The 115124-nt window shown below is 40.8% G+C and overlaps 5 protein-coding genes and 1 pseudogene across 9 annotated transcripts; 2 read left to right on the top strand and 4 right to left on the bottom strand.

The window, feature by feature from the left end:
- Window positions 1-3435: 3435 nt before the first annotated feature.
- On the bottom strand, window positions 3436-32044 carry Ccdc47 (coiled-coil domain containing 47). The gene is made up of 13 exons (XM_004868627.4): window positions 31754-32044; window positions 28308-28576; window positions 27403-27510; window positions 26656-26830; window positions 23444-23565; window positions 23156-23221; window positions 19628-19729; window positions 19331-19441; window positions 17530-17615; window positions 15076-15134; window positions 14292-14401; window positions 13920-14087; window positions 3436-3961 (listed from the first exon to the last, which is right to left on the bottom strand). The coding sequence occupies exons 2-13, from the start codon at window positions 28569-28571 to the stop codon at window positions 3881-3883; spliced, it is 1452 nt and encodes a 483-aa protein (XP_004868684.1). The 5' UTR covers window positions 28572-28576; window positions 31754-32044; the 3' UTR covers window positions 3436-3880.
- A 122-nt stretch (window positions 32045-32166) lies between these two features.
- On the top strand, window positions 32167-85382 carry Ddx42 (DEAD-box helicase 42). 3 transcript variants are annotated; one of them, XM_087210189.1, is made up of 18 exons: window positions 32167-32518; window positions 42042-42278; window positions 54195-54345; window positions 61028-61089; window positions 62421-62457; window positions 63266-63415; window positions 67862-67966; window positions 69101-69220; window positions 70464-70640; window positions 72114-72242; window positions 72846-72945; window positions 73619-73666; window positions 74217-74314; window positions 76329-76605; window positions 77622-77848; window positions 79728-79838; window positions 81812-81913; window positions 83776-85382. In XM_087210189.1, the coding sequence occupies exons 2-18, from the start codon at window positions 42058-42060 to the stop codon at window positions 84463-84465; spliced, it is 2805 nt and encodes a 934-aa protein (XP_087066315.1). In that variant the 5' UTR covers window positions 32167-32518; window positions 42042-42057; the 3' UTR covers window positions 84466-85382. The 3 variants fall into 3 exon arrangements, with proteins under 3 accessions (XP_087066315.1, XP_087066314.1, XP_087066316.1); XM_087210188.1 differs by having other exon boundaries at window positions 32512-32688; XM_087210190.1 differs by lacking the exons at window positions 32167-32518; window positions 42042-42278; window positions 54195-54345; window positions 62421-62457 and having other exon boundaries at window positions 61071-61089.
- On the bottom strand, window positions 39264-39385 carry LOC147828368 (small nucleolar RNA SNORA70; annotated as a pseudogene).
- A 45-nt stretch (window positions 85383-85427) lies between the features above and the next one.
- Window positions 85428-92641, bottom strand: Ftsj3 (FtsJ RNA 2'-O-methyltransferase 3). The gene is made up of 20 exons (XM_004868625.4): window positions 92422-92641; window positions 92142-92247; window positions 91658-91704; window positions 91476-91555; window positions 90761-90860; window positions 90474-90668; window positions 90282-90397; window positions 90096-90200; window positions 89907-90007; window positions 89447-89527; window positions 89218-89358; window positions 88941-89076; window positions 87642-87823; window positions 87374-87491; window positions 87031-87299; window positions 86696-86778; window positions 86515-86614; window positions 86217-86400; window positions 86043-86137; window positions 85428-85963 (listed from the first exon to the last, which is right to left on the bottom strand). The coding sequence occupies exons 1-20, from the start codon at window positions 92486-92488 to the stop codon at window positions 85771-85773; spliced, it is 2499 nt and encodes an 832-aa protein (XP_004868682.1). The 5' UTR covers window positions 92489-92641; the 3' UTR covers window positions 85428-85770.
- Window positions 92642-92682: 41 nt separating this feature from the next.
- Window positions 92683-98009, top strand: Psmc5 (proteasome 26S subunit, ATPase 5). Of its 3 annotated transcripts, none has more exons than XM_004868628.4 (12): window positions 92683-93044; window positions 93621-93692; window positions 95394-95463; window positions 95769-95866; window positions 96157-96213; window positions 96290-96520; window positions 96816-96942; window positions 97030-97220; window positions 97317-97415; window positions 97497-97607; window positions 97712-97798; window positions 97908-98009. In XM_004868628.4, the coding sequence occupies exons 1-12, from the start codon at window positions 93021-93023 to the stop codon at window positions 97959-97961; spliced, it is 1221 nt and encodes a 406-aa protein (XP_004868685.1). In that variant the 5' UTR covers window positions 92683-93020; the 3' UTR covers window positions 97962-98009. The 3 variants fall into 3 exon arrangements, with proteins under 3 accessions (XP_004868685.1, XP_004868686.1, XP_087066317.1); XM_004868629.3 differs by lacking the exon at window positions 92683-93044 and adding an exon at window positions 93215-93404; XM_087210191.1 differs by lacking the exon at window positions 92683-93044 and adding an exon at window positions 93443-93533.
- Window positions 98010-98051: 42 nt separating this feature from the next.
- Smarcd2 (SWI/SNF related BAF chromatin remodeling complex subunit D2) lies at window positions 98052-110492 on the bottom strand. The gene is made up of 13 exons (XM_004868631.4): window positions 109982-110492; window positions 105393-105577; window positions 105166-105208; window positions 104910-105032; window positions 101192-101347; window positions 100632-100727; window positions 100394-100495; window positions 100091-100252; window positions 99857-99954; window positions 99558-99693; window positions 99268-99390; window positions 99032-99133; window positions 98052-98962 (listed from the first exon to the last, which is right to left on the bottom strand). Exons 1-13 carry the CDS (start codon window positions 110195-110197, stop codon window positions 98909-98911), a joined length of 1596 nt encoding a protein of 531 aa, XP_004868688.1. The 5' UTR covers window positions 110198-110492; the 3' UTR covers window positions 98052-98908.
- Window positions 110493-115124: the final 4632 nt, after the last annotated feature.

Below are 115124 nucleotides of genomic sequence, written 5' to 3' on the forward strand. Positions count from 1 at the left end.
CCAAATACATCTTAAAAGTTAGTTTTGTTTTTTTGGTACCGGGGATTGAACTCGAAAAGTTAAGTTTTTCTTAGCTCAGTGGTTCTGCCGCCTGCCTCACAAGCGCAAGGTCCCGAGTTCAATCCCCGGTACCAAAAAAAAAAAAAGTTAGTTTTTGAATAAACCCATTAGGTGAATTTAGAGAGTTATTTTTAAAAGATGAAGGTAGCAATAAAATATCCAATAAATATTAAAATATCCATTTAAAAATGGTATAGTTGTAGCTGGTTCATGATGGTGAATGCCTATAGTCCCAGTTACTGGGCAGGCTGAGGTGAGAGGATCCATTGGGCCCACAAATTTGAGATCAGTCTAGATAACATAGGGAGACCCTCTTCTCAGGAAATAAAATAATAAATAAAGGGGTACAGTAGCATAGAAGCAAGTGTCTCCTACTGGAAAAATATTAGCTTTCTTCTGAAAGCAATACTACCTCTCACTTCAGGTAGATGAGGAGATAGCATTCAGCTTGTACAAACACTACAGAGTTTAATGAAATCTTTTGCTGATCACTAAACATCAGAAATTGCGAAAATATTTTTTACTCTTCTGCAAAATTTTTCTCCCTTGTATGTAATTTGTATCATTCAAAATGGAGGCAGGAACAGTGAGGAAAAAGAATCTGTGAGAATGAAATGCAGTATTCCACCCCTCCTCACCAGATCAAATTAATCCTGTACAAACCTCTGAATAATGTTCACACTGCCAATTTCTATTGGATGGAAGGTATGAGAATATCCATGTTTTTCTTTGGTCTAAATTTCGTCAAAAGAAAGGAGTTCCACAGCTGGTGCTTGAGGGTGTCAGATTTCCTATTGCTAAAGAAACAATCATAAATGATTTCCCTCTTCCTCAAAAAATACTCTGACAATTTTTGCAGATAAAGTTAAGGAATTCTGAGCAAGGCATGTGGCACATGCCTGTATTCTGGGCACTATGGGAAGCTGAGGCAGGAGGATCACAAGCTACAGCCCAGCCTTAGCAACTTTGTGAGATCCTGTCTCAAAATTTAAAAGGATGGAGATGAAGCTCAGTGCCAAGGCTCTGGGTTTATGCCCCAGTACAGGGGGAGGGAGGTGTAGAGAAAGCGACAGACACACCTATAATCCCAGCACTCAGGAGACTCGAGGGATTGCCACAAGTTTGAGGTCAGCCTGAACTACACAGCAAGACCTTATCTCAAAAAACAGGGCTGGGGACACACACACACATACACACAAACTCTGAAAGGATCTGCTTGGTTTCCATTGGGAGAAAGAAAAGAATAAAACAATATACCGCTTGAAGAATAGTCTTAAATGATACCATACCTTTGTAGAGTGCTTTAGAATTTGCAAACAATTTTACACATATTACCTGTTAGTTTTGAACTACCTGTGAAGTATGTAAGGAAAACAATAACTACTTTCACTTTGTAGAATGAATGCAATGACTCAAAAAAGTTAATGACTTGCCCAAAGTAAAAACACTGGTTTTATCAAAACTGAAAGGCAGGTCTGTCTTATGGTCCAGGGCTTACTTTGGCACTGCTGAGTGCTCAGGCAATGAAGATGAGATTGCAGGATTTAGTAGTGATTTTTCTAGTATGTGACAGTGAACAGCCTCCTCTTTTTGTCCTTTTCACTCACTGGAAAGACAATGGTATCTAAAACTAAGAGGAGGGCCAGTTTGGATTGTAAATGTCCCCAAAAGACCATGAAGGTGTTGAAGGTTTGGTTACCAGCCTGTGGTGCTTTTGGGAGGGGTTTAGGCGTAGTGGAGTCAGATCACTGGGGGAATGCCCTTTAAGGGGATATTGGCAGCCCTTCCTCACTTTCTTTTTGCTTCTTGGCCATCACGAGGTGAGCAGCTTTGCTCCATCACATGCTCCCCACTGTGATGTCTGCCTTGCCACAGGTCCAAAACAATGGGGCAAAGAAACCATGAAGAAAACTATTGAAATTTTGAGCTAAAACAAATCTTTCCTCCTTTAAGTTAATTATCTCAGGTATTTTGTCACAGTAACAGAAAGCTGACTAGCATAGGATCAGTACGCAGGAGCCCATTAATAATATGTAACAGAATATAACATATACTAAGAATATAAAACACTCTAAAGTAGTGATGGTAACAACAGAGAGAATATTCAAAATAAACTCTTTTAAGGAAGAGTTTCAGTGCTGACTTTTAATGATCAAAACCTTCCTATGGAAGTATACTCTTGTTAGGGCAACTCTAGAAAAGTCAAGGCGGCACTCAGATTTTGTCAATCAGTTTAATATATGTCCATAGGTAGTTCATATGAATGCTTAAATACAAAATTAGCTGCCATGGTTCAAATGTGTGGGACTTTAAGAAAGCTTATATTACTCAAAAGATAGCTAAGCATATCAACTTTGATTTCTAAAATGTATTTTAAAGGTTTGTAAAACAATTCTAATCTAGAATTCTATTGTTTTAAAGTAATCAAATTTTGTGTTATTTTTGTCACTATAATAACTTAAATTTATGAACTGTTAAAAATTATTACATTTACATCTCCCAGTTTACATACTTGTTTTAACCTGGAAAAAGCCCATGTGGAAAGTTCCCAAGCAGCTACAGAGACAGCAGCACATGCTGTTTTCACAGCAACTCATTGTTATTGCTTCAGACTTGCACATAAAGCATCAACAAAGAAAACCCCACTACCCACAATACCCACAAAAAAGCCCAATGCTTTCCAATCCCCAGCAAAAATTACCTGGTATAAGGAGTAATTTCAAAAATGCTTTCCTAGTAAGAAGCATTTATAAAATGCAGAGATCTGAACAAGACAAATGCTTGTGCAGATAGATGGGCCTCTCCCCTGAGAGTTTCTTCCTCAAGAGGCAGAAAGAGCTCTTAATACTTTAGGAAAGCTCATTTAAAAAAGTATATTTATGCATACTTATGGCTATTTCATTGAAAGACCATAACCAGCCTCAACAGTGGAAGAGAGCAATGTACAGGGAGAAGCAAAGGTACAGCCATAATACAGAGAATATAGCTTCTCCATGAACATCCAACAGGTTGCAGTGCCCGAGAAGAAAAAATGTGACCGCACACAGACCGATGCTCTGATTGCTGATCTGGGTGAAGCAGTTAATTTTCCATGCATTTGTGGCTCAAGAAAAATACACATATAACCACTTAACATATAGCATTCACATTGTCATTAATTCATACTATCAGGCAGGAAGAAAACTTACTCCTCTACTAGCCATCCCTAGTTTTCCATGACATATACATCAGTGTCCTATCACCTATAGACTTCCTATAATACTGTCACCAGTCCCTCCCACCTACAAAACATATACAGTATTAAGTTCTTGAAATTTCATCACCACATAGTGTTCTAAATTTTACTTCTGCACAAGTTTAATGTAGACACAGAGGAAAACACCAAGCAATGTTTATTGTGCAATTCCAATAATTATTTGTGGAATCTTGGTTGAAGAGTCAATGTCCATAGCTGTTCCAATTGCCCAGTTTAAACAAAAACCAACTAATTATTTATCCATAAATTTCATATTTTTCAAACACTGAAGTACTAAAAGCACTGCTGATTCATGTTATATTTTAAAACTACATGTTTTATACATCACTTTTATAAAATAACCAAAATAATTTGCTTATCTAGAAGAAAAATACAGAAATAGAGCCCTTTCAATGTGTCTAGAACCTCTATAAAACTTCAAACCAACAGCAGAATAGATGATGAAATATGATTTCCCAATTGCCAAGAATGTTTGAAATTTAAGATGAGATGGACTCCGGTTTTTTGTTTTCCATAAACTCAGAGCATACAGGTGGCATTAGGACTCAGATCTCTGGGATTTCTTTACATGGCTTTCACTTTGATTTGTTTCATTTTCATTTGCTTCTTCTCCAGCTTCTTTTGCTCACGCCTCAAAGCAGCTTCCTGGGGGTCAGGGAAAGAGAAAGAGAGAATGTCTAAACTAAGTCAGAAGCACACATTAAAAAAATAAAATCTAGGGCCGGGGATTTAGCTCAGTGGTTCTGGCACCTGCCTCGCAAGCGCAAGGTCCCAAGTGGGGGGGGGGGGCAGGGATTTAGCTCAGTGGCTCCACCACCTGTCTCAAGCGCAAGGACCCGAGTTCGATCCCCGATACCAAAAAAAAAAAAAGAACAATCAAGCTTGATCCCCGGTACAAAAAAAAAAAATCAAAAGAATATTTCTTATATTATTATTTGAAAAGTTAGGCTTGCAGCATAAATAGATTTTAAAAAATTTTAATCTTTATTCTCTTCCTGATTATAAAAATAATACATGCTAATTATAGCCAGGTGTGGTGATGCATGCTTGTAGTCTCAGCACTCGAGAGGCTGACGCAGGAAGATCACCATGAGTTTGAGGCCAGCCTGGGCTACATGGTGAGTTCAAGGCCAGCCTGAAATACGTAGCGAGATGCTATCTCAAAAAACCAGAAAAAAAATCTCCCAAAACAAAACAAAAACAAATATGCTAACTTTATAGTAAGTAATGTAAGACTTTTATAAGTCTTACATTATGAAAAACAAAAAACCAAAAATTCCCCCAGAATCCCAGCCCCAGAAATAACCATGACTATCTTAAGTATTCTTTCAGATTTTTTTAAACATATAGTACCATAAAAAGCATAAAGTGGAATCCTACTATATATATGCTATTCTGTTCTCAGACAAGTTTACAAAGAATTATAATAAATAATTTAACCAGTTTTTCCAAAAAGCTTACAGCACTAGTTTTCAAAGATCCAACTTCACAGTAGGTGGAAAAAACTAAGTTCTTACCACTTACTATTCAATATTATTCCAAGTATTAAAGGTGAAATAAAGTTATAAAAGTAGAAATAATGATTTTGACATAGAAAACAGTTCAGAAAAATCCCAGTTTCTTATCAAAATGAAAATTCCTAAATTCCAATTCCAGCAAGTATCATAAACTAGTTTTAAAATTCCAATGTGGGGCACAATCCAGAAAGCTCAGCTGCAAAAGTTCTTCTACACATCTTCTCCTGTAAGAATAAGAGAGGTGGACCTGGAACTGAGTTTAGCTCTTGTAGTCGGTAAAGGACAATTTCGATTCAATCTCCCACAGCTTGGTCTGTAATTGCCTTCAAGACATCTTCCATCTGTTTTAGAGACTTTTCCATTTCAACTCTGCTTTCAGGATTAAAAAGTTCTTTGTTGGGGCTGGGGATTTAGCTCAGTGGTTCTGCAAGCGCAAGGTCCTGAGTTCGATCCCTGGTAGCCCCCCCCCCCAGATTGCTATAAAATAATTGCTAGTACCCATGCTGGTGAATGAAAATTACATTAGCTTGAAATAAAGCAAAGGCAACAAAGAGCTCAATTTAGACATAAACTAACCACTATATTTAGCCATGTTTTATAATTCTAGTTTGACTTTTCATATTCTTAGGAAACACTGAGCCAATAAGTATGACGGGGCCTTGTATTTCAAGTTCAGAAAATCTTAAGAATCCTCTTTGACCATACCATTCACTATAAATCTCTTTATATTAGTAGAAACAAGCATATCTGAGCACAGTATTTTAGTACAGAAAGTTCAACTGGGAATTTCTGTTGTATTTTTATTTAAGAATTAGGTTACACAGAAGAGGAAGACACTTCAGGTTATTATGATTAGCCATGACAAATTATGACTTTATTTTTGGTCATTAATGGTCACATTTAATTGAAACTTCTTTCAGAAACAATTTCAAACTTCATTTTTTTCTAAAGGAAATTTGGGTAGAAATAGCCTGACAAATATACTTCTCAACTGGTATAGGATCAAGACAAGAAGAAGAAAAAAGAGAAGCATGTAATATATACAGCTTTTGTTAATATAAATTTTGTTTAAAAGGGTAATTTGTAAATTCCTGATTTGGGAACTACTGTTAGGTTCCCACACTAAGTGACAAGGATTATCTACCTATACTGCTGTGTAAGCCTTAATGTTTATCCATTCACAACTGTCTTATCGTGTAAGTAGCATGAAGAACTGAACGATCAATGTTAATGCCACTTGTATGGGAAAATATATTGTGAGTTTGAATTCCAAAGGCAGGAAATAACCTTCCTCCTTTGGCAGTGCTATTGCCTCTTGAGAAGGCCTATTAGCAAATGAATAGCAAAATCTATACTATTCTAGGGAAGTTATATAAGATGGCCAAGGTACTCTCTCATCATCCCTACTTCTATCTCAACCATATTCATCCCTCCCCCAGCCTACTCATCCCTACTTCCCACATTATATTGTATACTATACCCATATATAAAACTAATGATACACAGAATAAATACAGTACCATGGTTAAGAAATATATTTATGTTAAATGGTTGGGGTGATGCATGCCTGTAATCCCAGCAATTGGGAGGCTGAGGCAGGAGGGTTGTGAGTTTAAGGCCTGCCCCAGAAGGTCAAGGCCAGCCTGAACTATTTCATAAGACACTGTTTCAAAAAAAAAAAAAAAACATGGCCAGGTGTGGTGGCACACGCCTATAATCCCAATACCTGGGAGACTGAGGCAAGAGGACTGCTGTAAATTTGAGGCCAATTTGGACTACAAAGTGAATTCAAGGCCAGCCTTAACTGCATAGCAAAACTCTGTCTCAAAAAAAAAAAAAAAATTACACACACAAATGGAAATATATATTTATGCTAACATATTTGAGAGGTATTTTGCTTAGGTCAATACATATGAAAAATGTTCACCTTCAATAATAACTGACAAAATGCAAAATACATGAGAAGCCATTTCCTCACTATCAAAAATCACAACCTTAAAAATGCTGATAGAGTTTTCCAAAGATATAAGTGAATGGGCCAGGGATTTCGCTCAGTGGCACTACAACTGCCTTGCAAGCGGAAAGTCCTGAGTCCTGGTGGGGAGGGAAGTATACATGAATAAGAGCTCTCATATACAGCTAAAAGTATAAACCAGTACCTATTGGTAATATCTATTAAAAATGTTTTTGCTGAGCCTGGTGGCACACCTCTGTAATCCCAGCACTCAGGAGGCAAGAGGATCACTGTGAGTTTGAGGCCAGGTTGAACTACACAGTGAGACTCTATTTTTTTTTTTTGGTACTGGGGATCGAACTCGGGACCTTGTGCTTGCAAGGCAGGTGCTGGAACCACTGAGCTAAATCCCTGGCCCAAGACTCTATTTTGTAAAAACAAGTTTTTAGAAATAGGTATATAAATATATATGCCTACATATCTACTTAAGTATTTTTTATTTTATGAGGGAGACAATTCTAGAAGAAATATTATTCACATATATATTGATTGATACACACATATATTCACAGCGACTTGTTTACTAGGACTGTTTCTCAGGAAATAAAAAAAAAAGCACAAGTATGAGAAGGCATCATTTTCTTGAAAGACTACTACATTTTTAACATAAAAAGGTTTAGGAAAGTCTTTTTTAACATGATTTACATTAGGAAAAGATATATACACTAGGCATATAGACAGAGAAACAGAAGAGTTGTTTGAAGAACTGTTACATTATTTTTACAAGTGAGGGTAATTTTAACTTCTGTGTATATCTTTCTCTATATTTTTCAAATTAAATATATAACAAAACAAAACAAACAAAAAGCAGTAATAGCAAGGGCTAAGAGTCCATCTCATTTGTATGAATGAAGCATTCAAGTCAGAAACTGACTATAGCTTTTTGGGGGAGGGACTTTTTTTCATTTAGTTCACTGGACTTCTCAGAAGTACCCAGGTCAGATACTGTACCAAGAGGTAGTTGTTCTAAGAAAATAAATGGTTTACATCCACAAGGAGCTTACAATCTAACACAAGTTAAGTTCCAGGTCCTACTTTTCTTTTAACTCACTGTAGTTTCAAATCCTAGAAAAAACAAGAGAAACTTCCAGTACTACTTATTAATGAGATAGATCAATTGATTGACTGATTGATCCAGGGCTTTCATACAATGCTGCATCCTCAACTATTTTTAAATTTTTTTTTTTTGGAGACAAGAGTCCAAATCACTAAATTATCCAGGCTGGGCTCAAACTTGCAATATTCCTGCCTCAGCAAGATTACAAGTGTGTACCACAGTGCCCAGCTCCTGTGTAGATTCTTTACATTTATATGTTAAAAAGCCATTTTCATCTATAAAGAAGACTACATAAACAAAGCTAAATTTTTAGGAGAAAACCGCCCATCAATTAACCCAAACCAAATCAAACATATCACAAGAGAGAAGGGGCAGCACTTTGGTATGGCAGGCACTTCACCTAACAGCATTAATGATTCTACTGGCAACTGCAGTGCCACACAGCACTATTTTCTTGGCAGCAGGTTCTCTTCACTCTAAGGAATTTTTTCTCTCCTTGAGATTATTCTCATTTAAATTAACAACTTTGAGAACTTTGTGTTTTTTGGCCAGCATTTATAAGTTTTACAGTTGGACTATGGCATTTTCTTTCATGCAAATATGTATCAGAACCTGATTATGTTTGAAACCTAAAGCCTGAGAAGCTCAAGTTTGAGATACTAGTTATGTAAAAAAATAGAAAACAAAACTATCAGCCGGGTGTGGTGGCAATGCCTGCAATCCCAGTGAGAGGAAACCACCCTTCTGTATAGAATTGGGCAACCATGGGTTAACTAAGTAACTATGCTCTTTGTAGAATGTAACTGAGTAACCAAGTACTGCCAAAACTCTTTGACTATCCCCCCCCACTACTCTGTTTTGTGTAAATGCTGCTTTCTATATTCCTAGGGAAACGCCAATGAAATTAAGACTCATAGATGTAAAAACAGGTATATAAAGAAGAACAAATGTCTATTTGGGGCTCTTGAGAGGACAGAAGTCCCTTCTTGAGCCACTGGCTAATAAAAGCCACTTTCGCTCCTAATTCCATGCTTGAGTGGTCTGTCTGGGAATCCCATTCAGTTTCCTGCTGCATTAGCACTTTAGGAAACTGAGGCAGGGGGATTGAAAGTTCAGGCCCCACTCCTCAATGGAAGTAACTATAGAATGCACGGTCCTCCTCTCCTGACCCGAGAAAGCAGACCTATCCCAGATTCACAGTGCCTTTCCCTCAGTGTGAGCAAGCAGGCCTGTACTGAACATGTGGCACACTTCCAAAATGTAACCAACCACCAACTCCAAGCCTGATCTACATTTAGTTTCTCCTTGGCACGTGGCAGTAGAAGTGAAGACTAACCAATGAACTTTATCCCGGATGAGAACACCCAGGGAGAGAAGAGAGCAACCAGACCTGTTGACTGTCCAACAAAAACAGTCCATTTGAACCCCTGACCCGAGATCTACATTCAGCAGAGACCAGAGCTCTGATCAAGTTTCCCATCTAGGAAGAGGAGCAAGGACGCTCCTTGAGTTGGATGGGGTGAACATGTAGAGGGGACTCTGGTGCAGGTAGAGTACTTCAAACAAAAACCCATAGGCTCTACTGCTACATGGAAAAAAAATCGTATCTGGCTAGATCTTAGAAAAAACCACTCATTCAAAACCACAGTAATTTTTCCTTTGACTCAATCTCTCTCTCTTTTTTTTTTTTTTGGTACTGGGGATCAAACTCAGGACCTTGTGCTTGCGAGGCAGGTGCTGGAACCACTGAGCTAAATCCCCAGCCCTTTGACTCAATCTCTTTTTTTTTTTTTCCTTTTAGTACCAGGGATTGAACTCAGGACCTCACACTTGCCTGACAAGCTCTGTGCTGCTGAGCTACATCCTCAAAACTGAATTCTTTGTTTTGTTTTTTGTTTTTGGTACCAGGGATCGAACTCGAGACCTTGCCCTTGCGAGGCAGGCGGCAGAACCACAGAGCTAAATCCCCAACCCTCTTGAGTTTTAATAGGGTTTGGGGTTTTTTCTTCTTTTTTTTTTGAATCAGGGTTTCACTCTAGTACAAACTGGCCTTGAACTCATGGAGGTCCTCCTGTCTCAGCCTCCTGAGTGCTGGGATTACAGGCATGTGCAACATGCCCCTCTAAATCTGTTTACTATGATAAGGGAAGTACATTATTGGTCCTTAGGGCTCGTCAGTACTCAGTTTGCATTTGACACTGTAATTGATGCTGATCTTATTACTATAGCTAGGTGACAAAGCTATTGTCTCTTGGGATGTCAGTATCTGACTGTCTTAGAGCCATTAATAATACTGTGGGCCATTCCCGGAAAACTGGGTACTGAACCAAATATGCTGCTACCTGCCACTGGAAGTAAATGGAGGTGGTTGGATTCTAGGACATAGATAAAGGCCAAAAGTTAGCCATGAACAGAGGACACCACTGAAAATTAGACATTAACTAAAGAGGTCTCCATATGAGAAACAAAGCTTTCCACTACAATTAACACACAAGCCTCCACACTAAAACAAATAAATAAACAAAAAAATAGAAACATGAGAAGACAAGTCAACAAAATGCCTCCAGAGGGCCAGGGATTTAACTCAGTGGTGCAGTGCCTGCCTGGCAAGAGCAAGGTCCTGAGTTCAACCCCTGGTACTAAACAAACAAACAAACATGCTTCCAGAAACTCTGAACTTCCCCAAAACTGATACATGGGACATTGAAGGGGATGAAACCAAAAGCCACACACCCAAATTATATAAAGTGATTATCAGGAAAGATAACAAAATAGATCAATAGGCATTTGGCAAGCTCACAGAAGACACAAGTTAAACAGGTACTGAGCCAAATAAAGCCATCAGCAAGTATACAGAAGGCACGAATAAAAAGCTAGCAGAGCTAAACAAAACTATGCAAAACATGAATGACCAGCATAGAAAAGAATCAAGAGTCCATAAAAAGGCTTCAAATAGAAATTCAGGAGATTAAAAATTCTATTGAACGAATGGACAGCAGAAGTGACCATTGTGAGGATGGACTGTCAGAATTAAAAGTCAGGACTGCTGTCAGTAACCAATTAATAAGATACCTTAGAAACAACCAGAGAACATGGAAAATGGATCTAACACTTCCTAGATGACACAAGGATGAATCTAAAATTAACTGGAATTAATGAAAAATCCGAGGACAGCACACATGGACAGCAGAAGTGACCATTGTGAGGATGGACTGTCAGAATTAAAAGTCAGGACTGCTGTCAGTAACCAATTAATAAGATACCTTAAAAACAACCAGAGAACATGGAAAATGGATCTAACACTTCCTAGATGACACAAGGATGAATCTAAAATTAACTGGAATTAATGAAAAATCCGAGGACAGCACACATGGCATAAAAAATCTGTTTAATGAAATAATAGCAGAAAACTTTCCAAATAAGGGAAAAGGCTTTAAAGCACATAGATAAGTAAGGCATACAGAATTCCAAATAGCCATGATCAGAAAAGAACTTCTCCACAACACATCATAGTCAAAATCCTGAAAGTCCAATACAAGAACAGAATCTAGGGCCAGGGATTTAGCTCAGTGGTTTCACCGCCTGCTGCACAAGTGCAAGGACCTGAGTTCCATCCCCAGTACCAAAAAAAAAAAAAAAGAAGAACAGAATCTAAAAAGCAGTTATAGAGAAAGCAAGGAATCACTTGTAAGGGGAAACCCATTACCATTTCAGGAGACTTCTCAACGTAAATCTTCAAGGCCAGGTGAGCTTTGAGTAAAATGTTTCAAGCCCTAAAAGAAAACAATTTCCAACCTAGGCTGATATATCCTGCAAAACTATTTTTGAAAACTGATGAAGAAATACAACATTTTCAAGATAAAAAGGCACCTAAAGAAATTCATGACCACCAAACCAGCACTTCAAAAAATTCTCAAGGATATCCTACAAAGAGACAATGAAACTAAAAATGACAAAAGATCCACTAGAATGAATAAACTAGGTAGGGCAAGTGATTAAACATAAGGGAAAGATAGGGAATCAGCAACAGGAAAATAATGCAATGACAAGGATAAGTCAGTACCTATCAGTAATAACTCTTAATGTGAAAGGTCTCAATTTCTCAATCAAAAGACAGACTGGCAGAATGGCTCAAGAAATAAAATCAGGCCAGGGATTTAGCTCAGTGGTTCCACCACTTGCCCCGAAAGTGCAAGGACCCGAGTTTGATCCCCAGTACAAAAAAAAAAAAAAGAAAGAAAGAAAGAAAGAAAGAAAGAAAGAAAATCCAATGGTATGCCAATACAAGAAACACATTTAACCCAAAAAGAAACTACAGAAGAAAAAAAGATGGAAAATATGATTCCATGGAAAAGAAATCTGAAAAAGGCAGATGTAGTTATCCTATATTCAGATAAAATGAACTTCAAAGACGGGGCTGGAGATTTAGCTCAGTGGCACAGTGTCTGCCTGGCAAGCACAAGGTCCTGAATTCAATTCTGGGTACCGAAAAAAAAAAAAAAAAAAAAAAACGAGCAAAGATGGTCACTACACATTAGTTAAGAGAATAATCCAACAGGAAGAGGTGACAATTATTAACATATATGCACGAAACAACCGCACATCCAACTTCATAAGACAAGTATTACTCGAAAAAAAGATGAGGTAAACATAACTATAATTACAGTGGGGGATCTCAATACACCACTATCAACAATAAATCAACCAGACAAAAAAATTAAACAAAAATCAGTATGGAGATTCCTCAAAAAACTAAAACTAGAAATTCCATTTGACCCAGCTATTCTCTTTCTAGGTGCCTTCCTGAAAGAGTTAGACATCACATGAAAAAAAAAAAAAAGACATCACATGACAGGGATACATGCATGCCCATGTTTACAGCGGAACAATTTATAATAGCTAAATGTTGGAAGCAGCCTGTATGTCCATTAACAGATAAATGGATAAAGAAAATGTGGTATTTACAATGGAGTACTATTCTTCCATAAAGATAAACTTGAGTTATTTGTAGAAAAATGGATGCACCTTAAGTGAAATAAATCAGACACACAAGCTTAAATATCACATGCTTTTTATTAGATGAGAAACCCAAAATATAAAGATCAAAATAAAAGATGGATAACAGAAAGTAGGGAGACAAATCTTTCTCAAATGGAAAGGGATGAAGAGATGGAGGGAGAGTTCGATCCCTGGTACCAAAAAAAAAAAAAAAAAGAGATGGAGGGAGAAGGTCTGGGGATTTAGCTCAGTGGCGCTGTGCCTGCCTGGCAAGCGCAAGGTCCCGAGTTCGACTCCCAGTACAAGGGGGAGGAGACAAAGGGGAGGAAAGGGGGATGAATAAAAGGAATTAAAATGTGTTATGTACATATACCAACTCCACACAAGGAATGTAAACATTATGTACTGAAAACATGTACTAATAAAAATGAGGGGGGTGAGCTTCAAAAATGAAAAAAAAAAAGAAGGTTCAATTGAGCAAGACAGTGTCTTGCAAATAAAAACAAAAACAAGGACTAGGGATGTAGATTAATGTAAAGTCTCTGGGTTCAATCCCCAGTACCACAAAAACAACCAAAACAGGGCTGGGGATTTAGCTCAGTGGTTTCACCACCTGCTGCACAAGCACAAGGACCTGAGTTCAATCCCTGGTACCAAAAAAAAAAAACAAACCAAAACCAAAACAAAAAACTGAACAAAAATATTAAATTCTCAACTTCTATAACCACATCTTATCTACCACTATGTTTGGCTTAAAATGAGATTGTGCTAGGAGAAAAGTATAATTCAGATTATCTTCAGTTCACAAACTTCACCTAGCATGGTTTGAACAGGAAAAATCACTTGTTCCTTATAGTATTTCAACTGACAAAAAGTCCTAAATGTTGAGAAAATAGTAAATTTTTAGCTTGTGTGAATTTATACAGAGAATTACCATTATTAGCCAACATGAGACAAATAGCCATCTGATAATAACAATCTTAGTTTTACTTCAATGATAAGAACAATTTGTCTTACCTCCAGCCTTCGTTGTTTCTCAGGATCTTCTTCATTCATGATTCGCTCCTTCTCTGCTCTTTTCTTCTCCTCACGACGAGATTGGGCAGCTTCCTGTCTCTGTACATGTGTCAGTTTCAAGAAGTTCTCTTCTACTCGTGCACGGTTCTTATCTGCTTTTTGTTTGCCCTTTTACCAAGAAATAAAGTCTTTCTTAAGAAATCCATTTCTATCCAACAAAAGTAAAATTTCATTTAGCATTCTTTCATAAAACTATTCCCATCTGACCTTTCAAGTCAACTAGCAAAGACTCAATCACTGAATCATTGCTCCCCCTCTTGGAAAAAGATCAATAAAAAGGTGCCAATTTGCAATGAAGACTTTGGAGCTTACTTCTCTGTTGAGTCGGAACTTTTTGGCTTTGTCAATAGAATAAATCACCATGTTCATCAGGGGTAGCAAAGCTTCCATATCCTTTGGATAAGTGTTACCTGAGCCAGGCACTGGAAAACAAAGCCATTTTCCTATTGAGTTAATGGGATCATTAACATCTCTGGGTAAACAAACTCCCCCCCCCCCCTTTTGTGTTATTAGATGACTTTCTCCAAGGTTTTTGGGCAGTTAAGATGTAGCAAAAAATAGAAATTAAAATATATAAAAGAATACAAGAAAGGTTTTATTATTTATTTTTTGCATGGCGTTGGGGACTGAACCCAGGGACTCATACATGCTAGGTAAGTGCTCTGAGTTCTATCCGCAGCCCAACAGTGACTTTTTTTTTGGTTTTGGTTTTTGAGACAGGGTCTTGCTATGTAGTTCAGGCTGGCTTTGAACTCACTATGTAGCCCATGCTGGCCTCAAACTCGTGGCAATCCTCCTGCCTCAGCCTCCTGAGTGCTGGGATTACAGGCATGCACCACCACACCAAGCCAACAGTCACCTTCTTGAAGAAATCCAGAAATCAATAAGCAAGCGTAAGAAGTTTTTGTTTTGTTTTGCAGTATTAGGAATTGATCTCAGTGCCTTGAACATGCTAGGCACGTACTCTGCCACTGAGCTGCATCCCCAACCCATAGTTTTAATGTAGTTTTACAGCTATCACTTGGGAAGGAACAATACCCTCCTTCAGATCATCTCACAGAAAGCTAAAAACCCAAACAGGACCCAGAACACTTACCATTAAATGTAAACAATAATGTCCGCTTAGTGTCAGGTAGCTTTAAAGGCTGACCTTCCCTATCATGAAAGAAAAGTCTATTAAGGGAGAACATAAGAATGATATTTTCCATGCATGCAAGTCACCCAATTCACTTAGATGGACAGATACTTGCAAATAATCAGTATAGCATGTTCCTTGTTATCAACAAGTCAAGTACAATCTCAGAGCCTGAAGGACCATTAACATCATCTATCTGATGGATGTCTTCCCAAGTGACCTTTATCTTATACTTGAACATCTTTAATAATTCCCCTAGAGACAGGATATAGTCCTTCTTACCTAGAGAGCCAGAAATGGGCCTAGATAGATATAATGTTTTTTTTGGTATTGAGGATTTAATCCAAAACCTTCACATTGAACTATATCCCAGCCCTCTTTTTTTTTTTTTTTTGGTACCGGGAATCCAATTCCGGACCTTGGGCTTGGGAGGCAGGGGCGGAACCACTGAGCTAAATCCCTGGCCCTCCCCAGCCCTTTTTAATTTTTATTTTGAGATAGGAGCTTCTTAAGACACTAAATTGCCCAGAATGGACTCAAATTTGTGACCCTCCCACCTCAGCCTCCCAGAGCACTGGGATCACAGGCATGTACCACCATGGTTGGCAAAAGCATTGTTATTTTTTTTTTTAGCATCATAATGTTGTTAGGATCAGAATAAATTTAGAGATAACCTTGAACGTAACATATAGTCAGTTCTCTGTATCTATGGGTTCCGCATCTGCCAAGTCAGCCAAAAAATAGGAAATCTTTTGTTTTTAAATTGTGGTTGTTAAAAAAAATGTTTTATGTAGACATCTTTTCTTCTCATTATTTCTTAAACAGCATAACAACGATCTATATAATATTTACATTAATTAGGTATTATAAATAAAGTATAGGGATGGATATGTACAGGTTATATACAAATTATGACATTTTATATAAGGGACTTGAGCATTCTCAGATTATGTTATCTGAGGGAGATCCTGGAACAAAACTCCCATGAGTTCAGAAAGATGACGGTATGCAATTCAGTTCCCAGTGAGGATTTCTTTGTAATCTTTGACTGTCAACCACCCTCTCTCATATAGCTTGATGAATGCTATAATACTATGATGCTTTGTCTTCAGTGTTGTTAAGCAAGCAAAGACAATAAAACACCTTCTAGAAGGACAAGGACATGAATAATCTTTTTTTTTTTGGTACCAGGAATTGAACTCAGAACCTTGAGCTTGCAAGGCAGGCAGTGGAACCACTGAGCTAAATCCCTGGCCTGACATGAATAATCTTGACATACAACTGAAATTCAGAATGGACTTGCTGTTGTTTTGGCGCCAGGGAAATGAACCAATGACCCAGAATGGCTTTTTTTTTTTTTTTTGAGCACCAAAGATAGAACCCAGAGATGCTCTACCAACTGAGGTACATTTCTACCCCTTATTTTGAGGTAGGGTCTCACTAAGTTGCCCAGGCTGGCCTTGAACTTGTGATCCTTCTGTTTCCTGAGCACCTTTGATTACAGGTGTGTGAAACCATCCCTGGCCCCAGAATGCTTTCTTTTTCCTTGTTTTAAATTTATTTATTTATTTTTGGTACCGGGGATCAAACTCAGGACCTTGAGCTTGGAAGGCAGGCAGCGGAACCACTTAGCTAAAGCCCCAGGCCCTCCTTTTTTTTTTTTTTAATGTCTGAACCCAGGGCTTTTACACTGAGCTACATTCCCAGCCCTTTCAAAAATTTTTACTTTTGAAACAGGGGCTATGTTGCTAAGTTGTCCCCTGGCTGGGCTCAAACTTTCGATCTTCCTGTCTTAGTCTCCCAGAATGCTGGGATTACAGGTCTATACCATGAAGCCAGGCCCTAGAATGGCTTTTAATTATAGTTAACTCCACAGTCTATAAGAGTAGCTTGTAACTACAAATTTATGTCAGAATCAGTACATACTGTACATTTGAACAATGTTATTATAAACCCAGAAATTTTATAGGCATCGAAGATCCCTAATATGTTGGAGAAAGGATACAATCATGCAATTATTCAAAGAAGGAAGACAGAAAAGGCTATACACAGCTTTGTAATCAAGCACAAATCAAACATCATAAACTAATGTCATAAATTTACCAAAAATAAGGAAAAAGGGATTAGTAATTCCTTTTTTTTTTTAGCATCAGCTATTCTGTAAGACTCATCTACTTTACTAAATGGATGATGCAAACATGCAGGGGCTTATGCAAAGCAGGGTAGGGTAGGCTCATTTGTCTTCCATGTTTTCAGTGGACTCTCATGATGCATGTAGTTAAAGCAAACAAAAACAAGGGGAGGTTGTCACCAAGTTCCCCCACTCATTTGGTAAGGGAAACTGCAAAACACCTTGTAGTGATTCAACATAGAACTAGTGAAAAATGAACTGCAATAATTCTATCTCATACGTACTCTTGCATAATTTTTGGACCAGAGAACTGGTCTGAAAAATGAACAGATTCAATCTTGTCAGCATAGTGTGTAAGAAAGTGAACCATCTGAAAAAAAGAAAATAAAATTATTTTTTTAAAGTCCGGATTGATACATTTTGCTTTTCTCACAAAGCTATTCACCCTTCAATCCTCCCTACATTTTTTTTTGGTTACTGGAGATCGAACTCAGGACCTTGTGCTTTTGAGGCAGGCAGTGGAACCACTGAACTAAATCCCCAGCCCAATCCTCCCTACTTTTACATAATGTCATTCAAACCAAAATGTTTTACAAATGAAATAAGATAAGAAATCTCTCTAAAATGAAACTAGTACAGTTAAGTCCCTGAAAGAACATTGGTTAAGTCAGATTAGTTCCTAAGTCCAACAAAGTGAGTCTTACACACCTTTCACACAAATATACAATGTAAAGCATAAAAAAAAAAAACACACACACACAAACTATTTCTACCTTTTTTTTTTTTTTGGTAGCAGGGATCAAACTCAGGACCTTGCACTTGTGAGGCAGGCATGGTGCCACTGAGCTACATCCCTGGCCCTATTTCTACTTTTATAGCTACCTTAAAATGGTAACTTTCGCATCTACAAATGTTTGTAATGTAAGGTCCATTTGTATCTGGGAAAGTTCACAACTCCAGTGTTTGTACTACTGTATCCTCCATTTTGCTTTCTCCTCTGGTTTTTTGAGATAGGTTCTTGCTATGTAGACCATGCTGACCTTGAATTCACTATATAGCCCAGGCTCATCTCAAACTCACAGTAATACACCTGCCTTAGCTTCCCAGGTGCTGAGATCCAACCACCTTGCCCAGCTAGTATCCTTCTTATTAAACAGCTGAAAGCATGTCTCAAAATGAAAGCATGAAGATAAAATCTAAAATACTTTTGGGGGATTGTTTATAAACACGTCACTTTGAACTTACTATCCCCGAGTTGGCCTACATTTTTTTTTTTTTAGTTGGCCTACACTTTTATTATTTTATTATGATTATTATTTTTTGGTACTGGGGATTGAACTCGGGTCCTTGCGCTTGCGTAGCAGGTGTTGAAACCACTGAGCTAAATCCCCAGCCCTGGCCTACATTTTTAACTAAGGTATGTTGTTATCATTGCACAACTAATAGGAATGGTTCTTGGGCTGGGATTCTTCAGTGGTATAATGCTTGGGTGGTACATGTAAGGCCCTGGGTTCAACTCCTATCACACACACACAAAAAAAGACAATGTATGCCCCCTTTCTCCCACACTTAAGGCTCAGAGATACAGACCAATTGAATGGTAAAAAGATTAAAGCTGTATTTCTTTTTTTTTTGGTACCGGGGATCGAACTTGGGTCCTTGCACTTGTGCAGCAGGCAGCGAAACCACTGAGCTAAATCCCCGGCCCCTGTGTTTTTTTTTTTTTATTAAAAACCTTGAAAATCATTAGCAATTCCCGAACAACTTGCTCTTGATTTAGAGAGAATTTGACTAATCAAATTGTCCTTTTGTTTTTGGGGTTTTTTTTTTGATACCGGGGATCGAACTTGGGTCCTTCCGCTTGTGAGGCAGGCGGTGGAACCACTGAGTTAAATCCCCAGCCCTCAAATTGTCCTTTTGACAAGTTAATCTTCTGCTTAAAGAAGGTATTTTAATATTTGTATAAAAAAGGAATATATAATTAGTGTAGTTACACAGTGAAGAACTGGTACAGTTTGATTTTTTTTAGGGAGAGTATATCCTCAGTGTCAAGTCTGTCAGATGCATGTCTTCTACTGCATTTACCTTTGTATCCATCATTCCCTCTGTGACTTCTCCCATCTCTGACAGGATGGCCAAAGAGTCTGGCAGCCCATATTTTGCTCCAGACTTAGGTTTATCACTACAAAATTCACTCTAGAAGAAAAAGAAATTGAAAATAACATACTACATAATATTTTATTAGGGACAAATAATTTTGACTCATTTCAAAATAGTGTTTAACAACTGACTGATATGATTAATTGCCCTAGGCTATGAAGCTGAACATCTATGTAATTAAGAGAGTTTCTAACAAATCTGAGTTGCAACAAGTTGACATACCAGATCTTGCATCTCCTTCTGCAGTCGCACCAAAGCCTTTCGTGTGCCCACAGCAAATACATATGTATCCATGTCTTCATCATTCATGGTTACTTTTATTTGCTTAAAAAAACACACAAGAAACAAAGCTTACTTGTCAGCTTCTGTTGTAGGTCGATTTCAAACAGCCCTTAAGATTTCTCCTTCTGGTATATACACTCTGCCTTTAAGTGGGATTTATAAATATGATAGAACAGCAATCCCACACTTACATTGTGATAAGGCAGAAGGTCCCTTGTGGGAAGCACCTGAGGGTGGACTCTAGGAGCTGAGTGTAGTTCCCAGTTGACAGGTAGCAATAGCAAGTTAATGAGGATCTACAACCACAATGAACTGAACTCTCCTGACAATCTGAACGATCTTGAGAAAAGGACATCAAGAAGGAAACCAGTCTGGCTGACACCTTAATTTCAGCCTATCCTGAACAGCTGGGCATGGTGGTGCATCCCTGTAATCTCACATTTTGGGAGGCTGAAACAGGAGGAGAGAGTTTGAGCCTTAGCGAGACTCTTTCAAAAAAGGGCTACGGATGTATCTCTGTGTAAAGGACTTGGATTCAATCCACAGCATGCAAAAAATTTAAAAATAAAAAAAAATCCCCGAGTACAGGATCTAGCTAGCTAACCCATCATTATGGATTACTTATACAGAAACTGTGAGATAATAATAAATGAGAGTTAAGCTACTAAATTTATGATAATTTGTTATACAGCAATAGTATACTATCCATATAGGAGTTGTGTCAAAAAAAAAAATCAGGAATAAACAAGATCTAAGTTGGACAGTGTGGCATAAGAAATACATTTGATTTTTGTCTCAGGTTTCTGGCACAGAACTCCTAAGACCCTTAGAATTTCCTGAATGACAGGAGTGTCTTTTGTTAGTGATAACCAACTTCTTTCAATCACAACTGAGTTTACACTAATGGAGTGACTTAAGATGATTCCTAGATGGTCTCAGGAATGGGGCTGGTAGGAGAAAAATCAATGCTTAGAGGGACAAACTTTAAGTTCTACTCAGGACCTCTGGGGATAAGACAGAGATGAAGACTGCACTCTAGAAAAAGTCTTAACATGATTCAGGGAGCTTCCAAGTTGGTGAACTCAACTTGCTGAAAGGATGGCGTGCTCAGAGAGGCATGTGGGAAGCTCTATGCCTCTCATATTTCACCCAGTCTCTTTTATTTGGCTATCCCTGAGTTGCATCTTTTTTTTTTTTTTTTTTTTTCAGTACCGGGAATTGAACTTGGGACCTTGTGCCCGCAAGGCAGGCGCTAGAACCACTGAGCTAAATAGCCAGCCCAGTTGCATCTTTTTTTAGAGGAAAGATTTATTTCAGCTCACTGAGGTGCATCTTTAATAATACGCCACTAAATGTAAAGTCCCCTCCATTCTGAGTTCTGTGAGTCGTAACAAATTAGTGAACCTAAAGGAGACAGTGGGGACCCTTGATATATATTCAATCAGTTAAAAGTGTACGTATGTGGCCATACAAGTGGCCTAGGATTTGTGACTGCCTCTGAGGTAGGGGCATTTTGTGGACTGAGATCTTCAACTTGTGGGATGTGAAGCTAACTCCAGGCAGCCAGTACCAGAACTGAACTCAAATGAATTATTGGACACCCAGTTGATATCCAGAGAATCCAAGAATTGATTGTTGGTGTTAAAAAATATTCTCAAGCAGGTAAACAATTACACTCTGCATTGGGCCAGAGAGATAAAGTTATATCTAAAGAGTCTTGTTTAATAAAGAATGGCCCTATTTCCATATTAATTATATTTTTTTACATGTTTGGGTCAAATAATTATCAGTACGTGGAGGAAGTGAGATGTTAATGTAGGGAAAGACCTGGCAAGATGGCAGCTATAAATTTTCTGTTCTTTTGTCACTACACAAAGCAATATCTTAAATAGAATCCAGCAAAAAATAAGAAAAGCAAAAAAATATGAAAGACCATGTGTATACATTGAAGCTCTTTTTCTTCTGAGGCCCAGGGGAAAAGATTAAATCTACTCCAGGAGAGAATAGAAAATGATTAAAATACTAAAGAAACCTTTCTTTTTTTGGAAATAAGAGTCTTGCTACATAGGCCAGGCTGGCCTTGAATTTGTAATTCTCTTTCCTCAGCCTCCCAAGCGCTGTGATTATAGGAATGTGCCACCATGCCTAGCTACCAGCTACTAAAAAGTAATTCCTAAAAAATAGATGGATAAGGAGGATAAAGCAACTGCCTCCTCCCATTTGAAATAACGAGGATTGAGCCCAGAGCCTCTGCACTCAAATGGATGCCCAACCCATTTTTTATTTTGAGCCAGCGTCTTAACAAAGTCGCAGGGCTCAAACTTGCAACCCTCTTGCCTCAGTCTTCCAGATTGCAGGAGTGCCACTGCACCTAGTCTGCCCTTCCCTTTTACCTAATAGGATGTTTGGTGGGAGAAATATAGGGGCCAGTCTTCCATATTAACTGATGGGGTTCTAAAATTTAAAAGACTAAGTCATCAGGGGCCATATTAAAAAAAATTAAAGATTTACAACTGGCCAAGCATGGTGGTACACTCCTGTAATCCCAGCACTCAGGAGATTGAGGGAAGAGGATTGCCTGAATTCAAGGCCAACCTGAAATACACAGCAAAACCCTACCTCCCCCCACAAAAGAGAGAGATTTACAACTAAAACTGAAGTCTTTAAAATGAGCTTCAAGCCCAAAATACTTCAAAGCATCTACTTTACATTATGAATGCAGCAGTTAGTAAGCAAATACTACTCTGCATGTTGACATACACTCACATATCTCAAATTCTACTAGTTTCAATAAAAGAAGAAACTTTCCTATATACTTTTGTTTCTTATACCAGAAGGAATCAACACAGTTATTTACTGAAAGAATGAAGAAGCTGGGCATGCCAGCATGGGAAACTTAGTGATGTGGCCAAAATCTTAAAAAATAAAAAAATAACAAAGGATAGGGATGTAGCTCAGTGTGAAGACCTCAATACTAGAAGGGAAAAGAACAAAAAGGACAAAGGAGGAGAAATGATTAAGGCATTTCTGATGAAGGATGCAATTTACAGATTAACATGGTGATTTAAAATAGGAAAGAAAGTGCACCCAACAATAAATGTGAGCTCTTTCAAGAAAATAAAATTATTTATTTGAAGCAAAAAATATTGGGGAAAAAAACCCCACCTTTTTGCCAAAGACAAAAATATACACAGGAGCAGAGCTGGATACATGGGCAAACTATCTGTGACAACTGTTCCTTTATCTAGGCTAATTCGGTTGATTTATGTGGTGACAGAGTATTATTTTTTTTCCCTCCAAAAAGCACACAAAGTCCTCCTGATAGTTGCACAATGAGTGGAAAATTATCTTTCTAAATAGAAAAGGATCAATTTTTTGATGCAGGACACAAGTTGCCAAAAACTCCAAACAAAATCCAGGCAGAAATGTATTCAGTGTATACATAAAGATTTAACAGAGATCACATACCACTTGATCACTCACTGGTCTCATCATCCGAGCCAGGACATTCAGTAAGTCTTGTCTCTTGAGGAACTAAAAGAATGAGAAATTAACACAGTTGCAACTTCCACTTACTATAAAGAATGGACAGGGAGTCACATTCTTTATCAAACATCTTCTACAACACATTTGGCAGTTAGAAGACAGCATTTAGAACTCATTTAAAATCAAACGTGAAAGGATGAGTCACTAAATTTAGAGGATTAGAACTCACATTTAGAAAAAAATTCATTCAATCAGATGTCTCCTACTTACTCTCAGCTGGATAAGCATGCCCTCACAGCACACTCGACCAGAACACCACAGGTTATAGATGTGCTCATTCTCTTGGTTCAATTTTCCTGTGCTTGTGGCTTCTTTGTTAGTTCCATCATCCCCTAGAGGTAAAATGTGATTCACTCAAAATTCTGGGGCATAACCACCATATTGTCCCCTATCCTCATCGCAGCAATACTTTGCTATATACAGAATTTCCTTTGGATAGGGATTAATGGTTTGGCACTGTTTCTTTTATTTCTTTACTATTATTATTTCATTTTATTATTATTATTTTATTTAGGGGTCCTATTCTCATTCCTCAATAAATCTGGTATATTTCTCATATGCTTCTTCACTCATCAGTTCACCTAATTCTGAAGGGCCACTCAATGTCATCTTGACCAGCCAATCATACTCATAACAGGATTTGTTGACAAGTCCTAAATTTTCTGTAAGGGCTTCATTTATTTCAATAGGACAACAGACTTCACTAACAGCTTTCTCACTTTCCAAAACATCAAATACATCTTATTTTTTCAATTTCCTACTAACTCCAGGAAAATTAAATATCTAAAGTTTCTGTGCAAAATTTTCAGTGTGTTGATACCCTTTTCTCTACTGTTACCTATTCATATTTCTGTGAATTTTTTTTTTTTTTTTTGGTACCAGGGATCAAACTCAGGACCTTGTGCTTGCCAGGCAGGCGCTGTGCCGCTGAGCTAAATCCCCGGCCCACTCTGAATTTATACAGCGAGACCAGAGCAGCTGGCCTCTATCCTCAATTATCAGCATGCAGCAGGTGCCAAGGCATGGCTCCTCATTCACTGGGCCATGTGTGCTAGGGTACCAAAGGTTGTCAGTAGGCTGGAGGAAGTGGGGCTTCCTTTTTACTTTTTTTTTTTTAAGTTTGCAGTCCTGGCGAGGGATCCTAGGGTTTCCCACAGGCTAGGCAAGTGCTCTACCACGGAGTTACAACCCCAGCCCTTTAAAGAATTTATTTATTTTTTCCGGTACTGGGGATTGAACTCAAGACCTTGCACTTGCCAGGCAGATGTGGCACCACTGAACTACATCCCCGGCCCTTAAAATTTAAGTCAAGGTCTTGCTAAATCCTCTTTGCCTCAGCATTTCCAGGAGAGGGGATTATAGGCATGTGCCATCCTGCCTAACTCAGAGTGTGTGTGTGTGTGTGTGTGTGTGTGTGTATATTTTTTTTTTTTATTTGTAAAGAAAAGAGATTTATTTAGCTCAGTTTTGGAAGCAGAAAGCCCCTGATTAGACAGCCCCATTTTTTTGGCCTCTGGTAGGGGCTTCATGGCCAATGGCATCACAATGGCAGGAGTGTGGAAGACAGCAACACTGGAGCCAGAGGGTGGGGAGGGGCTGGTCTTCTTCAACACATTTATATTAGTGCATATTGATTATACAGATTAATGGGTTTTATTTTGGCAGATGTGTGCCTGCATATAATATCTTTTCCTACACCACTCTTCTCACTCCCCATACTATCATGTTTTTTTTTTTTTTTTGGTTCTGGGGAATTGAACTTGGGTCCTTGTACTTGCGCAGTAGGCAGCGAAACCACTGAGCTAAATCCCCGGCCCTACTATCACATGTTTTGAGGGGAGTTTCAATGCATATAAGGTATTTTTATCATATTCATGACTTACAAGTCCATACTTTTTTTTATGGAGACAATAGCTTTAAAAGGCCAGGGGAAAAAAAGTAAGCCAGGTACAGTGGTGAACACTTATAATCCCAGCTACTTGGGAGGATGGGGCAGGAAGATTTCAAGTTCAAGGCCAGCTTGGGCAATTTAGCAAAACCGTCTCAAAATAAAAAATGTAAGGGCTGAGGGGGAGCTCAGCAATTCCCTGGGTTCAATCCCAGGTTATCACAAAAAATAAAACTAAAATAAATAAATAAATAAAATAAAAAAAAATAAATTATGGGTGGGGGATAGTAGCATATACCTATAATCCTATAATCCTAGCACTCAGGAGGCTGAGGCAGGAGTATGGGCACAAGTTTGAGGCCAGCTAGGGCTACATAGGAAGTTCATGGCCAGCCTGAACGACATAGCAAGACCCTGTTTAAAAAAAAAAAATCAAAAAAAAAAAAAAAAAAAAAAAAAGAGCAGGGAGAAAGCAAAGAGCCAAAGGCTGGTTATTTTTCTTTTCTAATTTCCTGGAAAAAAGAACTGTGAATTATATTGTACAGAAGAGAGTATTCAAGAAAGCACAGACTTTGGAAACAGGTAGAGGTTGTAAAATCATGGTTGTAAATTTTTTTCTTTTGGTATCGGGGTTAAAACTTGGGTCCTTGCGCTTGCAAGGCAGGCGGCAAAACCGCTGAGCTAAATCCCCAGCCCTCATGGTTGTAATTTAACAGTTTAGACAAGTCTTAACATCTGTATTCTTCAGTTCCCACATTAATAAAATAGAAAAGTAAATCCAACAACTGACATTATTGTTACAAAGAATAAATATAAACAATATACACTAAATACCTAGCACAATATATAGTCTGCTAAAAAGCAGAGCACAAGTTACAGAGAAATAAAGTGCTAACTGCCAAATAGAGGTAAATGTGAAGAAAACACTATGTAGCCACAGATATTCCTCTAAATACTTCAGTGTATACCTCATCAGTGGATCCAAACTAAAAAGTTCAGAACTTGAGGGAATCACAAAGAACTTCCCCTGCCTTGCAAGCGCAAGGACCCAAGTTCAGTCCCCAGTACCAAAAAAAAAAAGGATGAAAGAACTTCCAATTTCTATTAGGTAAATTGAAAGAAAACATTCACCAAGCTAACCTAAAATAAATCAATTTGTTTTGCTAACACTGATTTTTATTTTTATATATTAAGACAGGGTCTCATTATGTAGTTCAGGCTGGGCTCAAATTCACAGTGATCTTACTGCCTCGGTCTTCCAAGTACTGGGTTTACAGGTGTGCACCACCATGCCTGGCAACATTGATTTTATCAAAAGCTTTGTAGCAAATATACTCATGATAAATGAAAGATGAAGAAATATTACATAAATTTACTCTGTATATAAAACCTAATAAAAATGGGATCCTTGGAGAAAAAAAGCATGCTTTTCTGCAGTCCATGAAAGTAGCTAGAGCCTATGCAGAGGGAAATAAGCTGATCTTACCAGATTATTTTCAAGCTGGCAGCTTGTCTCATATTGGCTTTAACTTACCTACTAAGGTAAAGTTGTTCTCCAAAAGCTCTCTATGAGTGTTAAACCAAGCCTGAGCAAGGCGACTATTTTTATTCTTCCCAATGATATAGTTCATGATATAGGCAAGCAGACCAGTCACCATCAAAATTTCTAGATAATAACTCTCCCAACTGTTCTGGAGGTGTGCAGGAACCTAAAAAGGTGAAATTATTCCATTTAATGTTGGCTAAGGCTGAACAATTAAGATGAAAAAATGAGAAAACCATAGATAGAAGTATAACTGTCAATGGATTATGATTTTGCTTTGAAAAATATGCTCATTTTAGTTTTCTAGGTGAGCACTATAAAAGATTCTTTAAGGAAATATAAAGACAGTCAAATGGGATGAAATGGTTTGGCAGCCTCTTTGTATTCAACTTGGTTCTGAGTCCCACCCTAAACTACATCTAATCTTTTTTCTTTTTTTTTGGTACCGGGGATGGAACTCAGGACCTTGTGCTTGCCAGGCAGGTGTGGTGTCACAGAGCTAAATCCCTGGCCCCACTTATTTCTTGGTAAGTAAAACTAGACCAACTAGAATAAAATATGAGAGTTGCTTCTCTAAGTATGAATATGTATTAGTAGAATCCTTCACCAGTTCCCACTATGGTATTACATCAAAACCACCCTCAGATGTCACTAATTGTATTCTAATTATATTTCTGAGAATAATGACAAGAAGATACTTCATTGGTTAATTTGGAATTCAGAATCCTAAATACCTACATCAACAATTGTTATTGGGTCCTTATTTTTGCTAGATGAAGTATCTGGTTTGTCTTCATAACCTTCAAATTCTTCATCATCATATGGCTCATTCTCAGTATCTCCCTCCTACAAAACATGAGGCACAATCTGTTTCCCTCTATAAATTACCAGCAATTGTCTCATTTTGTGGGCAACATTTGTAGAGGAAAACAGAATTTACAAGCAGCAAGCACAGAAAACACAGAGGTATTACATAAATTTAACAAAATATCAAAGAATCCATATTTTCAGTTTAAGATAAATTCTAGAGACCTAATTGTGCTGTGTATTTAATACTTGCTAGTAAATTAGATCTTAAGTATTCCCATTACACACATACAAATAGGAAACTGTGATGTGTTAAATGTTAATATAACATATTCACAATACACACACATATCAAGACACCGTATTTCCAATAATGAATGTCAGTATACTGTATACCTAAAATGTACCAATAAAATTAATGAGTGGAAAAAGACACCACATTTTACAACTTAAAAACATACAATGTTCATTTGTTACTTGTACCTCAAAAACTGAAAAGCACAAAAGTGATGATTCCTCATACTGCTGAATCCAAAGTTCTAAATGACAATTCTCACTCCCACACAGTAACTATTCTTCAGTCCCTCCCCCAGCAAGGGCTTCAATCCAAAAGAAAAATATAATTTATTTTATCAAAGTAAATTAAAGTATCATAGTATAAAGTATCATAAAAGGTGGGGAAATACCATAAAACATTTAGAAGAGCTCTACCTACTGAGGAAAAAAATGAAGATTCCAGAGAATAGTTTCCCTAGGCATGGGTCTGGGGAAAATGCTAGCTACAAATTTTGCCATCCTTTGAATTTCCCAGGAAATCAATAAAAAAGAGCCCCCACCTGGGTATCTGCATCTTCAAAATCTCCTTCTTGGTTTTCATCCTGCCCTTCCAACTCCACAGTGGTCTCATCTTCATCATCTTCAGTGGTTATCAACCGCTGAGGAGATTCAGTAACAGATTCTTCCATGACATCTTCAAATTCAGCAAAGTCATTATCATCATATTCTACTATGTCATCCTCATCTTCAAAGTCATCAAACTTGGCTTCAGAGACACTTCCAAACACCAAAAGGACAATACAGAAAGCATAGAAGGCTTTCATTTCACCTTAAAAATAAGCTTAAAAATTAGAGTCTTAAAGTGAACTGCCATCCTACATATATGATGACTAGATTTTGTAAACAGTTAAAAATAAAAATCTATAAACCCACCAAATGTAGTGTGCATGCCTGTAATCCCAGCACTTGGAAGACTTAGGCAGAAGGATCACTGAAAGTTCAAGGTCAGCATGGACTACATAGTACACATAGTGAATTCAAGGCCAGCCGGAACTACATAGGGAGACTCTGTCTCAAACAGCCCCCCAAATCTACCACCATCTTTTTAAAATATAACTTTTGTTACTTAGGGGTTCAATAATCACCAAAGGCTAACCAATTCCTATAAAGTAATACAAGAACTCTCTGACTTTTACTTTTTTTTTGGTACCGGGAATCAAACTCAGGACCTTGTGCTTGCAAGGCAGGCGGTGGAACCACTGAGCTAAATCCTCAGGCCTCTGACTTTTACTTTTTATAAAATGATCTTATTATATCAACTCTGCCTTCACTAAGCATATCACTATGGTAGATACTATTGCAAAAGGAGTAAAACATGATTCCTGACATAAATTTGCATTAGATTTTAGCTTAAAGATTATATGCTACAATATCACTTATATTAGTGAAATATTTGAAATTATTTGGTAATTTTATGTTTTTTATTTTGAGACAGGGTCTCACTAAATCCTTAAGTTATCAGTCTGGGCTTGAACTTGCGATTCCTCTGCCTCAGCCTCAGCCTTCCAGACTGCTTGGATTACAGGTCGGTGCCACAATGCCCAGGTTCATGTTTTTAGAAGGAAATGTACATTAAGAAAAATGTTTAGAAGTGCATACATCTATATATAAATACACAAACTTGATTCTTTCCCTGATTCTGGTCACAAACCAAGTTGGAGAAGAACAGAATCAAATTCAATGGTTAGATCTGATATTGACATTATGGGGAAATTTGATTTGGTTCTCAGTTTGCAACCAAAATCTTGGCGAGAACTCAGTTCATAAACCGAGGCAGCACTGTAGTATGTAATGTAGTGTGTTCAGTAGGACTATGGGTATTTTGTCTTCATTTTTCTTTATATTTTTCTAATTTTCCTATAATGTACTTTTGTAATTTAAAAGCACAGTTCCTGCGCTGGAGAAGAGGCACTGCTGACTGAAGAACAGTACAGCAAAGAAGCCTGAAATAGCATATTTCAATTTGCTAAAACACTGGGCTTGTAAACCCAAGTTGGGGAAAAGAAGCTAAAGGCCAGCAATGTCCAGACCATGGTAATTTTTATTTAAACACCCCTACAAAGTTCAAATAACTAGATACAACTAAAGTATTTTAAGCAGGAAAATGACACTATTAGATTTGCAATTTAATCTTAACAATTTATACATAGAATAAATCCAAAAGTACTTGAGGCAGGAAAAACAGTAAGAGCCTAAGATAACTGATAAAATAACTGGCAGTGGTGGAAATGAAGAGGAAAACTGATTAGACAGATATTTAAGAATTGTATCTGTCAACACAAAGTAAACACATAGGGAATACATGGGGATAGATCTGCAGTGATTCCAAGTTTTCTTTGTTTATTTTTGGAGACAGGGTCTGGCGATGCATTTTGGGCTGGCCTTGTACTCACTTTGTAGCCCAGGTGGGTGATCTTGGCTCAGCTTCCCAAGTACTGGGATTACAGGTGTGTGCCAGCATGCCTAGCTCCACATTTTGTTAAAATGAGTAACTGGAAAAGCCATTTTTAATCAAGACAACAATAAAGGAGGAAAAACTTAGGACAAAGGTAATAAATTAAGTTTGGTACTCATTAAAAATTTTGAGGCGTTTCAAGCAGTATACTAAAGGATTAAGATATCTCAATTTTCATAATGGGCCTAAAAGGTGTTATAACATTTTATATAGAGAAGAGGAAGTAGCTGGAAATACAAAATGTTTAGGAATCAGGCTTGAGGGGAAAGAGAGATGGTGTAGGCATAGACAAAATCATCCAGAAAATATTAAGAACTAGGTCAGAGAGAGAAAAATGAGAACCAAGCCCCAACAAATCTTGAAACAAATCTTAATGACCAAGACGTGGGCACATATCTCCTGTCTCCTGCAATAGCCACAAGAAAGGTACTCAATAAATATTAATTCCCTTTCTTCTGCTGTACCTTATGAACATCTTTAAGAGTTAAAAGCTTCTATTTCAGTGCTTCCCGTTCACAACCCAGGCTTACACTTTTTCAAGCAGAAGCAATCAAATGTTTACCCTAGATAGCCAATCTAGTTAACAGAGTGCCAAAAGGTTTGGAATTTCCCTTTGGAATGTTCATACCACAGAAGCATTTCTATTATAATTTAGCACTGTAACAAAGTTTTTTCAAGGTTATTTAGGTTAAAATTATCCAAGCACTTTGTGCACTGGCTTTCTCTTCCTTAAGTCTCTACTGCATCTATTAACCCATTTCTCATATGCACAACTCCTTGCCAGGTCACTCAACCTTTATGGTTCCTGAAGTCGGCAAAACGGAACCGAGGCAGGGCACAAGCACTAACAAGTCTGGTTTGACTTTTTTTTTTTTGCAAACTCACTCTGCAGTCTCTCAACAACTGACTCTGGACTTGAAAGAGAAGTGGAACAAACTTTCTTTGCTGTCAGTTCAGATTAGGCCTTTATGATATTAACCAAAACATGAGATTTCTAGAAATCAGGTAGATATTCCTGTTTCCCTAAAAATGTGGTGTCTTATGATAGAAACCTTCAGAGAAGGCTGACCACAGAAATAGGTGTTTCTGTCAAGCAACCCTTGTCTAGTCTCTCTCCACTATGGAGAATGCATTAATCCTAATGTCTACGTTCCATTTTTCCTGCTGCACCCTGGAAGTTTCCTCTAACTTTGTCTTTCCGGTTGGCATTTTCTCACAGCTCTGTAGAGATCCGCAAAAGCACTAAAATTACCCCATACCCCGTAAGACCAACAGTAAATGGGCTAGAAAAGGGTGGACAGAGGTTTCAAAAATGTTTCTAAAGTCAGGAGAGATGGTAAGTCGCGGGGATCGATGAACGTCATTAACGACTAGACTTAAGCGTTGGTCGGGTGAAAAACGAGACCCGGCTACAGGCCACAAAACTCCATCACCACTAGGCCTGGAGTTGCCCCACCGACTAACGTATCATGGCCCACTGCCAACCTGTACCTGAGGTCAAAATCCGGTCCGGCGCTCCTATAATGGATACTTCCAGCCTGCCTGCCTTTTACCCTGGCTACTGCTTTCACCTTCGCGGCGGTCTTACTGGCCGGGATGCCTGCACAACTCAGACAGCGCAAGTAGCTCAGGCCCGCTGCCCTACTCTTCACGTAGCCTTCACCATCCGTTACGTAGAATGCGTACGGCTCGTCCGCGCCTGCGCGCGACGAGGGGCGCGAGACGCAGCCTCCGGGACAGCGCGAGACTTCTTCCTCCCTCGCTCACCGGAGGCGAGGTGGGGATGCTGGGAAAATTACATAATCCCCGCCCCTGGACTAGAAGCGTCCTCCTGACAGACTTCTCCACTAGGGTTCCGCCAGGGTGACGTCACACTGAACTTGATCCGGAAGCTAAAGGTGGCCATGTTCTGTGGGACCATGTGGTCAGAGGCAAACGGAGAAATGTTGCCCAAGGGACCAGAGATAAGGGGATTGACACTTTTATGTAAATGTAATTTCGGGCCAACCTTTATTCTCTTGGGAGTTTTGGGCGGCTCCTGGTTACTGCCACTTTTTCCATTCCCAGATCCGCTTTCCATTGGGCCTTTTACACTTCACCCAGCAGCAGCTTCCGGTCGGTGCCTGAGGAGCCTGTGAAGGATTCCGGAGTTTTAAGGACAAGAGCTTGCGGCACCTTCCGGGAGCCGTAGCCCCCCCCCGGCCCCGCCCTTCGGCCCCGCCCTTCGGCCCGCACTCTCCTCAGTGCGCATGTCAGGTGTGCGTTCCCCTCCCTCCGTCAGCAACGGGCTGAGCGGCGGCGGCGGCGAAGGGGGCGGAGAGGGAGGAGCGCGGCGGGACGGGGTTTGGACCGCGCGCTTGTTTCTGGAGGTGGAATTCTTTCCGTGTCGGCGGTGGTAGCGGCTGCCGCTGCAACCATAGCAGCAGGTTTGTGTGAGAGGGGTCTGGAGGCGGCACCGCTAGCCTTTGGGGTCACTAGAGGTAACTGGGGCCTAGCGAGGGCCGAGGAACCGCAGCCCCTCTTTAACAAAGAGTCGGTGGAGCCTCCGAGCCCCGGGGCCCGGGAGGGATAGGAGTGCAGTCGGAGGCCGTGAGAGAGCCTTCTGAGCCGCGTCTCCCTCCCACGGCTCCCGCCTCTCCCAGTTCTCAGTGAGGCCCAGTTGGCGGCTTTTCGGAGGCGGCGCCTGCAGGGCTAGGGAAGGGATTTGCAGAGTGCGGGGCTCCAAGGCAGGAATAGCTGTGGGGAGGCTTCTGACCCAAGTGGGCAGCAGTTGGGAGATGAAAGCTCTCCAATAGGAGTTCCTGGTAGCAAAAGTTGACGGGTCAGAAAATTAGAAAAGTCAGTCAGTGGTCTTTGAAATTAGCATTACCAGAGACAAACTTTTGCGGCCTTTTAAGAGCTTATCTCATGTGAGTAAATAATTTATGTGGATTGCAAGCACACACCAAAAACATAAGGAAAAATTATCACACTAGTCAGTTTGGGAGATTCTATAGCTTGATCACTTTAGTGAGCATTTGCCTTTTGGCCTCTGCTCCTTTAGGCAGTTTCCTGTGGCTTCCTTCTATGGTATTTTTGTAAGTAATGTTTCTATATCTGTTTTTCCCTGTATTCATTCTCAGGAGCTCTGAGAGGGTAGGGCCTTTCTTAATTGAAAGTTTTTAGAGCTCAGCCCAGGTCTGGCAGTTAAGATGTGAACAGTAAATGTTTAGTACAAAAAATGTTTAGATTTTCAGCAGTGAAAAAAAGTGTTTTCCTGTACCCAGAAGGGGTAGCTCAATGATTAATTAATTTATTCAAGGATTATTTTTATTGGTGCCTCCTGTGCCTATTTCCTAGTCCCCTCCCCAAAGATATCAGTTATAGGTCTGTGAAACTATAGTAGGGGGAAGAGAGACAAAGTTGTATTATAGGGTATGTTAGAAGACAGTACCTTAGGACAAGTGCTTTAGGAAAGGAGGAATGCGGGTAGGTGTTGGAATTTTTAGTACAGTGGTCAGAGAAATTTATGACAAGCTGATATTTAAGCAGACTAGAAGGAGGTGAGGGAGTTGTAGAAGTATCTGGAGCAAGGAACAGCAGGCATAAAGGCCTTGAAGAGGACAAGGCTAGCCTGTTAGAGGACAGTGAGAAGACTAACGTGCTTGGAGCACTGAGCAAAGAAGGGAGTAGTAGGAGATAAGGTCAAGGAAAAAGGTGGAAAGGATGGGCAAAACAAACAGGGCCTTTTAGACCATTATAAAGATTTCATCTTTATTCTGCATAAGTTGGGAACCATCTGAGCAGAGGGGTGATAAGATTTAACTTACATTGTAATAATGTAGCATAATTCATGGAGGAGTGAAGTTCTTCAAATTGTGCTCCATCACAAGGATAGTTATAATTAGTCCTTAGTTTCATTAAAAGAGGGAAGGGGATGCTTCTAAAGTAACTATAACCCAACAGTTAGTTATTTTTGGTTTTAGCAAAATGTGATGAATCTTATTTTTTTATACAGATTCTCATTAAAGAACTATTCAGTAAGATATTCTTAGAACAGATTAGTTGGCAGAGGTGATGCTAATCATCTGTCTACTATAACTCAAAAATTCTCAGAAATTCAAGTGATCAAGTAATGTAGTTTACCTAACTAGTTTTTTAGTTCACTATTTATAAAATCATATCTTAGTTCCCATCTTATTTTTCACTGTTACTCAAAACACAAATCCAGGTACTTTGTTTTGTTTTTTGAAACAAACAGGGTCTTGCTATGTAGTTCAGGGTGGCCTTGAACTCACTATATAGCCTAGTCTGGCCTTGAACTCAGTGATCTTTCTGTTCTAGTAACCTTCCAAGTGCTGGGATTACAGGTGTGTGCCACCATGCCTGGCAGGCACATTCTTATGTTCCACTTTTATTCTCATCTCCTAGGCTTTGCTAGTTCTGTCTTTCCTCCCTAGAATAACTTCTTCCTTTACACATCTCTACCCAGCCTGAAGAACCTAGCATTGGCTTTAGCTCTTGAATGAAGCTTGGCTCCCATTTGGCAACTCATAGTGATCTCTGACATCTTGAATATCATGCAGCACTTAGGTATAATTCTCAGAGTTGAAAGAGATCTGATATTACCAATTTACCAGTGGAAAGTTCATTTCTGGAGAAATGATGATGTGAAACATAACATGTCAGCTACTGTGTATTGAGCACTTACTGCATGCCAGGTTTTGTATTTTTATATATGAACTCAGTAGGTAGTATTCTCAATATTGTACAGATGAAGAAGATGAGGCCCAGAGAATCTAAATAAATTCCTTGAGACACACATCAATTTTAAATCTTTTTTTTTTTTTTTTTTGGTTGAGACAGGGCCTTGTTATATAACTCAGGCTGGCCCCAGCTTCAAAATGATCCTCCTGCCTGAGCCTCCTGAGTGCTGGGATTACAAGTGTACACTACCATGCCTGGCTCAATTTTAAATCGCTTATATTTTCTAGAGTAGATTCTCATTTATAGTTCTGAATTATAAAATAATGGAATAATGGTAAAACAAAAAATAAAAAAAGAGCATAGATTCCTACTTCCTTTGACAGAGTGCCAGTAGGTTAGTACTGTGAAAGTAAAGAAAGTCACATCAAAGATGTAGCATTGATATGCTCTGCGAGAACCTCTTTCTCTAGGTTTTTTTATTTCATAACATATACCTTCCAAATAATACGTTTCTGATTTTGTCATTTCCTTCCGTTCAATATAGTAGCTTAGGCTGGAATGAGACCTTCCATTGTGGCAGTATTGCTTTACCATTTCTGTTGCCCAGAGTTTACCCACATGTACTTCAGTTTCCCAAGAAAACCAAGCACTCTGGTAAATGTTCTTCCCTCTGCTTCAATTCCCTCCCCACTGTCTCATATCTCTCCATGAAGGTCCTGTTTTCCAAAGCTCATCTGAAATACCGACTCTTAAAATGATGACTTTTCTAGAGAAATCAGAACTCTGATTTTCCAGACACCTGATACTGTAACTTCTCTTGGTACCGGTAATAGTACTGGGGATAGAACCCAGAGCTTTTGCACTAAAATACATCCCTAGCTCTTTTTATTTTGAAACAGAATCTCTTAAATTGCCCAGAATTTATGATCCTCCTGCCTTAGCCTCCCAAGTGCTGGGATTACAGGCACGCACCCCCCCCACCTTAATTATAACTATTTGAACTTACCTTGTAACTTCGATACATAGAGACAGTTCTTATTATGGAGTATTTGCTAGTTGTAGGTTCCAGTAAAACAGACATTTTTAAAGGATTTTGTTGAGGGGAGAGCATTGTACTGGGGGTTAAACTCAGCCTTTACACTGAGCTACATCCCCAGCCCTTTTTTACTTTGAGATGAGGTCTCACCAGGTTGCGCAGGCCAGGCTCAAACTTGGGATCCTCCTGCCTCAGCCTCCCAAAGTGCTGAGGTTATAGGCATGTACCATGATGCCTGGCTAAAGGAACATATCCCCCACCCCCACCCCGGTACCGGGGATCGAACTCGGGTCTTTACGCTTGTGCAGCAGGTGGTGAAACCACTGAGCTAAATCCCTGGCCCAGAAGGAACATTTTTAAAAGTAAAAAAAAAAAAATGTAGTTAAATTTTCACAAATATGTTTGCATTTCAGAGTAGACACTGCACCTCCATTAATTGGATAAAATAACAAAAACGCATGTGCAAATAGAGTTTCTAATTATTTAATTTTCATAATGGCTTTTTTTTTTTTTTTTATGGTGCTACTGGCATTTGAACCCAGGGTTTTCTCACTGAGCTACATCCTCAGCCCTGTTTTTTCCCTTTATTTTGAGACAAGGCCTCACTGAGTTACCCAGGCTGGGCTCCAGCTTTCGATCCTCCTGCTCACCCTCCCAGAGTACCGGGTTTGCAGACATGCGCCACCACACCCAGTTTATTTATTTTTAACTTTAAAATACACATTAAAAATGTTAACCATTTTAGAGCCGGGCATGGTGATGCACACCTATAATCCCAGCACTTGGAAGGGTGAGGCAAGAGGATTGCCAGGAGTTTGAGGCCAGCCTGGACTATATAGTGAGATGCTATTTTAAGAAAAAAGAGGGGCCCAGGATTTAGCTCAGTGGCACCACGCCTGCCTGGAAAGCACAAGGTCGAGTGAGTTTGATCCGAGGTACCAAAAAAAAGAAAATAACCATTTTGAGGTGTACAATTCAGTGGCATTAAATATATTCACATTGTTTTGCTACCATCACTACTATCCAGCCACAGAGCTATTTTCAGATTGGAAAACTGAAACTTCTTACCTATTAAACAATAACACTCCATTTACACCTAACTCTCACCACCCTTGCAATCACCATCCTTTCTGTTTTTGAATCTGACTATTGTGGGTACTTCATATAAGTGGAACCATATAATGTATGTTCTTTTTGTGACTGGCTTATTTAACATAATGTCCTCAAGGTTCATCTGTGTTACATCATGTATCAGAATTTTATTTTTTCTTCTTTTTTCCTGTGGTGCTAGGGATTGAACCTAGGGCCTCACACATGCTAGGCAAGTGCTGTACCACTGAACTGTGCCCCACAACCTCTAGAATTTTTTTCTTAAGGCCACATTCTGGTTTTTCATCTGTCAGTGGAGTTGCTTCTACTTTTTGGCTATTGTGAATAATGCTGCTGTGAACATGGGTAGACAAACCACTTAGGTCTCTGCTTTTGATTCTTTTTTTTTTTTTTGGTACTGGGGATCGAACTCAGGTCCTTGCGCTTGCGAGGCAGGCGGCAGAACCACTGAGCTAAATCCCCGGCCCTGCTTTTGATTATTGTCGGTATATATCCAGAAGTGGAGTTGGTGGGTCATATGTTCTATACTTAATCTTTTGAAGAACTCCTATATTGTTTTACATTTTACATTTCTATCAACAATGTAAGAGGTTCTTCACATCTTTTCCAATACTTAATATTTCTTGTGGTGAAAAATATGTTTAGAATTGCCCAGATGAGTCCCAGTTTTGTTGGCAACATCTAAAACATCATAATCAAGAGGCACCAGAAAAGCATGCATTCTCCCCATCAAGCCTTACCAGAGTTTTGACCTTGGCCATATCACTGTAGTAGAGTTTTGACATCCACAGTGAACACAAGTGTGTTAGCTTCTATTTTCATGACATATTGAGTGGTCAGGGAACTTGATGGCAGTGGTCAAGCATATTTCTTCTGGGAATTCTCTTTCAAGGATATTTGGGGTACCTCCAGAGCCTCTGTCTTGGGCAGGCAGAATGTGGGATGAGATACAGATCTTTCTTTGTATGTAGCTTCAAAGCTTAGGCTTTTGCTTTTTAATAGATGTGAGGTACTATCTCATTGTGGTTTTGCTTTGCATTTTCCTAATAATGATATTGAATGTGTTTTCATATGCTGATTGGCCATTTTCTTTTTCTTTTCCTTTTTTTTTGGTACTGGGGATTGAACTTGGGACCCTGCGCTTGTGAGGCAGGCACCAGAACCATTGAGCTAAATTCCCAGCCCTGATTGCCCATTTTCTTTGGAGAAGTGTCTATTCAAATCCTTTACCTATTTTTTAGTTGGATTTGGGGGGATTGTTTTTAAATGAAATCTGATGTTTACCTGGATGTAGGAAGCCATTTGGTAAATATATGCCAGGAAGCGCCTGGATACTTGCCTATTTATGGTGCAATAAGAAAAACTTGTCAAGAGAGTAAGTAACGATGCATTGAGGATGATCTGGCCTTTTTTTTTTTTTTTTTTTTTTTGGTACTGGGGATCAAACTCAGGACTTTATGCTTTCGAGACAGGCGGCAGAACCACTGAGCTAAATCCCTGGCCCCAACCATTATTTTTAATACACTGATTCTGTGTGTGTATGTGAGCAGAATAAGATTTGGTTGGTTGGTTTGTTGCAGAGTCTCCCTATGTGGTTCAGGCTATCCTTGTACTCAGTGTGGAGCCCAGGCTGGCCTCAAACTCACAATGATCTTCCTGCCTCAACCTCCAGAGTGCTGGGATTACAGGTGTGTGCCACCACATCTGGCAGAGATAAGATTTATTGATGAACTTGTTATGAAGGGAGGAACAGCACAGTGGAAGCCTTCAGGAGTGTAAGGCCTGCCACTTGTCCAAGGGACCACAATTCAGGATTTATTTCACCTCAAAGCCATCAGGGATGAAGTACTTCTCTATATGTGCTGCCGAAGCGAGCACAAGGGATGAAGTCCTTTTTAGCCACTATGTCTTCATATTCCTCTGCGATGAACTTGGTGAAGCCCCACTTTTTTGAGATATGAATCTTCTGGTGGCCAGGGAACTTAAATTTGGCCCTTTGAAGGGCCTTGATCACATGTAATTTGTTTTGCAACTTGATGTGGTTGGACATGATGACTTCTCCAATGTGAACCCTTGCCACTGTACTCTGGGGCTTCCTAAAGGCACCCCACATGCGTGGAGTCTAGATTGGAGACAACATGAGGTCAGATACATAAACACCCACCAGGACCTTGTCTCCAAGGTCCCTTAGGGCAGCCCATAAAAACAACAGGCTGTGTACACTACCGAGAAGGTTGCTGTTTGCAGCCATTGCACACTGGGCACCCACCATCTAATATACTGATTTGAAACATATCTTTTTTGCTTAGAATTAGTACTTTCACCTCTGATCAATCCTATTTTGGGTACCTCTCTCCTGGACCAGTGTAATGAACTTTGTGTGGTACTTGTGTTAGAAGACATCATGTTGGTTTTTTTTTTTGCTGTGTTGAAGATTAAACCCAGGGCCTCATGTATGGTAAGCGTGTTCTCAACTATTGAGCTACAGTCCTCTGCCTATCATCTTGGGTTGTTTTTTTGAAGTGATAGAAATTGAACCCAGGGCCTTATGCATGCTAGGCAAGCACCCTACCACTCAGTACCCACAGCAGTATGTTTTTTAGCTGGCTAAAACTACAGCTTCAACTTCCTGAGAATAGGGACTGTATCTCTGGTATACAAATGTCCAGTGCCTAAATACACTTGGTTCCTCAGCAAACTTTCACTATGCCATTGAAAGATTTTTTGCTGTGAGATTGTTTATATGGTTCTTAAAATCTACCTGAACTTAGTTTTTCTTTCTGCAGTGCTAGGGATTGAACCCAAGGCCTTTGTAGTGAGGTCTGTCCGTAGCACCATTGGTATGTGTATACACAGGCATAGAGAAAATAAGATAAAACTACAAATCAAGAGAGGGCATTTCAAATAATTAAAAAATTTTTTTTGTACTGAGGCATTGAACTCTGGACCTTGCGCTTGCGAGGCAGCCAGAGGCACCACTGAGCTAAATCCCCGGCAAATAGTTTTAAATTTTGTTCCTTTTTGCTTTGTGAGTTTTCTGCTCTCCTATAAAACTTAGGTGAACTATGTCATTAAAAAAGGTTCTTTGAAGCTGGGCAGGGTGTTGTGTTAAATCCCAGCACTTTGGGAGGCTGAGGCAAGAAAATGACAAGTTAAAGCCCAGCCTGGGCAACTCAGCAATTTACTGAGACTCTATCTCAAAATAAAAAGCCAGGCATGGTGGTGCATGTCTGTAGTCCCCAGCACTCAGAAGGCTGGCCATGAGTTCAAGCCAGCCTAGGTACATAGTGAGCACAAGACTGATGTGGAATACATAGCAAGACCCTGTCTCAAAAAAAAGGCTGGGTTTGGGGGAGGTTGCTGTGGATATAAGTCAGAATGAAGACCTTGGGTTCAATCCCCAGTACTTCCCCAAAACGTTTTGATGGGAGGAAAAAAAACTAACAGAAAATGAAGGAAAAGGTTTTTGGTTGGTTGGGGCTGTAGGGGACAAGGTCTTGGTGTATAGTTCAGGCTGTTCTTGGAGTCATATGTAGCCCAGGCTGGCCTCAAACTTGCAGTGATTTTCCTGCCTCATCCTCCCAAGTGCTGGTATTACAGGCATGTGCCACCACGCTTGGGTGAAAAAAGTTTTTTGAAGCAAGACTAGTAAGATAAAGTTTGTGAACTGATTTTAGGACACTTAAATTTCTTTGTAATCTTTACATATAGGCTAAACACTTTTGGCAACAAGGTAGTTAGACTACAATTTTATAGTTTGTTTTGGGATAATGTTCTAAGTGAGTAGTTGTTCAGTGAATGCATGGTTCATAAATACCCTTTTGAGAACATACATAGATACTGTCTACAAATATCTAATCTTGTCTTTTTTTGAGTCTTGCCTGTGTTCCTCAGGCTGATCTGGACCACCTAGACTCAAGTGATCCTACTGCTCAGCCTCCTGAGCAGACTATAGACACTTGCCTATGATCTTACCTATTGAGTTTTCATTCTTCACATGTTATTATAAGAGGATAACTTTTAGTTTGGGGACAGCCTTGCTGATAATATCTCTCTTTGGGTGGGGGGCAGGGTCTTGCTTATGTAATTCAGGCTAGCCTTGAACTCACTATGTAGCCCAGATGGCTTTGAACTCTAGTAATCCGAGTGCTGAGATTACAGATGTGTGACACCACCACATCCAGCAACATTTCAGTCTTTATCATAGCAAGCATATTATGAGTTGTTTTTTGAGGGTTTTTCCGTTTGTTTTTTAAGGGTAAAATGAGATTAAGTCTTTCTGTCTTAATGTCTTTAGTTAATACAATGCCTAGCCCATATTAGATTCCTTAAATTATTTTTTTCTGAGTATTTTGCAACTTAATATTTGTAAGCAATTGTCCTTTGAACAGGATAACATTAATACTACATTCCTATTTAGAGATTCGAATAAAGTTAATAACAATTTATTAGTATTTTAGGAAATATCATTTGATTGAAGTTTTCTTATTTGATGGTGCTGGTGATAGAACACAGGGCCTTCACACACTGAGCTACATCCCCAGCTCTTTATATTTTTTATTCTGAGACAAGGTCTTGGTAAGTTACTAAGTTTCCCAGGCTGGGCTTGAACTGCAATCTTCTTGCCTCAGCCTCCCAGAGTGCTGGAATTATAGGTGCGTGCCGTCACATCCAGCTTCTTTGAGGTTTTCTAACTACCTGAAGTGCATTGTTAAAGTTTTAATTGAAAACAAGTTTAAAATAAAATTGTGGAGGGCTGGGGATTTAGCTCAGTGGTTTGCCGCCTGCCTTGCAAGCTCAAGGTCCTGAGTTCAATCCCTGGTACCAAAAAAACAAAGTACTAAAATAAAATTGTGGGTCAAAGTTGAAAGAGACATTAAAGAAAGTAGGGCTGCTTATAAAGTTAAATAAAATCTTTTAAAAATTCACACATCTTGTTCTTTACAGGTCAATAATTGGCACCATGAACTGGAATAAAGGTGGCCCTGGCACTAAACGGGGATTTGGTTTTGGAGGTTTTGCCATCAGTGCTGGGAAGAAAGAAGAACCTAAACTCCCACAACAATCCCATAGTGCCTTTGGGGCAACTAGTTCTTCTTCTGGATTTGGAAAGTCAGCTCCACCACAGCTTCCTTCTTTCTACAAAATTGGATCTAAAAGGGCCAACTTTGATGAAGAAAATGCGTAAGTTGGGCTAGGAGTGTGGCTCAGTGGTAGAGTGCTTGGCTAACATACAAGAAGCCCTGGCTTTAATTCAACCCTGCCACCCCAAAAAAGAAGCTAGGCATAGGACCACACACCTGTAATTTCAGCTGAGGCTGGAAGGCTGAGGCAAGAGGGTCACAAGTTTGAGCCCAGCTTGGGTAATTTAGTGACTTAGCAAGACCCTGTCTCAAATAAAAAATAAAGAGTAGGCATGTAGCTCAGTGCAAAGACCCTGTGTTCAATTCCCAATACCACACACACACAAAAACCATAAATGGTAATTCCTGGTGATTAAGGAAAGGATGCCCTTTGAGATTCTCATTCTGTTTGCAGAAATTTAGAGGCAAAGAAAAACTTTGTTTCCCATGATGTGACTTCTTAAATTGTTTACCTCACTGACTTGCATTGTTTCTTTTTTTTTGTTGCTGGGATTGAACTCAGGACCTTGTGCTTCCGAGGCAGGTGCAGTGCTACTGAGCTAAATCCCCGGCCCGACTTGCATTGTTTCTAATAAGTCAATTTTACTTCTTTGTTTTTTTTGGGGGGTAGTCTCACCATGCAGTCCAGGCCGACCTCAAACTCACTATGTAGCCCAGGCTGGCCTCAAACCTATGGCCATCCTCCTGCTTCAGCCTCCCAAGTGCTAGGATTACAGGCATGTGCTTCCATGCCTGGCAATTTTAATTGTTTATAAGGAATATAATACTTGTGAACTTCATACTTTTTTTGTTCCATGAATCATGGTTTCTTGCTGGCTTGTGTTCCAGTGGGCAGTTACAGAATAAATACATGGTTGTAAGATTTGAGGCCATTTAAGTTTAAATGTGGTTGAAATGGTCTTTAATTTTTTATTGACATATAAATCATTTGTAAACACAGGCAGTTGTTGGAACTAGGAGAAGCACATTTTGTCTTAATGTCTAAGTCCTCATAATTATTAGATTATAACATCTTACAGTAGTAGAAAAATCTATTCATATTTGCCCCACAATTCTCAGGAAACAATCACCAATTTTTTTTTTTTTTTACAAAGACTTTGTTTCTATTTTTTCATTTTCTCATATTAATTCCATTCCCTTCTTTCCTTTCCCCAGTCCCTCCCACTTCCCCTTCCCCTTTGCCCCTTTTCTTCCTATTTCACATTATTATACCTTTCCGTCCGTCCTTACACTTTCAGTTTTTCACACCAGAGAAACTATTTGGTATTTACACGTGTGTCCTATTTATTTCACTTAAGAATATCACCTCAATGTGCATCCATTTAGCTATAAATGTCTAATTTTTCATTTTTATGGCTGAGGAGTACTCCATTTTACTTAAAAACCACATTTTCTTTATCCACTCTCCAGTTGATGGGCATTTGGGCTGTTTCCAAGTTTTAGCTATCACAGACTGTGCTGCTATGAACATGGGTGCACATATATCACTGTGGTATGATTCTTTTAATTCTCTGGGGGAGATACCCAAGAGGGGTATAGCTGGGTCAAATGGGACTTCCAGTTTTAGTTCTCTGAGGTATCTCCATACTGATTTCCACAGTGATTGTACCAGTCTACACTCCCACCAGCAGTGGAGCAGTGTTCCTCTTTCCCCACAGCCCCACCAGCATTTGTTATTGGTTGATTTCATGATAGCAGCCATTCTTTCTGGGGTGAGGTAGAATCTCAGTGTTGTTTTCATTTGCATCTCTTGAATGCCCAGTGATCTTGAACATTTTTTCATATGCTTATTTGCTATTTCTACTTCTTTGAGAAATGTCTGTTCATTTCAGATACCCATTTTTGGATTGGGTCTTCAAATTTGGGAGGTCTGATTTGTTTAAGTTCTTTATAGATTCTAGATAGTAGACCTTTGTCTGAGGAACAGCAGGTGAAATTTTTTTCCCACATTGTGGGTTGTCACTTCACTCTGTTGGTGGTTTCTCTTGCTGTGCAGAAGCTTTTCAGTAAGAAGAGATCCCACTTGTTGATTGATTGTGCTACTTCACAGGCAACTGAGGGTTTTTTCATAAAATATTTTCCTACACCAATATCTTCAAGAATTCTACCTAACCTCTGTCCAGCTGATTCAGTGTTTCTATTTTATTATTTATTTATTTTGGTACTGGGGATCGAACTCTGGTCCTTGTGCTTGCATAGCAGGCAGCGAAACCACTGAGCTAAATCCCTGGCCCTAAATTTTGAGTCTTTTTTTTTTTAATTGGTACTGGGGATCGAACTCAGGACCTTGGGCTTGCAAGGCAGGTGCCTGAACCACTGAGTTAAATCCTTGGCCCCCTCTATTTTGATATTTAGATCTTTAATCCATTTTGATTTTAGTTTAGTGCATGCTGAGAGATAGAGGTCTAGTTTTAATCTTTGGCGAGTTGAAACTCAGTTTTTCCAGCACCATTTATTAAAGAGGCTATCTTTGTCTCTCCTCCAGTGAGGGTGTTTGGCTCCTTTGTCAAAGATGAGATGGCCAAGTGTCTCTGGAGTTGTTTCTGCATCTTCCAATCTGTTCCACTGGTCCTCAGATCTGTTTCTTTGCCAGCACCATGTTGTTTTTATCACAATAGCTTTGTAGTATAGTTTCAAGTTGGGGGTTGTAATACCCCCTGCCATGTCTGTGTTACCTAGAATTGCTTTTGCTATTCTGGGTCTCTTCTTCTTTTTTCTTTTTTGTGTTAAATTCTTTTATTGGTACATTGTAGGTATACAACACAATTACATTTCTCATTGGGAATTGTACCTTTATATAATGCATCTTGGTTCTTATTTTTTCCCCATTCCTAGCCCTCCCTTCATGCCCTCTACCCTTCCCTATTTACAAAGACTTTATTTCCATTTTTTCCATTTCTCATCATTTTTTCCTTTCCCTTGTTTCTTTTCCCCTGCCCCTCCCACTACCCCTACCCCTTTGGACCTTTTCTTCCTATTTTACATTATCGATTATTCATTGTAATCATTGGTACATTTTAGGTATACAATATGACATTCATCATTGGAAATTTGTACCTTTACATAGTCCCTCTTGGTTCTTATTTTTCACCCTTGCCCAGCCCTCCCTTCAACCCCTCCAGTCCTCTCTATTTACAAAGATTTTGTTCCTATTTTTCCATTTTCTCATATTAATCCCATTCCCTTCTATCCTTTCCCCTAGCCCTCCCACTTCCTTCCCCTTTGCCCCTTTTCTTCCTATTTCACATGACCTATTATACATTTAGTCCTTATTTACACTTTCAGTTTCTCACACCAGAGAAACTATTTGGTATTTACACGTGTGTCCTATTTGTTTCACTTAAGAGTATGGCCTCAATGTGCATCCACTTAGCTATAAATGTCTCTAATTTCTCATTTTTTATGGCTGAGTAGTACTCCATTTTATAAAAAAACCACATTTTCTTTATCCAGTCTCCAGTTGATGGACAATTTGGGCTCTTTCCAAGTTTTAGCTGTTACAAACTGTGCTGCTATGAACATGGGTGCACATATATCACTGTGGTACGATTCTTTTAATTCTTTGGGGAAGATCCCCAGCAGTGAAATAGCAGGGTCAAATGGGACTTCCAGTCCTAGTTCTTTGAGGTATCTCCGTACTGATTTCCACAGTGATTGCACCAGTCTACACTCCCACCAGCAGTGGAGCAGGGCTCCTCTTTCCCCACAGCCCCGCCAGCATTTGTTATTGGTTGATTTCATGATAGCAGCCATTCTTTCTGGAGTGAAGTGGAATCTCAGCTTTGTTTTCATTTGCATCTCTCGAATGACCAGTGATGTTGAACATTTTTTCATGTATTTATTTGCTATTTCTACTTCTTTGTCTGAGAAATGTCTGTTCATTTCAGATGCCCATTTTTGGATTGGGTCTTTAAATTTGGGAGGTCTGATTTGTTTAAGTTCTTTATAGATTCGAGATAGTAGACCTTTGAGGAAAAGCAGGTGAAGATTTTTTCCCACATTGTGGGTTGTCTCTTCACACTGCTGGTGGTTTCTCTTGCTGTGCAGAAGCTTTTTAATAAGAAGAGATCCCATTTGTTGATTATTTGTGCTAGTTCACGGGCAACTGAGGTTTTGTTCATAAAATCTTTTCCTACACCGATGTCTTCAAGGGTTCTACCTAACCTCTGTTCCAACTGGTTCAGAGTTTCTATTTTAATATTTAGATCTTTAATCCATTTTGATTTTAGTTTAGTGCATGGTGAGAGATATAGGTCTAGTTTTAATCTTTGGGAAGTTGAAGCCCAATTTTTCCAGTGCTATTTATTAAAGAGGCTATCTTTCCTCCAGTGAGGGTGTTTGGCTCCTTTGTTGAAGATGAGATGGCTGACTCGGTCTCTTCTTGTTCCAAATGAATTTTTGGATTGTTTTCTTAAGGTCTGTGAAATATGCTGCTGGAATTTCAATTGGGATTGCATTGAATCTATATAGCAGTTTTGGAAGTATGGCCATTTCCACCATGTTGATCCTTCTACCCAGGAACAGGGGATGTCTTTCCATTTTCTGATATCATCTTGAATCTCTCTTTTCAGAGTGCTATAGTTTTCAGAGAGGAGGTCTTTGATTTCTTTTGTTAGGTTGATTCCTAGGTATTTCAGTTTTTAGGATGATATTGTGAAAGGAATTGTTTGCCCTATTGCTCTCTCAGTGAGTCTGTTGTTCGTGTACAGAAAAGCTATTGAGTTTTGTGTGTTGACCTTGTATCCAGCTACTTTACTGGATTTGGTTATTAAGTCTAAAAGACTTTTGGTGGAGTTCTTGGGGTCTTCTGTATAGAGTATCATGTCATCTGCAAATAATGACAGTTTGACTTCTTCATTTCCTATCTTTATTCCTTTTATTTCTTTCTCTTGTCTAATTGCTGTGGCTAATGTTTCCAAAACTATATTGAACAGGAGTGGTGATAGTGGACATCCTTGTCTTGCTCCTGATTTGAGTGTGAAGGATTTCATATTTTGACCATTTGGTATGATATTGGCTGTTCGTTTTTCATAAGATGGCTTTTACCAGATTGAGGTGGAGACCGTCTGTTGCAATTTTTTGTAGGGTTTTTATCGTAAATGCATGTTGGATTTTGTCAAATGCTTTTTCTGCATCAATTGAGATGATCATATGCTTTTTGTCCTTGGCTCTATTGATATAGTGTATTACATTTATTGATTTGCATATGTTGAACCATCCCAGCATCCCTGGGGTGAATCCCAATTGGTCAGAGTTTATGATCTTGATGATCCTCTGCATTCTATTTGCCAGTATCTTATTAAGGATTTTTGTATCTGTGTTCATTAGTGAGATTGGTCTGTAGTTCTCTTTTTCAGTTGAGTCTTTCTCCTCTTTGGGGATCAAGGTGATGCTTGCTTCCAGGAATGAATTTGGGAATATTGCTTCCCTTTCAATTTCATTGAAGAGTTTAAACAGTAGTGGCAGTAGTTCCTCTCTAAATGTCTTGTAGAATTCAGCAGTGAAGCCATCAGGACCCAGGCTTTTCTTAGTTGGTAAGTTTTTAGTTATGTTTTCAGTTTCATTGATTGATACTGGGGTTGTTTAGAATTTTTAGGTGGTCATTCAAATTTGGTAATTCATACATACCTAGGAATCTGTCCATTTCTTCTGTATTTTCCATCTTATTGGCATATAGATTCTCAAAATAGGTATTGATGATCCTCTGGATTTCTGCTGGGTCCGTTGTAATTTCATCCTTTTCATTCCTAATTGCTTGGATTTGGGCCTTTTCTTTCCTTTTTCTGAGAAGGTTGGCTAAGGGTTTGTCAATTTTGTTTATTGTTTCTAAAAACCAACTTTTGGCTTCATTGATTTTTGGTACCGGAGATCGAACTTGGGTCATTGTGCTTGTGCAGCAGGTGGCGAAACCACTGAGCTAAATCCCCGGCCTACTTCATTGATTTTTTTTTGTATCGTTCTCTTAGTCTCCTTTGCATTCATTTCTGCTCTGATCTTTATAATTTCCTCCCTTGTATGAGCTTTGGGTTTGTCCTGCTCTTCTTTTTCTAGAAACTTGAGGTTCAGCATCAGGTAGTTTAATTGGGCTCGCTCTGTTTTCCTAATATGAGTATTCACTACTATGAATTTCCCTCATAAGACTGCTTTCATTGTGTCCCACAGATTCTGATATGTTGTACTGTCATTGTCATTTAATTGAAGGAACTATCTAATTTCTTCTTTAATTTCCTCTGTGACCCATTGGTTATTCAGAAGTGTGTTGTTCAATTTCCATGTGTGTATGAAATTTTTGCAATTTCTTTTGTTATTTATTTTCCAATTTCATCGCACTATGATCTGATAATATACATGGGATAGCTTCAGTTCCTTTGCACTTAAATATGTTCTGTGAGCCAGTATGTGGCCTGTTTTGGAGAACAACCCGTGTGCAGCTGAAAAGAATGTATTCTGATTTTGTGGGGTGGAACACTCTGTAAACATCTGTTAAGTTCATTTGTTCAGGAGTTTGACTGAGTTCTAATATTCTGTTGCTTGTTTTTTGTCTACTTGATCTATGTGACAGTAGGGTATTGAGGTCCCCCACTACTATTGTATTAGTGCTTATATGATTTTTCATGTCCATTAGTATTTGTTTTATACAGTTGGGTGCACTAGTGTTTGGTGCATAGATACTTATGATTGTCATCTCCTCCTCTTAGATTGTTCCCTTTACAAGGATGTAGTGTCCTTCTTTATCTCTCTTAATCAGTGTTGGTTTGAAATCCACTTGATCTGCAAAGAGGATGGCTACTCCTGTTTTTTTTTCAGGTTCCTGTCACATGAAGTATTATTTTCCACCCTTTCACTTTCAGTGTATGAGTTTCTTTTTGAATTGTGTTTCTTGTATGCAGCATATTGTTGGATCTTGCTTCTTGACCCATTCTGCCAGTCTATTTCTTTTGATTGGTAAATTGAGACCATTACCATAACGTATTGATTTATCATTGTCATTACTTTTTCTTTTTGTTGGATTATCTCCCTTTGCATTTAATTTCTTGTTGTGCCCAGTGGATTCATTTTGCTGTGCTTCCTGGGGTTGTGATCCTCATTGTCTTTTCCTAGGATCTTGTCTAAAATTTTTTGGAATGCTGGTTTGGTATTCATGAAGTTCCTGTGGTGCTCTTTGTCATGAAAGTATCTTATTTCTCCATCAATTTTGAAAGATAGTTTTGCAGGGTACCTCAATCTGGGTTAGAGGCTGTTTTCCTTGAGGGCTTGGAATACATCACTCCAAGCTCTTTTTGCCTTGAGGGTTTGCATTGAGAAGTCTGCTGTGATTCTGATGGGCTTTCCTTTGTATGTGATTTGTTTCTTTTCTCTAACTGCTTGTAGAACTCTGTTCTTCTGGAGTCTTAATTATATGCTTATGTGTAGATTGTTTTTTTTGATCAAGACTAGTTGGAGTCCTATATGCCTCACTCATCTGTATGTCAAGTTCTTTTCCCCTGCTTGGGAAGTTTTCTGCCATTACTTCTGTGACCAGTTTTTTTATGTCGTCTGCACTCTCTCCTGTTTCTTCATTGACTCCAGTTAGTCTTATGTTATTCTTCTTTGCATTGTGTGGCAGGTGCTGATTTGATTTCTTGTGGTCCCTTACAATTTTAAAGCAATTTTTCTTTTCTTGGTCACTAATTGCAATCTTATCTTCTATATCTGAAACTGTCCTCACATTGGCTCATTCTGCTGCATAGACTTTCAATGGAGGTTTTTGTGGTTTTTTTGGTACCAGGGATTGAACTTGGGACCTTGCGCTTGTGAGGCAGGTGCTGGAACCACTGAGGTAAATCCCCAGCCCTTCATTGGAGCTTTTAATCTCCTGGAAATCTGTTTGCATCTGTTTTATGGATTCCATTTGTTTCCTGTGTTCGGATTCTGTCATGTTCCTCAGCTCCTCTCTAGATTTATTAATCTTGTCTTGCACTATGGGCACAATCTCTACTGTTAACTGAGAAATTATTTCTGATTTCATGTTTTCCAGATCCTCTTTTGTTGCCAGTTCAGAGAGTCCAAGTGGTTGAGTATCAGAGTGTTCCTTTTCATTTCCCTTTGGGGTTACTGTAGGTGATCTGGAAGTCTGGTTTTGAGGCTTGTTTATGTGTCTTCTCATTTCAACCGACAGGGGTGGAGGGGTTGTGGGGGGGGGCGTTGCTACTGGCACCTGCACAAGGCTCCCCTCGTCTGTGCTTGGAGGAGTGGCACGTAGACCCAGAAGCCTCCTCCTCTGCACTGGGAGTGGTGGCATGTCCACCAATTATAATTTTTACTTTGCGTGTCTAGTAAGATGTTATAAAAAGCTGGGATTTGAGGGTTTGACCTCTAATTTCTATATATAATTTCTCACTCTGCCTGCCCTGCAAGTGCAAAATCCTAAGTTCGATCCCCGGTACCACAAAATAATAATGATGATAATAATAATAATAATAAAAAAATCTCTCTATACTGAATCTGAAAGAAATCTTTTTTTTTTCCTTTTTGTGGTGCTGAGGATCAAATCCAAGACCTCATGCACATTAAGCAAGTGCTGTACCTCTGAGCTGCATCAGTAGCCCTCAGGAAATATTTTATTGCTCTTATTTCCAGCCTGGTCCTGGCACTGTTTGAGGTTGGTTGATTTGTTCTGTTTGGTTTTTTTGCTATCAGGAATCAAACTCAGGACTTTGGGCTTGGGAGGCAGGCACAGTGCCACTGAGCTATATCTCAGGCCCTGTTTTATTTTATAAATTTAAAACTTTCTCAAGATTGGAATTTAAAATCTGTTTAGCCAGTGGAGCCAGGGATTTACCTCAGTGGTGCTGTTGCCTGCCTCGCAAGCTCAAGGTCCTGAGTTTGATCCATGGTACCAAAAAAAATAACAAAATAAAATCTGTTTAGCCAGGTGTGGTGGTACATGCCTGTAGTCCTTGTATTAGGGAGCCTGAAGCAGGATGATCACTATGAATTCCAGGCCACCCTGAGCTACATAGTAAGATCCTGTTTCACAAAAAACCAAAAAACTGAAAATAAATAAATTTTAAATATCTTTTAAAAGTACACAACAGCATTTTAGAAAGCCTGGTATGTTATTCAGGAATCAAATACAAAAGTAGTGTTGGAAGGTCAGCATAGTCAAGGATTGTTATTATAGAGAGCAATTATCAGTTCAGGACACTGTTTTATTAGTTAAATAAAGCCTACTGTATTAATGACTATCCAATACTGCATTTATATATGTGTGTATAATAGTTACTATATAAATGACTGCTAGTGTATATGGTCATGCATTGTTTAATGATGGGGATATGTTTTGAGAGAAGTATAATTAGTTGATTTTATTGTCCCATGAACATCCCATCATGTACTTAACCAACCCTGTCTGGTATAGCCTGCACACCTACATTCTATGATATCGCCTGTTGTCTCTGGGCTACAAACCTGTATAGTATGTTACTTAGTATTGTAGGCAGTTGCGACACAGTGGTCTATGTATTTGTACATCTAAACATAACTAAATGTAGAAAATGTGTGGTAAAAATACAGTAATAAAAAAAAGATACACCTATGTTGGGTACTTACTGTGAATGACACTTGTAGGACTGGATTTTGTTCTGGACAAGTCAGTGAATGTGAAGGTGTAGGACATTGGTGTACCCTATTGTAGACTTTATAAACACTACATACGTGTAGGCTACACTTAAGTTTATTAAAAATGCGGGTTTTTTTCTTGAGTGGTAAATTAACCTTAGCTTTTTGTAACTTCTTAAACTTGCTGTTTTGTAGTAATGGTTAGCTTGAAACATAAATACATCATATCTATCCAAAAACATTTTCTTTGTATCTTTATTCTGTAAGCTTTTTGTACTTTAAAATTTTACTTATATTTTTTACTTTTTAAACTTTCTTGTTAAAAATTAAGATACAACCACATATTCTCCAGGCCTATACAGGATCAGGGATCATCAATGTCATTGACTTCTGCCTCTGCATTTTGTCCCAGTGGAAGGTTTTAAAAATCAAGGATGGTGCATGTGCTGTCACTTGTGATAATAGTACCTCTTTCTGGAATATCTCCCGAAGGACCTGCCTAATGCCATTTTATTGTTAAATTCTTGTTTTATTTTGTGTTGTTTTTTGAGACAGTCTCACTGTGTAGTTCAGGCTGCCCACAATCTCACAGTGATCATCCTCCTGGCTCAGCCTCCTAACTACAGACATGTGCCACCATGCCTGGCTACTGTTATTTTTATTTATTTATTTTTGAAACAAGGTCTTGCTATGCAGTTCAGACTGGCCTTGAACTCACTGTGCAGCCCAGGCTGCCCTCTAACTCATGGCAGTCCTCCTGCCTCAGCTTCCCAAGTGCTGGGATTACAGGCATGTGCCATCACACCCAACTTTACATCATATATTTATACTACTGGCAGCACAGTAAGTTTACACCAGCACCATCACTAATGTAATGTTGTACCACAGTGTCACTAGGCCATAGGAAATTTTCAGCTCCGTTATAATCTTATAGAACTACCATTATATGTATAGTCTGTCATTGACTCCAATATTATAAGGCGCATGACTGATATTAATTAGTAATATGCAATTATTACATTAATATGTGCAGAGCAACAGTAACAACAGTTATTAGAGCTTTTTAAATCCTATGATGACTTGAAATGCTTTAAATTTTTAAGCTGAAGATATTTGAACTAGTATTCAGTTACATTATTATTTGTTTAACTTTGATGTAAGGTCTAAACTGTGTATTACTTTTGTTTTTCAAGAACTGTATTAGAAAAAAAAAAAAAAAAGAACTGTATTAGCCAGGCATGGAGGCACATGCCTGTAATCTCAGGTGGCTAAAACATGAGTATTGCTGTGAGTTTAAGGCCAGCTTGTGCTACAGAGTTCAATCAAGGCCAGCCTGAACTACATAGTGAGACCCTATCTCAGAAAACAAAACAAAACAAAGTTGTATTGACATCCTTTCCTGGAATGTTTATTGTAGGACGAGTGATGCTTCATCTAGTCTTTTAAGTTATTCTTTTGGGTTTTTTGTTTTAAACAGGCTCTTGCTATGCAGCTCAGGCTGGCCTTGAACTCACTGTGCAGCTCAGGCTGGCGTTGAACTCACGGCAGTCTTCCAACCTTTGCCTACCAAGTGCTGGGATTACAGGTGTGTGCCACGATGCCCAGCCTTGAAGTTATTTTAGGACAGTTAACTATTGTGAAGAATTGTAGATTAAGCGTTTACTTTTTAAGTCTAGAAGTTTTTGGTTGGTTTCAGAAAATAGTCCAGAACTTCTGAAGAAAGCCTTTAGTCATATGAAAATATCTCTAATTCTTTAAGGATTATGAAGAATAAATTTTTAAAATTTCATACAAGTAGGGGCCAGGGATTTAACTCAGTGGTGCTGCCGCCTGCCTCGCAAGCACAAGGTCCTGAGTTCTATCCCCAGTACCAAAAAAAAAAAAAAAGATTTCATACAAGTTTTTCCCCCCATGGCACATGCTCTTTAATATTTGCTATACTTATTCCAACAGTGATACACTAAATTGCACTGAAAACCCTTTTAACAGAACTGAAATATGATTTAAACACACTATTAAAATGGAGAATCTGCCGCGACTGCTTTTGTGGAATATTAGAATTTTTGCACTTATTAAGTAATAAGTACTTAACACCCATAGCCAAAACCTTGGAGTTCTTTAATTTGACTTGTATAGGAGAAATCTCTGAATAGTAAGATATACCATATAAAAGTATCTGGGCCCGGGGATTTAGCTCAGTGGTTTTGCCGCCTGCTGCGCAAGTGCAAGGACCCGAGTTCGATCCCTAGTACCAAAAAAAAAAAAAGAAATTAACATATAAAAGTATCTGTTAAATGAAGGATTCATTAACCCTAGACTAAATATTCACTTTACCAATCTGCATTTTAATTTTCAGATATTTTGAAGATGAGGAAGAAGACTCTGGTAATGTTGATTTGCCTTACATTCCTGCTGAAAACTCACCTACACGTCAGCAATTCCATTCTAAGCCAGCAGATTCTGACAGTGATGATGATCCCTTGGAGGCATTTATGGCTGAAGTAGAGGCAAGTATTAATGGTTTGTTTCATTAAAGTATTTAGGAATTATAAATAGTTAATAAACCTTGCTCACATTTGCCTGTTGGCATTTTTTGTTGTTGTTCTTTACATCCTCTAGTATTTTCAGAGATGATCAGTAGCTATAACCCTTGAACACAGTAGCTCAAGATTTTTTTTCTGAGGTACTAGGAATTAAAACCAGGGAACACCAAGCTACATTTTCAGTCCTTTTATTTTTTATTTTGAGATAAGGTCTTAATAAGTTGCCCAGGCTGACCTTGAACTTGCAATCCTTCTGCCTCAGCCTTCTGAGTAGCTAGGATTGCAAGTGTGTACCAACATGCCTGGCATAGCTGATGATTTGTGTTTTGCTTTGTTTTAATAATTTTAGTATATTATTAAGTAGAATAAACATGATCTCCTTCAATTTAGCATTTAATGAGTAATTTTTTTTTTGGAGACATTTTCATTTGGTAGTTTAGGCTGGTCTTGTACTCACTATGTAACCCAGGCTAGCCTTGAATTTGCAGTGATCCTCCTGTCTAAGCCTTTTGAGTACTAGTACTAGGGGCATGTGCCACTGAACCTGGCTTAAGTACATATTTGTGTAAAGCAATTTAACTTAAGGAATTTACTAAAATTTCAAATTCTGTATTATTTCTTATTAATATTACCATCAATACTTGTGACCTCCCTATAGAAATTGAAACTCATGACCACCTGTTTTTTAAAGTCTTCTAATTATTTAAATATTTACTTTTTATTATGAAAATTTTCAAACATACACAAAAGCTGAATAATAAAACAAACCCTCATGTACCTATTTTCTCAAATTTATCAGTTAACCACTTTTAATATCAATCTTGTATTATCAGACCTCTCCCTCTTTAAAATCTTTTTGATTATTTTAAAGTGAATCCTGGACATACAGTTTCATCTTTCAAATGTTTCTGTATCTCTTTTTTTTGTTGTTTTTTTTTTTTGGTAATGGGGATCAAACTCGGGTCCTTGCGCTTGCAAGGCAGGCGGCGGAACCACTGAGCTAAATTCCCAGCCCAATGTTTCTGTATCTCTGTAAGAGAACTCTTGAGCTGGATGTGGTGGCACGTACCTGTAATCCTAGCACTTGGAATGCTGAGGCAGGAGGATGGCCATGAGTTTTGAGGCCAGCCTAAGTTAGTTCAAGGCCAGATTAATTACTTAACAAGACCTTGCCTTAAAAAAATAGAGAACTTTAAAAACATAACCACTATATTATTGTTACACCATTAATTATCCAACTGACAGATCTTTCATTGATCCTCTTTCAGTTCTTCAAATATAGAGGTTCCTTTTCAGGTGTCTATGTTGACTTGTTATTTTGTTTTTTATAGCTTTCATAGTTACCTCATCCGCTTGTAAAAGTTAGCTTCTCTGTGCATAATTCATGTCTTTAGTCCCATGCTTTATTCTTTGAGGTTTTAGCCCTGCTTTTCCAGAAGCATATTGACCATTTTTACATGGGTGTGTCCCACTGGCACTTTAAACCCAATTCATCATTTCCTCCTCAACCAGGTCGTTCTCTTGTCATCTGTTGACATCAGTATTCACATAACTTTGGCTTATAACCTTGTCTTTAATGTCTTTCTTTCATTTACCTCCTTCCTTTTCTTTTTACCACGTTATCAAGCATATTCATGACTTACTTCATTTTACCCTCAAAATAACCATGGAACATAGGGAGAAAGTAATATATATAATTTTTAACTGATAAGAAAACTGAGCCCTAAGATAATTCACTTGTTTGTGATACTAGGATTGAACCCCAGGCCTAAAACATGCAAAGCTGAGCCCAAAGACAATTCAAATCAATTCATATCACCTGTTCCACGTCATATCGGCAAGATGTGGCCCAGCTCTTTCTAGTACATAATGCTACCCTTTCTTTTGTCATTTGCTAGGTCTGTCAGTCTTTACAATATCCTTTGCATCTTTTTCTTCCTTTCTGTTGTCACTGTTATTATCCTCCCTGATACCCTCATTAACTCTTGCCTGATCTAAATTCTCTCCCTCTTTTAGGCTCTGCTCTCCTACTTAGGTGGTATGTAACCACAGCCTAATGAAACCAAATCATCTGTCTCACTGTATTAATCCCCTTGTTTAAAAATTGTCACTTCCTTGCTTTTGAAGTAACATTCTTCTAGGTACCATACTTGTCTTCAGCTAGAATTCTCTCCTTGAAGGAAGGAAAGAATCCAAGTTAGGTGTGATTTTGTGTGATCTAAATAATTGCTTTTTAAAAATATGAGCCAATGTTTTTAAAATCTGGGAATTTTATCTGAAAATTCACACTTTGAAAAATGAGATCTGGTCTTGCATAGAAAAAATTTATTACTGACCAAGAGGCTGCCTCCTTTAGATAAGGCATACATTTTTTTGTTAACATCAACCCCTATTTTCTTGACATATAGGCCACTGTTCGAATCATTTATTGTCACACTTGCTTTGTAATTTTTCATTGGGTGGAGAAATATTTTTCTGAATTCAGGTCTGTATCAATATCAGAAAATAAAACACAGTAATACAGTAAAAATGAGATCATACTTCAGAAGATGATACCCACTTACTGAAGTACAATCACAAATATATCTGAGTGGCTAGGGATGTTGCTCAGCAGTAAAGCACTTCTAAGCATATACAAGGCCTTGAGTTCAAATCCCCACCACTGAAAAAAATATTTGTGTATCAAAAGAAGCAACTTTTCTTATTCTGGCTTTATTTATTACTAGCTTGGCACCAACAGGTATTTGAGGTTCTCACCTTTGATTTAATTCAACTCAAGTTACTTGCTGAGAGACCATATCCTTACTTCATAGGTAGCAGAAACAGAATTCACCACCAATATCCATAATCTTTATGCTGTATTATTCTGTATTTTAAGTTCTTCTAGCGCTGTATATTTCTGCCTTTTACCAGATTATTCAGGATATGTACCAAACACCAAAATTATTTAGGACACACACGTGTCTTGCAGCATAGTAGGTATTTAATAAGTGTGTTAAATGATTCACTCCAGGAGTAAAAGCAATAAATAAATGATTTATCATGTTTGAGGTGACTTGTGCACATTGTGATTTCTTCATCTTCAGTGTGGACAAAGCTAAATGGCTTTGTTTCCCAGAGAATTTCATCTCACTATTTCTTTTCTTTTCTTTTTGGTACTGGGGATCGAACTCAGATCCTTGCGCTTGCAAGGCAGGTGGTGGAACCACTGAGCTAAATCCCTGGCCCCAGTCATCTCACTATTTCTTGATATCCTAGTGATAAGTTTGAAGAAAAAATCAGTTTTTGATTTTCTAGGTTTAAATTTAGATTTGTTATGGTACCAAAAGCTGACATAGCCCTTTTTCAGTGAGAGTATGTGAGAATGGCCCAAATTCTTTTGCTTGACATTTAAGTAGTTGAAATTGTTGTATCTTTTATGGTACAGTGTCATTCTCCTGAGTATCTTTTTGATACAGCATTAAAAGGGTATTTTTTAAAGTAAAAGATTAGATACTAAGCTTGGAAAATACGTCAGTGCCTAAGAATTTTATATTTATTTCTGATCTTAGATGTCAACTTTTCTGAAAAGAATAAACTTTTCTAGTGCTTGGACTAGATGAAGATTAGTTTTTAGTGCTTGCTTCGGCAGCACATATACTAAAATTGAAGATTTGTTTTTAGACTGCTCTAAAAAAAGAATTATTGTGTAGGCTTAAAACGCATGTTCTATAAATATTCTGACCTATTTCATGTGTTACATTGTTTATATCATGTTTAGTTTATAGTCATACATATTTTGTGTTTGGCAGCTCAATCCCTTTAAAGTAGTTTGTGTGTAACAGTACTTTTAAAAATAATTCATCTTTATCAGGAATACCTCATCATGCCTCGATTTATATAGTGGCATTTTAAAACATCAAAGAAAGAGGGGGTGTGGTGGCACACATCTGTAATCCCAGCACTGTGGGAGGCTGAGGCAAGATGATTACAAGTTTGAGGCCAGCCAGGTGTGATGGCGCACACCTATAATCCTAGTGCTTGGGAGCTGAGGCAGGAGGATTGTTGTGAGTTTGAGGCCAGCTTGGGCTATGTAGTGATTTTAAGGCCAGGTTGAACTACATAGTGAGGCCCTGTCTTTAAAAACACAAGTTTGAGGGCCTGGGATTTAGCGCAGTGGCACGGCGCCTGCCTTGCAAGCGCAAGGTCCTGAGTTTGATCCCCGGTACCACAAAAAAAAAAAAAAGTTTGAGGCCAGCCTGAGCAACTTGAATATGAGTGAGTGAGACCCTGTCTCAATAATAATAATTCAAAGATAGAGAAATTCAGGTTGCTTTATAATGAAAAGCAATTATGCAAAATGTGTATACTTGGAAGAAAATTATAATTTTTCCAATACTGATTTTCAGTTGTATGAAGAAAAGATCAATTTGCCAGTATAAAAGAGGATCACTTTAGATCAATTTGCCATGCATAAGAATTAACTCTGGAAAATGTAAGAACTATAGATGTCTCTTTTTTGGGGGTACCTGGGATCGAACTCTGGACCTTGTGCTTGCAAGGCTGGCACAGCTCCACTGAGCTAAATCCTAGGCCCAGAACTATAGATGTTTAGCTCCACTCTTAATGGTTCTGATTTAGTAGAACTAGAGCACAGTCACAGTTTTCTACCTCAAGATTATAGTAAAACCGTGGTTTGTGAGTATTAATTCGTTCCAGAAACATGCTTGTAGTCCAGAGCCACCTGTATATCGAAATTTCCCCAAAAGAAATAATGGAAACTCAGGTGACGTATTCTACAACCCAAAAATATTCATATACAATGATTATAGTACTGTAATATAATACAAAATAATAAAATACAAAATATAAAGAAAAATAAACAAATTAACCTGCACTTGTCTTTGAAAATCTTCCTGGCTGGTGTGAGAGAGACACAAAAGGAGGGTTATTGTGTAGGATGACTTTCACTATCACTAATGGAATTACTGCTATCTATTTGTTCAATGGAATCTCTTTCTTTTTCTGCAACTTTAACAAGGAACCTATCCAGTGACACTTGCTTTTGTCTCCTTTTGAAGATTTTGAGGAAATGTGACATTCTGTTTTCATTAAATCTGTTGTCAGATTCATAGTTCCCCCTGCTACAGCCTTGTTTGCACTGTTGCCACATTTTCCACCTCTCCCTAATCTCATCTGAGGGGAGGGATTCCTCCCACCTTTTTCTCTTCCTCCTCCTCTGCAGGTAAGATCTCCTCTATAATCTCTTGCTGTTGGAGACAGTCACCCACAATCCCACAGAGAGAGAGAATCATTGGCTCAGTTGTGATCATGTGATGTTCAGCATAACATGTTAAATTGCAAGACATTGCACTTTTATCAAGTTAAAATTTATTAGAAATTTTTGCTTCTCTTGAGAAACACTCAGAACAAGTTACTCACAGTCCAAGGTTTTATTGTATTAATATTTGGGGTTTAATAATTCTTTCTTACAGGAATGATCCTGTGCATTGGAGAATGTTGAGTAGCACCCCTGACCTCTGCCAATCAGAGGCTTCACCTTCCTTACCCCTCAAGTTGTGATAACCAAAAATGTCTCCAAACTATGATATGTCTATGTGCAACATTACCCCAGGTTGAGAATTACTTTTCCAGAGTTAGATCCAGAAATCTATATTTTTACCAGGCCCACTGGTAATTTAATCAAATGGTTTTGAGCAATACTAGGAGAAAGTGGTTTGCCTGAATTTAAGTCCCTTTATAGCTATAATGATATCATTAACCTTTCAATAAAGTGACCAAATGTTATGTATTTGTGAATTAAGCATTTTTGTTAATTTTTTGCCAGGATAGTATGCATACTACAGATATAAATCATTTAATCCATGTGTAGTCTATTTAGCACATTTGAATATTTTCTCTTTGGAAAATAATTACCAGAATGCAGCTTGATTACAGCCATTCCTCATTTAATGACCAAGTTACAGTTCTGTAACTGTGGGTCATTAACTGAATTGGTCACTTAATGAGGAATTGTTTATAGTGTGTACATTACAATATTCAGAACAAAGAAATGGTCAAAGGAAACTCCAACTTGATGGGTGCTTTTAGTTGCATAACTCTTATATGCGGTACTGTAATGTATAATAGAACATAAAACTATAGTACTGTATAAACAAGTTGTTAAACAGGTAGGTCATTAAATGGGGAATGTCTGCATCAAAATATAATTGTCAAAACACTTAACAATGAAACATGCCTGTAATTCCAGCTACTCAGGAGGCTAAGGTAAGAGGATCACAAGTTTGAACCTAGACTTGGGAATTTAACAAGATCACCCTGACTCAAAATAAGATAAAAGGGCTGGAGATGTAACTCAGTGATACAGTGCTTGACTAGAATGTGCAAGAGCCTAGCAAAATAAAACAAAAACAAAAAGCCCATAGCTAGACCATGGTGACGCTTTTATCAGTCCTAAAATTCTGGTTTTGGTTTTGTGGGGGTTTTTTGGTACCAGGGATCAAACTTAGTACCTTGCGCTTGCTAGGTCGGTGCGGTGCCGCTGAGCTAAATCCCCAGCCCCTAAAATTCTTTTTAAAGAAATTTCTCTTTCAGTGTTTTTAGTTAATGTAATTCCATACATCTATATAACCTTTTGTTCCATTAGGATCAGGCAGCTAGAGACATGAAGAGGCTCGAAGAAAAGGACAAGGAAAGAAAAAACATAAAGTAAGTTGTTTTCTTCTCCCTTCACAAAAGTTACATGAAAAATACTTAAAGTATTACAAAGCTTATTCCCCCAAACTTTACAGAGAAAACAAATTAGGTATATAAATATCTTTGCTTTATGATATCCTTGTATCTTGAGTAGTTCTGTAGATCACAGAACCCTTTGTGTTTGCAGTAATTAAAAGACATTCTGTCTGACAGAACAGTGTTTGATCTTCAACTATAAATCATTGTTTAGTAAACATAAATAAATTGCCCTGGGAGTTAGAGAGGCTTGATTAGTAAAGTATGGGTTTATTGTATTGAGTTTTGTCCCATTATTAATATAAAATAGGTTAATGCTTGTGTGATTATGAGAAATAATGGTGGTGATATTGTAAAACTATATATATATTATTAGAAATAAAACCTAATTTTAAAGTGTGACATCATGCTTTAGTAACTATAATAAAAACTTGAATACTTTATTTTCTGCGAAAGAGAAGTTGCCTCTTTCCCTTGCTAAATACTACTAAGGCTTTTTCTACCAGGCACGGCTGGACTTTTTTCTTTTACTTGGCAATTAGTACTTTAAGCCCTTCCCAAGGTTCCTGTGCCTTATGAAGGTTCAGCCCTCTTAGTGCTTATGTGTGTTGCATCCTCATCCAGTGGCCTTACACTGGTGGTGTTGCTTATACTGTTTGCCTTAGGAAAAGCAAGTTCTCTAGATTAAATGGCAGGTCTCATTAGAAAGAGATGGTTATGGGAACTAAGCACCCATACTTTCTATAAGTCCTGAGAGAAGCAGCAAGTGGCAGTGGTTTCCTTCTCTATGTGAACTGCTTAGAAGTTTTAGTTCCAAACTTGTAAAGGGTTAGTTTTTCTGTCTGTCTCCATCCCCAAGGTAACTGATTTTGGCTCAAAGCAATTACAGTAGAGCTAGAAACTTGAGGGGACAATAAGAAACTTGTGACATTCTCTCTAGTGTATGCTAAGTACAGGATTTTTTTCTTTATGATATGAAATACTTTGCATAACCACATTTTGTTTTTTGTATGGGTTGACAAGGTTTAGAATCCTTTGGTATCTTCAGAAAGTTTTTACTCCCTATATCCATGTTAGTAATTGATGTTTCTGTCATCTCATTCAAAAGAAATGCAAAGTGTAGATCATAGAGTAAAACCACATGTCAGTGATGCATGGATAGTTTACAGTGTGCTTATTGCTACTTTGTTATTGTTAGTGTTCAGAGTTCCTATGCTGTATGGAATTCAACACTAATCTGCTGTAAGTATGGAGCTGGGTATGTGGAACATTTGCAGGGAAGTTTGTTTCTCCGCTTGTTTTTCCAGGGGTATTCGAGATGACATTGAAGAGGAAGATGACCAAGTGAGTTCTTATGCAGTATTTCTATCTTTTATTTTTACCCCACAAAGTCTATACTGGGGACAAGCTAGAGCTTGCCTTCACTGAAATGACCACTCCTGACATTTAGCAGGGAATATCATTTGACTTGTTCCTTTTCTACCTGTGTTACCGGTTGGTAATATAATATTAAGATTCACATAGCTTTTCCCCCATGTTGAAGTTGGAATGTTTGATCAACTGACATCAAAAACAAGTACGAGCTTTATTCACTTTGCTTTTTTTAAATCCAAAGTTAGTGTTTATTCTGATAAATCAGTAGTAGTGTGGAATCTACTGATGGCCTGTAGCACCATCTAACCTCTACCTCTTTCTAAAGGTTCTGTTTGTGATTCTAGTTTCTGAAGATCAAATATTAATGACTATTAGTATTTCTTTTTCCCTTTGTTCAGTTGTAGGATGGTGAGAGCCAGAGTGAACAGTAGCCCTTTCCAGGTTTGTGACCTTTCTAATCAGTGTCAACTTCCAAACTTGGATTGGTAAAGCTACAGCATATGTTTTCCAGCTTTAGGTAGGATAGGCAGAGATTCCCATCCCACCCCTAGGAAGGCTGTGGAACAGGCAGATTTATAAATCTTTTCTTAAATTAAGTCATTTCATAGTACTCATTCATTTCTTCGAATTGTCCTTCTGATTACTGATATTATAAAGGAATTATTGCTAGTAAGTGTATCCTTACGTGGTAGGTATTTAAACTGTGCAGTCTTCTGATACACTGAGAGATGTTCTCAGCTATACTTGGGTGTGATTATGTTCTTGTGCTTTCCTGCAGGAAGCTTATTTTCGATACATGGCAGAAAACCCAACTGCTGGCGTGGTTCAGGAGGAGGAAGAAGACAATCTGGAATACGATAGTGATGGAAATCCAATTGCACCCTCCAAAAAAATAATTGATCCTCTTCCTCCCATTGATCATTCAGAGGTATGAGGCTTCTTGCTGAATTTGATTTTTTTTTTTTTTAAGTATTGATTAATGTTTTTTTTGGTACTGGGGATCAAACTTGGGGCCTTGCACTTGCGAGGCAGGCAGTGGAACCACTGAGCTAAATCCCCGGCCCCTAAATTTGATTCTTGTTTCAAGTTGGTACAGTTTTCTTTAGTTTTAATATTTAGGTTTCCCGAATATCTGTGTACTCATGTCATATGAATATTTGTACTTTGGGATCTTACCATCTCTGCTAAGTGGTTGGGTCAGAAATTCCATGAGGCTTTCAGTTTATGTTGTTGTTAATAGCTGAATCACTGGGCTGGGAATTTAGCTCAGTGGTTCTGCTGCCTGTGTTGCAAGCGCAAGGTCCCAAGTTCAATCTCCAGTACCAAAAAAAAAAAGTGAATCACTGCTGGGTGGTGGTGCATTTCTGTAATCCCCAGCATTCTGAGAGATTGAGGCAGGAGGATCAAAAGTTTGAGCTTAGCCTGAGCAACTTCATGAGACCTTGTCTCAAAATTAAAAAAAAAAAAGGCTCGGGACATAGCTCAGTGCAAAGGCCCTCAGTTCAGTCCCCAGTGCTACCCCTAAAAAAGATGAATCTTTTGTTTGTTTTCATTCAGTTTCAGAATTTTTATTTTTTTAATTTTTTGGTAGCGGGGATCGAACTCAGCCTTGCGCTTGTGAGGCAGGCGCAGTGCCACTGAGCTAAACCCCTGGCCCTCAGTTTCAGAATTTTAAATTGGCCGTAAGCAATTGTAAGCAGTTGTTTTTGAGAACTAACACCTTCTTTTCTATTTTGGTTCTTTTGAGACAGGGTCCCAAACATTTCAGCCTGACCTTGATTTCGCTATGTAGCTCAGGCTGGCCTTGAACTTAAAGCAATCATCTTGCCTCAGCCTCCCAAGTGCTGGGATTACAGACATGTACAACCATGCCCATCTTCACCCTGCTTTCAAATGAGTCCTTGGGCCTGAATATTTTGTATTTTTTGTGTGTGTTCCTGGGGATGGAATCCAGGTACACTCTAACACTGAGCAACATCCCCATCTCTTTATTTTTGAGTCAGAGTCTCACTAAATTGCCCAGGTTGGGCTTGAATTTGTGATCCTCTTGTCTCAGCCTCCAGGTATGTGCCACCATGCCTCACTTCATTTGTTTCTAACTGCTGTAAATGTTTACTCTTGCTTCCAAATCTGGCAGATAGAGTGTGATTCTTCAAAATAGAGCCAGAAATTATAGTTTGCTTAAGTCAGAAGGAAATGAAGCTATCAGTCAGAAGGAAATGAAGCTATCAGGAAATAGAGCTACTTGAAAAAAATACCAGTTTTTTCTCAGATTAAATATCAGTCTAGATCTTATATATACTATAGTGACTCTAGATCTAGCAAACCTATGGCATGTGTGTTATTTGTTTCTCTTTAAAAGATGTTAATGTATGAGTTGTTTTTCCTAAACTAAAACTTCAGTATTCAGGTTTAATTTTAGTTTTTGCACTTTGCAATAAATAAGTGGGTTTTGGGTTGTAGTTTGGGCATTCGTCCCTAAAAGGTTCGCCATCACTGATCTAGAGCGTTGAGTCTCAAATGCTTATTCAAAGAGTCTACAGAGTCAAAAGAATTTTTGTAATACTAAGGTTATTTGCCTTTTTCATTGCATAAACATTTGCACTGAAAATGTAAAATCCGTGGAAAGTAAAAACTATTAATGCCTTAGTATGCAGTAGCACCAAACTGTTCTACTAATTGTTATATTCTTCTCTGATAGATGATTGTAGTGGAGGGGGTCACTTAGAATTCCCATTATTAAACAATAAAAATTTTTATTAAAAATAACTGTCCACCACAGTGAATTTGATAGTTTCTCAATACTTAAAGACTATGGTAATAAAATTGATGAAGATATTAAAAGTTTTGATTTTGTTTTTTAATTTTTTGAGATCTCTTTGCTAAATTGTCCTTGCTAGGCTCAAATTTGCAATCCTCCTGCCTATAATATATGATATGTATGATCTTATGGATGATCTACATACTACCTCGGTGAATAACTATTTTCCAGATGATTAGTATATGAAGTTACAAAATCATGCATGAGTAAAAGCATGTATCAAAATACATGCTAAGATATTCAGGAGGCTGAGGCAGGAATATCACAAATTTAAGGTCAACCAGGGCAACTTAGTGAGATCCTGTCTCAAAATAAAAAGGCCTGCAATTTAGTTCATTGTGAAGATTCTGGGTTCAGTTCCAAGAACTGCAAAAACGAACAAAAAAACCCCACCATAGACCAATGGCTCAATAATGTAACTGAGTGAACAAGTTTGTGGTTTCAGATTACACAACAAAAATAACCAGTCAAATTGTACTGTAGTATCAATAAAGAATAGAAATTTGCAAGTACATGATAGGACTAGGAAAATACTCTCCCTTTTTCAACTATGTGTCTTTGAGCAGGCAGATTATCTTCATGGATTTTTAATTAAAACATCACAACAGTTTGGATGCAGTAGGAGCTATTTTCTGTTAAGTTAAACTTCAGAGAGATTTGCAAACACATAATGCCATTCTTGCCAAAATTTTTAGGTGTATCCAGAATTAGGAAATTTTTGACCATCTGCAGGAGGTTAAATTCTTTTTTTAAAAAAAAGTTACAGACTCGCAAGGTCCTGAGTTCAATCCCCAGTACCAAAAAAAAAAGTTATAGACTTGAAATGTCAAAAGGAGAATTAATTTAGCCAAGTGCTTACATGATGATGTGCTTGTGCTTTGTATCCCTAATAAACAATGCTAGGAAATGAGTACCAGAAATGGTTGCCTCTGTCTTTGGAATTAAAAATTCCTGGTTGTGTATATATATATATATTTTTAAAAATTTTTTATTGGTACTTGTTTGTAGTACGTAATGATTACATTTCTCATGGAGAGTTGGTACATGTACATAACATCTTGATTCTTCATCCCCTTTTTTTCACCCTCCTCCTCCTCTCCGTCTCTTGGTCCCCTTCCCTTTTGGAAAAGATCTATCTTCCTGTTTCCTATGGTCATACTTGTTTCTTTTTCTTTTTTTGGTACCGGGGATCGAACTCCTTGGGTCCTTCCGCTTGCGCGGCAGGCAGTGAAACCGCTGAGCTAAATCCCCAGCCCTACTTGCTTTTTTTTTTCCTTTGGTACCGGAGATCGAACTCAGGACCTTGTGCTTGTGAGGCAGGCAGCAGAACCACTGAGCTAAATCCCCGGCCTTGGTCACACATTTTTAAAAGTTATATAAACAGAATTCTTTTTTAAAAAGAATAGAACTAGGCTGAGGATGTAGGTCGTTGATAGTGATTGCCTAGCATGTATGAGGCTGTGGATTCAGTCCCTTATACTACCACCCACCAAAAAATAATAGTACTTCTTCTCAAACTAGGGCTAGATAGAGGTCCTATTTGACCCAGTTATTCCCCTGCTGGGTATCTTCCGAAAAGAATTAAAAGAATCATACCACAGTGCTACATGTGCACCCATGTTTATAGCAACACAGTTTGTAATAGCTAAAGCTTGGAAACAGCCCAAGTGCCCATCAACTGGAAACTGGATAAAGAAGATGTGGTTTTTTTATAAAATGGAGTACTACACAGCCATAAAGAACGAGAAACTAGAGACATTCATGGCTAAATGGATGAATATTGAGGCCATACTCTTTAAGTGAAATAAATAGGACACACGTGTGTAAATACCGAATAGTTTCTCTAGTATGAGAAACTGAAAATGTAAATAAGGATTAAAATGAGTAATTGATAATTTTGAAATAGGAAGAAAAGGTCCAAAGGAGTAGGGGAAGTGGGAGGGGAAGGGGAAAGGAAAAATTATGAGAAAAGAAAAAAATTGAAACAAAGTCTATGTAAATAGGGAAGGGGGGTGTGAAGGGAGCACAGGTAATGGGGGAAAAAATAAGAACCAAGATACATAATGTACAGGTACAAGCACCCAATGATAAATGTAAATGTATTGCATACTTAAAATGTACCAATAAAAGAATTTAAGCAAAAAATAATAATAGTACTTCTTCTAAAGGCAGAACTATCTATGAAGGAAATACTAGAAATGTTTTTAAATGCCTAGAGCTAGGTGAACAGTTTAATCCAAAACATGTAAATGTTAAAGGGTTGAAATATCTTTACTTTTTCTCTGAAGGCTTTAGCATTATAAAGATTCCTTAATTTGCTTCCAAGATTGTTCAATTTGGGAAGTAGGTTGGTGTTTGTATTAAAAGTAGGAATAGGAAAAGGCACTGGCTATATTTTTGGTGATGTATGTCAAGAATAAATAAATTATATTGGTCTTCCTATGAGGAATGGCTTTATTTGTGTTAATTTGTAAAAGGTTATTTTGCATTAAAATCAAACTTACAGGATTGACTCTTGAATTCTAGACTAACTTTGAATAATTGGACCTGCAGATTGACTACCCACCATTTGAAAAAAATTTTTACAATGAACATGAGGAGATAACCAACCTCACACCACAACAGTTAATAGATCTTCGGCATAAGCTCAATCTTCGGGTAAGATAATCACTAAGCAAGTATTCTTATGTTAATGATGGTCCAGGTTTAGTATTTGTGCTCATCCAAACTAATAAACTTGGATTTCATTTTTAATGGTCCCTAAGCTGTCTTTGCTAGAATAATAATTATATCCCTTGGGCTTATGTATCTTGGTTTGATTGTTTTAGTCATCAAGATGATATTTTTAAGATTGGATGTTCTTTTCTATTGTGGGAAGGGATGACTACTGTTTTAAAGTACACATGCACTAATTTCAGAACAATGGTTTAAAATGTCCACCAAGAAGTTTTGGGTTGCTCATTGGCCATATTGTTTAGGATGCTACTAGATGGTAGTTGATGAAACTCAGACAATATGCTGATCTACTACTATTTGTATGGACAACTTTCTGGCCTGTGTCCACCTTATCAGTTACATGGTGTTTGAAAATTTCAGTTTTTGAAGGGGTGGAGGATATATGCACATGCAAATATATGTGTTTGTACCTGCCTGTTTTCCCAGAGATTAACTCTTTCCCAAAAATTTTTTAATGAAATTCTGATTGGAAATATCAGCATCACCGGAGAAACATTAAAAGATTACCACTGTTGGAAACAAAACTGAGGTTTATAAGCCCTGTTCTTCTCCCACACACAATTGTAATAGTGCTCTACAGTAGCTGGACCATCAGTAGGAGAGATACTAACTATTCAGGCAGTGGTAGATTGTATCTTTGCAACCAGTGGGTATATTCTTCTCTTATTTGGACGTATTTGCAGTTTTTAAATTTTTTCTATCATCTGGTTAATATTTATGCAAAATGGCAAAAAAATAACATTAATGACTTTCTGTAATCCATTGAATAGCTTTTTTTCCAATAATTTCTAATGAAAGAATTTTGTTTAAGAGCTTTTAGGTACTTTATCATGTAAAATCATGACAAAATAATCTCAGGAATATTTGTTACAGAGTTGTTTATATGAGGTCCTCATACTATTTAAGGTTTTGCCTTTTCAGTGGTATGCTTTTGGCTACAGATTTAAATTTTCACTTCTTCATGCTCAAGCTAAAATGCTAGATCCAGGTATGTACTGTTGAACTTTAAATGTTATTTATGTTGAAGTCATTCCTGGGAGTTGTCTCTATCTCTAGGTCTCTGGTGCTGCACCTCCTAGACCAGGAAGTAGTTTTGCTCATTTTGGGTTTGATGAACAACTTATGCACCAGATTCGGAAATCTGAATACACACAGCCCACTCCAATACAGTGCCAGGTAAGTAAACTATAATGAAAAGAAAATGGAGTAGAATGATGTTCTGTGATTATATTTAATTGAAAAGTCAAAGCAGTTTAAAAAAATGCTGACACAGTTAGAAGGTGCTAGTCTTCAATTTTTGCTGTAATGTGGGGTAGGGGAGCCATATATGCAACCCAACTGTATTTTTAGGTTTTTTTTTTTTGGAACCCGGGATTGAACTTGGGACCTTGCACTTTCGAGGGCAGGTGGTGGAACCACTGAGCTAAATCCCCAGCCCCCAAGAGTATTTTTAAAACTCTTACAAAAGGGCTGGGGATTTAGCTCAGTGGTGTGGCCTCCTGCTACACAAGTGCAAGGTCCGGGGTTTGATCTCTGGTACCAAAAAAAACCCCTCACAAATTAAAAAGTAAATATGAATTATTTACTACTTGTAAGAAGTTGCTAGGTGGCTAGGATATGGTTTTTGGACCTGATAAGTACTTAGAATTATAATATGAAGAAAATAATTTATTAGAATTAAACCTAACATAAAAGATTTGTACAAGACAAATTTAGCATTATCAGTAACTAAAATTCTTTTGTCTGTGACTTGAAATTTTTTATTTATTATTGAAAGTAATGACTTCTCTTTCCTATTCATATATGGGACTCATTTATTCCTACACAGAAAATAGGATTGCTTGTACTTTCTCAATGGGAGAAATTTTTTTTAATTTAACAGCTACTTTTTTGTTGTTGTTTTGGTTTGTTTGTTTCTTTGGTACTAGGGATCGAACTCAGGTCCTTGCACTTGCAAGGCAGGTGGCGGAACCACTGAGCTAAATCCTGGGCCCAGTTGGTTGTTTTTTTTGAGACAGGATCTGACTGTCTCAAAAAAGGGCTGTAGTTCAGACTGACCTTGAACTAACAACATCCTGCCTCTGCTTCCTGAGTGCTGGAATTACAGGCATGCACCACAAATCCTGGTTAACAGCCACTTTGATTATAAATTAGTCCTGTGTATCAAGAAATAGAGTCATTCATATTCTGTAAATGGTACCTGATCCATGTGAAGGCAGTGATACTTGTTCTGTAAGTGAAGAAGCTTATGAGAATGTCAACTGTTTTCTCACTGTTTCACAGCCAGTATGTATAGCCCAGGATATTTTTGTTCCATTGGAAATGAATGTCATTAATAGTCATTTATCCTTCCCCAGGATTCTTTCAGTTCAACTTTAGAATTGAAATTTGAGAGTGAATATACTTTATTTTTCTCCAGGGTGTACCTGTGGCCTTAAGTGGTAGAGACATGATTGGTATTGCTAAAACTGGCAGTGGAAAAACTGCAGCTTTTATCTGGCCCATGTTGATTCATATAATGGACCAGAAGGAATTGGAGCCAGGTGATGGACCAATTGCAGTGATTGTGTGTCCTACAAGGGAGCTTTGCCAGCAGGTATATATGTGCTTTTTGTAGAATGCCTGTTTCTTCATGAAAGGATTTTTATTTTTAATTTGATAAAATACACATAAAATTGATCATCTTGACTTTTTTTTTTGTACTAGGGATTAAACCCAGGGTCTTTGTGCTGAGCCACCCCCCAGTCTTGCTTTAATTTTTATTTTGAGACATGAGTCTTGGGTCTTGCTAATTTGCCTAGGCTGGGCTTGAACTTTTGATCCTCCTGCCTCCGCCTTCCAGTATTGTGATTATAGGAGTGTGCCACCACACCTGGCTTAGTGTCAAGCGATTTTAAATGTACAGTTCAGGGGCTGGGGATTTAGCTCAGTGGTTTTGCTGCCTGCTTTGCAAGCTCGAGGGCCTGAGTTTGATGCCCGGTACCAAAAAAAAAAAATATGTTCGGTGACATTAAGTATATTCTTATTATTGTGCTAATAGGAAACTTTTGGGAAGTTTTATGTATTATATATTTTCTATGCTACCAAAAACATACTTTTCTACTATTTTAAAAGGATAAAATTATTATGAGAATTGCTTGTATTATATGCTCATAATATTTTCTCTGGGGTGAATTAACTTTTCTTTATAGAAAGGCAATGACAGGATCAGGAAGAGAAGTGAAAAAAGTGAATAATCAAAGCAAGATTTTTAGCCTGATTTTATGAATAAAACTGATTTTAAACTCATAAAAGTTAGTTTAACCCTAACCTTGAAAAGGTTTTGATTTTTTTTTTTTCTTTTGTGCATGTTAGGCAAGCCCTCTACCACTTAGCTGTATCTTCAATCTGTTTTTGTGGGGCTTTTTTTCTTTTTCGTACGGGGCATTGAACTCCAGACCTTGTGCTTGCAAGGCAGGCTGCAGAACCACTGAGCTAAATCCCCAGCCCTTTAATCTGTTTTTAAATCTTATTTTGAGACAGGGTCTTGCTAAATTGCCCAGGTTGTTTGTCCTTGACCTTAGTTCTCTGCTTCCTGAACAGATGGGATTATAGGTGTGTGCCACCATGCATACCTAATGTTCTGTATCACATTCCTTTTTTTTTTTTCCAACAAAAGAAACTGTTTATTTGGAATATGCATTACCAGTACAAATTAGGAGACTGTAAAACCTACACCATGTTAGTATCATTAGAGAACACAAAAGTTCAAGTTGGATTCCAAAGGGACAGAAGCCTGTGCTCTCTCAGAAGCAGAAAAGCTTAAACTTTCAAAATGAAAACAGCAGAGCTTTGCAGGTTTATACTCTGAATAACAAGAAAAGGGGAGGGAGAGAATCACATTCCATTTTTTAGAACTCCATTTTGGGAGGGCCAGGGATTTAGCTCAGTGGTTCCAACTGCCTGCCTTGCAAGCATAAGGTCCAAAGTTCGATCCCATGTACCAAAAAAAAAAGGATCCATTTTGGGTTGTGATTAGAGGTATTTGTTAGTGTCACACTTTGTTAATATGTTATTAACAACTTTGTAGATCCATGCTGAATGTAAGCGGTTTGGGAAAGCATATAATCTTCGATCAGTGGCTGTATATGGAGGAGGGAGCATGTGGGAGCAGGCCAAGGCCCTTCAGGAAGGGGCAGAGATTGTTGTGTGTACCCCAGTGAGTATACCTTTTGTAAATGACTTCTCAGCCTCCCTTGTTATGGAAAACACGGTTGGTTTTGAAGAGAATTTCCCCTAAAATGTGGCAAGCCTGAGTTGAGAATATGCTGATGAACAGTAGTTTCTAGTGTTGTTTTAATTCAGTAAGGCTACTATATATATTATTATATGTATATTATATATATATATATATATATATATTAGCAGCTACGAGTTCCCCTGTATTTCATAGTTTTTCTTATACACTCATGGTAAATGGATCCATGGCTGTCAAGAGCATTAAGAATGAGAAAAATTCAGTATGGTCAGAACTGTCTACAAGATTGTAATCTAAACATTAAAACCCATAAATAAGGTTTTAAATCAGCTTATTTCAGAATGCCTTCCAGAAATAGTTCTGGCCACTGAACTACAGAATTTAAATCACTATTAATGTAAAGGAAGAATTGAGTTTTTCACAATTTCTGTTCCTTGGTCCGTGTAATATGCAAAGTTCAAGGCTGTTGTACCATAACTATTATTGTCCAAGCCAGGAGAGCAGCTTTGAAAGTCCTTATAAATGCCTTCAGTTATATTTATATTCATTTTGTGGATCTCACAGGGTCGACTGATTGATCATGTGAAGAAGAAAGCTACTAATCTTCAAAGAGTCTCTTACCTTGTGTTTGATGAAGCAGATCGAATGTTTGACATGGGATTTGGTATGCTTTAGATACCAGTTTCTTTGTCCCCTATCTTCATTGATACTAGTTTTTCCATGTCTTTCTAGATTTAAGCAGTGTTTTTTTCAGTATGAGAGAAACTAAAATATTCCTGGATAGGGTTAGACTGTAGAAATATACCTAAGACATTATTTTTAGGAACTTTATCAAGAAAAATGTTGGTCTTGATTGGGTTGAGGAAAATTGAAAGTGGATTTGTATATAGGGGGAATATTTTTCTCTCTGTCCTTTCAGTTTCATTCATGTCTGTGATGTGAAAGTCAAGGACTGTATCCTTGTGTAGGTAAATGTCAAATCACACAAAGTCCTTTTGCTTTCTGTTTGACTTTCTCAACTTTGTAAACTTTTATTTATTTTTTATTACTATTTCTTTTTTTTGGTACTAGGGATCGAACTTGGGTCCTTGCACTTGGGAGGCAGGCTGCAGAACCACTGAGCTAAATCCCTGGCCCCTTTTGTAAACTTTTAAATAACCATATTTACTAATTGGAGGGAAAGCTTTTTGGAGTTTCATACTGAATGATACATCTAAAGAGTTTTAAAGTTTCCTTAGTTCTTATAACTTATGAGGATTTTACTTAAATTTAATTATTTTTTCTAGGCTTTCCAAACTGTATTACAGGGTTATATTAATTTTACTTTCTTCTTCTAGAGTACCAGGTTCGATCCATAGCAAGTCATGTCCGTCCTGACAGACAAAGTATGTATGAAGCAGCTTTATTATAAAACTGTTTGTAATCAGAACACCTATTTTATTTACTTATTTTGGTACCAGGGATCGAACTTGGGTCCTTGCGCTCTTGAGGCAGGCGGCGGTACCACTGAGCTAAATCCCCAGCCCCAGAACACCTATTTTAAAAGCACAGTTATAGAAGCAAAAATGGTCATGTGTATACTTGAGAATCATAAAGGGGAAGATAATGACCATTTATATGACAGAACCTAGAGATCATAAGATATAATTAATCACTTGTTTTATAGATGAAAAATATCAAAGCTCAAGAAATTATTTGCCCCAGTTTATGCAGTTTTATTAGTGGGTACAATCATTGCACAGTACACATCTGCTGATTTGAAGTAGTCTTTGAAACATACACTTCAATTTTTAATCTAAAGAAATCTTTAATTTTTAAACTTCAAAATTTAAAGTTGAGATGGATTTATGTTAAATCTGAATGTCAAGAAGCCTTGGTGGGTATTTAATAAAGAATTTATACTATTTCTTTAATATAATGTACTTTGCCTTCTAGCTCTCTTATTCAGTGCAACTTTTCGGAAAAAGATTGAAAAATTGGCCAGAGACATCCTGATTGACCCTATTCGAGTGGTGCAGGGAGATATTGGAGAGGTAACTGGAAGCAGGGCTGTATGGGACCCCAATGGGTTGTTTCTCTTACTGCAGACAGTAGAGTTAATCCCTGACTGTTGAGATAAAAGAATTAAAATAGGTTTACAGATGAGGCAACATGTTTCCGATTTATTTTAAAATAAAATACACAAGTTGGAATAAGTGAAACAAGATTGGCAAGATGGTTTTTTTTTTTTTTTGGGTACTGGGGATCGAACTCTGGGCCTTTTGCTTTCGAGGCAGGCACCAGAAGCACTGAGCTGAATCCCCTGCCCTGCCAAGATGTTGCTAATTATTGAAAGCCAGTAGTTGGTATATGGGAATTGATTTTGTTTATTTCACTTTTCTTTTCAATGTTTAAAAAAAATTCAAAAGTTTTTTTAAAAGCTTTTAAAGAAATAAAAAGGTCTGCCTAGAAGAGTACCAGTGAGTTAGGGTGGAACTGACATTTTAAATGACTATAAGAAGAAGCCTGCACAGAATGGAGTGGGATAACATGAAGGGCCTGGTGGGAATAAATTAAGGTGTGATTTCTTGTCTATACATATATCTTATTTGGAAAATTCTGCTGAATTGGGATTTGAAATTCAGTTAAGACTACTTAGAATTCCTTAAGTTCCTTGCCATTTGTTTTGTTTTTTGTTTTTGTTTTTACATTTTTAGAAAATACTTTTTAATAGCATGACACATGTATCTATGGGGTATAGCATGACATTTCAATACATATATACCATATGTGATGGCCAGACTATGGTAATTGACATATCCGTCACCTCATACACTTTCCTGAAAACATTGAAAGTTCTCTGTAGCTGTTTTTGAAATATATAACTAATTTCTGCCCAAAATACTGGGGATTAAAACCAGGGCACTGCACTGAGCTACACCTGCTAGCCCTTTTTTATTTATTTTGGGAGAGGGTCTCTCACTAAATTGCCCAGACTGAGTTCAAACTTGTAATCCTCATGCTTTGGGCCCCAGTGTGCGAGTATTTCAGGTGTGTGCTACTGTGCCACACCTTGTAACTAATGATTATCAGCCTTAGTTATTGCCTTCCATGTTTATTGTTAAGGGAAAGTTTTTGTACAGTTAGTGTTTTTTTGTTTTGTTTTTTTTTTTGGTTCCAGGGATCGAACTCAGGTCCTTGTGCTTGTGAGGCAGGCAGCGGCACCACTGAGCTAAATCTCTGACCCTAAAAGCTGCACTGTTTTGTGGGGTTTTTTGGAGTTTTTTGTCTTTTTTGGTACCGGGGATCGAACTCAGGTCCTTGCACTTGCATAGCAGGTGGCAAAACCACTGAGCTAAATCCCCGGCCCATACAGTTATTGTTTTGACATGGTCCAGTTTTTACTTTTAAGTGCCTTCTATTTGCATATATAAATTGTGTTAAAAACAGTTGTGGGAGGGCCTAAAAATGATTTTAGTTCATTAGAAATAATCTGAGTGGGCATTTTTTAAAGTATGTTATTTGTGGGCTGGAGATGTAGCTCAGTGGTGCCGTGCCTGCCTGCCAAGTACAAGGTCCTGAGTTCATTTCCCGGTAGTAGAAAAAAAAGGCATTTGTATGCATTGGTGCATTCAAATTTATACATAAATATACATACAGAATCCGTTAACACTCAGGAAAAGAAAAACTTGTATAAATATTTTAATGCTAAATTTATTGAGACATCATGAAAATTCTAACATGCATATGGATAAAGCAATCAGTTTACCGAGAGTCAATGTCCGGTGTGTGTTAAAATATTTATGCAGGTTTTTTTCCTGAAGTGTGTGTACATTTTTTTGTCACAGTGTATATATACATACTTACATGTGTGCACGCTTGTATTTATGTGTATGTCTGGTAGAGTAAGGTGATTTGAGAAGAGAGGTAATTTTTGAGCTATACTTGACAGGCAGAATAAAGGGATGAAGAGAACAGGGACTATTCAAGTTTCCTCCAGATGCTGGTTCTTCAGATGCTCTGTGTTAGCAATGTCAGCAATCACCTCTTTTATGTCTTTCTTTCCAGGCAAATGAAGATGTGACACAGATTGTGGAGATTCTCCATTCTGGGCCCAGTAAATGGAACTGGCTTACCCGGCGTCTGGTAGAGTTTACTTCTTCAGGGAGCGTCCTCCTGTTTGTTACTAAAAAAGCCAATGCTGAAGAGCTAGCCAATAACCTCAAGCAGGAGGGTCATAATCTTGGGCTGCTCCATGGAGACATGGACCAGAGTGAGAGAAACAAAGTCATTTCAGACTTTAAGAAAAAGGACATCCCAGTCCTGGTGGCCACTGATGTTGCTGGTAGAGTATGAATTTCATAGTAACTTTTTAGTCTCTGCTCTAAGGGTACTTACTCTCTTACTCTGTAATAAGACCTGTAACATTTGAGCAGGCTGATTGAAGTGCTGGTCTGGCTGGCCCCACTGTGAGGAGCAGCATTTTGGCTCAGTGATCACAACCTGGAGCTCCTAATACCACTTTTCATTTAGTGTTTCTCTTTCTTTGATCAAAGTATCTCTGCAGCTAGAAGATGGCCGGGTGGGGAGGGAGCCCTTACCTTGTACCTGAATATACATATGTTTACATTGTCTTTATTTTATGATCAATGTAAATAAGGTAAGTTTTCACTCAAGACTAGGAAAGTTTTGGGGTATTATTTTTGGCTTTGTTCCAGAGTTTTTTTGTTTTGTTGCTACCGGGGATCAAACTCGGGACCTTCTGCTTGTGAGGCAGGTGGCAGCACCACTGAACTAGATCCCTGCTCTGTTTTTTGTTTTTTAAGATATGTTTCACTACATAGTACAGGCTCGCCTTGAACTATGTAACCCAGGCTGGCCTGAAATTCACAATCATCCTGCCTCAGCACCCTAAGTACTGGGATTATAGGTGTGTGGCATGATGCTTGGCTTTTTCTGCTGAGTTTTAATAGCTACCCTTAAAACTTTTTTTCTTACAGAAAGGAGAAAACTGAGGTTTAAGACACATCTGAGGTCAGACACAGTGGCACATGCATATAGTCCCAGCTGAGACAGAAGAATTGTACAATTGAGACCAGTGATACATTTCATCCTAGTTTAATTTTTTTAAAAATATATTCCAGGTCCAAGAGAAGGGGCCTGGCAGATTACTAATTGCAAGTTCCTTACCATAAGGCCTTGCATTATAGAATCTATCATAGTGACATTGGGTAACTTAAGTGCAGTTCACCAAATCTATGTACTCAGATAAGGGAGATGCAGGTTCTTAGAGCTCAGGTATTTCTAGTTATTTTGATCTTTTGACTCTAGATGAAGAATGAAAGAATTTTTGCTTTTCAGCCCGTGGTCTGGACATTCCTTCAATTAAGACTGTCATTAACTATGATGTGGCACGAGACATTGATACCCATACGCATAGGATTGGCCGCACAGGAAGAGCTGGTGAGAAGGGTGTGGCCTATACCTTACTGACCCCCAAAGACAGCAATTTTGCTGGTGACCTTGTCCGGAACTTGGAAGGAGCCAACCAACATGTTTCCAAGGAACTCTTAGATCTTGCAATGCAGGTGAGGGGCTGGCCACACTTTGGATTGCCTCAGATCATACAACTAAGAAATTTCAGCAAGTAGAGAGGATGACAGAAATTTGAGAAGAGAACGAGTAGACAAGTTATGAAGTACAGGTTGCAATTGTGGGATAATAGCGTTTATGTTCATCTGTCTTCTCCTTTCAGTAATGCCTTTTAAAAAGCTCTTCCTTGGTTTGTGCTAATTTGTCCCTGTAATTTCTACCTACCTACCTCGTAGTATACTTAGAAGTAAATTTAATCTCAAGAGATATCTGCTATTCTCCTTCCTGCTCTTCTCCATAGCAGGCTTTTGGGGTGCTGAACATGTGTGATGTCTTGAAAAAAGCAATTGTGTAGTGCTTCTTGAGTATTCTTTATAGACTTAAGATCTTAGACCTTTGACCACATATTGATTATCCTCTTCCCAGGTGTGCCACAGTCCAAAACTGATTCTGTCAAATCAAACCTTGAGTTATCTTTATACATATAGTTCCCAAGTTACAAATGAGTTCAGAACAAGATCTGATAGTAGGAACTGTTAAGTATTTGTCCAGTTCATAGGCCAGCCCACACAGCTGTGTTACCCTGTAGCTAATACAGTTGTTGTATGGGTCTGCCTGTGTTTCTAATTCTAGGAGTTAAGGACTACAGTGCAGGAGAGAGGGAAATAATGTTTTCTACCCTTTCCTTAGCAGAGAGAGCTAATGCTAAACTAAAGTTTTAAACAGGGTATGTTTTGTCTTTGGGATTTTCTAACATTTCCTTCAGTGCCTCAGGTTCTCTATGCTCAACACTTTTCCCAAGCCTCTGAAGTACTTTAACAATAGCATGTGATTATCACTTTAAACTCTCAAAGATGTTTGTGGTTTTTTGTTGTTGTTGTTGTTGTTTTGTTTGTTTTGGCAACAGAGTCTCACTGTGTAGTTCAGGCTGCCCTTGAACAAATTCACTGTGTAGTCCAGGGTGGCCTGGAACTCCTGGTGATCTTCCTGCCTCAGCCTGCCTCAGTGCTGGGTTTCCAGGCATGCACTATTACACCTGATAAGATGTTTGCATTCTTGAGAGAATGTGAATGAATCTGGTGAGCAGTATTCTGGCAGTGGTCAAGTTCATGACAATTTTTAGGCTCTGTGGATAAATACAATTTTCAGTTTTGTAGTTACCAGTCCTTCATGGGAGTTTGTCCCTAATAAATCTGGCTTCAACCTAGCTTTTTTCCTTTACTTCTGAAACCACAAGTTCTTTAAATGCTTATGTCTAATAGTATGTACAAATTGTTTTTTAAGAAATTAAAAGTAGGGCCGGGAATTTAGCTCAGTGGTTCCTCTGCCTGCCTCGAAAGTGCAAGGTCCCGAGTTTGATCTCTGGTACCAAAAAAAAAGAAATTAAAAGTAAATTCATTTTCCTCTAGGAGGTTAGAAGTGGCCAGAGTGACTACTTTGTGTGTGTGTTGCCTGTTTTATTTTTTGAGACAGAACTCACTGAGTTGCTAAGTTGACCAGGCTGGGTGTGAACTTGTGGTCACCTTCCCTTTACCTACCATAGTGCTGGGATTACGGGCATGTACCAACACACTCAACTACCATTCTGCTTTTGAAGCTTATATATTCATTTCCCTTCTAGGAGGCAGGGCCTTGTGGAAGGAGCAGTAAAGGAAGCCTTAGTTAAGCAGCTAAGCCTCCTGACAAATTTGGTGGGTTAAACTACCAAAAAGAAACCAGTCTGTGGTTCCTGTGAACAGTTCCTCCCTGGGTATAAATACAATAGCTAAAGATGAAAAAAAAGTTCTTCCCTCCCAGTTAATTTCCTCTTTGACCTTGTTCTTTGTCTTTAGTCTCTCCTTTTCCTGGCATAACCTTAAATTGTGTTCAATGCAGAATGCCTGGTTTCGGAAATCCCGCTTCAAAGGAGGGAAAGGCAAAAAGCTGAACATTGGTGGAGGAGGCCTGGGCTATAGGGAACGGCCTGGCCTAGGCTCTGAGAACACGGTGAGTTCAGCCTACAGCAGTTCTCTTGGGATCATTCATGATGTTAGGGCTATTCTGATCCACTATGAAAGTGCCAGAAAGTTCAAAACCCTGTTTAGCACTGAGCATGTATTTAATCTGATTTGAATCAATGTAGTACTGGTTCATAATAAAACTTACTATTAGAGAAGCAAGCATCTGTGTGTATTTGGCTGACTAGGGCTTGATCAGGAAATTAGTCTAGATTTGCCATGGTACTAAAATTGTTGTCCATGGATGTTCATAGGCATCCCCCGCCTCAGACTTGGTCAATGAGAAACTTTAGAGGAGGGACCCAGCAGTCTATTTATATAATTCCTCCAACTCTAGCCTATAGCCTGCTGTTGGGGAAAACTTGCCAGAGGGTCACTGTATAAACTCTAGCTTGTACCTTGTCACTAAACTCAGGAATGATTGCTACAGTCTAGGGAAATTGCATCAGAGGAAAGTAAGATGAAATTTTTCTTAGAAACTAAATAACTAATGTACCACCTCACTGTCTTCTATCTGGTTTTTTCTTCTTCTTTTTTGTAATGAGTCTCTTGCTGTGTCGTCAAGGCTGTTTTTTAACTCATAGACTCAAGTGATCTGCTTCCCTCAGCCTCCCAAGTAGGTAGCTGGGGCTATAGGTATTGGGTATATGCCACCATGCCAAACTTGTGTTTTTCTGTAGTGTTTTGTTTTGTTTTTGTGCTGGAGATGGAACTCAGAGGTGGTCTACTACTGAGCTACATCCCCACCCCTTTTTATTTTTTGTTTTGTTTTGTTTTTGAGAACAGGGTGTTGCTAAATTGCCCAGGCTGGGCTTGAATTTACAATCCTCCTGGCTCAGCTTCCTGACTATCTGGGATTACAGGTGTTTATCGCTATGCCCAGCTGTTTTGTTCTTCCTGTGTTGTCCAGACTGGTCTCAAACTCATGGGCTTAAGCAGTCCTACCAATTCGGCCTGTCAAGTAACTGGTATACCTGCCTGTTTTCTGACATGTTGATTCCTGAGCCATGGAAGAAAGTTTCCAGCTTCTGTAGTGTTATAGTTAACTTGCCATCCTCAATAAATATTCTTTCCTTTCTACAGTCATAATGGTGATAGCCAGTACTTGTTGAACATTTCATATGTACCAGGGCCATTCCAAATATTAAAGCTGTTCATCTTTTTTTTTTTTTTTTTTGGCACTGGGGATCGAACTCGGGACCTTGTGCTTGCGAGGCAGGTGCTGGAACCACCTGGCCCAAAGCAGTTCATCTTTAATTCAGTGTTAAGGGCCCGGGATTTAGCTCAGTGGTTCCACCGCCTGCCTGGCAAGCGCAAGGTCCTGAGTTTGATCCCTGGTACCAAAAAGAAAAAAGATAATTCAGTGTTAAGTACAAATAATAAAACTGAGGCATCAGTGGTGCCACTGCCTGCCTCACAAGTGCAAGGTCCCGAGTTCAATTTCCAGTACAAAAAAAAAAAACCAAAACAGCCAGAGATTTAGTTCAGTGGTTCCGCCGCCTGTCTTGCAAACGCAAGGACCCGAGTTCGATCCCCGGTACCAAAAAAAAAAAAGAAAGAAACCAAAACAAAAAACACTGAGGCACCTGCACTTCCATACTGGTTAAGTGTCAGAGCAGATTGAGATCCTTAGTGTTCTTAATTCAGAGCCTAGTTAGTTATACGGTATTCTATATTGGTGGTCTTTTCATGTTTAACATAATTTTTACTTAATTGAATGTTTGTTTAAATAATACATCCTCAACTTTGGGCATAATCTGATGGCACTTCCAGGAGTAGAATTGCTGGATATGTTTAAATGCCTCTACATCATTGCACCATTTCCCACAAAGGGCAGCTTTCTAAAAATACCCAGATCCCTTTGTAGCTCTTTTCTACAGTTTTCAGTATAATGAGGCCCAGTCTTTGGTAGTTGCATTCTCACCTATTTTCCTGTCCTCATGGGTATGTTTTATTGTTTAGGATCGAGGAAATAATAACAATGTGATGAGTAATTATGAGGCCTACAAGCCCTCCACAGGAGCCATGGGAGATCGCCTGACAGCAATGAAAGCAGCTTTTCAGGTCTGAAATAAGTACTTTGTCTAAAAAACTTTCAGTGTTAACTCCTGAACAGTGTTGGGGCTCTAGTCTTCCTGAGATGGTAACTGGGCTTACAGACCTCATGCTACATTTAGGCCCTTCTCATTGCTTGGATTTCACATATGGACATTGCTTGTTTTACAACTGAATTCCATTCCTGTGACTAAGTTGTTAATTGAATTGGTCGCCAAATGAGGAATTGTATAGAGTATACATTACAACATTCAAAACAAAGAAATAGTCAAAGGAGATAACAACTTAATAACTTTGCTTTTATTTGCATAACTTACATGCAGTACTGTAATATATAACCTAAAACCTACAGTACTGTACAGTACAATCAGCAAAAATAAAACAAATACCATATAAACAAGGTATACTGTACCAGAAAAAGACATTCAGGCCTTATAAACAAGATACACAAAACTACAAACATGGGTAGTAAGTCCAGATAGCACACCTCGGTCATTAAAAATGGGTAGGTTTGGGGCCGGGGATTTAGCTCAGTGGTTCCGCCATCTGCCTCCCAAGCACAAGGACCCAAGTTCGATTCCCGGTACCAAAAAAAAACATCTTTACCTGGGGCTGGGGATTTAGCTCAGTGGTTTCGCCACCTGCTGCACAAGCACAAGGACCCGAGTTCAATCCCCAGTACCAAAAAAAAGAAAAAAATGGGTAGGTCATTAAACGGGATATATCTGTATAAACTTAACAGTAGCTTACCTAGAGATGGAAGTGTAGATAGAGCTAGGGAAACGCCTCATGCTGGTCATTTGTATCAGCAGCCAGAGCCTGAGATTGCTATACTGCAGCAGGGTCTGTTTCATTCTCTAGCTCCACAGCCTGTGTTACTGCTTACCTACAAGCCATCACAGTTGAGAATAATTGCCGTCTTTTTTACTAAGATTGGTTTGATTCTGCTGTCCCTTGTGAACTTTTTTCCCCGATTTGTTTTATTTTGAAATGGGGTTGTTATGTTGTCCACATGTCTCAAACTAATGAAATCTAGTGATCCTCCCACCTCAGTCTCCTGAGAAGCTGGAACTACAGACATGTATCACCAGTTTTCTTATAAACTTGGAACTTCTCTTCCAACCTGCTCTTCCACTTAGCTAGTTACCATCTGATTAACTAGCTGGGCCTTTATTTACACATTTTACCTGTATCCAGACTGATGCCTCCAGTTTGGTCCCACAACTTTTTCATGTTTTATATTAATAGAAGAACTCAGAAACCCTGTTTAGGAATTTTCAAATAATGTCATCCATATTGCATAATTATCACTTCAATGTCAACCGTCATACCTTATATAATCAGATTTACTTCTAAGCCAAAATATAATTATAGTCACACTAAAGTGGCTAGATAGAAACTAAATAGCTTTATGTCGGCTCAGGTTAGGCTTTATTGGTTTTTGTTGTGCTGGGCATCAAACTCATGGCTTTCTGGATGCTAGGTAAGTGCCCTACTATTGAACTGCAATCCCAGCCCATTGTAACCAGACTGTTCAAAAAGTGTTTTCACAATTTTTTAAAATTTTTGAATTGTGAATAATAGATTGTAGACCATAAATGTGTTGGACTGCTTCATACATAGATGCTTTATTTTAGTTTGGCAGGCAATAAATTTTGGTACATTAAGGTCCATCTCTTTACAAGTTTTTGTATTGTTTTATAGCACAAGAACCAAAGGACCATCAGAATGGTCTCACATAAGCAAGTCATGGTGCAAAAATAAGAGCTAGTTTCTATATTCTTTACAGACTTGCCAAACTTATATGTGTGTATACTCAGGTTTCTTGAACTTGCTATGGTACCTACTCCTGTTGTCTCTTTCTCTTTCAGTCACAGTATAAGAGTCATTTTGTTGCAGCCAGTTTAAGTAATCAAAAGGCTGGAAGCTCTGCTGCTGGGCCAAGTGGATGGACTAGTGCAGGAAGCTTGAATTCTGTTCCAACTAATTCAGCACAGCAGGGCCATAACAGTCCTGACAGCCCTATTGGCAGTGCTGCCAAGAGCATCCTGGGCTTTGGCAATGCTGGGAATATCAGCAGTGCTCCGGTGACATACCCTTCTGTTGGCACCCAGGGAGCCAACAACACAGCTTCGGGAAATAACACCCGAGATGGGATTGGGGGTGGCAATGGGAAAAGAGAGAGATATACTGAAAACCGGGGTGGCAGTCGTCACAGTCATGGAGAGAGTGGCAATCGGCATGGTGATAGCCCACGTCATGGAGATGGTGGTCGCCATGGAGATGGATACCGCTACCCAGAAAGCACCAGCCGTCATACTGATGGCCATCGGCATGGGGAGAACAGGCATGGAGGAAGTACAGGCCGGCATGGGGAGAGCCGGGGTACAAATGATGGTCGGAATGGAGAAAGCAAGAAAGAAGGATGTAATCGTGAAAGCAAGATGGACCCCAAGGTGGACAGCAAGATGGACAAGATGGACAGCAAGACAGATAAGACAGCTGATGGTTTTGCTGTCCCGGAGCCACCCAAACGCAAGAAGAGTCGATGGGACAGTTAGAGGGTATGTGCTACAGTGTGAAATCAGTTCTTTAATTTTATTTTTAGAGAGATTTTGGTAACTAGGTGTCTCAGGGCGGGGTTGGGGTCCAAGGTATAAGGACCCCCTGCCCTTAGTGGAGAGCTGGAGCACAGAGACATTATGCCTTCATACGAATGATTGTTCAGATGCTTTCTTGGGAAGCTGCTTAGGTCCCACCAAGCAGAGAGCTGGGAAGCTTCTCTTGGCTCTGGCTGAGTTGTCATGAGGGTAAGTGGAAGACACTTTGGGGGGAAAAGGGCCTTATAGGGCACAAAACTCACTTAAGTTTCTAAGTAGCTTATATTTTTTACTAAAACGTCACCTTATAAACATCTATGAATCAGATTCTTTTTCTTAGCACTCTGCCAGGCAATCCCCTTTTTAGGAGTTGTCTTCTGCAAACCCAATCCATCGAGCTGTTGGGGACGTTGGAAAGCAGTTTGGTGCTTTTAAGACATTTGCAGGGGAGGGAGATGCCCAATTCTAAACAAAGTTGATGCTCAGGTTCTCCAGATTGTATCCAGCCCTGAGACATATAAGAGGCAACCTTCTAGACCCAGCTTCTGAGGTTCTCAGAGCCTCTATCATTGAAGAGAAATGATGATCTTGAAGGTTCGAAGACTGTTTCAGGCCTGAGGTATTGCTAAACTTAAAATTAAAGAAAAACCCCAACAACAGCTTTTAAAGTGTCTTCTATTTGGTTTGGGATTTTTTGGGTTTGTTTTGTAACTTGCCCCAGTAGAAGTCTTTTGCTGAAATGACTTTGATGATTTTTGTTCTATCTTGTTTATAAAAGGAAAAGAAATACACAAACTTCAAATTTTGTGACTTTGTGAAGGTTTCTTTAAGATGTGCATTCCTCTGCTTGCTCTCTAGTAAATGTTTTACTACTGGGACCCACAGATTGTTTGTCATTTCTACCTTAAAATAGTTGGTACATATTATGATCTGGAACAGTCCAGCACTGATATTGTTTTATTCAGTAATGGAGTGGGATGGGTGAGATGCAAGAGGTCCATACAAAACACCACACTGAACTTTCCCTTAAGATTTAGATGTTTCATCCACCACTCTGTTCTTCACAGAAGGGTAATAGACTGTCACAGCACCAACAAAGCAGCTCCCTTGGTGCTTTTATGGGAAACCGTCCTAAAGGCAGGAAGATGTCCTTCTCACCACTTAGGACCACGTTCCTGGCATCTTAGACCTCTGTGATACAAGTAAGGGCAAAACTGGTACCAAGGATACCAGGGTTAGCTGGACCTGCTAAGTTTTACAGTCTCCTTATTTACGTTTGTGTTTTTTCTTCTGCTCCTTACGTTGTTGTGCTCTCTGATCCTTTTTCATCCTGGAGTCCACCACCTTGAAATGACCTCTAACTCCAGCTGGCCTCCGCACTTTACGGCCCACACCTTTTTTGGCTACAACATAGGTGACTTGACGTTTTTCCTTGCCAAGCCCAGCCTTCTTATACAGACTGTAAAAAGAAAGAAAGGTTAGAGGCATACTTTCTTGTTACTATTTTTAACCCTTTTGTGGTGTCTTCCCCCAATTACCTTCGCAACTGTGCCACTTTCTCTCGTTCTGAGATGTCTATGGTGTTCACCACCGCTTCTGCCTTCTTCTTGGTCTGTTCCAGCTTCTTCAGCATCTGGGAGGGGACTTCAGTCAGGTGACTTCTTCACTTCTGCCCCACCCACACCTAACTTCAGGCAGCCCCCATTATTTACCCTCCGTTTCTTTCTGGCCTTGGCCTCAGCCACTTTCTTGATGGGACGTGCATTGATTTCCCGCCAGCGTTTGCGGTAGTGCTCCACTTCCTTCTTGTCAAGAGGCAACTGCCGTATTCGATGCTGCTTCTCTTCCTGCACAAACCAGTCTGGAAGCTCTCTTTCATTTTCATTAAATGCATACCTGGACAGAGGACAGCAGGCCAATAACCAATAAAATCATTCCAGGCTTCCTAAAAAGGCAGTCATCCATTTAATCACATCTTGGCAGCAGCTTATGATTTTCTGACTCCCCCACCTGTTGAAGGAGTCATCTATGAGGTCCCTCTTAGCCTTTTTGGAGGAGGCAATAACAGCACCTAAAGCAAGGCCTTCAGGGTCCAGGATCCGATGTTTCACTAGGGAGAAGACAAATGTCAAACCTCAATTCTCAACACTGAAATCCCCATCCTCTCATTCTACATGGACAGAGCTCTCACCTGAGTCCTCAATAGGTACTACCTCAAACCCGTCATCTTTCTTAGGCCCACGGCTTTGCTTCTTACCACGGGATGGTCCCCAACTGTGGAAGAGGGCAGGGCTATAAACAAATATTCCACCTTTCCATGCCACTCATACCATATTCCACCTCAACCCTGCTTCCTAATTAAAACTGTCTTAGGAACTTACAGAAATCCTTGCCACTCAAGCCAGTTAAATCAATCATTGGTATTTTTAAAGCTCCCTATCTATAGCCAACCTTGGGAACCCCAACTTGAAGAAATGATTCAAATCACTGCTTCCTCTTTATCCCTTTTCCACCTGCTGGACTCACCTCTCTTCATCCTCACTGCTACTGCTCTCACTGTCTGAGCTGTCACTTCCTTCCCTTCCAGGGTCAGTGGTGGCTCCTGCCCCTGAGGGAGCCTCTTTCTCATCTGGGGCCTTATTCTGGTACTGGGGAAACTTTCTCTCAGTCTTCAAACTGGAAGGTGACAGTGGTTGTGGCGGCTCCTGCTCCTTCTGGCGGTTCTTGTACAACAACTGGGCCTGACTGATTTCCAGAGCTTCATCAGCATCATCCTCAATCCAACTGAAACCATCCTGTTGGGGGAGAACCTTCAGCCTTCCTCCCAGGGAATGCCAGTTTCCCACCAGTCTTATCCCCAGCTTCTTACCTTTGAGAACCACAGGTTGGTTTGTTCTTCTTGCAGCACTGTTTTTTCCTCCAGTGGTACCAGGAGTGGATTCTCTTCTTCCTCTTCTTTATTATCTTCTAGTTGAGCAAATCGCACACTGCCAACACCAGAGAAAGTAGGGAAAGGCTGCTCAGTGACCAAATGCCCAGAGGCCTTGCTTCCCATACCCATTTCTAGGAATGCACACACCAACTTTGTGTCAGCAGTCGAACTAAAGGTAAGGGGACACCTCCTATAAATCCCTTACCACTGTTGGTCCTTCAGTCCCTGATGTCCCCCAACCCCTGCCAACTCTTCTGGATCCAGGTCACTGTCCAGAGATGAATCATTGTCCTCTTCTGCATCTGACACATAGATGTCATCCCCTGGCAGATCAGACAGAAGTGTGTCTGCAGCACTCATGTCCCCTTGTGTTACTTCCTCTAACAACTGAAGTTAAGAGAAATAGAAATTGAGTACTTAGGAAAAAATATTTGCGATCTCATCTCCTAACATTAGTAAATACACTGTAATAAATAGCTATTTCATTTTACAGATAAAGAAACTGGCCTATATAAAACATCCCATCCTAGACTAGAGAGAACCGGCGGGGCTGGGGATTTAGCTCAGTGGTTCCGGCGCCTGCCTCGAAAGTGCAAGGTCCCGAGTTTGATCCCTGGTACCAAAAAACAAAAATATCATCAATAGACTAGAGAGAACTATTCTGTCCCACTCACTAGTTTAAAATCACTTGTAGGGCTGGGGATGTAGCTAGCTCAGTGGTAGAAAGTCTGGCTCACATGCAAGAAACCGTGGGTTCAATTCTCAGCACCACTACCACCAAAAGAAGAGTAAAATCATTTTGAAAACTCACAATCACTTTAGAAAATAATCTACTCATTTTGATCCCATTGAGAAACCCAGACAATACACATCTGAAAGAACTGCTTCACTCCAACTGTCAGAACCTCAAAATTTATTTTCCTTACGGCAAACAGCTATTTTTTTATTCATCACAAAAACCGTAGTAGGTAAGTTAAAAAGTGGTAAGTGGTAGCTCAGAGCCACAGTCTTTTAAGTGGTGCAGCTGGGTCTAAAGCTTAAGCTTGCGTCTGTTCTATGGCTGCTATACTGCCTCTCCTGTGTGCCAAAGATGACCTGATTGTAACATTTCCACACAAGAGCTGCAAAAAATTTTGCTTGTGACAGTTTTCATCAGAAAAAGTACGTTCTTTAGTATTTGACAGAAGCACCATTCATCTAATTTCTAAGTGCTAACTTGGTCACAATTTAGCTAACTTGCTAAATTGAAGAATGATGCTCTCCACTGAGGGACACCCTCTTTTCACCCATGCTGGTAATCCAGCTATCCTGGCTGCATCTGCTATAATCTCAGCTCTTTGTTCTGATGTACTAGTTCTATAGTAATCTAGATCATAATCACAGATCTTCCTGATTTCATCATTGCAGGTGTTTCTTTTTGTCTTTTGAGTCACGGGGCTCTTTTTCCCATCTCCCCCTCTGCAAATCACTCTCGTCTCAACCTGTATCCCCAACTCCACCTCACCTGGTGACCTCGGATGGTACACAGGGAGAACATGCCTGTCTCTCCCTCATCTGCGATGGAAACTCCAGGCAGATCCATCTTTAGCTCTATGCGTTCCCGCTGCTTCCTCTGCTCTCGAAGCAGCTTCTTCTTCTTCCTAAAGGGATGGGTTAAGGAATTTAAAAAGCTGCCCAGCACTTGAGCTTCCTTATCCGTGCCTTTCATCCCTTTCTCCCATTTTCACACACAGAGGGACTATGTATTGGAGTTCCCCAAGCTCTTCCCTAGCTCCCCTAACCTCTTTAATTCCGCCACCTCCTGGGCTTTCATCTCTGCCAGAGTCTGGTTCAGCTGCTCTTCCTCTTCCTCCTCCTTAGAGGGTTGCCTTGTGGTCTCAGAGGTAGATTCTTCATCACCTTCCTCCTCTCCTGAGCTGAGGCTAACAAAATAGTTCAGAGAGTTTGGTTATTTTCTAGATACTTCCTCCCAACACAAAGTAATACCTACCCTTGTTAGTTTTTTCTCACCTGATATCCAGTGCTTTTGCTTGCTCTTTCAGCTTCTTAGCCATATAACGCCGAAGTTTTGTTCTCCAGTTCAGTAGGGACCTGCACCAGAAATATTGATCTTACCATCTCCCATTTCCTTTCTCTCCTTTTCTGTTTGAAGTCTACACTTTTTTTTTTTTTTTTTTTGGTGTTTTGAGACAGGGTCACATTATGTAGTTCAGGCTGGCCTTGAACTCACTATGTACCCCAGGCGGGCCACAAACTCGAGGTGATCCTCCTGCCTTAGCCTCCCGAGTGCCAGGATTACAGGCATGCATTATCATGCCCAACTCAGTCTACACTTCAGATTTCTGGCTCCACCCACATAAATCCTAAGATTCAGGCCCCACCCCAAACCAGAGATCCAGCATCATGGCTTTTGTTCAAAGGCTTTTACCTCCTTTAGCGCTCCTGGCCCCTTCACCACCCTTCTACATACCTAAGTTCCTTGCGCCCCAGAACTCTGATGTCCTGACAGCATGCCCGTATGTCCTCAGTGGTAGCTGGATGTTGTGCCAACTCATTATCATCTATTGAGATCTATTAGAGAAGAAAAGCAGTCAAGGGATATTTTCAGGCTCAGTTTCTGGGGCTCCCTTACATGCCTCCCTCAAGTCTGAGAACTCACCTCACTGGCCTTGGAGAGGAAGTCAACAGGGTTGGCAGCCCGTAGGAAGTCAGTAACTGAGGTACAGTGATAAAGAGTCAGGTCACCCTCAGCATAGCCTTCAGCCTTAGGGAGGAAAAAAAATGGTTGGGCAGTCCCTTCTGAGGTTTCTGAAGGACCCATCAGGCCCAACTTCCCCAAACGCACCTTTGGCTTCTTTTTAGTTACCAACTCAGTAACTGTCTTAGCCTGAACTTCAACCTCCTTGAAGGCAAACTTGGGATCAAAGAATTTACTGTCAACCTTGTCAGGAGCCAAGAATCCTAAAATGGTAAGATATATTTTAAAATATGCTTTGATAATTATAAGGCTGAGCTAAGAGAAGGAAGTGATGCCCACCCTGGCAGACTACAAAGATTTCTGCAGATTCATGGCGAGAGGCTTGGGGCTTGGTGGCCTGGACACGGCGGAATAGCTGCTGAAAGATCCACAGCAGGGGCTGATAGTCACGGGAACGGAAAACCTTTGTGATGAAGCAGCCACCATGGGCCAAAAAATCACAAGCCAAACGCAAAGCCATCAGTGTCAAGTGGGCTGTGGAATAAAGACAGTCAGTGAGAATCAGTATGATCTGGGGCCACGCCACTTCCACCTCTACCCTCATCAGCCCCATACTCCCTGCACACCTTGCGAGTAAGCGTCATGTACCCAACTAGCCCCAACATTAGGGGCCCCATCATTGAGCACAACGTCTACTTTCCAAGTCTTCAGCTCCTTTCTCAGGGCCTACAGAGAAGGACAGGGATTATGGCAACAGAAACAAAAGAATGGGTAAGAATAGAATCCCTAGTCCAGTCATCTACTGAGTGCCCACCAAAGACCAAATACTGTGTCAGGCACTGGGAATGAAATAGGAAAGTAATACATCTTGGGGGCCAGGGATGTAGCTCAGCGGGGCTGTGTCTGCCTGGCAAGCATAAGGTCCAGAGTTCGAGCCCCAGTACTGGGGCGGGGGGGTGGGTACCTAATACATCGATTCCTTCCTGGAGCTTACAGTGTAATAGTCCACTGGAAAGGATTTCACCCCTGACTAAGGCTAGAGTGTACATTAGGAATGCCATATACCTCACAGATAATCATGAAGGCACTTGGGAGATGTGGTAAAAATTGCACTTGGGAGATACGGAAGCTGTGGCTATTTGTACATAAAAGGATAGGAGGTGCTGGGTGTGGTGGCACATCCCTATAATCCCAGCACTCAGGAGGCTGAGGCAAGAGGATGCTATGAGTTCGAGGCCACCCTGGAATACATAGTGAGTTCAAGGCCAGCCTGAACTACATAGTGAAACCCTGTCTCAAAAAAACAAACAAAATGGATAGGAAAAGAGGAATTCCTATTACCTGCCTACAGCGTTCTGTTGTGATGTCCTCCTGAAGTGTCACCACATTGGGGAGAGGCTTGATTGGAACCAGGTCCACTCCTGGAAGAAAGGTCAGAGTACTCAAGGAGCAAGGAAAAAAATGTAGCACAATTAGTACCTCATTTCCCCCTAAAACATCCAAGAGAGCCACCAGTTACTCACCCACAATAAGACTGGACACAGGCATAAACTTGGCCGCCACCTGCAGCCTATGAAAGGAACAAAGATTAAAACATCTGGAACTGGGGGCCAGGGATTTAGCTCAGTGGTTTTGTCGCCTGCTGCGCAAGCGCGAGGACCCAAGTTCGATCCCAGATACCCCCCCAAAAAAACCCACATCTGGAACTATCTCTTTCCTTCCCCTGGCAATGTGATCTCTCACCCTTGATGTCAGAGAGCCTAGACAAGTGTAGTGGCCAAAGGAATCATATCTACACATTCCAAGCCTTTTCTCTGCAACCAAGAAAGGAAAAAGCCCACCCAAGGTTTAGAATAGACTTAAGCTCTGGAGTGTACAGAAATCTGAGGCTGGAATTATTGCACTTCGTTGGGAGTAGGGGGCCCAAAATCCGACCCCCGAGGAACATAATTCTAATCCAGGGCCATGAAACCGCCACCAGGAGCAACTGCTCCGAGTGTTACACACCATCCTCCTGGCGCAGCACACAAATCCAATAAGGCTCGAGCTTTCTGCAGGAACTGAAAGCGGCGATTGAGCTGGATCAGCTTGAAAGCAGAGCGGGAACGATAACCTGGGAGGCGCGGGGGCAGAGACAAAATAATGACGTCCGCGGAACACTACCAGCAGAACTTTTCCAGCCTCACGGCCCACCACCCCTTCTGTGAAAATTGGAGCCCAACATCTGGAAAGGCGCAGACCAACGAGACGGTTCTCTTGTTCGCTCTCAGAGCAAACTCTAACTCACCAGTCTCCTTTGCCAAATGATAAAACTTGTCCCGCCGGCTCTTGCCAACTTTGCCCTTCTTGCCCATGATAGAATGGAGGAATGTCACTCAATCTGGGGAGAACATAGAAGTTGAAAAGTTCTCTTCCCAAGCTAGAGTCCGCTTCCGTTACCAACTTCCCACAGAAATCACACTACGAGCCTTCTACCCAGCGGCGCTTTCGCCACGGAAGAGCACATGCAGGCAAGTGTACTTCCGCTTCCGCTAGCGCGCCTTGCGTCCCTGGCTCCAAGTTTTTCTCCATCTTGAGTGTGGCCATAAGAGTGTTGTCCCCGAGCCTTATAAATTGAAAGATGTGACTGGGGGGAAGATTACAATATTTAAATACCAAGTTCCTAGGAAGCAACAATTAGGAGATCTAGTTCCTCGTTTCCTTCCAAAACTCCTAATCTTGAGAATACGCCCTCCCATCATGGCTCCTATTATTTATTGTATTCTGGACACACCTCGCCCAGTGACCCGGAACTCTTCTCTGCTCAGTCTCCGGGCCGAAGCCCCCGCTTCTGCGCCTGCGCGCGAAGGTGGCTCGGATGCCGGCGGTCTCTATTGAAGAGGGAAGATGGCGCTGGACGGGCCAGAGCAGGTACGGCGACTGCGGCAGCCGGGCGGAGACTCGGGGCTAAGTACGGAGCGGGCGGGACCTTAGGTTGAAAGCTGGCCGGGACCAGAGGGTCGGGTGGATGGGGGGGGCGGTATGTGGACCAATCCAGACCAGGGCTTGCCTGAGACTGGATTTGCTGTGTCAGCGCCGCCCGCGGTGAGTCAGGGCAGAGCCGTGTAGAAATGAAGTGAGAAGGACCTCGTGAGCGGAAGGTTGGATGGCTGTCTTTCCTTCTGGCTCCGTCTGTAGTGGTATCACCTCCGATCTTTATGGCACTTGCCACAGTCCAAGGGCTCCCTCCCGTGTACTTGGCTCTCGATCTTTCTAAAAAGCCTTAAGGAGGTAGGCGGAGTTTGTATTTTTTTTATTTTAGCCATGGGAAAATGGAGGTTTCAAAGGAAGGGAGTGCAGGATTACAATCCAGATATTAAGCCTCCGAAGTCTGAGCTCTTTACCATGCTGAGCTGCCTGGTATTTAGCCTTGTAGTGAAATGCCCTGAAAGTGGCTTTACTCCTTGAGTGTTTACCTCTTGTTTAATAACTACATTGTGTCTTCAGATGGAGCTGGAAGAGGGGAAGGCAGGCAGCGGACTCCGCCAATATTATTTGTCCAAGATTGAAGAACTCCAGGTGAGGACTAACTGTAGAGGGAACTAGGAGGGGATGCGGACTAATGGAAGATTTCTACAAATTCCATTGACAATGCAGTGAAAGAAGCTATTTTCCTATTTTGTTTTTGGGGGAGGTTGGGGTTTTTTGTTTGTTTTTGTTTTGGTACCTGGGATCGAATTAGGGTCCTTGCGCAGCAGGTGGTGAAACCACTGAGCTAAATCCCTGGCCCTGTTTTTGTTGTTTTTTGAAGCAGGGTCTTGCTGTGTAGTCCAAGGTGAACTCGAACTGGCCATGTAGCCCAGGCTGGCCTCTGCCTGGACCACCACCTGGCCTATTTTCCTATTTTGTTTCTAGTCCTTAGAAAAGTATCCTTGTAAGAAGTAACAAGTAGCAGGTGGTGGCACATGCATGCCTGTAATCCCAGCACTCAGGTTGAGGCTGGAGAATGCTACAAGTTCGAGGTCAACCTGGGCTACATGGTGAGTTGAAGACCAGTCTGAACTACATAGCCAGACTCTGTCTCAAAAAAAAAAAGTAACAAGTAGTGTGAAGTATATGAAACGAATAATCTCTTGTTACCCTTAAGAGCCAGGTGTGGTGGTCCACACCTGTAATCTCAGTGCTTGGGAGGCTGAGGCAGAAGGATCACTGTGAGTTCAAGGCCAGCCTGGACTACCTGGAGAGACCCTGTCTCTGGGAAAGAAAGAAAAAAAGTTTTGTTATCCTCAAGCCCCACCCCTTTAAGGGCAATAATACATTTTGTTACTCAGTTCCTAAGAGTCAAATTCTAGGTCCCTAGCCCAACACTAATCTTTTGAGAGAAAGAAGTATGAACGCAGAAGTTTCTTTAAAAAGAGGAGACATAGGCTCAGGAGATGAGATTTATCAGGAAAAGGCTGGGGCTAGGTGAAATGACAACGTGGGGAGGGACAGAATTGAGGAGTCGAACAACACTGATGTCATGGGGACTGAATGAAAGGAACTGGGCATCTCAGTGTGTTAGCCTAACCAGCTAAGCCAGAGAAATAACAATATAATGCATGAGAAGAGACAAAAAAATTTCCAAGCTCCAGGTACACTTGTAGTTATTATATACTGGGAATCAAACCCAGGGCCTTGTGCATGCTTGATTTTTTTTTTTTTCTTTTTTCCAATAGTAGGGAGTTGAACACAGGACCTTATAAATGCTAGGCAAGTACTCTGCCACTGAGCTATATCCCTAGTGCTTTACCTCATTTTAAATTGACAGCAGCTGAGCTAGAACTCAGATTTCCTACCCAAAGACCTTTCCACTATAAGCATGTTGCTTCCCCATGAAGAGTCAGTATGTATATCCCAGCACTTGGGACACTGAACCAGGAGGATCACAGGTTCAAGTCCCACTTGGACAATTTAGCAAGACTCTGTCTCAAAACAATGAAAAGGGTTGGGGAATGTAGTTCAGTGCTAAAGCCCTAAATTCAATCCCCAGTACAAAAAAAAAAAAGTTACTACATAAGCCAGCTGTAACATTTCCCAAGCAGCCTTTTTGATGGCTACTTCAGGCTCCAAAGGGACTCTTGAAGGACAGGACAAGGTCATTGGGATCCTACTAGAGAATCTGAACATGGAGGCACCAGTACCTTTATTGTAGCTCAGCCTGCCTATGAGAGTCCTGGCCAAGATCCTGCCTCCTATCTGTTGCCTTTGAGTAACAGAATTTTCTCTTGCTTTCCACAGTTGATTGTGAATGATAAGAGCCAAAACCTTCGGCGGCTGCAGGCACAGAGGAATGAGCTAAATGCAAAAGGTGAGGGATAAGATAGGAAGCTGCATGTAGACAGTTTGAAGTCTGGCTGCTCCTTGACTGGCAGCCTCATAGCAGTGCTTTCCCTCTAGTCCAAGGTGATGCTTCACAGTCATTAGTGGTTTCCCACTGCACATCTCTATCTAGAGTTCCCTTATAAGCCCCTTTGGGACATGTGTGTGTGAGAAAGAGTGAAACTTTCCTTCGAAATTTCAAAATGGTGCTGTACTTAGTTCATGTTGAATTAATCCCCAGGCAGGGGACACAAAGGAGAAACTAGGTGATCACTATATCTATTTGCCATTTAGTTCGCCTGTTGCGGGAAGAGCTACAGCTGCTGCAGGAACAGGGCTCCTATGTGGGTGAAGTAGTCCGGGCAATGGATAAGAAGAAAGTGTTGGTCAAGGTAAAGGCAACATGACCAGCCTGTCACCCACTGCTTCCCCACCCTTTATACATAGCCTCATGGACAGTGTTCCGTCATGTTATTCTGGAATCCCATGGGTCTTGCTGATATGGTGATTTGGTGGCCATAAGAAAGGTCACAAGGGCTGGGTATGGTGGCACATGGCTGTAATCCCAGCAGTTGGGAAGCTGAGACAGGATGGCTGTGAGTTTGAGGCCAGCCTGGCCTACATAATGAGATGCTGTCTCAGAAAAAAAAAAAAAAAGAGACATGAGCCCTTGTTTCTTCAGGTACATCCTGAGGGCAAGTTTGTCGTAGATGTGGACAAGAACATCGACATCAATGATGTGAGTGTACCAGGTGAGTGGGGGGTGGGGTCAGCTCTTAGTGTACTACTTCCTGAAACTTGCCACCTCCGTCCAGGTGACACCCAATTGCCGGGTGGCCCTAAGAAATGACAGCTACACTCTGCACAAGATTCTACCCAACAAGGTGGACCCTCTAGTGTCACTCATGATGGTGGAAAAGGTGCCTGACTCGACCTATGAGATGATTGGTGGATTGGACAAGCAAATCAAGGAGATCAAAGAAGTGATTGAGCTGCCCGTGAAGCACCCTGAGCTCTTTGAAGCCCTGGGCATTGCACAGCCCAAGGTGAGGACTGGGCTTCCGTGAGGTATACAGGTTGGCTGTACTTACTCCTGCCCCAGGCCAGATCAAGTGCTTGGGTTGGGACAGGCTGCACCCTGCTTGGGCTGTCCTTTCTGCTGAATAGCAGCAGCTGGGGGAGAGGAGTTTCTAGGGCACTAAACTGTTTTAGCTGTAAGCTCTAAAAAAGAGCATCTGTAGCCTCTAGCAAGGGACCAAGCACAAAGCTAGCATGCAGTAATATGCTCACTGAATGGCATGAAGCCCGCTTTCTGCACTGAGTCCTGTTGTTTCCCTATAGGGAGTGCTGTTATACGGACCTCCAGGCACCGGGAAGACACTGTTGGCCCGGGCTGTGGCTCATCATACTGACTGTACCTTTATTCGTGTCTCTGGCTCAGAATTGGTACAGAAATTCATTGGGGAAGGTAACTGGTTAGGAATGTGAGAAACGAGTAGAAGAGTGAAGGGTGAGAAGCTCATTAGCTTCTAATGCCAGCTGGGTCTCTGCACAGGGGCAAGAATGGTGCGGGAGCTGTTTGTCATGGCACGAGAACACGCTCCATCTATCATCTTCATGGATGAAATCGACTCCATTGGCTCCTCTCGGCTGGAGGGGGGCTCTGGAGGAGACAGTGAGGTGCAGCGCACAATGCTGGAGCTGCTTAACCAGCTAGATGGCTTTGAAGCCACCAAGAATATCAAGGTAAAGTGGTGCAGGCCTTTAGACAAGCCAGTGGAAGGCTTTGGGTGACATACAGGCTAAGAGCTTAGCTGATTTTATCTTCCTTTCTCTGCTCAGGTTATCATGGCTACTAATAGGATTGACATCTTGGATTCTGCACTGCTTCGCCCAGGGCGCATCGACAGAAAAATTGAATTCCCACCCCCTAATGAGGAGGTTTGTGGTAGATAGTTTGTGGAATGGCTCTGGCTGTGGGGATAAGGTGTGGGACCAAGGGCTTTCCTCTCCCATTCCTAGGCCCGGCTGGACATTTTGAAAATCCACTCCCGGAAAATGAACCTGACCCGGGGGATCAACTTGAGAAAAATTGCTGAGCTAATGCCAGGAGCATCAGGAGCTGAGGTTAAGGTAACTGGAATCTCAGGGAAACGGAGTGGCAGGAAGCTCTGGGTTCAAGGTTATATCTCAGGGTTGATGGGGCAACAGTGTCTCAGCTTCCTTTTCCTGCTCAGGGCGTGTGCACAGAGGCTGGCATGTATGCACTGCGGGAACGGCGAGTCCATGTCACCCAGGAAGATTTTGAGATGGCAGTAGCCAAGGTACATGCCTCCACTGTTCTGCTTTTGCTGATGGTTGCTCTGGAGCAGAGACTAAGATTTGTGTTCATAACTCATGCTCACAAGTGTGTGCTCTCTCTTTCCTCTCTAGGTCATGCAGAAGGATAGTGAGAAAAACATGTCCATCAAAAAGTTGTGGAAGTGAAGGGATGTCTTTTTTGTGTATCCTTCAAATAAAGATGTGTGGAACAAGCCCCTGTTAGAGTGGCCACATTATTCAATGACCAGGTCTAGGTACCACCAATAAACAAAAGAATTTATTTGGAAATTTCCAAACCTGCCAGAAGTGGCATTTGCCAAGCCCTAAGTTCACCAAGTTCCAAAGGGCACAACAGTCCGCCCAGCCTCCCCTCACCTCCCCCTGCTCTCTGCCATGCACACCCCCTACCTCTGGCCAAGCTAAAGAATTGGTACACCCCCCCCCCCTCAGAGGTTCCACCTCCCCTATGGTGGGGGAGCCCCTGGCATCCCAGGAGATGATGGCGGCCACAGCCGCTTGCATAGATTGAGAAAATACAGGCAAGGAGGCACCAAATAGGGCTCCCTGAAAAACCTCAACTTACCCCTGTACAAAAAAAGTGGCTCCCACATAGAAAAACCTGCTCCCCACATAGTGCAAATACCCAAAGGAAAGGGAAAAAAAACCAGCAGCAAGGCTGGGCTTGTAGGAATGGCAAAGAACTTTGGTTTAGAAAGGCTCGGAAGAGTCTAGGCTGGGCCTCCTCTTCCTTGCCCAGCTCCCAGACCCAGCTCTGACACTGGCCCAGGAGGAGAGCTTGTAAACATGCAAACCCAGCAGCCTTTGGTTCCTAAAAATGCCAAAGCACGCCCTCCAGCAGTCCTACCTGGGCCTGCCTGCAGGGGGCAGAGGAGGCATCTTGAGAACCCAATTAAAGCCAATGCAAAAAGTAATAAGGCTTTGGGGACCAAGCAACCAGGAACCCTATCACTACATTTATGCAACTAAATCTGGGAGTAGAGAGTGCCAGGAGATACCCCTCACCCCATCCTACATGTCTGTGGCATAGCCAGGACCCAAAGGGTGGTCCCCTGCCAGGCTCCAGGACAGAGAAGGAAGAGATCCCTGAGCAGTTAGGTCAGGCGAATTCCCAGCACCTGTTCCAGTTCCTGCCTTCGCTGCTGCACCTGAAGAAGGAAGAAAATGGTCAGGCCTCTTGTTACAGCTAAAGGAGGCCAAACAGGGCAGAGCCTCACCTTGGCAAAGATATGCCTCCCCACTGCTTCCTGGGCCCAGGGCTGGTGGTAGAAAGCAGCTCGTCTCTCCTCCTCAGGATTTCCAATCACATCAGTGATGATCTGCAAAGAGCCAGAAGGAGTCATGACATAATTCCCACCTGTGAGCCAATCTGCCCTTGGAACTGAGAAACTAGTGCTGGGGTAAAGATCACCCAGAGCTGCACATGGGATCCCCCTAAGGAAAGAGGACTAACCTTGAGGTCTCGGCGCTGGGAACGGAGCCATTCCTGGATGAAGTCCTGGGGGTCAGTGCTAAAGCTGAGCATGAAATCCCTCTGAGTCTTCAGCTGATTGATGGACTCAATGGTCTCATGGATCTGAGGAAGAGGTACATGTGTCAGATAAGCCTGCCCTTGGGGTCTGTTTCCAGGTATAGTCCAAAGGACTGGGTATAAATATCACTCCCAGTGTGATACAGTAAAATGACAGATTAGCCTGCCCTCATCCTGGGTCCCAGAGGAAGTTGTGAAGGCAGCAGGCCTACCTTGACATCAAGAGAGGCAATCTCCTGCTGGTTGGTGGTAGAGGCTAAAAAATTGCTCATCTGGGCCTTCAGTGGGTCATCTACTTCCACATCAATGTCATAACAGGCTGTCTTCTTCTGGTCATTAGGGTCCACACTTCATGGAGCAGACAGGAAAAGAAGCAGAAGCACATGGCTACCCTTCTGGGGCCCATTCTATGAGCACCCTCAGCAAGAAACCAACCTAGAACTTTTCTCTCTGGCTTTAGATTAAGGGTGTATCTGCTCTTCAGCCTTCCCATTCCCCTCCTTTCCTTTACCTAATAACATGGTTGATCACAATGGGGTCTGGATGCTGCAGCAGTCCAGCCAGTTTCATAGGAATCTCGGAGAAACGGAGTCGTCCACAGCTAAATATCTGGAAAGAGCACCAAAGGCTTGAGGGCGCCTGAGGAATGGGGGAAGTAGAACACTCCAGAGACAGTAAGGGTAGCAGTCAGAAGACAAGGCAGGGACTGAACAAAGAGGATGTCACCTGGCAGAAGTAAGCTAACCTGGCGAAAGTAACGGTTGCAGTTGATGTACTCGCGCTCATGTCCATCCTGCAGCTGGTTGTGTTTTATGTAAAGCCACAGGGCCTGCATGATGGCAGCCCTCGTCTGTGTGTGCACTCCCAGTAGCCTCGCTAGTCGGGGATCCAGTTTATACTGGGGAGGCTGAGGATAGATGGAATCAGAAGAGGAGTTAAGAAAAAACAAAGGAGAAGAACTGCAGGAACAGGAAGGGTTTATAGGAACCTATTCCCCTCCTCCTGACCAGTCCCTGTGGCCCCAGACATGATCCAAGGTATCTGTCACCTGATGATCCAGCATGAGCAGGAGTGTGCACTTGACATTGAGGTCTCCTGGCCGTTTCACCTGGAAGCCATCTGTCTCCTGAGTGGTGGGCATCCGGTGCCACTGGCAGGGAGGAAGGAAACAGCTTATCACCAAATGGGTAGGCCCCTAGGGGACCAAGGCCATTACTCCACCCAAGGGGCTTAGCTTAGTGACTTCAGGTGCCTTGGTCACCCGAGGGCCCTACAGCCACTCTCACCTCCACCAAGTGATTGTCAGGCCCATACAATTCCTTGTCCAACTCAATGACAAGGCTCTTGAAGAATGAAGAAAACTTTCTCTTCTGTTTGCTAGGCTGTGAATGGAAAGGGGTGTGAGATAGGGATGCTTCTGCATTCTCAACTGTTAAACCCAAAAAAGGAGCACTGTTCCAACCCTTGAGCTCAGGACACTGAGGAGCCTTGCACTCCAAAGAAGCAGACAATGGGCAAAAATGAGAGACTGGGACAGGGAGAAACCCTTGATGGACCCCCCACCCTCTGCCACCCAGTGAGTAACTTCAAGATACTTGATTGCCATCTGCAGGAAAGCTGTAGTAACTATACATCTTCAACCTGGTACTGGGGTGTATGTAGCTCAGTGGTGGAGTACTAGCTAGCATGCATGGGGCCCTGGTCAATCCCCAGCACTTCCAATCAAAAAATACCTAGAACTGTGCCCTCTCCCTATGACAGGACTTCTCTGCGAGTGCCCATGTCTGGCCCCAATCTTAACCCACACAGGCCACTTCTCCTCCAGATACCTCCCTCCCCAACTCACATCATCTAGCAGTTTGCCCTCCACGCGGAGTTCCCAGGAAGCCACTTTGTCCCCTGCTGGGGTTCCTCCAGGGGTCCCTGCAGTTCCTGCACTATCACCTTCTGCCTTGCTGGGACTGAACGTATTGGAAATGTAGATTCGAAGCTTTCGCTTTTGCTAAAAAAAATCAAACAGAGGTGACCAACATGCTGAAAATCACCACCCATGGCCAGGGATTTAGCTCAGCAGCACAGCACCTGCCTGGCAAGCTCGAGGTCCTGAGTTCATTACCCGGTACCAAAAAAACAAAAAACAAAAAAACCCACTACCCAGTCTTCCCATTTCAACTCATTCAACAATCAATTATTGAGTGCTATCTCGGCTAAGCACCTTGTTAGGTACTGGAAATTGGAAGTAGTAAATTCTAGTCCGAGCCTTCAAGGAACTCATAGTTTTATGGTGAAAGGAGATGTATAAATGACAATCCCAACACACTGGAACCAGGTACATACAGGGTACATACATACATACATATATACAGGGTGTTGTCAAGCCAATCCCGAAGACACTAGGGCTGGGGTGTGGAATTTCCCTAGCAAGCATGAGACCCTAGGTTCCAGCCCCAGCACTGTGGGAAGGCAGGGTCAGAGGGGAACTCTCCAGCTTATATTTTAAATGTAACCCAAGCACCTACAATGGTCCCCAAGATAACCCTGGTCGGTCTTCTAGAAAGTCTTCACCACTCAGGAGACTATTCTAGATTATATTTGTATATGTCCTGCTGAAGTGAGCACTAGATTATTATTTTACTTTTTTTTTTTTCATACCGGAGATTGAATTCAGGACCTTGCGCTTGCAAAGCAGGCGGCAGCACCACTGAGTTAAATCCCCGGCCCTTAGATTATTATTTTAAAAAGAACAGAAATGAGAAAGCTTCTTTAAAGATGGGAAAGAAGAACCTTTACCCTGTCTGGCAGCTTCCAAACTTTTGACCATGATCATGATTTATTTATCATCCACTCACCCCATCTCCTCCTGTACAAGGAATTGAAGTCAGGGCCTTTACAGTAAGTTATATCCTTGGCCTTTTTTTATTTTTTGAGATGAGGGCTCGAGAAGTCACCAAGTTGTCCAGACTGGCCTTGAACTTTCAATCCTCCTGCCTCAGCCTCCCAGAGTACTAGGATTATGGGCAAATGTCACCACATCTGGCTAAGATTTACATTTTCAATCATCACCCAGGGTCCTCATATACATCTGAAACAACAATTTCATAAGATAATACCATCACTACAATGGTTGGTACTTTACTACTGTGAAATATTTCCTACTGTTCTATATTCATTTAAAACATGCTCACTGGGGATGGTGATGCAAGCCAGTAATCCCAGCACTTGGGAAGCTGAGGCAGGAGAATTGCCATGAGTTCAAGGCCAGCCTGGATTACGTAGTGAGTTCAAGCCCAACCTGAGCTACACAGCAGAGCCCTGTCTCAAAATAACCAAAAAATGAAACATCCTGGCCCAATCCCTGACTTGAAATTATACTACAAAGCTACTGTGAAAAAGTAGCATGGTACTGGCAAAAAAAAAAAAAAAAGGCTTTACTGGAAGAAAGATAGCCTTTTCAATAAATGGTGCTGGAAAACCTGGCTTTCCACATGCCAAAGACTAAAACTAGACCTGTATCTTTCACCATGCACTACACTAAAATTGAAATGGATAGGGGTCATGGATTTAGCTCAGTGGTCTGGGTGCCTGCCTCTCAACCACAAGGTCCCGTGTTCGATCCCCGGTACCCCCCCTAAAAAAATAAAATTGAAATGGATCAAAGATCTAAATATTAAAACAGAAACACTAAATCTGCTGGAAGATACAATAGGTAGAACGCTTGAAGACTTTAGTGTAGGCAAAGACTTTATGAATAAAACCCTGATAGTAAAGGAAATATCACAAAGAGTCAAACAACTGGATCTCATCTTATTGGAAAGGTTTTGCACAGCAAAAGAAACCACCAGAGTGAAGAGACAACTCACAGAGTGACAAAAAAATTTTGCCAGCTCTTCCTCAGACAAAAGAGTAATATCTAGAACACAGAACAACAACAACAAAAAAACAGACACCCCCCCCCCCAATTTAAAGACTCAATCCAAAAATGGGCATCTGAAGTGAATAGACACTTCTCAGATGAAGAGGTAGAAATGGCAAATAAATATATGAAAAAATATTCCAGGGCCGGGGATTTAGCTCAGTGGCTCTGCCACCTGCCTCACAAGCACAAGGTCCCAAGTTTGATCCCTGGTATCCTCCCCAAAAAATCCACATCACTGGTCATTTGAGAGATGCAAATTAAAATAACACTGAGACCAGGGATTTAGCTGTGGCACCAAACCTGCCTCATAAGTGCAAGGTACTGAGTTCAATCCCCAGTACTGGAAAAAAAAAATAATGCTGAGATTCCATCTCACTACAGAAAGAATGGCCATTATCAAGAAATTAACCAATAACAAATGCTGGCAGGGCTGTGGGGAAAAAGGAACCCTCCTCCACTGTTGGTGAGAGTGTAGACTAGTACAACCACTGTGGAAATCAGTGTGGAGATTTCTCAAAAAACTAAAACTAGGGTTGGGATTTAGCTCAGTGGCACCCACCTGCCTTGCAAGCGCAAGGTCCTGAGTTCGTTCCCCAGTACCTCTCCCCCAAAAAAACTAAAACTAGAGGTTCCATTTGACCCAGGTATTCACTTTAATTTGATATCTTCCTCAAAGAATTAAAAGCATCATAACCACAGTGATATATACATACCATTGTTTATAGCAGCACACTTTGTAATAGCTAAATCTGGGAAACAGCCCAAATGCCCATCAACTAATGAATGGATAAAGAAAATGGGTTTTTTTTATACAATGGAGTACTACTCTACCAGAAAGGATTATCTTGAGACAGTTCTAGCTAAATGGATGCACTTTGAGACCATACTCTTAAGTGAAATAAATCAGACACACATGTTTAAATACCGCATTGTGGGCCAGGGATTTAGATCAGTGGCATCACGCCTGCCTGGCAAACACAAGTTCCTGAGTTTGATTCCTGTACTGCAAAAAAACCAAAACCAAAAACAAAAAAATACCACATTGTTTCTCTGTTGTGAGAACCTGAAAGTGGAAATAAGGACTAAAATGTGTAGTAGACACTGAGAAATGGGAAGAAAATGTTCAAATGGGAAAGGGAACAAGGGAGGCGGGAAGGGAGAAAGGAAGGAAGAGGGGAAAAAAAGTGAAAATAGAAGGAAAAAATGGAAGCAAAGCTTTTGCATATAGGGAGGGTAGGAGAGGCTTGAGGGGGGATGGGAAAAAAAGAGGCAGGATATATCATGTGCAGATGTAAATTCCCTATGATGAATGTTATCATTATATATATCTAAAATGTACCAATAGGACCGGGGATGTAACTCAGTGGTGCCGCGCCTGCCAGGCAGGCACAAGGTCCTGAGTTTCATCCCTGGTACCGAGAATACAATACAATACAATACAATAAAATGTACCAATAAAAAAAATTTTTTAACTGAAAAAAAAAATACGCTGGCCCAAACACATGAAATTGACTTGATGCTCTAATAGGCTGTATCCTACATGTGAAAAATGCTCCTCTAACCCAATGCAGAAAACAAAGCCATGGAAAACAAAGCCAGGGAGGGGCAGCAAAGTCTGAGAAGGCCAGGTGGTCAGGGCTGCACATACCGTCAGAGGCTTTTTGATGGCCTCCTGGATTTCCATCCGCTTGCGAGCAATGGTCTGGTCCAGCTTCCGCTCAAAAGCCAAGAGATCCATGTATGCCTGAGACTCCGGGACAAGTTCCCGAATCTATGGAAGAAGGAATTCAGCAGCTTGCTTCACACAGCTCTGGCTCAGTTCCTTCCCATCCCAGGGCTGGGGGCGACAGCTTTCCACCCTGGCCAGCTAGATATTGATTCAGCCTCCCTCCCAACACACTCACTCGCTGAGGTAGAACCTTATCTGCCATCTTCCTCCTCTTTAGCCTGCAGCGGACAGAAAACCATTTAAGATATTAATGGTCCAAAGGACACTCAACCCCCCCCCCCCTCCAGTTCCCATAACCTTGCACAGACCCAAGTCTCACTCTATCATCAAAGCTCTTAGCTAGAAGCAAACCTGTTTCCACCAGAGCTAGGCTAGACAGAGTGCAAGAAAGGGATGCCTTACCCCCGGCGCTGGGCAGGGATCGGTGGCTGGGCCTGGGGCACAAGCAGGCGTTTTCGGAATGGATCCATCATGGTGGGTGGCATGCCAGGTCGCAATGGAACAGCTGTGCCAAATGGGGAGCCAGTAGGGGGTCCCACTTGCAAGCCAGCCATGGGCATCCGGTTCCCTGGCGACATGCCAGGCCGCTGGGGGAAGTGAGCCAGTGGGGGTGCATAGGTCAATGGCAGGATCCTACAGGGCCCATAGCCCATGCCCTCCATCCCTCTCCTCAGGCAGACCCAAGCTTGAGCAGCTCTGGACGTTGGGAACAAAGGGGAGCAGCTTCTTGAACACAGAGCGTAACCTACACCTGCCCCACCCCTGCAACCGCCCGGGCAGCAGTGCCAGCTAATGAGGCTGCCAGGGCCCAGGGGTGGGAGGGCCCTGCCGGCTGAAGGAAGGAAGGGCCTGTGCAGTTCTTCCGGATCTATCACTGCCTTCCAGCCCTGACATGCTGTTCTCCATTTCTTGAGACCAGCAGCTTTGAGGCATTCTTGAAGCCTTTGATGGTTCCACCAAGTACTCACTTCTCCTTAGCCCATCTCCAGAGAGAAGCACAGTACAAGTGAGGCCTGGGACCAATGTCATAGCCAGCAGAGGGTTGTAAGATACAAGCAGGCAGAGCCCCAGTGCCATCCCCTGGTACCAGCCTGGTGGTGTGACTGAGGGAGAGAGGTACTTGCTAGTCTGCCAAGCCCATCAGGCAGCAACACCCCAAACGAGCAACTGTAACATGATCCCAACTAGTGGGGGTGGCATGAGGCAGAGCACAGAGACCATCTGGTCACCATATGTCCCCTATCTACAATCAGAACTGGACCCTTTTCTCATCTCCCTACTGCTGCACCCCTACTCCTATGGCAGAAGACTCCACAAGGGAAGCTATGGGTTCCTGGGTGGCCTGTGAGACAGTGGTAAACATCTGAACTCTGCCTGTGGTCCAGGCACCACCTGGCAGTGGGGCATGTGCTGGCTCAACTTAACCCTAGGCCAGTGATGGTGAACCCTTTAGAGCTTTCACTGATAACAAAGAGCCAGTTTGCCACCACTGCTAGACATTCCAAACTGGAGAATGAGGATAAAATTATCCTGAGATGCAAGTTGCAGAGAGTCTGCCCTCAGCAACCTGGGTAATAAAAATAAATTTTTTAAAAAGTCTTTTTCTAAAGAAAGATTTCCCGCCCAAGGATCAGCTCCCCAATATTTTTGTGAAGGCCATTTGGGAATAACCTCTGCACCCCAACCCCCTTCCTATGGCTGTTGCCTGCAAGGCCTGTTTGGCAGCTTTGCCTCGCACACACTGTCCCTGGCAGCTTCACAGGGCTGGCCCCAGGGCCCAGATTATGCAACCAGCACAACCAGCCAACTAAGCCAAGCTGGGTGGAGACTTGCACCAAATCAAAGGACCCTCTCCCATCCCAGCATCCTGGAGATGAGTCTCTCTCCCACCTCTTCATCTAGTACCAAGCCCATGTTTCCCACACAAAGGGTCAGATTCATGACCAGATGCAGACACTGAGAGAAACATGACTGAGAAGGGGGAAAGGGGACAGAAGGAGTAGGTCAGTAGGGAAGCATCTGGAGAATGAGCAGTTAAAAGTGAGGAGCCTTGGGACCTTGGGAGTCCTGCCACAAGTTTCTCCCCATCAGGAAAAGATTCATTAAGGCTGCTGAAAGACAAAAGACAGCCAGTTTCTTTGCCTTAATGAGCCATGGCCAAGATTACAGAAAGGGGAAAAAAATTCAGTGTGGTCCAAGCTGTAAGCCTCAACCAGACATCTCTGACTTAAGTGTTTCCCAGTGCCTGAGACAAAGGGAAGAACTGCTGAGTGTGAACTACAGCCCTGTGGTCCCCAAGAAGCTAACTCACACAACCTGCAGTACCACCCAGACCTCCAGGGCAGGTGCTCAGGCAACAGGAAATCCAAAAACAGAAGCAAGACCTAGAATAGGTCCCACCCAGACATCTGCTTCAGACTTCCCCTGCTCTTGGCCCCCAGTTCACTCAGGGTCCGAGGGGAAGGTTGCTACAGTTCATCAGGTTGGGCTGAACATTGCCAAGCTCTACACCTGGGCTTTGAAGCACCAGTAACTCCTCCTCCTTTAAAAAAACAACTCAGGAGTAGAAAAGAAAAGGGGAAAAAAATCCAATGCCCCAAACTCTCAGCCTCCTGCCTGCAGCAGGGCTGCGTAAGACTGGCTCAAACCTTCGAAACCCAGAAGGTTCAGCGACCTCCTCTCCTAGGCCCAGCACCAGCCTATATTCTAAGTTTGACCCTACCACTCTCCTCTCAGGACAGCAGGATGGAGGCTGGGCTTGCTGCTGCGGCTGCTGCTGCTGCATCAAAGTGAGGAATCTAGGGGCCGGGGATTTAGCTCAGTGGTTCTGCCACTTGCCTCGCAAGCACAAGGACCCAAGTTAAGTGAGGAATCTAGGGTTCAGGTGAGCATGCCCATGCCCTACCCCAAATCCTGTGGCCCTAATGTTCCTGGTAACTGGGCTTGAAGGCCTTCGTTGGAGACTATACTCCTCCACCCCATGGGTAGAAAGTATTTTGAACATCTAAAGTGAACACAGCAATCTGTGTTTTTGTTCATTTTGTTTTGTTTTTGATGTTGCTTTTTTTAAGGTCCTCAGTTGACCGTGATCCAACAGCTAGAGCCACCCTCTGGAAGGAGATGGACCATCACTTCACTTTTTTCAACTGCTTACAGTTCAAATCCCAGGGTCCCCTATTTGTCCAGCTTGGGTCCTCAAATCCTTGTTCTTCCTGCTCATCTCATGATCCTTAACAGGCAGGAACCCCTTTGTTGCCCAGATCTTAAGTCTTTCTCCTGGAAGTCATACAATTGAACTTGAAAGAGGGGAGGCAGGATCTCCCTCAAACTCAAGCCAAGTTAGCTGGTTATTCCTCCCATCCATCTCTTCTGCCCCTTTCTGGAGGAAGGAGAAGGGGGGAGGAGATGAAGATGATGAGAAGCTGGAGGGATGGGACGCCAGGGCTCAGAGCCATCATCTTCTGCTTCCCCAGGGCTATCTAGCCGGCCAGTTTGGCTTTGCCACAGCAAGGCCACTCCCTAAGAAACTGTGGAATCCATGCCTGAAGGGGCTTTCCCAAGGGCACCTTTTCTTTGGGTAGCATGCCAAGGGAACTGGAGAGGCTTCTGTTGGTTCCAGGTCCCCCAAGACCAAAATGCCAACAAGAAGCTCTCAGAAGGTCTCTGGTAACCAACCCAAGGACTGGAGTAACTGATGCAAGGACCCCTCACCAACACCCTGGTCCCAGGATCCCCAAGGGAGAAAGCATGATGGGAAAGATGGACCCAGGCTGGAACCTTAGGTCTTTCTCTTCTCATACTCAAAACCCCCTTGTTTTCTTTCAGGAAGGAGGGGAATGAGGAGTATGGGGAAAAAATCAGTATCCCCAAGTAATCATCTCCTTAGAAAATGAGGGTTCAGGGGTCCTGGTATTCCATGAGGACACATTTCTGGAACCTCTACCTGGGCATGCCAGGGGAGAACAAGAGAAAACAACAACACACACACCTTGGGACATTAGCAAGAAGCCCAGCCCAAAGGCTCAGGCACATGGGCTGGCATATGGTGTTGTCAGAACTTGGAAGCTAAATAAAGTGGAAAGGGGGCTGGAAAAAGGTCAGTCACAATTCCCAAGCATACTGGGGAAAGCCTCAAAGAACACATTGGGTGACTGAGGAGATCCAGCAACAGTCAAGAGTTCCTCACACAATAACCACAAGGATCAAGTCTCTGCCTCTCAATGTCCTTTGAAGCTGCAACCTGAGACATTCTCTTCTTTGAAGCCTGAGGGGTCAGAATAGTACTCTTTGAAGCAACCCCCTGCAAACGCAGACTCCTCCAGTCCCAGAACTAGCAGGGCTCGGTGGAGCCACTGTGTTCCGTTCAGCTCCTCCAGATTCAACTTCTGCACACTGACATTAAGCAGAAGGCTCAGGATAAGAGTGGTCTGTTACTGGGCTGGGCCTTGCTCAGGCCTGGGCACCACTGTCTGATCTAACCTGGATTCATTCCGGCCAAGGCTCCTGGGCCTGACCATGCTGTGGGACACCAGGCCTCCTTCCTCCTCACTAGCAGCTGGGAGCCATCTCAAACATGCTAGAAATCTGCCAATTTCCAACTAGAAAAAAAAAAAACCCCACCAAAAAACAGGGCAGACTTGGAATGGGAAGGAGGCCAGTCCAGGGTAACCCTGCTTTCTCAGTAAAACCCTTTCCAAAACTTTCTCATCCCCTCCCAAGAACCTCCACCCTAGGAACTGGGCCAGGCTTCTCAACCCGTGCGCCCACAATTTATTAGCCCTCCACCCCATGACGCTCCCATCTCTCACTCAGAATCTCCGTGCCAAGAAGCTCCAGGTCACTCCCAACTGCTTCCACACCGCAGTCCCTTTCACCCTTTCCCCAAACTCTGGCCCCTGGCCGCAACCCGAGGGCCCCCGGCCTGACCCTCCACCGGCTCCTCCAGGGCCCTCTCTCGAGGCCCCGCGGCGCCGCCTGCCCGCCCTCCTCACCTGGTACTGCGCCGCGGGACCCGCGGGGCCCATGGGGCGGAAGGCGGCGGCCCCAGGGACCCCCACGCCTCCAGCGGGGCCCGGGCCCCGGAGCGCCGGACCAGGCAACATTCCGGGTCCCGCTGGGGGAGGCGGCGCTCCTAGGGCAGCGGCAACGGCGCCGCCGCCGGGGCTCAACGGGGGCAGCGGGAACCCGCCCGCGCCACGGCCAGACATCGTTCCGTCCCGTCCCGCGGTGCAGCGATCCGGGCTCCGCTTCGAGTCAGCCCCGAGCGCTGTGCTCCGCGATCCGGGACTTTCCGATCTTAATCCCGGGTTCCGGGGTTTGTTAATCCGAGTTCCGGGATTTCCTAACCCTAAATTCGAAAGCCCCTCGCTGATCCGCTTTAAAACAGGGCAGACCCTGATTCCGCTCCAAAGCTAGGCGATTCGGGATCCGGGATCTACTACGGGCCCGCCTGCCGCCGCCGGCCTCCGCAGGTTGAGCCTAGCGGGCCAGTAGCCCAGGGGTGGCTAACAACTCCCCCCCCCCACGCCCAACTTTAGGCCCTGCCCCTATCCAGCAGCCCAATGGAGAATGCCCTCTCAAACCCCGCCCCCAGAGGGGCCCGCCCCTAACCGCCGGCATCAGAGCCCCCGCCCACCCCCTTGGGTCCGCCTTTCGTCGGAGGGGCGGGAGCGGAAGCCGCAGCGGAAGCGACGAGAAAGGCGCTGGGTCAGAGGTCGAAAGTCATCTGGGATAGCTACCGTGGATGAGGAGTTGCTGCTGTCTCCTGGTTGTAGCCGCGTCAGTCGTACACGGCTATATTGTACTCCCGGGAAGTAGTTTTGTCAAGTCTTCATTTCCAGAGTTAAAGACTACTTAGAACGGCTCTGGGGCAGAACAGCTGCCAACTGGACTTTCTTTAAAAGCCCATCCTAGCCGGGTGTGGTGGTGCACGCCTGTGACCCCAGCACACAGGAGGCTGAGGTAGGAGGATCGCCATGAGTTCGCGGCCAGCCTGGGCTATGCAGCGAGACCTGGTCTCAAAGAAAAAAAACCAAAAAATATCCTAATTGCTCGGAGCTGCCAAGGATCATGGGGCGTCTCCAGACTGGATCCTGCTGTGTGAACGGTTGACTTGGCCCAGCGCTGAGTTCTTATCACACATTTTTTTAAGATGGCTCTGCCTCACTTAAGGAAGCCTAGTATTTTGCTCCACTGGAATTTTTTTTTTTTAGGCGAAGAAAATTCGCATAATGAAAGATCTTGTAATTCTTTGTCTAGTTAATTTTCAAATATTCAGTACCTTTTCAGAAACTACTGCCCTGTATCAGAAATTCAACATAAAATGGTTCAGCTGTGATAGGGACCTCTGGTGGTGTAGGGTCTGCTCCCCATGGTACAGATCAGTGCTTCCTAAGCTTGAATGAAAAAAAAAAAAAAAGCCACCGGAAGTTCTTATTAAAAATGCAGTTTATGGTTTAGTAAGTGGGAGCAAGACCCCAAGTTTCTATGTTTCTAACAAGCTCCCAAGGGGTACTATGAGTAGACCACACTTTTCAGTAGCCAAGAGATTCTTCTTTTCACTATAAAAATCCTCTGCTTTATGTTTTCATCTCCAGCCAGTTGATTGCTTCCCTCCTTCTCCCATAGCACCCCAGGTAGTGTATAACACAGTCCTTGAATCCTTTTTAGGAATTGGTTTTTTGGGATTTTTTTTTTTTTTTTTGGTACCGGGGAGTGAACTCAGGACCTTGTGCTTATGAGCCAGGCGGTGGAACCACTAAGCTAAAACGCTAGCCCTTAGGAATTACTTTTCACCTGTACCTCTATAGTTCCCTGCTGCAGCTGCTTTCCTCTTATTATTCTCGAGAATCCCTCTCTCCATTCTTGCTAAAAGTTGGTTATGATATAGTCCACTGAAATTGTTAGTTAACTGTAAATTATGACCCCTCCCCACCCTTGTGAGATAGATAGTTAAAATCAATTTAACCCTTCAATTTCAACCCTTTCAAGCTTCTAAAGCTACAGTGGTTCTCCAGGAAGTGCTAGGGGCAGTGGAAAATTGGAATCCTCCTGGGAGCTATTCCAAAAAGTTGCCTGCTAGCCCTTCCTCCATCCAGTGGCTCCCAGTGTGTCTATGTGTGTGTGTATGTCTGTGTCTCTGTCTGAATGTATGTATGAATTACAGTACGGCAGTACTGAGAAATAAGCCCAGGGTCTTCACACTGAGCTACATCCCCAGCCCTTTTAAAATTTTGAGACAGGGTCTAGCTAAGTTGTCCAGGCTGGCCTTGAACTTGTAATCCTCCTGCGTTAGCATCCCACAGAGTTGGAATTGCAGATGTTGGCCATAATCTCCGGCTCCCAGTGTTGTACTTTAAAAAATAAGCTTCCCGGGCAGAGAAGAGCAGAGAAGGTGAGCCAGTGCCAGCACTCGGAAGGAAGCTCCCCCACTGCCATCCCAGGCTCCTAGGGCAGAGAAGGTGAGCTGGTCCCAGCACCCGGAAGGAAGCTCTCCCGCCACCATCCTATGCTCCTAGGGCAGAGAAGCTAGGCCTCACGGACACCAGAAGCACCCCCCCACCACGCCCCGTGGAAATGAGAAGACACATAAACAAGCCTCAAAAACAGACTTCTGGATCACCTGCAGCAACCCCAAAGGGAAGTGAGATGGAACAATCTGATACTCAACCACCTGCACTCTCTGAACTGGCAACAAAAGAGGATCTGGGAAAAATGAAATCAGAAATAATTTCTTAGATAACAGCAAAGATTGTGCTCATAGTGTAAGACATGATTAATAAATCTAGAGAGGACACAGATAAAAAAATAGAGGATCTGAGGAACATGATGGAATCCCAACATAGGAAACAAATGGAATCCATAAGACAGATGCAAACAGATTTCCAGGAGATTAAAAACTCCTTTGAAAGTCTACACAGCAGAATGAGCCAGTGTGAGGATAGAATTTCAGATATAGAAGATAAGATTGCAATTAGTGACCAGGAAAAGAAAAATTGCTTTAAAATTGTAAGAGAACATGAGAAATCAATCCAGCACCTGCTAGACGATGCAAAGAAGAATAAATAAGACTGATTGGAGTCAATGAAGAGAGAGGAGAGAGTGCAGATGACATAAAAAAACTTCTCAGAAGTGATGGCAGAAAACTTCCCAAGGAGGGGAAAAGAACTTGACATACAGATAAGTGAGGCATATAGGACTCCAGCTAGACTTGATCAAAAAAAATCTACACATAGGCATATAATAGTTAGGATTCCAGAAATCCAAGAGAAGAATAAAATTCTACAAGCAGTGAGAGAAAAGAAATCACAGCAGACTTCTCAATGCATACCCTCAAGGCAAGAAGAGCTTGGAGTGATGTATTTCAAGCCCTAAAGGAAAACAGCCTCCAACCCAGATTGATGTACCCTGCAAAACTATCTTTCAAAATTGATGGAGAAATAAGATACTTTCATGATAAAGAGCACCTCAGGAACTTCATGAATACCAAACCGGCACTCCAAAAAATTTTAGACAATACCTTAGGAAAAAACAATGAGGATCACAACCCCAGGAAACCCAGCAGAATGAATCCATTGGGTGTGACAAATTAAACGCAAAGGGGGAGAATCCAACAAAAAGAAAAAGTCATGACAAGGCTTATAAAAACTTTTAACTTCATCTCCCTAATGAGTGTATAATTCAATCTTGTTATTGTACTGATTAGTATTTTTCTGATTCTAGAGTTGCACACCTTTCCTTGTGCTATACTGGCTATCATCTTATGTCTACTTTTTAATTGGGTTGTCTATTAATTAGCTGTAAGAGTTCTTTATATATTCTGGTCATAGGTTATATGCATTGTAAATATGGTCTGTTTAAGGACTACTTTTCATTTTAATGATGTCATTTAAAGTTCTAAATTTTGATGGAATCTCATTTATCAATTTTTTTCTTTTATACATGTTTTTTGTATCCTAGGTAGTTCTTGCCTACCCTGAATTCATAAACTTTCCCTTATAATTTCTTCTTAAAGTTTTATACTTTTAGGCTTTCATATTTAGGTTCTTAGATCCCTTTCAAGTTATTTTCATGTATGGAAATGGAGTTGAGGTTAATTTTTTATATACAGATACCAGGTGTTCTAGTGCCATTTGCTGAAAACACTATCTCTTCCTCGGCTCTTGAATTGAGTTTATATTCTATAAAATGCTAATGTTAAATAATCTTTCAAAACTCAGTGGACTATATATGTGTGGTTCTATTTCTAGATTCTCTGTTTTATTCAAATGATCTATATGTCTTTCCTTACACCAACACTGCCTTGATTACTGTAGCTTTAGAAGAAGTCTTAAAATTGGGTAATAAACATCTTCCAACACTGTTGATTTTTTTTAACTTTTCTAGGTCCTTTGTACTCCTACATATCTTTTAAATTTCAATATCCAATTCTTCATTTATAGCAAGTATACACAGACTTGAATTTTTATATATACCTTGTGTTTTCTAATCCTGCTAAATTCAAATACAAGTTCTAGGGGCTCCTAGATATTTCTTAGTATTTTCTCTGTAGATGATCATTTCATCTACATATGAAGATTTTGCTTCTACCTTGCCAGTCCTATCCTAGTTGTGTCATTTTATTGCCAGACTATTTTGGTTGGGCCTCGATTTCAAAGTTTAATGGACAGATAAAGAGTAAGCGTATCTGCCCTTGTTCCCCACCTTAAGGAGAAAGCATTGTATCTTCTCCATTCATATAAGGTGTTCTCACTGAAAGTATGGAATACATGTCTTTAATCTGTTGAGAAGGTTCTGTTCTACTTCTAGTCTCCTGATAGCTTTTACCTTGAACAGCTGTAGAATTAAGTCCAATACTTTTTCTCCAACTAGTGACAGGATCATAGGGCTTTTTCCTTTCCTCTGTTAAAATGATGACTTTTGGGGGTGGATCTTCCAGTGCTGAACCAACACTGCCATCCCTATAACAAAACCACTTTCTACATCCTGCCAGATCTGACTTCTAATAGTTTGTTTTGTTGAACAAATTTCTGTCTATGTTCATACTTTTTTCTTCTATTATCCTTATCCAGTTTTAGGATTAGCACAATGTTGATTTCCTAAAATGAGGGGAGAAGTGTTCCTTCTTTTTTCTGC

This window comes from Heterocephalus glaber, unplaced genomic scaffold (genome assembly GCF_053883595.1).
Source record: "Heterocephalus glaber isolate CG9 unplaced genomic scaffold, H.glaber_assembly_v1.0 deba00001124, whole genome shotgun sequence".
NCBI lineage: Eukaryota > Metazoa > Chordata > Mammalia > Rodentia > Bathyergidae > Heterocephalus > Heterocephalus glaber.

Excerpts from the sequence above, each read along its gene's own strand:
- Ccdc47 (XM_004868627.4), bottom strand. The coding sequence starts at position 28,571 with ATGAAAGCCTTCTATGCTTTCTGTATTGTCCTTTTGGTGTTTGGAAGT. Across the intron at positions 19,442-19,627 it reads AGAAGGAGATGCAAGATCTG|AGTGAATTTTGTAGTGATAA; the intron begins GTATGTCAACTT and ends TTTTTCTTCTAG. Across the intron at positions 15,135-17,529 it reads GGTCCAAAAATTATGCAAGA|GGAAGGTCAGCCTTTAAAGC; the intron begins GTACGTATGAGA and ends CTTTCATGATAG.
- Ddx42 (XM_087210189.1), top strand. The coding sequence starts at position 42,058 with ATGAACTGGAATAAAGGTGGCCCTGGCACTAAACGGGGATTTGGTTTT. Across the intron at positions 42,279-54,194 it reads AACTTTGATGAAGAAAATGC|ATATTTTGAAGATGAGGAAG; the intron begins GTAAGTTGGGCT and ends TTTAATTTTCAG. Across the intron at positions 54,346-61,027 it reads CATTTATGGCTGAAGTAGAG|GATCAGGCAGCTAGAGACAT; the intron begins GCAAGTATTAAT and ends TTGTTCCATTAG.
- Ftsj3 (XM_004868625.4), bottom strand. The coding sequence starts at position 92,488 with ATGGGCAAGAAGGGCAAAGTTGGCAAGAGCCGGCGGGACAAGTTTTAT. Across the intron at positions 90,669-90,760 it reads ACATGACGCTTACTCGCAAG|CCCACTTGACACTGATGGCT; the intron begins GTGTGCAGGGAG and ends TTTATTCCACAG. Across the intron at positions 86,138-86,216 it reads AGGCCAGAAAGAAACGGAGG|ATGCTGAAGAAGCTGGAACA; the intron begins GTAAATAATGGG and ends GTCCCCTCCCAG.
- Psmc5 (XM_004868628.4), top strand. The coding sequence starts at position 93,021 with ATGGCGCTGGACGGGCCAGAGCAG. Across the intron at positions 93,693-95,393 it reads CCAAGATTGAAGAACTCCAG|TTGATTGTGAATGATAAGAG; the intron begins GTGAGGACTAAC and ends TGCTTTCCACAG. Across the intron at positions 97,416-97,496 it reads TCCCACCCCCTAATGAGGAG|GCCCGGCTGGACATTTTGAA; the intron begins GTTTGTGGTAGA and ends TCCCATTCCTAG.
- Smarcd2 (XM_004868631.4), bottom strand. The coding sequence starts at position 110,197 with ATGTCTGGCCGTGGCGCGGGCGGGTTCCCGCTGCCCCCGTTGAGCCCC. Across the intron at positions 100,496-100,631 it reads CTGACAATCACTTGGTGGAG|TGGCACCGGATGCCCACCAC; the intron begins GTGAGAGTGGCT and ends CCTCCCTGCCAG. Across the intron at positions 99,391-99,557 it reads TTGCCTCTCTTGATGTCAAG|ATCCATGAGACCATTGAGTC; the intron begins GTAGGCCTGCTG and ends CCTCTTCCTCAG.